Source organism: Miniopterus natalensis, chromosome 1 (genome assembly GCF_054644295.1).
Source record: "Miniopterus natalensis isolate mMinNat1 chromosome 1, mMinNat1.hap1, whole genome shotgun sequence".
In the NCBI taxonomy this organism is placed as follows: domain Eukaryota; kingdom Metazoa; phylum Chordata; class Mammalia; order Chiroptera; family Miniopteridae; genus Miniopterus; species Miniopterus natalensis.
In genome coordinates, this window is record NC_142081.1 from 66,963,509 (window position 1) to 67,085,910 (window position 122,402).

General features: G+C 47.6%; 10 protein-coding genes and 1 pseudogene across 20 annotated transcripts; 6 read left to right on the forward strand and 5 right to left on the reverse strand.

The window, feature by feature from the left end:
• Positions 1–2,169: 2,169 nt before the first annotated feature.
• Positions 2,170–11,300, reverse strand: NDRG2 (NDRG family member 2). Of its 5 annotated transcripts, none has more exons than XM_016199571.2 (17): positions 11,148–11,300; positions 9,488–9,554; positions 8,692–8,772; positions 8,320–8,361; positions 7,828–7,933; positions 7,354–7,474; positions 7,095–7,157; positions 6,132–6,192; positions 5,825–5,911; positions 5,574–5,630; positions 5,298–5,401; positions 4,784–4,828; positions 4,440–4,491; positions 4,140–4,187; positions 3,850–3,885; positions 3,644–3,695; positions 2,170–3,159 (listed from the first exon to the last, which is right to left on the reverse strand). In XM_016199571.2, the coding sequence occupies exons 3-17, from the start codon at positions 8,764–8,766 to the stop codon at positions 2,993–2,995; spliced, it is 1,116 nt and encodes a 371-aa protein (XP_016055057.1). In that variant the 5' UTR covers positions 8,767–8,772; positions 9,488–9,554; positions 11,148–11,300; the 3' UTR covers positions 2,170–2,992. The 5 variants fall into 5 exon arrangements, with proteins under 5 accessions (XP_016055057.1, XP_016055056.1, XP_087678722.1 ...); XM_016199570.2 differs by lacking the exon at positions 11,148–11,300 and adding an exon at positions 10,864–10,933; XM_087822596.1 differs by lacking the exon at positions 11,148–11,300 and adding an exon at positions 10,501–10,527.
• A 3,693-nt stretch (positions 11,301–14,993) lies between these two features.
• Positions 14,994–16,834, forward strand: TPPP2 (tubulin polymerization promoting protein family member 2). Its single transcript, XM_016199665.2, has 3 exons — positions 14,994–15,166; positions 15,411–15,564; positions 16,646–16,834. The coding sequence occupies exons 1-3, from the start codon at positions 14,994–14,996 to the stop codon at positions 16,832–16,834; spliced, it is 516 nt and encodes a 171-aa protein (XP_016055151.1).
• Positions 16,835–18,581: 1,747 nt separating this feature from the next.
• On the reverse strand, positions 18,582–19,043 carry RNASE13 (ribonuclease A family member 13 (inactive)). The gene has a single exon (XM_016199666.2). It carries the CDS (start codon positions 19,041–19,043, stop codon positions 18,582–18,584), a length of 462 nt encoding a protein of 153 aa, XP_016055152.2.
• An 8,873-nt stretch (positions 19,044–27,916) lies between these two features.
• Positions 27,917–28,617, forward strand: LOC107527047 (ribonuclease 7-like). The gene has a single exon (XM_016199667.2). It carries the CDS (start codon positions 27,929–27,931, stop codon positions 28,397–28,399), a length of 471 nt encoding a protein of 156 aa, XP_016055153.2. The 5' UTR covers positions 27,917–27,928; the 3' UTR covers positions 28,400–28,617.
• Positions 28,618–39,211: 10,594 nt separating this feature from the next.
• LOC107527007 (ribonuclease 8-like) lies at positions 39,212–39,652 on the forward strand. The gene has a single exon (XM_016199632.2). It carries the CDS (start codon positions 39,212–39,214, stop codon positions 39,650–39,652), a length of 441 nt encoding a protein of 146 aa, XP_016055118.2.
• A 10,583-nt stretch (positions 39,653–50,235) lies between these two features.
• Positions 50,236–68,702, forward strand: ARHGEF40 (Rho guanine nucleotide exchange factor 40). Of its 5 annotated transcripts, none has more exons than XM_016199574.2 (23): positions 50,236–50,347; positions 53,994–54,191; positions 54,773–56,024; positions 56,170–56,337; positions 56,483–56,603; positions 57,206–57,302; positions 57,407–57,487; positions 57,601–57,717; positions 59,097–59,192; positions 59,275–59,390; positions 59,756–59,882; positions 61,546–61,668; positions 61,769–61,912; positions 62,375–62,985; positions 63,112–63,346; positions 63,682–63,768; positions 64,300–64,515; positions 65,222–65,392; positions 66,186–66,363; positions 67,133–67,237; positions 67,459–67,602; positions 68,105–68,235; positions 68,641–68,702. In XM_016199574.2, the coding sequence occupies exons 1-23, from the start codon at positions 50,345–50,347 to the stop codon at positions 68,695–68,697; spliced, it is 4,578 nt and encodes a 1,525-aa protein (XP_016055060.2). In that variant the 5' UTR covers positions 50,236–50,344; the 3' UTR covers positions 68,698–68,702. The 5 variants fall into 5 exon arrangements, with proteins under 5 accessions (XP_016055060.2, XP_016055061.2, XP_016055062.2 ...); XM_016199575.2 differs by having other exon boundaries at positions 68,656–68,702; XM_016199576.2 differs by lacking the exon at positions 67,459–67,602.
• Positions 68,703–68,877: 175 nt separating this feature from the next.
• Positions 68,878–78,056, reverse strand: ZNF219 (zinc finger protein 219). 2 transcript variants are annotated; one of them, XM_087822651.1, is made up of 5 exons: positions 78,011–78,056; positions 73,283–73,371; positions 71,565–72,999; positions 71,178–71,309; positions 68,878–70,928 (listed from the first exon to the last, which is right to left on the reverse strand). In XM_087822651.1, exons 2-5 carry the CDS (start codon positions 73,286–73,288, stop codon positions 70,327–70,329), a joined length of 2,175 nt encoding a protein of 724 aa, XP_087678777.1. In that variant the 5' UTR covers positions 73,289–73,371; positions 78,011–78,056; the 3' UTR covers positions 68,878–70,326. The 2 variants fall into 2 exon arrangements, with proteins under 2 accessions (XP_087678777.1, XP_016055065.1); XM_016199579.2 differs by lacking the exon at positions 78,011–78,056 and adding an exon at positions 74,082–77,063.
• Positions 78,057–80,759: 2,703 nt separating this feature from the next.
• Positions 80,760–82,630, forward strand: TMEM253 (transmembrane protein 253). Of its 2 annotated transcripts, XM_016199582.2 has the most exons (7): positions 80,760–80,867; positions 81,250–81,360; positions 81,456–81,512; positions 81,808–81,918; positions 82,040–82,183; positions 82,477–82,479; positions 82,536–82,630. In XM_016199582.2, the coding sequence occupies exons 1-7, from the start codon at positions 80,760–80,762 to the stop codon at positions 82,614–82,616; spliced, it is 615 nt and encodes a 204-aa protein (XP_016055068.1). In that variant the 3' UTR covers positions 82,617–82,630. The 2 variants fall into 2 exon arrangements, with proteins under 2 accessions (XP_016055068.1, XP_087671158.1); XM_087815032.1 differs by lacking the exon at positions 80,760–80,867 and having other exon boundaries at positions 81,808–81,924.
• Positions 82,631–97,319: 14,689 nt separating this feature from the next.
• LOC107527049 (KATNB1-like protein 1) lies at positions 97,320–98,496 on the reverse strand. The gene is made up of 2 exons (XM_016199668.2): positions 98,338–98,496; positions 97,320–98,254 (listed from the first exon to the last, which is right to left on the reverse strand). Exons 1-2 carry the CDS (start codon positions 98,494–98,496, stop codon positions 97,478–97,480), a joined length of 936 nt encoding a protein of 311 aa, XP_016055154.2. The 3' UTR covers positions 97,320–97,477.
• A 4,761-nt stretch (positions 98,497–103,257) lies between these two features.
• Positions 103,258–106,653, forward strand: LOC148094175 (small ribosomal subunit protein uS2 pseudogene; annotated as a pseudogene).
• A 688-nt stretch (positions 106,654–107,341) lies between these two features.
• OR5AU1 (olfactory receptor family 5 subfamily AU member 1) lies at positions 107,342–108,425 on the reverse strand. Its single transcript, XM_016199669.2, has one exon. The coding sequence runs from the start codon at positions 108,275–108,277 to the stop codon at positions 107,342–107,344; it is 936 nt and encodes a 311-aa protein (XP_016055155.2). The 5' UTR covers positions 108,278–108,425.
• Between the last annotated feature and the right edge of the window lie 13,977 nt (positions 108,426–122,402).

The window sequence follows — 122,402 nt, forward strand, 5'->3', positions numbered from 1 at the left end:
TGGGTGTGCCCCCCAGCCACATACCCTCACACTCCCCCACCGACCTAGGGGAGGAGCCTAGGGACGCTACCAAAGGGGAGGCAAAAGGGGTGCAGACAGGGGCTGTTCCCCCAGGCCCCAGTCTGTGGGGATGCTTAAAGTTTTCAATGATTTCCTTTTTATTTCAATTTTGTTCTGAGTTAATTAGCTTTAGATTTGTTGAAGGTCAAATACACAATGCATTCTACCTTTGCTATATATTTATCCATCCCACCTGCTACAGTTTCACTGTGTATCTTCAGAGAATCACCCTTTAAAATCTCTTCATGAGTTCCACAGTTTTCAAGTGGACACCGCAAGGCTCTCATCACTGTATTCTTCCATTTTATTTTCCTTCCCAATGAGCCATCTCTTAGCTATCTTGGCCTTCTGTGCCTAACGCTGGGGAAACACGTTCCTTGAGATGGAGGGGAAGAGAGAAACAGGAGTCCTAAGGCTGAAGCAGAGACAAAAAGTAAGGAGTTCGTGGTTCAGCTTCTGTGAAGCCAGCCCACCTCTCCTGAGAGCCTCTGAACTCTGATCTCGAAAATGGGCAGGAGCCACAGACCATGGTATCAGGCCCTCCCTATGTAACTACTGCGTAGGTTCACGAAGAACCCTGGGAGACTCAGGAGGGGCTAGGAACTGGGGAAAGTTAGGGAGAACCATGACAACCACAGGGGGGCACTGCGTCTCCATGGGCTCTCCTGGAATGTCTAGGACCAACAAAGCAGAGAGGTCAGTCAAGGACAGCAAACCCCTCTCCCTTGCTCCCAGCAGAGAGCATCTCTCCCTCTACCTAACTCTTGGGCTTCTTATGCAGGGACATCTATAGGAGAAAGACACACGGTCACCACCCATTTCACACACTAGCCCCATGGCAGGTACATACACACACACTCACATTTTACACAGAAATGAGATTTTCTCCCTCCTCCTCCAATTACACTGCTAACTAACTTAACAGTGTTACTTGTGCGGTTGAATGTGCTGAGAAGACGCGCCTTCCCTGGCATAACGCACAGCAGCAGCTATTGCCAGTCAAGGCTCATGCTGGTTGGAGTTCTTTGCCTTTTCTTCACATTTTGTTTACCTAGGAGCCAGTTGTGCCAATGATTCCAATCATGCGGTTTCTTTTCTTTAGTGTGGCATTTAAGCGCCTGCTGCCTGTCCTGTGTGTGGTCACCCAACACCCTTACCCCTTCTGATCCCAGCCTACTGCATTTCAGATAGACTCGGTCCTGTGAGAGTGATGAAATGCCCAAGAATCCAGAGCATGCTCCATGCCCCACTTCCCCGCCAGCGTGTCAGCGTCAGACATAAGCTGCGTTAGTCGTCAGCTCCGTTTCACCGAGGAAAGTGTATAATTGCCCGTGGGGTTCCTATCACCAGGCAAATGACCTTGTACTATTCCAACTACAGTACCCTGGCCAGTAACACTATAAAGTGCCCTCTCATCTTTACTCCTTGTGCCCCAAGAGCCCAAGGGCCAGCCCGCAACAGCCACAAAATATCTGAAGCTCTCTTAATAATTATTGTTCATACTTGTTCAGAAGCTTCTCAGAGAACCACAGACATAGTCTAATTAATTCCCCGAATTCTAGGATTCATGTGGGAGGAGGAATTCCTGAGAGGAAATCCTGGTTGCTATGACTCACCTGAAAGAGTCTTCAGACAGAGATCAACTGAGCGACCCAATAACCCCTCTAGAAACAGCATGAGGCGTGGTCTGCTGATCGTATTGAACCACCTAAAATGGAATCTAGGTGACACCATGGAGGATCCTGCAGGAGGGTGGTCACAAGATGTCCTTGGGCACTTCAGTCATCTTTCTGTACTTTCTTCTTCAAGATTATGATGCTGATGACATCTCTGAAATCCTATGGTATTTCTCAATAACTGATAAGGAAGTCTTCTAAGGTCTAAGTAGCTCCTCTCCCAAAACTCGAAGTTACTATCAATATCAAGGACAGTACCATTCTGTTGAAAGGGGCCGGTGACTATGAAGTCACATTCTGTGATGTGCCTATGCTATGCAAGCCCCCTCCCATGGTTTATATCACTTGGAGAAGAGAATGTGAGACCTGGGCAGGGAGAAGGTAGGAAAGGGGCATGATGCAGACATACTGAGGCAAAGAATAATAATGGTGCTCAGATTCCTCTACAGTTTATTGTTACAGCAGAAGTTGTGGGAGACAGGAGAGCACCCTCCACACATAACACACTGTGGTCAGAGCCCCAAGGTAGCCCTTCCCACCCCTATGCCAAGCCCCAAGCAGCCCTGCCCCAGCTTGGCCCCCTCCCCACTCCCACTCTAGACAAACACGGTCTAGGCAGCTACCAAAGTTAGTGCAGCCAATGGCCCCAGGCCCCTTCCTATTGCCCCAGCTCCAGTCCTTCCCTCAAACTTATTTATTGCCTGACACCTCCCAGTCCAACTTCCATTCTCATACTGGATATTTCTATCACATCCTGAGGACCACTAACCCACCAGCAAGCCTCCCTAACACATTCATTTAGGCCCATATCCTTCAGAGACCTGAAGGGTTAAAGAGAAGCCATATCCGCTTTGGTGAATGGAGACCCAGCACCAAGTCCCTTACCCTTGCAATGGGATGACTAGGGAAAGTCTGGAGGAGGCACCATGGGCAACTACAATGACCTCTTATCCCTCACCTATGGACACCTAGATTAGGGAGAGGGAATGCATGCCCTCTCCACCTTAACAACAGATTGAGGGAGAGGGATCATTTAGGGGTCTGGGTCCCTAAGAGATATTAGGAAGCTCTCCCAGGAGCTGAGGGGTATCACAGGTTAGAGGTCAAGGTTAGGGTAGCAATCAAAGATCAAGATCATCTCCCCACAGGATCTGCCCATCTTCCCTTGCTCACTCTGGCCCAGTGTTCTATGCATCTCCTAGGTTAGTGCTAGGGGAGGTGCTGGCTGGGTCCCACACCAGGGCAACATGGGTCATTCAACAGGAGACCTCCATGGTGTGCCCTGGGGGCCCTGAGGGGAGAGTCCCAGACTCGCTGCTCTGGGACAGGGTTCGAGCACGGGACCGACCGCCATCAATGGATGCCGCACTGGTCAGGGAGGCTGTGCGAGACCGGGACAGGCGAGTCATGCAAGATGAGGCCACTGTGGAGACAGGAGGATAAGCAGTCAGTCAGAGAGGAGGTAAGGAAGAGAGGCTGGCAACTCAGACTGGGATGTGAGAGTTACAAATGGGGCCAGGGGGTCAATTAGCTTGATTGGCAGATTGTGGTAAGTCCAGAAATTAGTCTAAAATGGTTCCTGCCTGGCCGGCCGTGGCTCAGCAGTTGAGTTTCGACCTAGGATCCAGGGGATCGGGGTTCAATTCCCGGTCAGGGCACATGCCCGGGGTTATGGGCTTGATCCCCAGTCAGGGGTATGCAGGACGTAACCGATCAATGACTCTCTCATCATTGATGTTTCTATATCTCTCTCTCCCTCTCCTTTCCTCTCTCTGAAATCATTAAAGATATATATAAAATAAATAAAAATTAAAAAATAAAATAAAATGGTCCCTCCCCTCAGTGGCCATCCCTCATCCTTGCAGCAATCCCTTGTCCCCATGACAGCCTCTGACCCCCATACTCACTGTAGCCCATGCCTTGCAGGAAGTACTTGAAGGCCTCGGTCAGCTTGCCTGGCTGAGGAAGTAAGATGAGGAGAGAGGGAGTCAGTGAGGTGAGGTTATGAGCTGAGCAGGATCCCAAGGCTGTGGCAGGTTGGGGATGGGATGTGTGGCAAAGGGTATAGTTCAGTGACACTAATATCCCATCCCGGATGGCTGGGGGTACTCACCTGAGTAAGCTGGGGCTGACCTCCGGAGTCGGCCATCTAGTCAGGAGAGAGCCACCCAGAAAAAGTGATACACACATGAATAAAGTGAGCCAGCCAGGAGATAGAAAGGGTCTCTCTTCCCTGCTTTCCCATTCCAGGCCCTTAGGGTTTTTTATTGTTTGTTTATTTCATCAACCCCACTTGCTCCCAGGCAGGACCCTAGAGGCCTAGCAGCTGAATCTAGGATTCAGTATATATGGCTCTGGACAGGGGGCCAGGAGTCAGGCTGGGCACGGAGTAGGGTTACTCACCTTGAGGAAAGAAGTCTGAGTGGGGTCCAGCTTTGAATTACATTCCACCTGGAGTAAGTAAGAAGCTGAATGAATGAGGTCATACTCCCTGTGGCCTCTCTCATCCAAGGGACCCAAGGACCCAGTCCCCAGTTCCTTTCCTATCAACTCCTACCCATTTCCTTCTTAAAATGAATCAATCTTGTATGCACCAGAGTTGCTCTCCGTGTCCTAAAAAGCTTGCCTCCTGGCAAAGTACCCCTCTAACCACCATCCTAGGACTCCAACCCTCCCTCACCCAACCCCAAATTCCCTACTGACCACTGCATCTTCATGGGGTGCTTGATCTCCTACCACCAGCATCACGGGGCACCTAGAGGCAAGGACCAGGGAGGAGGTGGTGAGCCCCTGGCACTCCCTCACCCATCTCTTCCCAGAAGAGCAGCCAGAAAATGTCTGGCTCCAAAGAGGAAACAGCCTTCTGAACCCCACCACCCCACCGAGAGGATTCAAAGGCAGAAGACCTAGAGGGTGGTGATTTGCTAAATGGGATGAAGTGAGAGGTAACAAGCAAACTCCCTGGCAAAAGACCCTCCTTCTAAAGGATATAAGCACCTAAGGAAGATCCAGGGAGAAAGACAAAGCTGTATCATTTAAAGTCTTACTTGAGGGTGATATCACCTCCACGCTCAAAGTTCAGGTCTCGGCGGCTAGAGAAGGGTTAAAAGAAATAGGAATTTTAGACAGGCAATCCTATCTATCCAAATATAAGCTATCTCTCCCATAAGGAAACTCCCTTCCTCCCAAAAAACTATAGCCAAATATCAGCGATTAAAAGTGGGAACCAAAGGGGAATGTGGTAGTCAGGCCTCAAGCACATCCCTGGTTAGAGGGTAGTGAAGGGAGAGGAAAGGCACAAGGACAGGTCATCATCTTACTTCTGGGAATCAAAACCTTCATGGGAAGTAAACAGAAGAAAGGGGGAGAGACAATTCCTCACAACTCTTCCCACTGGGTCGGTCCTGCAGCTGTCCCAGTTGCACACCAAATCCTGCCCTCCTTACACACCGTGTACTTTCGGACTTCCCTCTCCTCTCCGCTTCCTCATCACCCCCAGTTGCCACTTCTAAATTGCTTTCACATGCACATGCGAGTACACATACACACACTGCCACTCACTTGTTGTAGCTGTTCCAGTACAGTTCAATGTTCTCCAGGTTGGGTGCATGTGAAATGATATTTCTATACTTTTGTATCAACTCAGAATTTCCAGACAGCTCTTCCTGAAGGAAAGAAGAGGTAGAAAAATTTGGGTTAGGAGGAGAAGCCAACAGTCACTGGATGCAAAAAGGCACGCCTTCCCTTCCCAGATCCTGTTCCAGCTGAGGGAGTCACCCCAAGCATTCAAATCCCTGTTGGTCCCCTCTTTTTCCTCCATCTTCCACAACCACTTACCTGGCTGAAAAGATGTCCAAGTATCATCTCCGAAATGGAAGAGGTGAGGCCTGTTAGCTATGAGGAAAGGGCAGATGAGAAAGCTCAGAGCATTATGGGGAAAAGAGACCCAGGCAAGTGACACAGCTTCTTTCCTGCCCTACGTCCCCCTCCTTGAAGTTCATAGGTCAATCAGTTATACTGGTAGAGCATAACTGGACCCATGCAAGGGAACCCCCAACCTAGATCTCAGCACACAGGCCCTTCCAAACCTTGTGTGCTGCCCAGTCCATCCAACCCTTGGCATTGGGATCAATGTTGATGAGGACAAGTCCCTCGACTGTATCCTGGTGATTAAGCTGAAGGGCAGCAGAAGGAAGGCAAATCAGAGGCAGGGCAGGACCTCATCCCCTCCCCACGAAGTTCCACCCACTCTTAGGCTCCCATAAGGCCTCCCTCCCCACCCTCAGACCCAAGTCTTCCTGTCAAATACACACTAGTAAACAGCCTACCATGGAAGGTAGGCTACCATGAGCCTTGGACCTGCCTTTCCCTTATCTGGGAGTTTTTAATTCTTACAGCGTATCTTGACAAGATGTAGGCTCCAGCTCCAACACCAACTCCAATTATTGTGGAGAAACTGTGAAAGGGAAACGTATGTCTACTTGGTATTCAAAACTTTGCTCTCCAAACTCCTTACCCTCCTTCCTAAGGCCACAGGCACAAAGGACAGAACCCGGGGGCCTGCCAAGGAGCTAAAAACTGACACTGGTAGTCAGATTAGGTCCTTGAAGTCTTTCTTCAGCTCCCTCTTGGACAGCTAGTGTCTTGAAAAGAAACACCCACCGACCAACCAGCAAGACACTGTTTTCCTAGGTAGCTCTTTGTCCATGCTCAATTTTCAGAAGCTAGTTCGACTTGTTCTGTTTTAATTCCTACTTCCTCTAGAGGAATTGAGAAGAAGGGAACTTGCAAGCAAGATGTAAAATAAAAGGCACAACTTCAGTGAACAACAGGAAGAATGGGGTTAAAGAGAGACAAGCATGTGAACCAGGGCTGTCTGGGACCCGTGTCCAGAAAAAGCCAAGCCAAGGACAGAGCGCAGGAGTGCGTGCCGAGAAGGCCTCCCCTGGCTTTCTCTTTCTCCCACTCTCCCTTATCCATGGGGCTCCCAGTTCCCAGGTGTGTGTATAGAGGAGGGGGAGTGGGAGGAAGAGACAGGTCTATCTGGTTCCTCAGGGATTGTGTCACCCCTTCCTCTTCCTGTCTAGCTTTCTGATCCCTCCTCAGCCTGAGGCAGGGCTTCAAATAGCCCCTTCTTTTTTCTTTTCTCCATCCATCAGGGCTACTCAGCTGACTCAAGTCAGTTTTCCAAACCCACCCCTCTTCCTCTCACAATCAGGCTGGGAACATGGAAGAGGAAGGATATATCTAGGCCAGAAACCAAAACGTGCCCAGGAACCATGATGGACATAGGTGTTCTAAGGGCCACCTTGTGCTGGAAAGAGAAATCTGGATTGGAGGGACCCCCACACTTCTCACTTTAAGTACTGCAGGATGCAAGGGATCGTGTCCGCAAGCTGGTCCAGAGATGGGTACTGATATCTGGGGAAGAGATGAATGTTGGTCTTTTAACAGGAAAATACCAACCTGCCCCCATTGCCCCCACCTCAGGGTGTCCCGCTCATCTTCTTCCAGAATCACCACTGCCCTCCCTTTCCTCCTCCCTTGGTCCAATCTTCCCCATACCTGCCCTGTGCCTCATGATAATTTGATGATGAGGGAGGGAGCTAATTCTCACCCCACAGGGAACACAGGAGCCCCCTCTTCCATCCCAGGGGCATCCACGTGAACCCGCACGAAGTTCTGAATGATTTCCTGCATGTCCCCGAATTGAAACAGCGGCTGGAAGCAAGATTTATCTAAAGAGAATCCCCAATATCCCAACAATAGAATCAGACAGGGAAAAGTGTCCCCAAGTCAAAATCCACCCCCTTTCATGCCACAGTCAGACTAGGAGAGAACTTCTTTGTTTTTTTGTTTTTTCTTTTTTTAATATATTTTTATGGATGTCAGAGAGAGGAAGGGAGAGGGGGAGAGAGAAAAACATCAATGATGAGAGAGTCATTGATCGGCTACCTAGGAGAGAACTTCTTGACATGCCACATGGCTCCCTTCCTGAGCTTGAGGACCCTTACCCTTACGCTGGGGTTTTACCTTCCCCCCACCCAGTCTCTTCCCAGAAAGGAGTGGGAGGAGAAGTGAAGGTCCTTACAGTTGAGTCCCACATCATGGTAGGTGAGTATCGCTGGGCGTTTAGGTTTGGGGGTACCATAGACAGTAAAAGTGACAGAGCCATAAGGTGTCTCCACAGAGTGAGTCTGCAAGAAAACAGGTCACCATCAGGTAGGAGTTAGGCTGAGAGGAAAAGAGACAGGAAAAGGGCTTCCACAAAAGGCAGGGGGGTGACATGGGGAAGGGGCAGAGAGGAGAAGGGAACAAAGTATTAGAAATAGGATGAGAAAGAATTCAGTTTAGGTAAAACGACAGTGGAGATGATTTTGAGGGTGGAAAAGACTAATGAATGACTGAAGAGCATTAAGGAAATCTGAGAAGGGGGAATAAGGGAAGGAAGGAGAGAGATGGGGATGGGCAAGGACTGGAATAGAGGGAAAGGTAGCAGAGAGGAAGGACAGGTAGGAGGGCCTTTCTTTCCCTGGGGAGAGGAGAGCCATCCTCCCACCCTGGGACTGCCCCGAGCTGTTACCTGTCCCCGGTCTAGGAGGATTCGGGCAGCTAACTCAGCCTCCTGGAGAGAGACACACACAGACAGGTCCACACAGAAACACAGCCATGTAGAGCGGAGAGACAGACGGAGAGATAGACACAGATAGAGGCAGGTAAAGAGACCAGAGACAGAAAGATAACAAACAGAGACATGGAGAGGATTAAGATTAGTACAGTTACGTGACAAAGGCCTGGACTCCCAATTGTGGTATATGGGGAGAGAAACATGGGGAGTGGGGGAGAAGGTGGGAGTGTGGATTAGAATGAGATTATGGATTTGGAAAGGGAGGAGATGAGGGGGATGCTTGGAGGTCTGGAATGTGGGCCTAGGATTCAGAGGGTCTCTAGTAACCTTGGCCATCTCGGGTGTCTGCCCTGGCAACAGCGGCTTCTCCTCGGTGATCTGCACCTCCTGCAGCTCCGTCATGGTGGCCTGGCAGGGTGAGGAAACACCAAGACTGGGGAGGCTGCCTCCACACCCCCACATCTTCTCTAATACCTTCTGCCTCTCTCAGGACAGGGGAATAATGCAGGGCTCAGGGGGCCCCAGGAGCTGAAGATGACTCCAGGACACAGACAGCCTTTCCTGTCCCAGCTCCATGTCCAGGACACTGTGGGGAAGGGCTGTGTAAGAGGAACCAGGACAGCACTTCTCTTTAGAGTGGCACCCCCACTGCATCCCACACCTCCAGACCCCCGTTCCCTGTCCTGGATGGAAAACCAGGGTGGGGCAGCCATGCAGCTCAGGTTTCCCAGGCTATATTTAGGGGCCACCCCACACTCCCAATTAAGTAGGGGGTGAAGCTAGTGGCTCAGTGACTGTATACTCCAAACATACTAAGGGACAGGTAGAGAGAGTTCGCAACTGACTGTGACCTTCAACTAAGGCCCCAATGTCAGCAGCTCAAAAGGAAAAGCGCTAAAAATGACCTGAGTAACATGGCCAAGAGAGAGAGGGGGAAGCAAGAAAAGGGGGACAAGGGACACTGTGTCCAACTGACCCCATGTCTTCCTTCCTCCCAAGCCTCTCCCTCCCTCCCCATTGTGAATAAATTAGCAGACATTCAATATTAGGGGCGACTGAGGAGCAAAGCAGGCCTGCAGACCAGCATAGTAAAGAGCCTGCAGCTGGGGGTGGGGTCACTTACTGGGCTCTTATTGGCTGGACGCAGTGGGGTTAGGGGTCAGGGTTCTCACAGCTCCTGGCTCTGGGGTCTGAGAAAACAGGGCAATGAGGTGAATGACATGGGAGGCAGGCAGCCCCTGGGTCTTTCAGGGACATAAAACCTCAGCCAAGATCTAGATTACCCGGGTCACCAACCCTCCCCAAGTCCCTAAACCTCCCCAATCTCTACCCCTGAGTCTAGGGAACACGTCCTCTCGAGGTTTCAACTAGGAATCGGTGCGGGCCGCAGGGGCCGGCGGGCGGCGGCAGCGCAGGTGCGGGTCCAGCTGGGGGAGGAGAGGAGGAAGTGCTGATGTGGAGGAAGGCGCGTGGCTCAGTCAGAGGCTCTGGATTCTAGTCCCCGCTCTGCCGCTACCGCTGTGACCTTGGCCCCACCAGTACCACTGCCTCAATTTCCTATTTGCAAACTAAAAGTGGGGGCTAGCGGATTCCCAGGATTTCTGACAGCTCCCGAGTGATATGAAGGTAGCAGAGCGTGACTATTTCCCTCCGCCATTTAAAAAAAGAACTTGAAAAGCCCCGTGGCTTAGCTCCTCTCCTCCATCCAGCCTCGGAGTGGGTCCCACGGCTGCAGAGAGGCAAGAAGGGCGGTCCCACAATCTCCTCCCGGCCTCCCCCGACGGACGACCCGAAAGGGCCGAGCGCCGGCTGGGAGCCGGGGTGGGAGGGACCGGACTGACCGGGCCCAGCACCCGGGACCTGTCCCTGCGAGTCCCTAGGCTGCCGGCCCTCGCGGGGACAGGCACCCCTCGGGGCGGGCGCGGAGCGCCCCGGGTCCTGCACAGCACCTCGCGCACGTCCCAAGCACGCCCTGCCGCTCGCCGAGCCTCCGCCTTTGTGCGCAGCAGCCCGGCGCCGCCTCCCTGAAGGCCCCTTCCCGCACACGGCGGGCTCCCGGGCAGGGAGAGCCAGCCTCCCGCCCGCCCCGCACGCGCCGGCCGGGCCCGGCGGCCCCTCGCCTGCCCCTCCCCCTACCTGCTGCAGCCGCGGCCGCTTCCACCTTCACTTGCCTTTGACTCTCAAGCCCGCCAGGGCTCCAGCTCCCCACAGACCCGCCCCCGGCCCGCCCCAGCCCGCCCACGGGCCGACGGCTCCCCGCAGGTCCGCCCCTAGACCCCCAGGAAACACGCCCCCCTTACCCCGCCCCAGGCTGTTTGCGGCTCGGGTGGGGCAGTGCGGGGGGCCAAAGGGAAACTCTAAGGAAAGCAAATTGTGGGTGCTCCCGGGCTAAGCTCGCGCTCCCCACAACCTCCCCCCGAAAGCGGGCGGTGGTGGGGTGTGCGGGGATCCCTTATTCCCGTGGGGAATCCCCACGCCCGCCCTCAACGCCGTCCTCACCCGTGACCTGGATCTGCCTCTCGCACTATGGCTCAGTCCTTCGCCCCCAGACTCAGTGGCGGGGACTGGTAAGGGGAGAGGAACCCAGGGTGCTGACACCCCACGATTTCGACTCCGCCCGCCCATAAACAGAAATCCTGGTTTCGGAAGGGGGAGGTGGGCGAGGACTGGCGCTAAAGAGGCGGGGGTCTGGGCGCCGGGAGGGGAAGGTGTGCAGCACCCGCCGAGGGTCGGGCGTCAAGGGCGCTGGAACGCCAACTCCGGGGCGCCCAAGGTCCGGGTACCTCCTCTGTGTGCCGCGCGTCCCGACGCCTGCCGTCCCGCTGCTCTCCGCGAAGTTGGAAAACAAGACGCGGCGGGGGGAGCGGGGAATGCGGGGGGCCGCTATAAATAGAGGCGACCGCGAGCTGGGGGAAGAGGATGGTCCAACGGGGACTCCGGGGTCAAGGCCCCAGGGGGGAGGGGCCAGGGACCCCCAGGAGCTCCGACTCTCGGGTAAACAGGCGCGGGGGCGGAGTTAACTCCGCGGGGGTGGAGCGGGGGCTTGGGGAGGACGCCGTGTCCCGGGCTGGGACCCAGGAGACCCTGGGCTTCGGCGCTAACTCCTCCGAGTCCGGCCCGGAGAAGAGGGGTGATAGCAGCGGGGCCCCGCTCAATCTCGAGCCCGGCGAGGGTTTCTCCGGGGCTGCGGCGTCTCTCTCCGGGCTTGGGTGGGTTCGCTGTCCTAGACTCCTCTCTCGCCCAGCCCTCCCCACGCCTACATGCACCCTCCCCGCGCCCCTAGGAGGAAGGTCGCCTGGCATGGGATAGGTCTGTGGCTAAGGGAATTCAAAGTTGTCTTAGGCAAAAAAAAAAAAAAAAGAACCTGATTGAATTTCTTCCCACCTGCACCCCTTTTAGCTCCCCTCCTCCCAGGGTCCCCACCCCATCCTCTCCTTTAGCCCGGCTCCTGAGTTGCCATTTCGGGGGCTGGGCGCTAGGCCAGTTGGGAACAATAGCCAATGGAACTGAAGCTGCCAACTGAAACACCAGCACAGGCTGCCCCCCCAAAGACCCCCAAATTGCCCTACCCCCTCCTGCCTGGGAACCACCCCCCACAACCCCCTTCACCACCCACAACCCCCCTCCCATCCAAGGAACATCAATGCCCCTTTCATCCCCACTTGGCAGGGTCTATTGGAAAAAAGGAGGGGCCAAGAGGGAGGAGGTGACCCAGAGTAGAACTAGTCAGAATAAAACCCAGCTTTCAACAACCCCAAATCTAAGGAGCCCCCTACATTCCCTGATTGAAGCACCCAAGTTTTCCTCTATTCCCTTCCCCCACCCATTTCAGAACTTTTTTCCCACAAATTTGAACAGAAGCTGGGTACCCTGGCTCCTCACCTAGTCCCCTCCCCGCTGTGGATGCCAGTTTAACAGTCTCGTGGACTAGGAAAACCTGCTGGAATTAGGATCGTACATAAAGATGTATAGGACAGGAGAGAGATCTCACCAGCCCTCCTGAAGTGAGGGAGAAAGAAAGTCTAGAATATGAACTTCTGCTTGCTGCCTTCTGTTGTGTGTCTAAAGTAGTCTTACTTGGAATGGGGGAGGGAAGGACCTGGAGGTTCCAGCATCTAAATTCGTCTCTGGGTGAGGATGACTCAGGGGGAACCTGATAAGGGGCCTAGGCAGGGGTGTGGGGCGGGCAGGAGGTAGGAAATTTCCATTGGGATCTGTTTACTTCCTAGGACTAAGGGTCTCAGCCCGCTGCATACAGAAATGAGACTGCTTCTGCCATAAGATAGGGTTCTCTGCCAGGGCAGGGCCCAGCTCAGCCCTGGTGTCAGTAGCCCAACAATGATAACAGCTCTCTAACTTCCTTCTCTTGGGTCAGAAGCAGCTTCAAACTGTACCTTCAACTAAGTGACAGTTTTAAGTACCTGCTATGTGCAAGCCACTGTATGGATGTAATTCAAAGAAGTGTGAAGTCTAGTCATACCTTCTCTAGAAGCTTATAATGGAATAGCTAAGAGAAGGTATAAAGAAAAAGTTTAAAATATATATAAGATTAATTGTTTAATAAGTCCTATGGCAGTACTTTCTCACCCTTCTCAAGTGGGAGATCAGAGACGTTCATTCCCACATGATGGTTGTAGTATCCCCTGATGGAAACAAACCATGAATTCAGCAATACTTTCAAGTAAATTTATACAGTATTCTGATAATCACAACATCCTTGTATATAGTAATTCCTACATGTGGAAAACATATTATTTATTCAGTTGACAATAAATCTTCTTTGTACATAAAGAATCCAGGGGCCCTTGCAATAATTCAGAAATCCTCACCCCAGAAGGCCGCAACCTACCAGACTAGGAAACACTGTCTTAATATAATATGGAGGAGGAAAAGGGTTTGGTTCCTAGGGTGAAGCACCCTTTGAGGAGTGCAGCCATGGGTATTTGGGTAGGACAGAGGGGCATTCTGTCCAGGAAGAGAGAGCACGAGGGAAAGTTTGAGAGCAGAAATACACAAGTTATTTTGAAGAATGGAATAATAGCTACTTTGTGCAAAGTACTACCCATATATTATCCCCCAATACCATCAGGTAAGTAGTATTGTCCTTACTGTACAGATGAGAAAACTGAAGCTCAGAGATGTTGCCCAAGCCAACCAGCTGGTAAATGATATATCTAGGACTCAAACCCCCACTCAGATCTATTTCATTCCAAGGCTCTGCACTCTCCACTATGAAGTACTCCCCTCAAGCACATGTGATTAGGCCGTTATGGCCTCAGATGAAGAATAATGTTGATAAGAGGTGAGTGATGTTTGGTAAAGTAGACTGGGGTCAAGTGTGAATGTTCTTGAATGGCAGGCAAAAAAGTTTGGCACTGAAGATCCATAGAGTGTTCTTGAGCAGGAGTAATGGATAAGAAATAGTTTTGTGAAAATTAATCTGATGGGAAGGTAATAGAGATGGATTACAGGTGGATAAGTGTAAAACATTCAACTTAGGAAAGTGATCATTTAGAAGCCAGAGAAATCAACTAGTTATGAGATTACAGGGACTTCAAGAAGTGTGGGAGTAATAGGAATGGAAAAAAAGGAATGGATATGTAAGCCAAGGAAAAAACACTTACACAAATTGGTGACTGATTAGACAGGAAGGGGAGGGAAGTCACCAGCCTAGTTGCTCTACTTTAGGATCCCTTAAGTTCATCTATCTTCTGGCTAGAGAAAAGGCCAAAGAGGAACCCCTTAGAAACATCCTTGACTTGCTCAGAAATTTATTTGAAAGATTTTCAAAGGCTGAGACTCACCCTCACCCTGACCTATTTCACCCTGGCCCACCCAGACCTGGCCCACTCCAAGACCATTTCCATGTTAAGTCCAACAAGGATACCATTTGAAGTCCTATTGTGATGGGTCTGTTAAAGCCAATGAGATCCTCCATGTTGGCCTGGATCTAGAGACTAGAAAAAAAAGTAATATTTGACTGATGCAAACCTGTTTTTATTAACCCCTTCCCTGGGCTCTTTTTCGCCTTTGTTGAGGGTCAGAGCATAAGGCGATTTGACCAGGACCCAGTGAGCTGGGTCAAGCCCAGCTGCAATAATGAGGGAAGTTTGATCATCTGGAGAGATAAGAAGTTTGGCAACTTGTTGAATGCAACATTCAAGGTAGAGAAACCAAAAGACCCCTCCCCCGAAGACTAGGGCTATAGCTGGGACTGGAGATGATGTCATTTAAAAACTACTGAGGTCATAGAAGCTTCTCTTTCTTCCCCTGTCTCCCCACTACCACATAATCTCCCCAACCAGCTGCCTCCCACATATGCACACACTTATATAAAAAGGGTAGGAAGGGTCAGACACCATCTGGGTACTCTTAGGTACAAAAAGTGGTGGAGATGTGGGTGGTGGCAGTGATTACTCTGAATGTAGGATCCACACTAGTATCCCTAGTGCTAGGAACAGTAGGTGGGAAGAGGGAAGAGAGGAACAGGGAGGAGGGGGGTTGTTCCTGTTGCTGATTCAGATTTTATCTTAACCCCCATCCTTCTTACTCCTCAGTCCTCCCTGCCCCTCCTCCCTCACACCACCCCAGTCTCTCCCCCTACTGTCCTCCCCCACCTCCAGGTGATCATGGCATCAGAAGCAGAAAAAACATTCCAACGGTTTGCTGTCTTCGGAGAATCATCAAGTGGTAGCACTGAAATTAACAACAAAAACTTCTCCAAGCTGTGCAAAGATTGTGGCATCATGGATGGCAAGACGGTCACCTCCACTGATGTGGACATTGTGTTCAGCAAAGTCAAGTAAGGGACCAAAGATGGGAGGAGGGGTTGTGAGTAGAACAAACAAGATAGTGAGACATGGGAGGCTTTATGTGATAGAACCCATTTGTAATGGGTCTACTGAACATCTACTGGATACCTGACACTCTATTTTCCATCTGTCCTCAAGACACTCAGTGGCCAAGTCTGAGTAAGGGGAGGGATGGACCTTGGCAGGTGATGGGTTCATGTTCCAGAGTTCCTGGATTTCTTTCTTACTGACCAGGGCCAAGAATGCCCGAACCATCACATTCCAACAGTTCCAGGAAGCAATGAAGGAACTGGGCCAGAAGCGGTTCAAGGGGAAGAACCCAAATGAAACCCTGGAGGACATTTATAAACTCATGGAAGGCAAGGACCCAGCTACCACTGGTGTTACTGTGAGTGACGTTCTTCATCCCTAACACTTGACCCTACTTCCCTAAATCCCTGCTGCTCCATCTCTCCTCCCACCCTCCAATAACCCAAATGCCTACCAGCAGAGGTACTGTATGTAGGGAGACAGGGCAGAGAGCCTCTAGGGCACTGTTGGTACTGGAACTGGCTTCAGAGATCATCCAGTAGTTTCAGAGGTGAGGAAACTGTGGCCCAGAGCGGGGAAGTGACTTGCTTAAGGTCCACAGCTATTTTAATAACAAAATTTAGACTCATTCTCAAGTGTCCAGTATGCAAGCGCAACAACTAGGGCCTGGTGGACACTGAGTGCAGAGGACTTGGCCCCTGACCCCATTCTTCTTCCTGCTCTTATATAAGGTCTAATCTCTGGCTTTCTGTCTCTCACCCACCCTCTATTCCCTCTCTGTCCCCTCTCTACTAAAAGCTCTTTCTGCTCTAAATTTCAAATAAGACCTACCTATAGTAGTAGGCCCTATGGGACCTACCAAATAGTAGGAAGAACCTAGCATATTGGGTCTGGGGTCAAAGTCCTCTGGCTATAGCCTCATCATAATAACTCCTCTGGCCCTGTCCGGGTGGCTCAGTCAGTTGGAGTGTCATCTCATACACCAAAAGTTGTGGGTTCGATTGCTGGTCAGGGCACATACCTAGGTTGCGGATTCAGTCCCCCATCAGGGCACATATGGGAGGTAACCGATCAATGTTTCTTTCTCACATTGATGTTCCTCTCTCTCTCTCCCTTCCTCTCTGTCTAAAATAAAAAAAATTAAAATATATCCTCAGCTGAGGATTAAAAAAAGAAAAATTTAAAAATAACTCCTCTGGAAGCAGAAAAATCCACACACAGTCCACTCTCATACACCAGACTCGTCCTACCTCACCAGTGGATGGCTTTGGCCACAGTTCCTACCCACAGCCACATCTGGGCCCTGAAAAATCAGCACCGTGCCATTCATAGAACAAGAGCTCTAAGCCCTAGGGGGAATCAAAGACCATCTTAAGAAAACGGGTATAAGTGTGGAGGGTAAAGGAGAGGGATCAGACCCATCATCCTCTGGCTTGCAGAAAGCAACAACCGTGGGAGGAGTGAGCCGGCTGACGGACACCAGCAAGTACACTGGAACCCACAAGGAGCGCTTTGATGAGAGTGGCAAGGGCAAAGGTATTGCAGGAAGGGAAGAGGTGACCGACAACTCAGGCTATGTGGGTGGCTACAAGGGTGCTGGCACCTATGATAAGAAGGACAACAAATAGGGAGCAGCCTTACTTAGTCTGCCAGCCCTCAACCCTGCATCTTTAACACCAGGGAGCTCAGGGAACAATAAACATTTGTGTGTGCAGCAGCTAACGAGTTCTGTTTTCAACCAGGGTAAGGGAAGGGTGGGCCCGTTGGTGTAGAGAGAGAGAGGAGAGGAGAGAAAGCCCAAGGAGTCAGGGTTTCCAGCTCTCTATCTTTTGCCTTACTTAGCCTGATACCTCCAAGCCAGAAGTTAGCATTCTCTCCACAACTGCTTCTAAGATCAGGGCTGAGGAATATATTTGGAGATAAGAGATGAACCAGATGTGGAGGTAAAAGTACTTGCTGCTTACATTCACACACCACTGGTATTCACCCCTTCTCTACCTACCAAAAGGGAGTAGCACTTCCTGATTTGATGTAGGATGACTCAGATACCACCAACCAGACCCCTGTCCCTCCACCTTCCTCATCTGTTGCAATCTGAGTTTTGTTGTGGGGAGAAATGCAAGCCAGCTAGGGTGGGCCAAGGATCTACTTAGCCTTACTCCTGTTACCAGTTTGTTCTAGAGCTGGGAAAAGGGAAAATCCATTTTTAACACTCAGCCAGAAGTGAGTTTTACCCCACAGCCCCTCCACGATGGTTCGGATGGATCAGAAGATCCTACTGACAACTAAAGATCACGCAGGAAGATGGCCAGAGGTAGGTGGTCTCCAGGACTTCAAGAACAGGAGTTCTGGTGCACTAAGGAAAAAGGAATGAAATCAAAACTGAATCCTATGTGTTTTTTATCTTTTTATTTTTAATGATTATAGATTCACAGGAAGATGCAAAAATAGTACAGAGAGGTTCCATGTACCCTTCACCCAGTTTCATCCAATGGTTATATCTTACATAACTCAGATGTGACTTTGAAACCTATGACTACAGCCAAGCCCCCCTCACCCATCTTGTCAGCAGCAGATCCTAGAGTCTAGAGAATGTCAGGAGGAGCTTTGGGAAGGAACAGGACTCAGGAATCTTTGGGGGATAGATCAGAGAAAATAACTTGAAACTCCAGTAAGCCAAGGTGAGAATTGAGGAAAAGAGGCTGTAGAAGACAGAGTGACTAAAGGAGGCTGGAAACATGGGGGAGACACACTGGGCTCCATGGTAGGAGGAGGGAGGAAAGAGCAGGTAGCTTGAAGAAAATGATTTCATAGAGAGGAGCAGACAGGGAACTGAGGGGGGCGTTCTGAGAAAGTGAGGCTAAAATGAACCTAAAGGTCTCAAGGAGGTCCCTATAACTAGAGATACCCATCATGTGGGTGAGTGAGTGCAGGGGGTCATAGGGAAATGGGGAAGACTGAAAAGAGAAGGGTGGTGGGGATGGGGATTTGAAACATTGAGCTTGGGTGCCTGTTGCCATGGTGTGAGCTGAGGCTCTGGGCCTCCATCCAGGATTCAGTATCTGGCCCAGTGGACGGACAGTCAATGCCAACTGGACACAGTCAGCTTCTTGGGTGGGTAAAACTGTCTGTAGGAGAGGAAGGATGATGGGGGTTGGGGGAGGTAAACAAGTTAGAAAGAACCTAGAAAACAATATGACTTTGCATGGTTACTAAAGCTCTGAACATTTTTCTCCCTCCCTGGTCTCTTGGGAGGGAACCCTGCCTACCTTCAAAGTCGGGGGAAGTCCTGTACCAGGAATCAGAGTTTTGGAAATGGAACAGGCTGGTCTGAGGTGACAGTAGGGGGTAGTTCAAAATGAAAGTTTCCCTTCCCTAGTAGAGGCCAATGATACCTATCGGTTTAGCATCATACTTTTGAGAACAGAGCAGGTAGATCCTTTGGTTGGTTAGGGTGCCATTGTAGCGGCAGCTGGTGGGAGGCTGTTTGGGGGACAGAGAGCAGATTGTGAGGGGGAAGGCTTCCAGGGTGACTGTACAGTATTCATTGTAATTCTCACAGAAGCTCTCACACTGCTTGCAGGACCTCTCAATGGCTTTCCAGGGGGCATGTATCACATAATGGGTCTTTGGGCAATACCAGCTTCCCTCTCTGCCCCTCACATAGGCCATCAGACCGTTACAGTAGCCCTGGAAACCCACTGGGTAGTTAACCTTGGGAAAGTCAATGTGTAAGTCGCGAAAGTTCTTGATGGCAATCTCCAGTCTGACGTTCATGACCAGAGTTGGTCCTAAAACAAGCTGGACGAACAGGAGCCAGGCCACAGCTGGTGCCATTCTTCCTGCTGGTAGAGTTAAGGTGGTTGGAGGCAGACGTGGGCCTAGAGTGGCTGTCTTCCCTTTCCCGCAGCCTCCAGCATTCCCCCAGCCTTCCCTGCGTTCCTTCCCCTACACCCTAAGAGCTTGACTGTACCTCAGAGATCATCCAGCCCTAGACCTCATGCGCCAGAGAGAGGAGACACTTATCCAAGTTCATTCAGCTGGTCAACCACCTTCAGCCATTCCCTACTTTCCCTTGGTCTCAGCCTCACCCCGTCATGAGCTGTAACACTTACAGAATAAGAGGTCCAACTGGTCCTTGGGTAAGCAATTCTTCTTGAGTATCCCTTCTGGTTAAAAAAAAAAAAAATGCAGAAGCAATAAAAGAAATAGGCTAGCTACGATTCTCTGATTGCTGTGGAGGAAGGACAGGAGCTGGAAGACAAGCAGGGCAGCAGGCAAGGATTCTTCTTGCCTGAGACCAAAGACAGCCCACAGGTGAGAAGAAGCTGGAAAGGTTTCTAGATAAAGACCAGTATGGAAGGAAGGAATGTCCCCTTAGTTTGAGGAATCCCTGTGCTGAAGGGGTTGGATGGGTGGGAAGAAAGAGATAGTGCAATCTGGTTTCCTCCTTTCTGGTGTCATAAGAACACTTAGTTCCAACCTCCTTGCCAGAAGTGCCTAAGTTCTTGGGCTTTCTTTGATGTCCATAGGCCTTGCTCCTGTGGAAAGGTGAGAAGAAAAGTACCACCATGTTTCTGAGGAACAAAGTGCTGCAGACTGTTCCCAACCCTTAGAGAACAGAGTGTCTGCCACTCTCTTATCCCACTCACAGGAACCCACGCACATGCAACAGCCTCCCACAAAAGTGATGATGCACTGATAATCAAAGACGTCTTTGTGAACCCCCACAGTCCCCATCACCAACTTCACAACTATCACAATGACACAATCACACTAATCCCTTACCTATAACTTCAGGCCCTTTTGGAGTCAGGGCACACCTGAAAATTTTTTCTTGCTGGCCCTGAAGCTTCACACTTGTCCTTTGGATTAGACTGCATAGCTTGGACTGAGATGGCTTGGTGTGGGCCATGTGAGCCTAGTGGGTCAGATTCTTGCTATTGTTTTTTATGTTGGGGAAAGGGCTGGGCTCCTAACTCTCTTTTTCATCAACACTTGCCCCTTCATCAAAAGCAAAGAGCCTGCCAGCCACAGTCCTTGACTTCCACAGGCCCCTCAGCCCAATTTGGATATGACCCAGGTTGTGGGCTTCCTCTCAGGAGAGCCTACCACAGTCTCCCTGGAGAGCAGGAGCAGGGAATCAGACTACAGAGCTCTGAGTGCTCCAAAGCCAATGTGTAGTTTGGGGTGGGGGGGGTGCAGAGAGACTTACTGAGGTTCCTCACTCAGAGCCCCCATGACTTGCTCTTTCTGACAGCACAAACTAGAGTCCAAAACTGAACTCATCCTTTCCACAACTTGCTGCTTCTCTGTATTGTCTATCTCAGCTCCCTCAGTAACCTATACAAGAGATCTGAGAGTGATCTTATACCTCTTCCTCCCCCTAACCCCACCTGTGGGGAGGCAATATCTACACGGCAGTTGAGAGCAAGGATTTTGAGTAAAACAGACTAGAAATTGAATCCTGCTCTACTGTTTCCAGGCTGTGCACTGTCCATCTAAGTTTACTGAAGCACCATAATCTTCAGTTTCCTCATCTGTTAATCAGGATAATATTTTGTACCTTGTGGCAGTATTAGGATACATTCGTTAAGATGTATATCAAGAGCTTTTAGTCCAGTGCCTGGCACATGTTGACTCCAGGCACTGGACTAAAAACGAGCATGAGTCTATCAGTCATGTAGCCCTGGAAATCTTAGATAAACTTTTCCTAAACCCATCCCTTCCATTCCTATTTCTTCCCCTGCTGCGTCTCTCCCCTTTCCTTGACACCAGACAAATTCCAACTCCAGTAAGGCTCTACCCCTCATAGGACTTAAGACTTTCCATGACCTGGCCCTTGCTATGTCTCCAACTGCATCTCCATGCCTGCCTGCTTCCCCTACTCTGCCCCCCCCATGTCCTTGCCCACATCTCCTCCTTCCTCTCTTGCCTCCATCAATTCCACTGAGCTAGCTCATCGGAAGACTCAGCCCAGAGATCCTGTATAAGAAGCCTCTACTTGGAAGAGCTCTCCAGGGAGTGTGTACAGCCAAGCAAGTGAGGGGAAAGCTCACACAGGCAAGTGTCTCACTGTGTCCTTCAGGCTGGTCTACAAGCCAACACTGAGTGGGAGCCCATGCCCAGAGATACCGGAGCCTGGCTGACTCAAGTCTTTGTTTTGAGGAAGCTTACTGTACTGTGTGGTCCCCACCTCAAAGCATGCCACTACTTCCCTGTTTGCTCAAGGCTGCAACTTCCCTGAGAAGAGAAAGGGGCCTTTCATGTCTCTTGGTTTTCTTCTTCCTTCATTCACTACCCACCTACCACCACTCACCTCTGCACGCACAATTACAGAAATAGAGCAGCGCCTTGTAGAGGAAAGAGTTCAGGACTTGATATTGGATAACCTACTGAGTTTTTGTTTCTTCTATAAAATGGGATTAATACCTTCCTTACCTCATGAGGCTACAAGAATAGAATGAGATGGTCAGCTTGAAAGTGCCTTTTAACCATTAACCAATTTTAAATCGATAACTGGGGATGGTCTCCTAGATTTCATACCAACTCATGTTTTTTCCCTAATTCACTGAACATCTGCAAAGCTTCTTTCATTCCCCAAATGAGCCAAGTGACCTGCCCTCATCATGCTCTGCCAACCTAGAGCCCCATTAACAACTGACTTAAAATTCATCTTCGCAAAGCCTTCTATTATTAGCCATGCCCCATGTTAATTACTCTGAAATATTTTTTAAATAGTTAAATATCTGAAAAACACTAAGACAAATTTGGTGGGGATATATAAAGGTAAGTAAGACAGTTCCAGTCCAGATTAAATTTACAATTCAATAGGAAAGACACACATATGAGTATATGTTACAAAGGCATGAGCCACAGGACCAGGAAAAGTGCTGAGTGTGCAATGGGCTTTTGGTTTTTTAATTGCCATCCTAGTGGTCTGGTCTTTAAAATCCTATCCTAGAGGCGTTGATCCATAGGATTGTTTCTTCCATTCTGACATTCTTGTCATGGTTTCATCTGCTCCCTAAGCCTGAGGTTTATGGAATTGTTACCCCATTACACTGGACTTTACATACACAAGAGTTATCCTAGAGATGAAGAAACTACATTTTAGAGAGGGACAGAAGCTGGCTCAAGATCATAAGACTAACTCAGTGGCTCTCAAGGGGGAGAAATTTGGTTGTGCTGAGAGACATTTTTTCATTGTCACAACTGGGAGGTGCTACTGGCATCTAGTGGGTAGAAGCCAGGGATGCTGCTAAACATCCAGCATTACCCAAGACAGCTCCCACAACAGAGAATCATCCAAACTGAAATGTAAATAGTGCTGAGACTGAGAAACCTGGCCTTATGAGAGAATCACATTTCCTAGCAAGTGCAGACTTTTTTATTATACCTTATATATTAAAAAGGGTTGGTAAATATCCAGGACTTAGAAATATGTTTGTTAGGCTTTGCTTGTAATGGTACTGGGTTTTCTATCAGCAAAAGGAGTACTGAGAGTTCACCACTAAAACAATTTTGGGTTATTTTTCTTATAAAGGTGACCCTATGCATGTAGTCATCTACACACCCTCTCCCTCCACCCCTCCCCAAGGGTGAGCATTTCTAGAACAACTGGCTAGAGAGGCAGATGCAGGGGTGATTTCCTATGACTGAGGGGAACACCCAAGACTTTTCCCGGAATGAGCTCACCTCAGTCTCAGTGGAATCACTTTTTGCCCTGTTAAACTCAAATTACTTAAACAGCATACTGTGTTATGGACAATTCCTGGGTTGTCCTTGAACCTAAAGGATTGCTTCTTATCAGAGCTTCACTTCAACCTTGGGGTTGATGTCTAGGAGCTACACTGTCAGTTCCACAATCTGCTGACCAACACTATGGACTGGTCATGTCCCCATGTGAGACTGGGATCATTCAGGGGCAGAGTGAATACCTTCTAACCCAGAAGCTGAATCGGTTAGGGTCACTTATCTGCAAGGCATTATACTGTATCCTTTGGGAGGTACAAAAGAAATATAACAGCTCTGGCCAGTGTGGCTCAGTTGGTTGGAGCATTGTCTCAATTTCCTCTCAGGGGACATACCCAGGTTGTGGGTTCAGTCTCCAATCAGGTCATGTGCAGGAGGCAACCAATCAATGTTTCTCTCTCTCTCGCTCTCTCTCTCCCCCTCCTTATCTCTAAAATTAAAAAAATGAAGAAGTGTAATAAATGATCCTTGTCTTCTGGGAATTGACTCTAAATTGGAGGAAAATAATAAATCCATTTGAAGAAATAACCAGTGATTCAAGGCAGAAAGTTATACATCTTAAAGACAGTAAATGTGGGAATTTAGAGGTGAGAAAGATCCCTCTAAATTGGGAGAATCTGAGCAACTTTTGGGGGTAAGGGTCATTCTGGAACCTTGTGGTGGGTCTCAAGAAACAGTTGAGTTAAGTGGAGATAAAGAGAATTATGAAAGGTATATCTGAAAAAAAGAAAAGTCCCGCTGGCATGGCTCAGCAGTTGAGCATCGACCTATGATCCAGGAGATCTCGGTTTGATTCCCGGTCAGGGCACATGCCTGGTTCCCAGCTCAATCCCCAAGGGGGGCGTGCAGGAGGCAGCTGATCAATGACTCTCTCATCATTGATGTTTCTATCTCTCCCTTCCTCTCTCTGATATTAAATTTAAAAAAAGAAAAAAGAGAGAAAACCAGCCTGGTTGGGGTTGAGGCACTCAGTGGAAGTCAGAGAGAAAGCTGGAAAGACAAGTTTGCCAAATTGTGGCAGACCTTGAATATCAGGCTAAGGAATTTATATTTTATTCTGTGTGTAAATGGGAGCTGACAATGGCCCCTCGTAAGGGAGGGCTCAAGCCCAGGTCAGGTTCCCCTCTCTTACTTCTTGGCTTGACTCAACAACACACTGGCCTGGGAACCAGTGATTCCAACCTTCTGTCAGTACTGCCTCCTCTAGACCCACAGCTGTTTCAGGAAAGGTCATGAGAATTCAAAGACCCAAAAAAAGTTCCACATCTGACCCCAATTTGCTGTTTGTTTCACTTTCCCTGTCTATGCAGTTGAATCCATTACCTTTATTTACCCTAGGAGCAACAAAGTCAGGATCACAGAACTCTGATCTGCCCCTGCTTGGATGGAAACTCTCACGGGCTTTCCATGGATATCCAGAGGCTGTGTGGAACTCGGGGAGAGGGAGCTGGGCTCTGAAGGGCGGGCACCTGTCCAGGCCCAGCCCCCCTCTCTCCCAGCCTCCCCACCCCTCAGCGCAGGTTAGAGGAAGCGGCAGCTGTTGTCCTGTGGGGAAAACAGGCAGAGTTCCACCTGGCACTGCTGGGGTTTTCACAACACTCGCCCCAGTGACTTCACACACACACACACACACACACACACACACACACACGCACACACACACACACACACGCGCACACACACACACACACACACACACACACACACACACACACGCCAGTGGCCTGCGGAGAAAGGCCAAGAGCAGTGACTGGTGATGGAATGGGAAGGAGGCTGGGGTAAGGAGCTACCTCCTGCCCCCAGATAAAGGCTGCTTGTGGGAGGGGCTCTCTTCCCTCCCATTTCTCTCCCACCATTTTGTCTGCTCCCCCTTCTCTCAATTTTCTCTTCTCCCTCCTGCCGGACTCCCTGACCAGCCCTGGGCCTGATGCCTGACTCCTTTGGTTCTCCCCAGCCTTGTCTCCCCCTTCCTCCATCTTTTCCTCTTGCCCCATGCATGTTGTGAAGGAAAAGTGGCAAAATGATCTTACCGAGTGCCAAGGGAAGCAGCTCTTGGAAGCTGGATGGTTTAAGCAAACAAATAAATAAAAGTACGGGTTTCAGCGCGAATCGGGCAGAGGGTAGGTTCAACTCAGATTTCATGTGCAAACCCAAACCTTTACTCTCCCTTCCCTGTGACCTGAGGGCTGGGTTTATTTTACCTTCACACAGCACTAAGGCAGCCTCTGGAGAGCCCAGCAAAATGGAGTGAGCAAACTAGGATAATTACAATGACAGGAAAACACAAGCGCAGGGGGCAGTGGGAGTCGCGGTTTGGAAACATCTCACTCTGGAATAATGAGAAGTGAGAAGCGGCCTGGGTGAGGAATTCAAATGAGCTCTTGGCCTCCCACCCCCTCCTGTAACTCCAGCCTCCAGTCCAGGGCTGGGCTGGGCTGTGCTGATCTGCATTCTATCCACGGTCGGCTTTAAACCAGGGATTTTATCTCCACACATTTGCATTTCTACAGCAGCAGAGACATAATTCTCTATCCAGAAGTTCAAACTGCAGAGATTCAGGCACCTTAACAAAGCAGTGAGTGCTGTCCCTAGAGCCAAGGCCTCACTAAGGGTGAGCCACAAACTTGCTCCTGGTTCTCTGTTGCCATCTGGTGGTGTTTCCCATCTCTAACACCAGGTTTTCTTCGGAAGATCCTCGGGACCCACGGCCGCACTCTCCCTCTACTAAAATGAGGTCCCCTGGCCTCAAAACAAACATTCAAATCTTCCTGACTCGAAATCCTAACTTCTGGACCAGAACACAAACCTCATGATCAAGATGGTTTATGTGGCCTCTCTATGGTTGCAATCCACACAACAGCCCGGGGATCTTTAAACACATAGGCCTTTTACTCCTCAGCTTAGAACCATCCCAGGGCTCCTCACCGCACAGAGCAGAATCTCAGTCCTAACGGCCTCTGATGCTTGCCATGGTCTGGCCTCTGATCCCTCTCTGATTTCATCATTCCCCTGCTCCAGCCACACTGGACTCCTGGCTGTTCCTCCAGCACCCCAAGCGTGTCCATTTGCTTTGGGGCCTTTGCAGTGCTGTTATCCTTACTTGGGGCATTTTCCCCAGGCAAGCACAAGCTCACTCTCTCACTTTCAAGTCTTTGTCCCAGAGTCACCTACTGCAATGACCTTATTTAAAAATCACTACCTACCAACTTTCATCCTGTTTACTTTTTTCCTTAGCAATTATCACTTTGAGCAAAGTGTGTGTGTTTGTGTGTGTGTACACTGTCTTTCCCATAATGAAATGTAAGCTCCACAAAGGTAGGATTTTTGTCTCTTTTGTTCACTGATATATTCCAAGTACCTTGGCACACCGTAGGAACTCAACAAAAATTTGTTGACTACATGAATGAACCTGAACCCAGTATTCTGAGATCACCCACTACTTACAGTGAATCCTGAAAACAAAAATACTGTTCTTCATCCAAGTTTCCCAGGCCTTCCCAGCCAGTTAGAGTGATGCTTCTCTGCCTCAGTGTCCTGGCTCTGAGTGCCACATGCCAAGCTCACTGGAGCCCCCAGAGCAGCACTGACCCAAGTTTTTCACACAGACATCACTGCTACAAGGAGCAGGACATAAAAGGTAAAGGAAGGCCCAAGGCACCACCAGCAACAACATTTTCAAGTTTGGACAATGTTTAAGTTTTACAAATTTTAATAAAGTAGGGAGAGGAAGAGTGAAGGATGAGAGGTGTTGGGTGCCTTCTTCTGGCAGAGCCAGGTGGCTTTGCTCAGCACCTGGAAGTGAGAGAGCCAGAAGAACAGGTCACCGTGGAACAACTGCGTTGGGATGGGTGCTGGGCACCGTGATGCAATAATTCGCCCACTCCCCCGTCTTCTCTATCTCCTCCAAAAGATAAGCAGCCAGTCCTGACGACAGGAAACCATACAAAGCAACTCTCTAGACTATTCTATCTGTATCTCAGGTCCGAGAAAAAGCAACTCATCACCACAGTGATCGGTTGTTCCCAGAATCCTGAAGCAGAGGTGTATATAGGAGATAAATGACAGCTCTCCCTGAAATTCATTTTGGGTTGCCACCTGGATCAGGTGTTTATTAGAGTCATTAAAATCATGCGGCCAGGGGCCAAATCTAGCCTTTGAGTGGGAAGATTCAAGCTTTCTCACTGCCAAACGAGTTTAGGCAGGTACACTAGTGCCATAGCTATCAGCTTATTTGGGACATGTAAGCGGAGAGGCACGCACCCAATTCATTTCCTGATGCGTGACTGCTCCCCAGCCCGCCCCCAAACTGACGCAATGGAGCCCGAGCCAGCTTTTAAGGAGCAGGCCTGGGAAGAGGCCCTCAGAGAGCTGAGGCCCAGCGCTGGGACTTGCATCCTCAGTGCACCGAGCAGGAGCGGCAGCAGCAGCGTGAGGACCAGCGAAGAGGTGAGGAGACTGAATGGAGAAGAGATGGGCTCTGACAAAATGAGAGGGCGCTCCAGCGAGTGACAGGATGGACAGAGGAGGGACTCCATGGGGGGGGGATGGGGACAGGCATCGGGGCAAGAAAAAGTGATGCTGGGGGTGGAGGCACAAGATGGGGATACGGAGGAGCCGGGGATGGGGTCATGGAGGGGATGAGACAGAAAAGGATAGGAGCACAGGGACACAACCAGGATGGGACTTGGGAGAGAGAAGACAGAACAAAGTGGGAGGCAAGAGGGCCAGAACGAAGGAAGGTGGGGATACAGGGTGAGGGAGATGGGGCATAGGGTTAGGGGTTGGGGTCACAGTAGGGATGGCACAAAAGGGGGAGAAAGGGGTGAGACCCCGGGGTGAGAAAGGGAAGGGAAATGGTGATTAGGTAGAAGGAGCAGAGACAAGGAGGCTCGTGTCTCAACTAAACCCCACCTGCTCTCTGCCCCCAGGGACCTAGCCCTCCATTCTGACTATTCCCCCCAAGAGAGATGGCTCCAGCCAGAGCAAGATTCTGCCCTCTGCTGCTGCTCCTGCTGCTGGGGCTGTGGGTGGCCGAGGTCCCAGTCAGTGCCAAGCCCAAACACATGACCTCAGCTCAGTGGTTTGAAACCCAGCACGTGCAGCCCAGCCCCCAGGCATGCAAAGTGGCGATGGGCAAGATCAACAGGCACACGAAACACTGCAAAGACTTCAACACCTTCCTGCACGAATCCTTCCCCAGTGTGGCCGCCACCTGCCATGCCCCCATCACAGCCTGCAAGAACGGCAAGAAAAACTGCCACCGGAGCAAAGGGCCCGTGTCCCTGACCAACTGTCAGCTCACCTCGGGGAAGTACCCAAACTGCAACTACAAAGAGAAGAAACTGAAGGCTTCTTACATCATAGCCTGTAACCCTCCCCAGAAAGGGGACTCTGGAAAATTCCACTTGGTTCCTGTGCACTTGGACAAAGTCATTTAGGTGTCCAGCCTTTCTCCCTCTTGGGCTGTGCTCTCATTCCTCTCCAGGCCTCTGCACCGCTCCTCCTATGCACAGAAGGTTCTCTTCCCTTCATTTCTTGGGGCCTTTCCTAGCTCAGGATTTTCTGAGGAGCAGCTGAGGTCTATACTTTGTTGGACTAAGCTCCAGAAGAGATGGTCTTTTATCTTTTCGTTGCTCTTTTCCCAGAAACCTATCCCAGGAGAGGAGCTGAGCAAGCTCAGGGGCGGGGGCTCCCTGGTCTGTGCCTGTACGGCCTCCCCTGCCCCACCTGTCATGGCAGCAAGGCAAGAGGGGGAAATCCGTGCGAGAGGGGGTGCGTGGGATTTACGGACAGAGCTCTTTCTGTTCCTAATAGAAATCTTCCCCAGCTCTGACGTGGCAGTGAGGTGGCCTCTGTGCAGACAAACATAGCATTGCATGTGTTTCGTGGTGTAGCCACAGGAGTCCCCTGTGGCATAGACTGGATGACTTGCCTCCTGTAGGGATGAGGAAATTGAGATTTCAGCAAGCACGATTAATTAAAGGACTTGCGAAATTGGTTAGTAGCAGCACCTGGACTTGAACCTAAGTTCCCCCCCTCCTCTATGTACGGTGCACTTTCTACTTTACCATTTGGCAAAAAAAGGAGAGACCTCTGCAGGGACAAGAGAACTAGATAAGAGGTCGCCCATGAAGAAATGTACCCTGAGAGCCCTGAAGAGCCAGTTACTCTGCCTTGACTGCAATAAAGGTCATTACCTCTCTAGCCAAGAGACTGTTTAGGAGGTGCTCGAGTTATCTTCATTCATTCTTTCTCTCTCTGCCTCCTTAACTGTCCTCCCCTTCCTCCAGCACACTCCTTTTCCAACCTGGGCCCTGGGCCTGTCTCTGGCTAGATCCCCTCGGCCTGAAGGTGTAGGATGAGGTGAGTACCCCAGTTTCACCCCCTTGCTCCAGGTCACATTTCCCTTGACCTCAAGGGACTTCCGTGGCCCAGAGCCTGCTTGTCACAAACAGGCTGGTGGGAGCTGCCAGAGCTTCCTTCCTCCTGATAATCATCTCTCCTGCCTCGGTGCTTCCCTGACTCTTCACTCTGGCAGTCAGCCCAGGCCATTGAGGTTGAGATGTGAAAATGCCACCCCCCTGTCCCCCTGGGCTGCAGACACCATTTCTCCCTCCCTAGTAAGCAGAGCTGGAGAAGCTGTGGCTCTATGTTGCCTGGTCCTGATAGCCTCTCCGGCATTGCCCGCAGCCCCTTCTCTCTCCCTTTATCTCAATCCCAGACAAATGGCACCATGCCCATACCAGCCTGCCTGCCCTCCTTCAGCACCCAGTTAAGTTGTTATATCTTCCCTCCCCAGCTGGGGAGTCTACTCTCTACCTAACCCTCCTAACAAGTCTAGTCCTCCTTGACTTCTCACCAGAGTTGGAGGAAGCTTTGGAGCCAGATGGAATTGAATGTCAATCTTGGTTCAGCGGTTCATGGCTATGTGACCCCGAGCCAACTACCGAACCCCTCTGTAGCTGTTTCCACTGAGCAAAATGGGAGCAATACCACCTACCCAAAAGCATTGCAGGGAGGTTTAGACATGACGTTTATAAAGCCTCAGTCTCAGGCAGCGGTGGGCACTCAATAATGATAATTAGTAGTAGCCGTGGTAGTAGTAATAGAAATGTTCCTGTCCAGTCATATCCACCTTTGGCAAGTGCGCAGACCAAAACAAATACTGCTCTCAATTCTCCTGAGGGCTTTCTTCTGCTGGCACAATGTTCATGAGTCGGCTAGAGGACTAGTCTGCAGGCAGAGTCCTGTTAGGGGGACTGGGTGGTTTGAGAACATGAGGAAAGAAGGTAGGGAAGGGATGGTCAAGAGAAAGGAGAAAAGAACATTGAACAATTCAAGCAGAGTGTGGGGCCAGTAAGTTAAGTCTAAAGTAGAGATGCAGCCTGGCCGGGCGTGGCTCAGAGGTTGAGCGTTGACCTAGGAACCACACGATCAGGGTTCGATTCCCGGTCAGGGCACATGCCCGGGTTGTGGGCTGGGTCCCCGGTTGGGGGCATGCAGGAGGCAGCTGATCAATGACTCTCTCATCATTGATGTTTCTCTATCTCTCTCTCTCCTTCTCCTTTCCTCTCTCTGAAATCAATAAAGATTTTTTTTTTTCTTTTTAATCACCTTTGGGAAGGAGTAAGAGGTAAGATGGACATGCTCTTTCTTGATCTGGATAAGTTTACTTTGTGAAAAGTCATTGAGCTGTATTCAAGATTTGTGTACTCACTGTATGTAAATTATACCTCAATAAAAAAAATCCTCCTAAACAGTATAGTTCTTATGGAGTATTTTATTTAACATGATACATGCTAATACAGTGATCAATTCTACAAAGATTATGATATAATGAAATTATAGATAGAATTATGATATCTAATTTTTATTGTTTTGCCTTATGCCATTTATTAAATGAAATAGTATTTGTATTATTTATTAAATTGTTATAAATACTTTTGGTTCAAAAAGCATATAAGGTTCTTCCTAAAATAACCCAGCCAATACATTCTCTCCTATTATTTATATTGTCAACTAATTTTCCCAATTTTTTAATTGTCCCAATTCTTAATTGTCTTGTGTATAAGTTTTTATAACCATTAATTTATTACAGCACTTTTCTTAAAATAAAATACATTTATACTTCCACTGAGTGATAGAATTTCAACATTTTTAAGTTTGTAAGGAAAATTTCACTCCAAGTTTCATCTAGAAGGCTCACCACTATTTGAAAATGGCTATTCAGATATTAATAATAAATTGAAATTACTGACCTTGTTCTCATTACTGATGCTTTAACTGATTAGGTTTGACAGTCACCCATTCCTTCACATACTCTTGATCACAGCCAAATTCAGGGATGCCAGGAACAGTGTTGAAATAGGCATTTGGCTATTCAGCCTTCCAAAGGTCAAGGCTGAGGTCCAAAATAGATAACAGGTTAGAGTCAACACACCAAAGCTGGCTGAACCTGATGCATTATTACCTTAAAACTGAAAAATAGCAAGAGAAGAATGACTAGTTATGAGGCATTTCTGTCGCTGGAGGTGGGAGCTTGGAAAGGGAAAAAGAGTGTCTAGGGAAGTATTGCCCAACCTTGCATAGAGAGCTGTAAAGAATTCTTTGGACCTGGCCCCAAGGAGCAGAAATAAAATTCAGTAAAAAAATTAACCTAAGAGCTGGAGCTAGAATGAGTTAGCTTTCCAAGGAGTGAGGTTGAAGTAGACTAGGCAGGAGACTTTTCTAGTTGATGTTAGTTCTCCCAGTCTCCACACTCTGAAGTAAATGAACCACAGACACTATGAAAAGGGCCAACTGGGTCAATGTGAGAAAAGTCCTGCCCTGGCCAGTGTGGTTCAGTTGGTTGGAGCATCGTCTCGTGCACGGAAGGGTCTCCATTCAATTCAGATCAGGGCATATACCCAGGTTTGATCTCCTGTCAGGGTGTATGTTTCTCTCTCATGTCAATGTTTCTCTCTCTCCCTCTCACTTCCTCTCTAAAATCAATTTTAAAAAGAAAGAAAGAAAGAAAAAGAAGGAAGGAAGGAAGGAAGGAAGGAAGGAAGGAAGGAAGGAAGGAAGGAAGGAAGGAAGGAAGGAAGGAAGGAAGGAAGGAAGGAAGGAAGGAAGGAAGGAAGGAAGGAAGGAAGGAAGGAAGGGAAAGAAAGAAAGAAAGAAAGAAAGAAAGAAAGAAAGAAAGAAAGAAAGAAAGAAAGAAAGAAAGAAAGAAAGAAAGAAAGAAAGAAAGAAAGAAAGAAAGAAAGAAAGAAAGAAAGAAAGAAAGAAAAGAAAGAAAGAAAGAAAGAAAGAAAGAAAGAAAGAAAGAAAGAAAGAAAGAAAGAAAGAAAGAAAGAAAGAAAGAAAGAAAGAAAGAAAGAAAGGTCCTGATCTCAAGGGCAGGATGTAAGAAGAAGAAATGCCCTTGAGATCAGCACCCTTCTCCTCACATTGATTCACTTTGCCCTCTTCATGGTGTCTATAGCTATAGAGGAGATAATCCTAGAGCTATGGCAGGAGAAAACATATCCATAGCAGCAACATTCAGGAAACCTTCTCTTTGAGAGAGTCTTGGCCCATTTTATCACATTTCTCCTATGCTCCCGCACAACTAGGCCTCCAAGAGAGCTTCAAAGACTTCAGATCGTCACTCTTTCAAAGTCCTTCTCCTACCCCCATTTCACCATGGAGAGGTAGAAAGAGCAGTTACAGGTCTTACCAGGATGTTTACCTGTGCAGGACTCCAAAGCCCATAAGCTTGGGAGAATCCATGAAAGCACAGGGGCATGAGAAAATATTGCTAATGAGGCTTCGTAGGAAGGTCACAGTTCATGAGAGGGGAGGTAAGGAAAGTTGTCTACCCATAATGGAAATACGCACTATGATGGAAAGTCCTCTTTGACTTAGAGAGATGGGAATTTTCTCATCTACATAAGTGTAACTTAGTTCATAGGAATATTATGTAGATCAAATGTGACAATACCCATAAAGCATTTAGTACAGTGGCTGGCATGTAGGAAAAGTTTGAGAGGTGTTATCATTTATATTTATTACTGCAATGTCAAGTGCTGAATGGCGGAACCTATGATGGATGGAGCAGGCCTGCCTTCCGTGACAGAAGAACAAAAAATTTAAACAAAGAAGACCAAACTCTTCCTCATTCCCCTTGCCAAAAAAGCTCCTAGCCAAGAACAGATAAACTAAGGCTCAAGGTCAGACAAAAAGACAAAAACATTTCAAACTGTAAAAAATTTTTTAAAAAAATTTTAAAAGGCAATTTGAATTTTTCGGAAGACTCCATCGGACAGTCTTATTTTATGTAAAATTAATGCTTTCCTTTCTCTCACCCAAAAATAGTTTTAGTGGAATTAAGAGAGATTTATCTCATGGCCTTGTGTACTCTGGGCACATATCTGCATTCAGCAGGAGTACTCAGGCCTTGATGAGGTTTTTCTTCACTTTCTCTCCATGGGTGTGGCTCTGACCAGTATTTTTCTTCAAGAATTGGGTGACAAAAATAAGATAATCATGGGGCCAGGGCAGTAGGGAAGTCCTTCACATGTTTAAAAAAAGAAAGAAAGAAAGAAAGAAAGAGAGAGAGAGAGAGAGAGAGAGAGAGGAGAGAGAGAGAGAGAGAGAGAGAGAGGGAGGGAGAGAGAGAGAGAGAAAGAAGAAGAAAGAAAGAAAGAAAGAAAGAAAGAAAGAAAGAAAGAAAGAAAGAAAGAAAGAAAGAAAGAAAGAAAGAAAGAAAGAAAGAAAGAAAGAAAGAAAGAAAGAAAGAAAGAAAGAAAGAAAGAAAGAAAGAAAGAAAGAAAGAAAGAAAGAAAGAAAGAAAGAAAGAAAGAAAGAAAGAAAGAAAGAAAGAAAGAAAGAAAGAAAGAGAAAGAAAGAAAATAGGCATAGAGCACTTGGAACAGAGACTGAAACATAGGACCCTAATATATGTTAGCTATGGTTGTTCCCATCATGGCTGTCATTATCATCCCTGGGACATCCAAATGCTGCACGCAGGCTTGTAGTGAGTTAAAGGCCACAAAACCCAGGTGATCAGGGCCACATGCCTCAGCTCTGGTTGAGGTGAAGTTAACACCCTCTCCTTGAGGACAGATCCTATAGTCAGGAATAGGGGAGACAGTCCACCCACTGAGGCAAGGCCACAGTGAGATTGGGCTCCCTGAGAAGGCCCCAAAGAGCTACACAGTAAAGAAAAACAGACCTGGGAACAGATGAGACTTCCCACAAGGAGTGTGGCAACTGAATGTCATGTGATAGAGCGCTGAGGCTCAGAGTTCAGAAACCAGAATGCAGGGTACCTCGGAGCCGAGGGCCTTCAGAGCCAGGGACTCCTCTTGGAGGAGAATCACCCTTGGAGAGATTCTCTGTGGCAGCTTCTAGCAAGGCTCCTACCCCAATCTGAGACCAACCCAGCTCCCCTGCCCTGGTGGTTGACTCGTTGCCAAGACTCCGGATCCCAACAAGCAGACCAAAGAAGACATTCAGAAAAGCCAGGGCAAGGCAGCCTTCCTCCAGAGCTACGCAGGAGCAGGAGCCGCCCAGCAGTCCTCTCAGCCTTTTTACCCTCTGGGCTTGGCCAGCCTGAGCTCACCTCTACCCAGCTTCCTAGACTTTCATTCTGTTCCTCTATTCTCTTTTCCCTCTTCTCTCTCTATTGCTCTATATACTCACGAAGTAACTGGGGAGCTACATGTTCACAAGCTTGGTCTCATTTTTTAATTAGCGTTGCAAGAATGTCTCACAGCCAGAGCTAGTGAAATGCAGGGCTATCAGGAGTAAGTGCTCCTCCCAGTCACCTGCCCTGGCCCCCGCGTGGTCCATCATGGAGGTGTGAGCTGTTTGGCAGAAAGCAAGTAGAAAATCTTCTACACCGTGCCCAGGGAAACAGAATAGTATCAGCAGCCACCTGCCTCCTGAAGCCAATGCTATACCTTCATTCAGCTTTTCTCTGGGTGAATTTTACTTCGAGGCCTCTGCCTCCCAGCTTGGCTCAGCCTCAGCGCCTACAGAAAACAGCACCAGCAACAGTTCTTCTCGCATCCCCTTATCAGAGCAGCGTCGCTTTCAGCTCATCAGTCCCAGCTGAACCTGGTCCCCTACATAACCTCTGCCCTCTCCCGAGGGACAAGGAACCTGTGCTGGACAATCTCATGCAGGATCCAAGCTGAGGTTCAGAAAATGCTCACCTCATTTCCCCCTTAGCCACTCCGTTTGTGGTGGCCCTGGCCCCTCCTGCGCCAGCCCAGCTCCTCCAGAGCCCCCTTCCCTGAACCGTCTGCCTCTCGCCACCAGAACGCTGCATGTAGGGCAAATCCCAACAACCATACTGGGGATGACAAGTGTAGCTCAAAGACTACCTCATGGCGCTCTGTCCTTCAGGCCAGCAACCCACACAGACGTTTATGGCGCCCTCACCAAAAGAACTGGTCTTTGGAAATCATTGTGTACTATCCACTGGCCCTCTTTTGAGCTACATTCAGGGTCTTTCTGTGGGTCCTCTCCTTACATTCTAATCCAGCTACTAGCACATTGATGTTTCTTCTTGTTTCATACAGTTAGAACCAGGAGGCACTTTAGAAATCATTACACTGAAACTCTTTGTTAATGATGCGGAGACTGAGAGGACCAGAGTGGTGATTCGGTTCAACACGCAGTCACTGAGTGTCCCTGTGAGCTCTCAGTGTGCTGGCACTATGGAGGCAGAGAAACACAAACGGACCAGCCTCCTGAACCATGAGCTTGCTATCTAGTTGGGAAGACTGGACACTCACGTAAGAGTTAAGTAACAAGGTGCCCAAGTGAGTGGCACCAGGAGTTAATACTGAAGGAGATTGTTCCGGAGGGATTCTCCTGAGGTTGAGTTGTACAGGAAGGCTCATACATATGACCAAGATGACCTGATACGGCTGCGCTCTGAAGGACAGATAATATTTGAGGGAGGGCTCTCAGGAAAGATAAAATAAAAACCACAGAAGTAAAGTTGAAGGGACCAAAACACGTCCGGGAGACAATAGAAAGACCAGTCTATTAGAATAAAATTTGGCCCTGGTCGGTTTGGCTCAATGGTTAGAGTGTCAGCCTGAGGACTGAAAGGTTATGGGTTCAATTCTCGGTCAAGGGCACGTATCTGGGTTGCAAGTTCAATCTCTGGCCCACTGGGGCCTGTGTGGGGGCAACCAATTGATGTGTCTCTCTCATGTCAATGCTTCTTCTCTCTCTTCCTCCCTCCTTCCCTCCCTTCTGCTCTCTCTAAAAAAAAAAAAATCAATGGAAAAAATATATCCCTGGGTGAGGATTTTTAAAAAAGGAATTTGTCGCAAGGTGACTCCCAGCCCATAAGTTAACTGTTAATAAACAGGAAAGCAGTGTGGCAGAGAGGGACAAGATAACTTTGGAGCCAGACCTACCTCATTTTCAGTCCTGGCCCTGCCACTCACTAAATCTGGGACCTTAACCTCTCTAAGGCCCAGGTTCCTTTTCTGTAAAATGGGGGTGATAACATGGAACACACAGTATTGTTTTGTATATAAAATTGTATGTAAATAGCACAATGCCTTGGCACACAACAAGTACTTTTTTATTAACCAACACTGTGCCAAGCACATATTATATGTTTATAAATGGTAGTTAGTACTTTTCGTTTCCTTCTGTTCCTACTGTAGAGCCCTGTGTTGACCTGCCCCTTAATGTGTCATATGCTAAGTCTAGGGTGATGTTTAATACTACTGTATCAGACTAGGTACTTTAACATTTCATCACACCACACTAAATACATAAAATATATCTGAAATGTATCTGAAATTATTTTAATAAGTCTTACTTTTGAAAATATTTGACTACAGGAATTTATGATTGGTGTTCCTTCTGCAATTGTGGTACTCGGGAATTCCTGTAAAATAAGAAAATCTAACCTAAGATTGTTTTCCAGAGTAATAAACTTCTTATGCGTGCCAAATTTCAAAATACATAAAATCATGCTCTCTTCAGCAGCACATATACCAAAATTGGGACCCTACAGAGATCAGCACGGCCTCTGTACAAAGACAAGAAAATTCATGCGGCATGCCACACAAATAAATAAATAAATCTACTTTATGTTACTGTGGTAGCTGCTAAGTGAATACATTTAAATATGATCTTTTGGTTGCCTTTTCTAGTATTGGAGCCAAGATTTTTTTTCCCCAGTCTCAAATATTAGAGATCCTTGAAAACTTCCCAGGCCCTAGGCACCCAGCATCTAGTGCTTAATGCATAAAACAACCCTGAGACTGTGGCAGTTGGCAAGACTTGTGATGAATGACTAAGATCAAATACACAATCATAAGAACCCTTTCCCCAGGTCCCCTTGAGTGGGGCTGGCCAGCTGCAGGGTCAGGATCTGCCTGAGGGGAAGAGTGTTTGCAACTTAATCAGATTCAGAGCTTGCGACATCTGTGGTCAGTCATCTTGGTCCGCGCGAAATCTTTCTGCCCCCCTTGGCTCCTGCTTCCATCTCCACCTTCTTACTCCAAAGCTTGGGTCTGCAACTGTTAAAGAATAATCACTTGGTAATCCTTCCGTCTCAATGGGAGAGGTTCAGCTGAGGGCCTGCAAAAGAGAAGTGACTTCCTGGATAAATATATATATATTTGCTCCCTGGGGCCCAAGTCAACTGCTTGCTGGATAATGTTCTCCTGGGTTCAAGAATCAATATTTTGTTAACTTTGTGGGAGGAGTGCATGAAGGGATCCCCACCGCAAGGTGAGCTCTGCTGGTGACCCAGGCTCTACCTTGGAAGCAGAGGGACAAACCTTTCAGAAGTTTCCCACCTGGCAATGCAGATCCTAGAAGCCTATGTGATATTTGCCAATTTGAGGAGCATTTTATCTCAAAGGCAGTGAAGTCACACAAACCCCAGAGGTGGAGATGTTGGACTGAGTCTAACACATCAACACAGACCTGAGAGGCTGTAGCCAGAGCAAGTTCCCCAACTTAAGTCATTTGCTTCCTCCCTTGACAATTGTCGCAATACTCACTTACTGCCAATAACATATAAATATAATTTACTCCATATGGATGTATTCATTTAGTTCAAATAATGCATTGAAAATGAAACTGTGTAACAAAATTTTCAAAGAATATGAGCGTCACTTAATAAATAGAAGTAACAATAATGTCATTCAATGTTTAAAAAGTCTATCCAGAATTATTTTGAGTTGAAAACTCAGCCTGAGGTCTGTTGTCTCTATTGGAAAGTGGGGAGAAACAAAGAATTTACCTTCTTGCTCTAATGGAAGACTTTCTCTTAAATGTTATCAGGAGGATTAGCAGAGAATTATTGAAGGCAGTGTTCATGCACCGCTTAAAACCACCAACAGAGACACACTCACTACACTCTGCTTCTGTGGAAAAACCTTTCTCCTTCCCCTTTCAGTCTGGCACTAGACCAAAGGGATGGCCTGAAAGTCAGGAAGCTCCTGGCCCCCGCTCTGCCACTCATTCGGTGGCCCTGGGAAAGGCACTTCCTCTTTCAGGACCTCCAGGTCCTTCATCTGTAAAACAGAGAGTTGATTGAGATGATCTGACCCTCTGTCATTCCAAGACTTTCCCCAACGGGGTGAAACGTCAGCCATGGAAAGAACCCAAATCACTGTGCTGCTTTGCTGGCTGAAGCAGCAGTTCCCTTACTGGGAGTGACTGTTTATCCAGCTTCAGTGAGAAACTGGGCCACAGAACAGACAGGAATTAACCTGACTCCACAACCTTAATGTTGCTCTTTCAGGAGCGCCTGCGCTAGCCTGGGAGAGTGCGGCATGGACCCATGGCCTATTTTTCTTCCAAGATTAGTTTTCTTTTGTGTTCTGACTTCTCAGACTTTCAAACAAGGAACACTGGAGTCTGGAAAGAATAGGGGCTTTGGAAGCCGAAAGGCGTTGATTAAAATTCTGTATTTGACACACTCTAGCTGTGTTATGATGGGCAAGTTCCTTAACTTTTCTGAGTCTCAGTTTGCTCATATATTTTTAAAAAGTCATCATACTCACCTCATAAAATTCTTTTGAGGGGTAAACAATGTAGTATTTATTGGAAGCATAAAAAGGCACATGATTTGCTGAAATTGAACAATAAAATGCCAATGATGTTCTTAAATATTCAAGGCTGCAATGATTGACTGAGGGTATGCAATTCTTAGACGGGGTAGCAGGACACCCCCCCCATGGTGACCCGCTCGCCCACCTACCTCTTCCTCGGTGCCATTGTCCCCCTTAGGAGAGATGGCACCAGCCAGGGCAAGATTCTGCCCTCTGCCGCTGCTCCTGCTGCTGGGGCTGTGGGTGGCCGAGGTCCCAGTCAGTGCCAAGCCCAAACACATGACCTCAGCTCAGTGGCTGGAAACCCAGCACGTGCAGCCCAGGCCCCAGGCATGCAAAGGGCCCATGGGCAACGTCAACAAGCGCATGAAACCCTGCAAAGGCCTCAGCACCTTCCTGCATGAATCTTTCTCCAGTGTGGCCGCCCCCTGCCACACTCCCATCATAACCTGCAAGAATGGCCACGAAAGCTGCCACCAGAGCCAGAGGCCCGTGTCCCTGACCACGTGTGAGGGCATGATTGCAGGTACCGAGGAAAGCAACTGGATGCATTCTTCATCAGGGCCTGTGAAGGATGAGTTGAGGCACCTGCTGGTTCCAATGACCTTGGGTAATGCTGTCTAAGGCCAGGTGTTTCCCTCCCCAAGCTCTGCAGGCTCCTGGCGCTGCTGCGGCGTTTCCTCCCTCGAGTTCTTTACTAATCCTTAGCCTCTTTGCAAATACCACCGCTCTCCCACACACCCAGCTGCACATACTCTTCATTCCAGAGCAGGGGGCAGTGATGGGTGCCTGAGACGATGCGGGGAGAGAGGCGATTCTCCTTAGCCCTTCACTGCTGCTTCCATTGCTTTCCAAGTGTGTGATACCATGTGGCCCTTCAAGCCCTAAGGATCTCGCTCAGCGGGGGGGGGGGGGGTCCAGGTTTTGTGGGGCCTATGGCATATACAGCTTTGGAGACTGCCTTAAAAAAGAAAAGTATAAAATTACAAATGCAAACTAAGGTCAGGGCATTAGAAGGGCTGCAGCTAGACGGTTCAGAAGGATCCAGGCAGGGGAGATTATTTAAGGAAGGAGGGCAAGGGAATCTGGGCTGGATTCCCTGGGTTGAGAATGTGTCTGATTTTGCTTCAATAAAAGACTGCTGTTTCTGACTGAGGGTGTGTTACTGTCTGGGGCAAAGTATGGAGGTTTGGAAACCCCTTCTTATCTCTGTGAGACATCAGCTTCACTTGCCGGGCAGACTGGAGGGAGGGCAGCACCCTGAGCAGGCTTGGGCTTGGAGGAGCAGCCCCTTGAGAACAGCCTGGCGGGCCCACCTCACATGAAGGGGAGGAAGGAGAGGAAGAAAAGGCTGAGCCCTGGGATGTTGGGCAGATCTCAGGCCTGACCTCCTTGTTTGTCCTCAAGACCTGACCTCATGCTTCACTGATATGATCCTGAGCAGGAACCTCAGGCTTCTCAAGTGAATAGCTCTCCCTTGGGAATTTCAGAATCAAGACCTTTCAAAAATCTTGATCTGGTCCTAATTAGTGCTTCTCTAACTGGTGAAGGAGCAGTTTGATATGCCATCTGCCTCAGACCAATAATTTCATAAAATACAATAAAAAGGAATAGAACATACAGATATAGAAAACCCAAGGCTAAATTTTATATTAGGTTCAATTCATATTAAATCAATCAAATTGGCATAAAAGTTTCTTAATGCTTCTTCTCAATTTCTATACTTACCTTAGTAAATATTCACACAGAGAAAAATATACACATATAATTCACATACACACACATAAATACCAACATAAGATGTACACATATACATACATAAAACATGTACTCACACATGTGTACTGTGTGCACAGCACACAAGCACATGCACATAGTAGGCAGCCCCTCTCCTTCCCTCTACCAACTCTGCCTCCTCCACACACCTCCTTTTCCATATGTAGAAAGATTTTCTTACACAAACTAGGTGTGAGAATAAGGAAAGAATGGTTGGTGAAATGTGATATAGCAGAGAAAGCACAGAATCCAAAAATTGTGACTCCCAACCCCCTTCCGTGCTTTCTCGAAAAAGAGATCTAAGGAGGAGAGGGCTCCCTGCTACCTACCACACCCACACTATCCACCCCAAATATAGCTCCCCACAGATCCAGGAGGCCTCGTCATACCACAGTCTTTCCCCCAGTATCACTGTCTCACCAACTGCTTCTGACCAAGGAAGACAGGCTGGAAGTAGGAGGAAAGCACTCTTCTACCTCCCTGGCTTCACCCTGGTGTAATGGGCAGGCTCCGCTTCCTGTCTGCCCCTTAAATGATGGTGTTTCTCGGGTTTCTATTCTTAGGTCCTATCTCAGCTCACCCTGCCCTGAGTGACTTGGTACACTTCTGTGGCTTCAACTGCCACTTACCTGCCCCCAAAAGCATATATCCAGCCCCGATCTCCCAAGTTCCAGGCACACATCTCTATCTACTTACTGTTACTAACCTCCTCAGTGTCCTGCAGGCATCTCAAGGAAAACACTTAGAACTGAGCTCAGACCTGTCCGGCTTCCAGACTTGCCCCTGCTCCTGTGGTCTCTCAGTCTTCATTCGTGGAAACATTATATCCAATCATTCGAGGTCCAAATGTAAGGGACACCTGTGTCAACTCATTCTTTTTTGTTTGTTTGCTACTCCAGTAATTCCCCATCTATCCCAGGTACTGCCTTAAGAGAGCACAGAAGTTCTTGGGTTTCCTTTTTTCCACGTATCACTGAGTTCCTAATATGCACCCAACACATGTATGGCTTTGGAGGGGGCTGTGATTTGGAGCTAGGCAAACACTTCTAAGTTGTGGCAATCAAGGATTCACTGTCTCGTTTAGGAGGCAGGTAGAAATACCTTTTGAAACATATCAAATAACAGAAAAGTATAATGAATAAAATGAATTCCATAGCATTTTTCTCCCACCTTCTCCAGAGTTTCATTCATCCTAACCCCAAACCTGTTCTCTGTTCCACGTTAATCTTCCTGTTACATGTCTCTGCTATAACGTTAGGTCTGTGACCAGAGTTAGGCAACACCAGGAGAAATTCAACCATCTGTAGGAGTTGTCACCCCAGAAGCTGCAAAGAGTTCGGAAATAATTCAGAATAGATAATACTTAAATAGATTAATTATATCCAAACAAGTGGTGTAGCAACCTGGGTAGGAGTTTCTGACTTCCGTGTGTAGGCTGAAGAATGAGATGGAGTGTAACTTGAATCTAGGGGCCTTGGGCTGTAAAACTGGCTCACTCAGAGGGTAATGACACAGCATCCATAAAACAGGGCTCAGTGGGGCACTTGAGGGCTTGAGAAGAGCTCCCCGAAAGCCTTGGGACAAACCTCTGCTGGTTATGCAATTCGGGCCACTGAAGACCTGCTTCTAACAACTCACTTGGGAAGGGACTCCCCGGTCATTTAGGATGACATAATTATTTCCTAGTGGGTAAGTTTTAATATTCAAAAATTTTTAACTCAGAATATAATATTTAAGAGAATCAAACATATAACATCAATATGTTTGTATAAGGAATTTGTGCATATTTGATATTTTAGGTATTTGCTTTGTTTAAGAGAATTTAGTCTGTTACAAATTGGCATTATAATTCTAATTGAAAATGTATAATTGATTTTTTAAATTTTTTTTAAAAATTGATTTCAGAGAGGAAGGGAGAGGGAGAGATAGAAACATCAATGATGAGAGAGAGTCATCGATCGGCTATCTCCTGCACAACCCCACTGGGGACAGAGCCCGCAATTCAGGCATGTGCCCTGACCGAGAATCAAACCATGACCTCCTGGTTCATGGGTCAATTCTCAACCACTGAGCCACACCGACTGGGCAAAATGTGTAATTGATTTAGACATGTGACTCCAAATAAAACTTTCCTTTAAAACCAGTTTTGGAACATTTAATAAAACCTAAGAATTAAACCGCCATATGAATTGCTAAATTTGTAAGAGTTTCTTAGGTATTCAGGAATGTCTTGTTTGATTAGCTCAGATGACCAAATTACTTTATAAGGGCATGGAATAAGTTAAATTTATAAAATATATTTAAAATTTTGTTTAAAATAGTCTCATTAACTACATTTATAAATGGTACCAAATAGTCATCAAATACAACCCTTTAAAGAGATTAAAATATACTTGTTTGTAAGTTAAACACAAAAGCTTAAGGAAAAACTGGGCTTCCGATTTGCATCTTTAATATAGGTAACATAAACTTTAAAAAGTCAACATGGCCCTCTGAATATTCTTTTCTGGGCACAAAAGGGACATATTAAAAACTCACATTGACATTGTAAAACCAGCCCATTTTCTGTGTTGTTTTCATCTACACAATGCGTAGTTAGCTTTGGTGACTGTGTTTCCTGATGTTCCCATGTCTGTTGCTTTTACTGGGCTTTCAGGAGGAAGGGTGGCTACCGATGATGCAATAGCCCAGACCAAGGCGTTCAGCTGGCAGTGGTGGCACCAGAATTAAGCCCAGAGCGGTCTCTGTCCTCAGCGCTCTCCTTCCTCTGCACTGCGCTGCCTTTAGGTGGGTCGTCCTGCCCGTTTGAGAGGGGGCTCCCACTGCATTCTGGAGGAACTGGGAAAGGGAGGTGTGCTTCCCTGAGGCCAGTGTGGTCGTGGCAGAAGAATTCAGCAAAATATACTCCAAGAAAAAGTAAAACTCGGAGACTATGGTTGAATCTCCATCCTCAATAGGGGCCTTTCTTCCTTGGCCAAACTTGGAGTTTTGAGACTAGATTTCACCAAGTAAGGGAGCTTAAAAAAACTAAAAAACTAAAAACAACAGATTGTCAGGCAACTGGTTCCTTCAATAAAATCAGGCTGTGTGTGTGTGTGTGTGTGTGTGTGTGTGTGTGTGTGTGTGTGTGTGTGACCTGCGCACACTCGCATGTATGTATAAACACACGCATGTTCATGAGGAGAGGTAGAGTTATGTTAGTGGAATTAGGAGTGCAATATTCTACCAATTACAGATTCTTTGGGAACCAAAACCCTTCATTTGAAGTACAAATATCTTTTGGCAGAAATAAAAAACAAGATAATGTAAAAATTACTTGGAATTAATCACTTAGGTACCAAGTTTGACTTGGGAGCATACTGAAACTTTTGTAACAAGAATAGGTGGAATATGGGTAGAGACCTATAAGTGGACAATGAGTCCAGAAAAGGGGATGCAAGGAACTGAAAATAAATGTGTACCCTCCTGCTTAGCAGCTCTAAAGATTGGGGGGCTGGCTTCATGGACTTCATGGTGTCATAGTTCCCAGGTTGCCTGCCCCTGGAGGCTGCTGTGAGCCTGCCAGTGAGGGCTCAGGGTGCCTCTAGGGATACCCGGCGCATGTTAGGTCTTCATAAATGTTCTTTTAACAAAATTTGTTTTCAAAGCAAAGGAATGGGACTAGAAAAATATACAGATCACAGATTGGGAAAGTTTATAAAACAATTTCTTTTAAAACTCATTATGCTTAAAAATCTCCAGAGAGGGGGAATCTACTGCTTGTGCCAATTTCGGGCAGCTCTAAGTATGAACAATTCCCCTATATAGACCCTAATCTACGTCCCTGTCCCTGCAGCAATGCATGACGCCCTATTCAGAACAAATCCAATTCCTCTTCACACTCAACCTTTTAAATATTTTAAGAGTTTATAACCTGTGCCCTCCAAATACAGGGCTGGGCAAAAGTAGGTTTACAGTTGTTCATATGTAAAATAATACAATAATTAATAAATAATAATACAGTAATAACCTCTGTGTTTCACATACTCACAGCTGTAAACCTACTTTTACCCCACTCTGTACTGCCTCATTAGGTAACAGCAAGAGCTATTAAATGGCTCCTACTGCTTGATCCAGTAATTCCACTCGCTAAACTAGGCTAAATGGAAGTAACTCAAAGTGAGGAGGGGTGAATTTATGCAAATCTGCTTACACTTTTCTTTGTGTAACAGAGAGAACTTAGAAATAATACAAATTCCAAACAGGCTCATAGATAGAGAACAGACTGATGGTTGCCAGAGTGGAGGGGAGTTGGGGGACAGGGTAAAAAAAGTGAAGGGATTAAGAAGTACAAATTGATACTCACAAAATGACCCCAGGGATGTAAAGTACAGCATAGGGAATATAGTCAGTAATATTGTAATAACTATATATTGTACTGGAATTACCGGGGGGACCATTTTGTAAAGTATACGATTGTCTAACCACTATGCTGTACATCTGAAACTAACACAAAATAATATTGTATGTAAACTGCAATTAAAAAATTAAATTAAAAAGTAAATAATACAAATTCCTCGAAATTAAGTGTGACTAAAAAAATGATGGGGGAACTATTTGATGTTTTAACAGCACCATCAAATTATCACTTTAACTCTTCAGTTAAAATTATCCTGATGCACGGGAATACGGATGGGCAGTGCCACATGAAGAAAACAGAACATAAAACTATGTTTTCATTGTGTTACAACTCTATAAAAGGGTTTCTGGGTTTATACACCAATAAAGTCCGTCAGTGAATGTGGAGGCTTTCCAGAACTCTCTCTCCAAACCTTGCTTCCTCCAGACGCTCCCAGCCCAGTGAACTACATCCAACCCAGAAGCTGTTCCACATTTGCTTTTAATTCCCCCCTATGCACCTCTCACTTGCAAATATCAACCAACAGACAAAAAAGAACTTGTGAGGGCTAAAGAAAGGAAGCTGAGCAGCAGACCCTGAGCCTCAGCCTCTTCACTCCCTCCCAGTTTTCACTTCTCACTTGTTCTGCCACCATTCTTGGTCTGTGGGGTTTTCAGTGCCCCTTACAGTCTTTAAAGCTGGAGGGGCGATACCTTTCGGGACCAGGCCAGACGCTATCTAGGGTATAGCATGACAAAGTAAACAAGGTCCCTCAGTTCATAGAGTTTATTTTAAAATATGTAGTGGTGAAGGTGGGCTTATTATGAGATAGGAAACAAACAAATAAATACATAATCAAATAGAGGTAAATGCTATGAAGAAAACAAACCAAAATGCCATTATTAAGAGGTACAATAGGAACACTAAAGCAGGTGGCCAGGGAAGACATTTAACAGTGTAACACTTTAGTTAAGACTGAAGCATGAGAGCCAACCACTGGAACTGTGAAAAGCCTCCAGGCAGAAGGAAAAGAGAGCAAAAAGGCCCCAAATTAGGAATAAGCAAGGCATATTTGAAGAACTGAAAGGCCACTATGGCTGGAGGGTCACTAGCAGCTGTCCACTCAGGGTAAGAGATGAGGCTGGAGAAAAAGGCAGAAAAGGAATCATGATGCAAATGGGAAGCCATTGGAAGGGGGTGATGTGATCTGATTGAGGTTTTTGGAAGATCACTCTGGTGAGGGTGCAACAAATGGCTTATCAGGAGATAAGAGTGGAGTGTGTGGAACATTGTGGAAACTAATGTGCTAGCACAGTCAAGATGTTGGTGGTGTGGATTTTGCGACATCTAGTTCAGAGAAGTTGTAAATTTTTAAAGGAATGTTACTTTTAAAGTAAAACCAAAACTGAGGGAAAATTAAACAAAAAATAGAATTAAAATATATATACTACAGATTTCTTATCCTAAGATAACTAAGGTTTGGCCCCCAGTTTCCTTGGAAGGCACAGGTAACAAGATGTTCTCCCAAGCCTACTTTTCTGTCCCTAAAATTCCCCTTTGTGGTCCTTCATTAATTTTCTCTTACTTTCAGGCATGGAACTAAAGCAGAGCCCAAGCTACTGCTACTCTTCAAGTGGACAAATAGTGAGCAGCCCAAAGTCCCAGCCCTATGTACAATGGTAGTTACATCTCTCGGTGTGCATAAACCAGATAATAAACATTACAGACACAAATGTTTCTACTCTCATGTTAACACTCCTCCCCCGTAAGAACCATATTGGAAATTTCTTGGGGATTATTTTAACTACAACACTCTAGAACAAGTCTAAAGAAAAAAATAATTTTTGTTCTCTGATTTACAGGGACATATCTATCATTTTTAAAAATGCTTTCAAGACTGGCTACTACAAAAATAAAGTTAACACTTTTTAACATGATGGCTAGATGGTGGCAGAGGTGGTGTAGTGTTTAAAGTACTTCTTTTATGGACTTGGACAGCTAAAATGAAACTCTGTAACTTAGTAGGTGAGAGTGAAGGTTCTGGAGTCAGGCTGCTTGGGTTCAAATCCTGGTTTCTCCACCTACTGGATAACTTACAGTAAATTATTTAACTTCAATAAGCCAGAATTTCATCTTTAAAATGAGAGTTTGGTAAGCCCCAAAGAATCTGAAATTGATAAAATATGGCGAGAACTATTTGTGAATGCAGGAGAGGGCTTATAAACCTGGTCTATTTCCTGCCTCCAGTTGCTCCATTATATCTTTCCCTTTCACATCTCCCAAAAACATATACATCAACACATACTCCATTGTACACACAAACGAGTACCACACACCTACCTATACACTTTTAGGTAAGAACATGTATTTTTGGAGAAAGTGGTATTTAACCACTATAAGCATAGTATATGTCACTTTACTTTGTTTTTAGTATGTATGTATGTATGTATGTATTTATTTATTTGAAAGAGAGGAAGGGAGTGGGGGAGAGAGAAAAACATCAATCAGCTGCCTCCCCAACACCCCCTACAGGGGATGGAGGCTGCAACCCCACTGGGGAATCGAACCTGTGACTTCCCTGTGCACCAGGAAGACTGAGCCACACCGGTCATATAGTATATGTCACTTAATAAAATAAACCTTTCTAATTTAGTAAAGATTAAAACAATTTCTGGGAAGGAGTAACTGGATCCCAGATCCTGCATTCAAATTTCCTCATGCTACAAGCTCAAAACATTTTCAAGGGCTCTTCTTTTTCCATGGGGGGAAAAAAACAATCCACTCCATTTTCCAGAAGTTCAACCAGCTTAATTTATGTCCCACTTTCTAATTGTGGGAACCTTAGGCTCTACCAACTGTTTTCCAACTTGCTCGAGTATAAGGAATTTCAGACCAGGTAAGGAAAGGTTCAGGCTGCCTCAACACTGAGAATGGGTGAGTTGGATTTGAAACAAGTGAACAAGATTCATAATACAGCTGACTCTTGAGCAACACAAGTTTGGATTGTACATATCCACTAGTACTTGGATTTCTTTCCATAACTACTTGTACTGTTTTCCTTCCATGGTTGGGAGTCTAAGGACTCGGAAAACCAACTGCATTGTTCTGCCACTTTATATAGGGAACTTGAGCATCCATGGATTGTGGTACTGGTGAGGGTTCCTGGAACCAATCCCCCTCTAATACTGAGAAACAACTTAAGTTTTGAGGGAATCAAAAGTTGTACGTCGATTTTCAAATGCACCAGCATTCAGGTCAACTGCTATATCTAAGAAAGTTTCCTAAGTACTGGCCTCTGTAACCAGCTACTGGGCAGCATTTACCCAGTGGACACCAGGGGGTAGCAAAATCACACTCTCCCAGTTCCCAGGCACTAATCCTAAAGCAGCTGGAGAGTCTTCCTGACTCAAGGCCCCATAACCTATTCACAGAAAGGAGCTCCAACTCCCTGCTTCTAACTGTGCTGGAAAAGATGATCACTAGGATTTACTGTCCTAGATTAATCTTTTGCTGCTATGGAGCAGAAGGATCTTGCCTACAAAAATATATATATATATATATGCATTTTCTCTCTCCTCTCTTCTAGACCCAGTGGAGTGGAGAAAGGGTGGAGTTTAACTTTCTGAGGAGGTGAGAGAAGAGCCATCACATCTACAGGACGTCTTACTCTCCTGATGTTCTAACGACTGTCCAGAAGCTCTGGCCTCCTGGCTTCATAGGAGCTGCATCCCCTGGCAAGACACTTTCCAAACTTCACCCCTTAGTTTCAGTGGCACATGCCTTCAAGCCCCCCTCTAGGAACTATTTGGCTTTCTGATCTCCTCTCAAATGCCCACCCTTTGGAAGCTCCCCCACCCCACCCACCCCCTCCCCCACCCACCCACCCCCTCCCCCACCCGGCCTGGCCCTGCAGGGCTTCCGGTGCCCGCTCAGCGGAGGGACAAGACCCCTCCCTGCTATGCCTACACCTCCCCTAAGCCTCCTGGGGGACCCTCGCTGGGCCTTCATTTCCCATCCGGACGCGAGGATGGATGGGCGAGCCTAGAATTTTCTTAGCCTACCCCTCTGTGCCTGCTGTGTCAGAGGGCCATCCCCAACGCCGTGAGCCCAGTGACTCCGGGAGACTGTCACCGCCCCGCAAGAAGGAAGGGCCTGATACCCACTATCAAATGATCGGGTCCGATTGGGGTTTGGGTGCCTTTCCTCCGCGAGCGCAAATGGGAGCGATAGGAGGTGCGGAGGGGACAGGACAGCGACCGAGGAACTCAGGGAACGCTCGCGGCCGCGCACACCCCTACACGGGCACCCAGAGCCCGGGACCCTGCCCCCTTCAGCCACGGTGCCCACCCCAAGCCTTCACAGCCCCCCACAACCCCGCCCTCCCCAGGCCGAACAGAGGAGCCCATTGTGGGAGCCAGAATGTTCGAGGACTGAGGAGAAGAGAGGGGAAAGAGGAGGGCGGCGAGCCCCTGAGGGGCGGAATCCCGTGATTTCCCTGCCCTGCGCTCCGCCCGGGGCTGGCAGGGGCCTGGGGCGGGGGGGGGGGGGGGTGTCTCTTCTGAGCCCCAGGCTGTGCCCACGTCGGGCAGCCGACGGGAGAAGAGATTCCCAGGCGAGTTAGAGACAGGAGGCTTCCGGTCGCCAAACGACCGCAGTCCTAGGCTGGGGACCCCAGGGAATTCGGAGCCCCAGCCTCTGGATCTGCCGGACTAAACAGATCCCGCGGAGAGCGAGGCGGTGGCGGGAAAAGCAGCGCATCTTCGGCCAGGCGGGCCTCCGAGGGTCAGGGTCGCAGCCGCCTCCCCACTGGAGGGTGGGTGGGAGGAGGAAGAGGGTTGCGGGAGAGCGGGGCCGAGCGCTGCGGGAATCTGGGAAGTCGCGGAGAGGCTCCGCGCGCGAGGGGAGTCCCGGCAGGGGGAGTCCCGGCAGGGGGTCCGGCGCGGAGTCGGAGGCGGGCACTGAAAGGCGGGGCGGGGAGGGGCGGCCGTCTCGGCCCTCCCTCGCGGGGCCCCTCGGCCTGGGAGCCCGAGCGAGCCGAGCGCCGCCGCGGCCGGAGCTGTCCCCCAGCCAGACGGGGTGAGACGCGAGCGGCGGGAGCGAGGCGGCGGCGCGCCCGGCCCCGCCCGCCGGCCCTAGCGTCGGACTCGAAACCGCGCTGAGCCATGGTGAGTCCCGCAACGCAACCCTCGGGTCCCCTCCGCCGTCGCGCAGTCCGCTTTGGGCCGCCAGCCCCCAGCTTGGTGCCTCTGACGCCTGCTTGGGACTCTTGAGCGCTCCTGGGACTCTCCTCCCTCCCATCCCCCTTTCTTTTCTTTGATCTGTCTGCCCCACTGTCTGGCTCGTCCCCACCGAGTAGTGCCCTTTCTTTCTTCCCCGCCCCTTCCCCCATTCTCCCTTTGGTCTCTCCCCTAATCCACACACCTCCTTTCGCCCTCCTCCGTCCTGACCTGTGCCTTCCTTTGCAGGATCTTCCCTCCCCCTCCTGGTCCCTCCTACGGGTTGGGTGCTGCAGCGGCCCTGGAAGGGGCCCAGCCTCAGGTCATGAGAACTGACCTGCCTGGAACTACCATTTCCCATCCCAGTCCCCAGCCCGGTGAGCCGGACCCACCCATCCGGCCCTGGGGGACCGGCTACAGCTGAGGCTGGGCTAGGGCCACAGGCAGAGCCAAAGAGGGAAATTCCCGCGGAGAAGAGAGGTGGCCTCAGGATAGTGGACGGAATGGGGAGGGGGCTCTCAGTGTCAGGGGGCGTGACGCTGCTAAAGCAGACAGGGATTGGGGCGGGGGGAGGGGGCGAGCTCATGCTGCAGGGAACAGAAGCGGTGCTAGGGCATTCCCGTTGCAAAGGGGAGGGAGCATCGGTGGGAGCTCCCAGTAGAGGGTAGGGGGCCCTGGCAGCAGCCACTCAAGGCCCAGGAAGCAAGAGGGCACAGTTAAGGGGAAGCCCATACCAACTGGAGTGGACATGGTCTTGCGAACTTTCACTCCAGAAGTATTCTCTGAAGAATCACTGCAGGAGTGGGCACTGCCAGGGAGAGTCCGCTGCGGGGGTGGGGTAGTGGAGACACGGCCTAAGGGCTGCTCACTGCGGCGAGTGGAGGAGGGGGAGAGGCCCTGCCAGGGGGCGCTCCCTGCGGGGAGTGGAGAAGGGGGAGGAGCACTACCAGGCTGCTCCTATACTAAAGTAAGGGCACCCCCTGGCAGCGAGGCTGGAGCGAGAAGAAAGAGGAACTGGGCCAGGGAGAGCTGACTCAGTCAGTCTCTCTGTCTCTTCTTTGGTCCCGGCCCGCTGAAGGCCTGGTCTCTGTGCTCCTGCCCGCCGCCTCCCACCCCAGACCCCTCCTCCCCTCCTGCCGGTGCTGTTTCCTGTGGCTGAGACTCTCGCTCAGCCATGAGCTCACCGCCCCTAATGGGTTGCAGCTGCCTCGCTGCACCAGCTCTAGATCCCCGCTCCAGGCCTCAGAGCGGACAGCCCACTCTGCCTAACCCCCCTCACCCGCCCGCCCATCTCCGCCCTGCCCCCCACCCACGCCCACCGCGCTGGCCGGGTCCCCGGAACACTGGGGGGTCTGTCTGCTCGCCCACACACCTAGGGGCTGGGTCTCTGTGTGACGCACTGAATGGCCCTCTGGAGTGGCTGCCCTAGCCTCTCTAGGTCGGGGCCGGCAGGCAACTCTGGCTGGAGGGACTCAAAGTAAAACGGTCTGCAGTTTTGTCTTCAGGGCGAAGGCGGGACTGGGGGGCGGGTAGGTAAGGACTAGAAGAACTGCAGTGAGCATCCCCTTGCCCAATTACAGCAAATAAATCTGGTAAAAGGAACTTCAAAGCCATCTGGAAGGAGAAAAAAGTTTGCAGAGGACTAGCCTAAGGGGCAGTTGTTTAGAGTGTGGGATGGAGAAAGATTCATTGATTCGCTTAGGAGGTGAGTTTCAAAGAAGTTAGGCTGAGTCTTGGGACTGTGGCTCCAGGTGGATATTGGCAGAGCGGTCCTGCTGGAATCAGAAAAGATTTCAGCTCCAATACATACCATCAATGCCTGCTCCTCCCTTCCCCACATGTTCCTTTTGTGACTTTTTCCTGTTACAACTGTCCCCACCCAGTTCTTTGTAACCCAATCCCACATGCTCTGGAATGGGTGATTGCTTCATAGGCACTCTGGGAGCGGGGTGAGGGGGTGCTAGAAAATTTCAAGATACACAACCCGCTAGTCCTCCCTCCCATCCACCACCATCTCTAGCTTAAGATTCATGGGTGGTGGCATGTAGATGGGGGGTCTCTGCAGACTCATGGATACAGAGAACACTGACAGCTGTCAGAGGGGAAGGGGTTGGGGGCTGAGTGAGAAGATTGAAAGGATTAAGCAAAGAAAGAAAAAAAAAGATTCATGGACAACAGTATGATGATTGCCAGAGGGAAGGGGGGGAGGTAGAAGAGGGTGAAAGGGGGGATAAATGGTGATGGAAGAACACTTTACTTGGGATGGTAAACACACAATACAATATACAGATGATGTAGAACTGTATACCTGAAATCTATATAGTTTTTATTAACCAATGTCATCCCAATAAATTCAATTTAAAATATTTTTAAATAATTTTTTTTTTAATTTTTTAAGAGTTTATTTGAGCCAAACTGAAGACATGCCTGGAAGCAAGATCTCAATAGATTGAGAAAATGCTCCTGAGAAGGGCACTTTGGCATTCCCTTTTTTACATTTAGAATCAAAAGAGAAATTGTAAGAAAGGTTACATGAAATCCATTGGTGGTAGATTAAGGAAGTGGGAGAAAGTAAAGAGGGGAGAGGGGAATCCCTGGGATTGAATAAAAATCAAACTGGAGAGATACATACTTCGCTTACATTGATGGGTTCAGGGTAGTGAACATTTAACATTACAGTAACGAGATGACATGCAGGCAACAAGATAGGCAGAGTTTTGGTGCACCTTCTCTCTCCTGAGGGTGGTGATGCCTTCAAGTTGTCTGGAAATGAAGATTACTCTGGCATCTCAAAGGTATGTTATCCTAGATGTATAGGAACAATGGACAGGGCTCTATTAAGGTAAAAAAACTTTTACTAAGGAAGCTATAGACCTGGCACTTCACTACCCACCATGACCTACCCAACTGGGAATTTATCATTATGTGTGGTTACTCTTGGTCACTGAGCTTGTCAGGTCTGCTATGTAGCCTCTTTTTCATTCACAATTAATACTTTTGCATTTTAAAAAGTTTTAAAATGGATATAGAACAATTAAATGTATATCTTAACTGTGAAAACAATAAAAATATCACCCATCCTACAGGAAAATAAACTGAGGTATAGAAGTTAAATGGATGGCCTAAGATGTTGTATTGTTGGTCAAAATTAAACTATTTAATTTTTTTTTAAAGATGGGGTCTCTGGATGGAAGACCTTGTGAGGAGGGCTTGCAGAATGGCTGTGTGAAAGACCCCCACTCTCCATAAGTCAGTTCCCTGATGGCCCAGAAGCCGTCTCTACTCTCCCGGGAAGGGCCTATGCAATCACCCTGATTCACAAGAATCAGTGATGGCCCTGATCAGAGAGAGTCACAAATTCTCCCTGGATCTCCAAAGCCAAGGTCTCAGAGCTCTGTCATGGAGAATACTACAAGGCCTGTGCACTCTGACTGGCCCGGCTCCACTCCCATCCTGAGCTCATTCAGCCAGCATTTCCTGAGTGACCTCTCTGTGAACGCAAAGGGGCCCCAGGGTGACACAGCCAGCCCCACACCAGCACGGCTCCCAAGGAGCCATGCTTGGGTGATCTGCAGCCTGGTCTTGTCTCTCCCAGGAGCCCGAGCCAGTGGAAGACTGTGTGCAGAGCACGCTCGCCGCGCTGTACCCACCCTTCGAGGCAACAGCCCCCACGCTGTTGGGCCAGGTGTTCCAGGTGGTAGAAAGGACTTACCGGGAGGATGCGCTGAGGTACACACTGGACTTCCTGGTGCCTGCCAAACATCTGCTTGCCAAGGTCCAGCAGGAAGCCTGTGTGAGTCGCTGTGCACCCATTTTTTCTCCCTTAAGATCCTCTGTCTCACTCCAGAGACTAGGCAGACTGACTAATTTTCCCCCACCCAGAGATGGCACCTCCATGATACTGATCTCCGCAGAGTCACTGCCCCTCAGATACTAACACACAGACCCTCATCTTCCTCAAAAATTAACCCCTAAGAAATATCAACTCCCTACAGATTCAATTCCAGACATTTTTTCCCTCATATCAATTTTCAAAATACTAACTCCTCCAGATGTGGCTCAACAGAGATCCTTCACTTCTATAGCTGTAAAGACCTCTTAAGAGTCTCTGACTCCTCCAAGACAGTGGTATCTGTTGACCACATCTTTGTAATGACTCAGTTCTTACTCCCACACATGGAATTAGCTTCCTACCACCAGAAAACCGACCAGTCCCAAACCCTTCCTCTGCCACATGAACACCTCCTGCTCCCCTGGGGTTATAACCCACCAGGCATGAGGCCATTCCTGCCTAAGATGGTCCCATTCTAACTGCCCCCTCCTGTTGGTTTCATCAACAGAGGCCTGAGCACAACCTCCCATCTCTCTCCCCAGGCCCAGTACAGCGGTTTCCTCTTCTTCCATGAGGGCTGGCCCCTCTGCTTGCATGAGCAGGTAGTGGTACAGCTAGCAGCCCTGCCCTGGCAGCTGCTGTGTCCAGGGGACTTCTACCTGCAAGTGGTGCCCTCAGCAGCCCAAGCACCCCGCCTGGTACTTAAGTGCCTGGCCCCAGGGGGTGGGCGTGTGCAGGAGCTGCCTGTGCCAAATGAGGCTAGTCCCTACCTATTCACACCTGAGTGGCTACAAGGCATCAATAAGGACCGGCCAACAGGTCGCCTCACTACCTGCCTACTCTCTGCGCCCTCTGGGATTCAGCGGCTGCCCTGGGCTGAGCTCATCTGCCCCCGATTTGTGCACAAAGGAAGCCTCATGGTAGGACATCGGCCAAGCACGCTGCCCCCAGAACTGCCCTCCGGACCCCCAGGGCTCCCCAGCCCTCCACTCCCTGAGGACGCCCTGGGCACCAGGAGTCCTGGGGATGGGCACAATGCCCCTGCTGAAGGACCTGAGGGCGAGTATGTGGAACTGCTGGAGGTGACACTGCCCATGAGGGAGAGCCCCATAGATGCTGAGGGCTCCTCGGGCCTCTCCAGGACCCGGACAGTACCCACCCGAAAGGGCGCTGGAGGGAAGGGCCGGCACCGCAGACACCGAGCATGGATGCACCAGAAGGGCCTGGGGCCTCGGGACCAGGATGGGGCACGCCCACCCGGTGAGGGGAGTAGCAGTGGAGCTTCCCCCGGGTCTCCCCCCGGAACTGAGGCTCTCCCAGAGGCAGCAGCTTTGGAGGTACCTGAGCCCCCAGCAGAGGCTCTGGGGGAAGCCTCTGAATCTTGTCCCCTGAGGCCAGGGGAGGCTGGGGGAGGAGCAGGCCAGGGAGCTGAAGGACCACCAGGCACCCCTCGGAGAACAGGCAAAGGAAACCGGAGAAAGAAGCGAGCTGCTGGCAGAGGGGCTCTTAGCCGGGGAGGAGACAGTGTTCCTATCTCACTGAACCCTGGGGACAATGAAAAGACCAGCCAACAAGAAGCCCTTGTAAACCTGTCCTCACCAAATGAGCATGAGCTTCCTGGAGGCAGCCTGATTAAGGAGGAGCTTCAAGGTTTGGAGAAGCCAGAGTCTGAACTGAAAGAGGAGCTTGTACCAGAAGAGGAAAAAGAGCCGCAGCCCCCAGAAGCCTGTGGGCCTTTAGAAGAGAGGGCCAGAGAGAGAGAACAGAAGGGCCCGAGTCTGGTGTGCGTGGCAGGTGAGATGATAATGAGGCCAATGGAGCAAGGGCCAGTGTGGGTTAGGCCTCCATAAGGGGCTGGAGGAGAAACAGGGGAGCCTGGGAATGGAACAGCCATACTCTGTCTCATTTCAGGCCCATAGCTCTGTCTGTGTCTGTGCAGGACCCACAGGCCCTGAAGGGCTCCCCTCGGACTCCCCAACACCTCCCCTGGAAACTGTAAAGGAAGTGAAAGGGGACAGGATCCCGGAAGAGGCACCTCCAGTCTCCATCTCTGATGACCCTGACATAGCTTGGGACTTGATGGCATCTGGATTCCTCGCCCTGACTGGTCAGTGAGCATCAGTGATTGAAGGGAAAGTGGGGGGACAAAGAAAAAGAAACAGTTGAGGTGGGCTGCAGAGGGAGACAGGGTGGACGGGAGGTAGCCAAGGCCTGCCCCCAGCCAGGACAACCTGGCCATTTTGTGTCCTCAGGAGGGGTCGACCAGAGTGGGCGAGCTCTGCTGACCATTACCCCACCATCCCCTCCTGAGGAGCCCCCACCCTCCCGAGACACGCTGATCACTGCTCTTCATTACCTGCACTCACTGCTAAGGTAACGGAGGCCCATTGCTGGCACCCTGGACACTAATCTGGGTCATGAGGACTTTGACCTCCTCTCTTCTCAAGACACTGACCACCTGACATCTAGGACACCTACTTCTTCGACCTTCAGATTTTCAAGTCATTGACTTGTGATTTTACTGATCCCTAACCTCCAGGATACCTATATCAATCCTTAAAATCAACACTGCTGACTTTAAATATCCTAAGACACTACCTAGATTATCAGGACATTGACTCACTTATTCAACAGCTATTTATTGAGCACCAAGAACCTATTAGGCACCATGCTACATGCTGGCATTGAATTTATACCCTCCAGAGCATAGAATTCTTAATTTTCTAGACCCTGATCCTGTGACCCAATAGCCAAATGAATACAGACTCTTGATTGCTTGGTCACACTGCTTCTTGGACACATATCTCAGACTTTGGCCCTTGGCCCTTTGCCCTTTGCCTCCCAAACATACTAGGAACTTCTGAGAACTAGTAACACTAAAGCCAGACCCTATACCTCTATCCCCCCAACACACATACACACACACACACACACACAACACACACAGTGCCTCCCTGGCTCTTCTGCCCCCACAGGCCTGATCTACAGACACTGGGGCTGTCCGTCCTGCTGGACCTTCGCAAGGCACCTCCCCTGCCTCCAGCACTCATTCCTGTATTGAGTCAACTTCAGGTAACCAACCCCTTGAGACAGGTACTTCTCCTGATCCTAACTCTTCCTTAGTGGCCATCCAAGTCCACCCAGTTGCCCACAATTTGGGGTTATTCTTCCTTCAGGACTCAGGAGAGCCCCGCCTCATTCAGCGGCTGCTGCTTCTCAGTCATAATGATCCTCCGACTGAGCTCCGTGGATTTCAGGTTTGAGCCCCTCACTCCCACCCAGTGCCCCTCAGTAGTGGAGAGAGAAGAGGCTAACTGGGACCCCAGGGTGGTGCCCATGAGAGAAACCCCCTGCCTTCATATGTCTACAGGGTGCTGAGTTGTTGTCAGAGAATGATCTGAAAAGATTGGTCAAGCCAGAGGAGTTGCAGTGGAACTTGGGAGGTCACAGGGAACCCTCTTCCAGCCACTGGGTAGAGATACACCAGGTAAGCTACCCTTCCTCCACCCAGGACACTGCGAACCAAGAATGACCCAGCTGAGAACATTCTAGGAGACAAGGCAGACCTGAGACATAGCCAAGGGGTTGGGAAAAAGTGGTTGCCCTCGCATTCAATTCAACAAGTATACTTATGGCTCACAAACCACGAGCAAAATATTGTGCATGTACCATGCATTGGCTACTGAGGAGATGGGATGAATATGTTAAATAAATTCTTTTTTTTTTTAATTGATTTTAGAGAAAGAGGAAGGGAGAGAGAGAAACATCGATGTGAGAGAAGTACATCAATTGGTTGCCCCCAGGGATCAAACCTGCAACCCAGATATGTGCCCTGACTGGAATCAAGCTCCTAACCTTTCGGTGCACAGGACAATGCTCCAACCAATGGAGCCACGCTGGCCAGGGCTTAAAAAATTCTTTTTTTTTTTTTTAAATATATCTTTATTGATTTCAGAGAGAGGAAGGGAGAAGAGAGAGATAGAAACATCAATCATGAGAGAGTCATCATTGATCAGCTGCCTCCTGCATGCCCCTGACCAGGGATCGAGCCCAAAACATAGGCATGTTCCCTGACCGGGAATCGAACCTTTATCTCCTGGTCAATGCTCAACCGCTGAGCCACGCCTGGCTGGCCTTAAATAAATTCTTAATATGACATTAAGCTGCATATGATTTTTTGTGGGAGATAAGTCAGAAACAACTAAAGAACATTGCAAAATAGTATCACTGGGGTTCTGAAAGAACTGAGAGTCAGTAAGTCCGGTTCTGGTTCCGTGTGACCTTGGGTAAGTTACTGTCCCCCACTTCCTGAGACAGTGCCTTTCTGTACCTGCCTCAGGATTCTCTCCCACAAAAGACATCCATTGTGATATCATCTCTGATTCTGTGAATCTAAGTGCTGTGAGTATTCAAGAGAAGAGATGTAAACCTGATCTAAGCCAAGTATTAAAGGAGGTTTGTAACATGGTCTCTAAGTTGTGTACCTGGGACCTGGATCTAAATAGGTTGAGAGGAGGGTTTTATAGGGTGAGGACTCAGTGCAGACAGAGGAAAGGAGACTCACATTTACTAAGCTGCACAATGTGCCAGGCCCATGCTGGGTGCTTATGTAGCAGCATCTCTTTAAACCTCACAAAATCCCATATGTCTTATCTGGACTTTACAGTTGAGGAAACTGAGGTTCAGGGAGGTTTCCAGACCTGCCCAAGGTCGTACAATTAGTAAGCAACAAAGTCAGGAACTGAAGCCAGGGTTGCCTCCATAAAAGTCTCTGGAGCTGCCCCATATGCACCCTAGAGCTGAGGCTCCTTACCCTCACTCTGTCCCTGGACTCCATCCATGCGTGCGTGTGTGTGTGTGTTTCAGGAAGTGCAAAGGCTGTGCCATCTGTGCCGAGGTGTGCTGGGCTCTGTACGGCAAGCCATTGCGGAACTGGAGGGAGCGGCCGAGCCAGAGGGAGAGGTATGAAATGAGATGGGACAACAGGGTACGGGGTGAGGACTCTCTGGTGGAGCCCCAACCATCTACTGCTCCCTGCTCCCAGGAGGCGGTAGGAATGCCTGAGCCCCTACAGAAGGTGCTGGCAGATCCCCGGCTGTCGGAGCTGCAGAGGGATGGGGGGGCCATCTTGATGAGGCTGCGCTCCACCCACAGCAGCAAGTATGAGGGACGGGTGTGCTGGGGCAGGTGGAACGGGGGGGTGGGGGGGACGCAAACTAAAGGTGGCCAATAAACCTTAGCTGCGAAAACATTTTTACTGAGCCTACTTTTCCACTTATTATCTCATAACCCTCACAAGGTCCCTACATGCTAGTTACAATTTCAAATGGGGATTTGGAGGGTGAGAAATGGTAAATGTGTTGGCCAAGGTTAGTCAGTAATTGAAAGAGTCGGCATTCAAATCCAGGCCCATACAACGACCCGCCATGCTACGCCACCTCTCTTGTTGGGATGAAGGATGGAATGAGGGTGGAGGGGATTGACAAGCAAGGGCAGTGGTTTATTCTGCCCTACTCCTTCACCAGGCTGGAGGGCCCAGGCCCCGCGACACTGTACCAGGAGGTAGATGAAGCCATTCATCAGCTCGTGTGCCTGTCCAACCTGCGCGTGCAACAGCGGGAGCAGCGGCAACGCCTACACCGACTCCAGCAGGTGACCCAGGACCCCTGGACCTCTCACTCAGTCTGGGGGCCTGGCCTCCAGCACCCCACTTTCACTGATCAGTTGATAGTGTTCTCCTAACCTTGGTTGACTGGCCCTCCCTTTCTCCTCGCCTCCCCGGATGTTGGTCATGGTCAGTGTGAGATTCAACAAGAGGGAGATAGCATCACAGGACCAGCAAAGAAGAGAAGCCAGATCTCCCCCTCCCCACTGTTTATGTTTGATCAAGTATCCTTAAAGATTTCGAGAGATGCTCAGTGTCCTAGGGGGTTCTGGGAAGAGCTGGTTGATCCTGGAGTGCCTACCTCCTTAGCTTAAGAATAGTAAATGTCTGTTGATACCAGCTCTTCACCTATTCTGCCACCCATGCCCCTTCAACTCTTTATACAATGTCATCCACCAAACCTGAGGCTGGCAAAGCCCCTCGGAGAGAAAGGGCAATGGAAGCCCTAAATGCCTTGAGAACCAAGGCGTATTTGTGGGGAAGATTCAGCTATAAGGCTGGCTTCTCTCCTGTGGTTAAGAGCTCCTTATAGATTTCCCTTCAACCCTACCATGTGGGGTAGAGGAGGCTTTGAAATCTGATTGCTCCTCCCTAGTTCCAAGCATGGTGAGTGAATTCACATCACGGGCCTGCATGTGGGCAGCAGGGGAATGGGCAATTCAGGGCCAATGACAAAAGGGAGGGTGTGGGGGTAGTGGCAGGGCTGTTTCCTGGGATTTCTGCATATTGGCCCCTCCACCCCAGTATCCAAGGGGTTGTATATCTTATTGTTTGTTTGCTTGCCTGCTTGCTTGCTTATTACCTGTTTTCTCCCACTGTTTAAAAACCGTTAACACACAGGATTTGAAGTCTAATGTGCTCAGCTTGAGTTCTAGCTCTGCTAGGAGATGTTGGACAAGTCTTAAGGCTTCTCTGAGTTCCCAAGTCCTCATCTGTAGGATGGGGATGCTAATCACACTTACAGGGGTGTTAGGATGATCAGATGATTTCAGCAAAGGACTATGGAAGTGCTCATTGTTGGCCCTGTAATTAGGAACATCCAACTTATCCTCAAGCAGTCTCACCCAGCTTCCAGCCTTTCTTCAGAGGAAAAAAGTACCATCTCTTTTTGGTCAAATGTCCCAGAACCAGTGAGTCCCTAGAGCCCATAATAGGCAACTAGAGCTGCACACGCGCGCGTGCACACACACACACACACACACACACACGCACAAAATCATTTCCTGAGCCCTCTCCCCAAGCCTGGTCCCTGGGTACCCTGCACACCCATCACTGGGCTTGATAAAGGTGAAGTTTCTCCTGGCCCTTGTTTCGATACTCTTCCTCTCATCCTTCCTCACACCAGTTTTATCGATTTCATATTGAGATACATCCCTGGAACCCTAACCTGCCTGCCTCAGTGCTTCCTGCCAGCCCAGCTTCCCCTTCATCTGGTGCTTTACAAAGATCTTTCACTTTCTCACTTGGCTTTGTGGAAACTACCACCACTCACTGTTAGCACTCCCACTTTACAGCTGAGATGAAACGATTCGCCCAAGGTTCCGCTGACTGGGGTGGTGGGCTTGGAGCCGGGTCTCAGCTTTCCTTTTCCTTCCTTCTGCAAGGCCTCCTCCTCCCTCACAGCCCTGCTCTCCCACCCTATTTGCTCAGGTGCTGCAGTGGCTCTCAGGCCCAGGGGAGGAGCAGCTGGCGAGCTTCGGGGCACCCGGGGACTGCCTGTCTGCCCTGCAGGAGACAGAGCTCCGATTCCAGGCTTTCAGTGCTGAGGTTCAGGTGAGAAGGGGGAGGTGGCAGGTGAGAGGAGACATTGGGGAGGAAGGAGGAGACTGCGTGGGAAAGAGGGCCAGGCCTGAGCACAGCCTCCCTTCTCTAGGAGCGCCTGGCCCAGGCACGGGAGACTCTCTCCCTGGAAGAGGACACTGCCTCCCAGAAGGTTCTGGATATCTTTGAACAGAGGCTGGAGCAGGTTGAGAGTGGCCTCCACCGGGCCCTGCGGCTACAGCGCTTCTTCCAGCAGGTGTGTGCGCAGCCCCCTTCTTCTATGGCCACCATTATCGTTCTTCTGCCTGGAGAGGCTGATTGGGTAGTTGTTAAAAGCAGGGACTCAGGTGGCCATCTCCCTAGCTTTAACTATTGGCTCTGCCACCTACTTGCTAAACAGCCTGGGACAAGATACCAAAGCTGAGTGTGCCAGCAGCCCTGCGAGGATTATACAAGCCATATATAAAAAGCACTTAGTGCAGAGCCTGCCACTGATAAATTCTGTGTAAGTATTGGCTATTCTTTCACCTAGGCTGCTGTTTCCATACAGCTTAGAGCGGTGTGGTCAGGCAGGGATGCTGGAATAGTGAGGGGCATGTTCTGAGAGGACTAGGAGGGTGAGGGCATTGGGAACGCATCTTGAAAGAGGCCAGCATGTGGGAGCAGTACAAGACCTCACTCCTTCCTCTCCTGATTCCCAACCTCTTTTGTCTCGTAGGCACACGAGTGGGTGGATGAAGGCTCCGCCAGGCTGGCAGGAGCAGGGCCGGGCCGGGAGGCAGTACTGGCAGCCCTGGCCCTGCGGCGAGCCCCAGAGCCCAGCGCTGGCACCTTCCAGGAGATGCGGGCCCTGGCCCTGGATCTGGGTAGCCCAGCTGCCCTGCGAGAGTGGGGCCGCTGCCGGGCCCGCTGCCAAGAGCTGGAGAGGAGGATTCAGCAGCAGCTGGGAGAGGAAGCCAGTCCACGAGGCCACCGGCGACGGCGGACAGACAGTGCCAGCAGTGGAGGGGCTCAGCAGGGTCCCCACAGCCCCGCACCCAGCCTCAGCTCCCTCCTGCTCTCCAGCAGCCCTGGGCCACTGGCAGCCCCATCCCACTGCTCCCTGGCTCCCTGTGGGGAGGACTTTGAGGAGGAGAGCCCTGAACTGGCTCCGGAAGCAGAGGGCAGACCACCGAGGGCTGTGCTGATCCGAGGCCTGGAGGTCACCAGTACCGAGGTGGTAGATAGGACATGCTCACCCCGGGAACACGTGCTGCTAGGCCGGTCTGGGGGGCCAGATGGGCCCTGGGGTGTAGGCACCCCCCGGATGGAGCGCAAGCGAAGCATCAGGTGAGGGTCCAGCCCAATTGGTGCCCAAGAGGCAGACCCAACTGCCCAGCAGGGAAAGAATATGACATTGTTGGGGGTGGTGACCCCTTCCCATGCCGGTCTCCTCTCCCACTCTTATACCTGCAGTGCACAGCAACGCCTGGTGTCTGAGCTGATTGCCTGTGAGCAGGAGTACGTGGCCACTTTGAGTGAGCCAGTGCCACCTCCTGGGTATGAGCTGACCCCTGAACTACGGGGCACCTGGGCCTCCGCCCTGAGTGTCCGGGAGAGGCTTCGCAGCTTCCATCGGACACACTTCCTGCGGGAGCTTCAGGGTTGTGCCGCCCACCCCCTGCGAATTGGGGCCTGCTTCCTTCGCCATGTAAGTGATCCTATAAAACTTCTTCTGGATCATGTTTCAGCCCCACCCACTTGAGCCTCTCCTCAGCATGTGTCCTCTCAACCCCATCCCCACCAAAATGGGTGGTCCAGGACTCGGGCCTAGTGCTATTCTGTGGGCCCCTCGGGACTTACTCAGCCTGTGTGTCCCTGTCCACAAGTGCTGCCTGGCCTTCTCTCTCCACGGGAGCCCATCATTCCCTCGCAGACGAGTGCTCCCTGGTGACCCTGCCCCTCCTTTGGACTACAATGAGGGTGTGGAGGAGGAGAGGAAGGGGCTTGTGTGCAGGATGGCTTACTTCTTCTGTGCTGGCACAGGGGGACCAGTTCAGCCTTTACGCTCAGTACGTGAAGCACCGGCATAAACTGGACAATGCTCTGGCTGCACTTGGCCCCACAACCAAGGTAACCTTTTCTCCAACCCTCATGAGAAGGGAGGGCCCAGGAAGACCTAAAACCCACCCAAGCTCAAAAATCTCTCAGGGGGAAAAAGCTTTTCTAAATGTGCCCAGATGATCTCCCAGAACCTAGGTTCTTATCTAGTCTACCTGAGGAACTGCTCGGCAAGATGCTTGGTTCCTCTGTGCCTCTTGGTTACTCTACACCGGTAAATGGGGGAAATATTCATTATACCTAATTCACAGAGTACTCGGAGGATCAAAAGACCTCACAACAAAAGATGTGAGAGTGACTTCAAAAGTTAAAAGCCGGAGAATATAAGGGATTATTTGTATTCCTCCTTTACTACCCATCAAGATATAGAGGGTGACTGAATCCCCTGCATTGCTCTCTGGGAAAGGTTTTTTACCTTACCTTTGGGCATATCTGAGCTTCATCTATTCCCAAAAGCCTGGAGTACCACCCACCCTCCCCACAGAGCAGGCCCCCCAGCTCTGGACCCTCCCCTAATCCCTGTCTGTCTCCTTCCCAACCTAGGGCTCCACAGAGAGTGGTCCGCACCTGCCCAGGGCCCTGCAGCAGCCCCTGGAGCAGCTGGCTCGGTATGGGCAGCTCCTGGAGGAGCTCCTAAGGGAAGCGGGGCCTGAACTGAGCTCTGAGCGCCAGGCCCTTGGGGCTGCAGTGCAGCTGCTTCGGGAACAAGAGACCCGTGGCAGAGACCTGCTGGCCGTGGAGGCCGTGCGTGGCTGCGAGGTAAGGCCAGGCTCCGGTCACTGCAGCTCAAACTGCCGAGCCCTGTGGCCTTAGCAGCACTGTGGGCCGGTGACAAGAGAACCAGACTCAAGGTCCGGGAGCCCCAAGCTATAATTTTTAATCAGCTGGATGGCTGTAGTCAAGTCACTGAACTTTTCACTGGGCTTCAGTTGCCTCATCTATAAACAAGCTATATCCTGCCCGACATCCCATGATCCTACATCTTCCTGTGCTTACCTATTCCTTTTCTAATTCTTATCTTTCTCTATCTACTCTGCACTTCTTCCTGCATCTCAACACTCAACACATACCTTATTCTCCTTTACCTAATCTCTTTCCGGCCCTGAGGTTCAAGAACAGGTTGAAAACCTTCCTGCTCTGGGATAGACTTCTTTCCCCATCAATTCTTTGCCGATTCCCTTCCTGGGGCAAAAGGGTGCTCTGGTCCCCAACATTCAAAGGCTTCCCCATGAGAGGCTGTAAACCCTACTACGCAATGTGCCTTCCGTCTTCAGAGGTAGGCCGTTCTGCTAGGCCAGGTGTGCTGTGCACAGTGACCGTAGGTGGATTCTAGGCCAAGGGCTTCCCTGATTTCCTGCCAGAGAATTAGTCATTAGGCCCTTGCCCTATAAATCCCATTTTTACTTCCCATAAAATATACACAGAGGGCTCCAGAGCCAATAACCTTTCCTTTTCCTTTATCCAGACAGATCTGAAGGAACAAGGACAGCTCCTGCACCGGGACCCCTTCACAGTCATCTGTGGCCGAAAGAAGTGCCTTCGCCATGTCTTTCTCTTTGAGCATCTTCTCCTGTTCAGCAAGCTCAAGGGCTCTGAGGGGGGGTCAGAGACCTTTGTTTACAAGCAGGCCTTTAAGGTACAACACCTGCAGGAAGGAGGGGTAGAGAGGAATGGGGCAGGAAGTCATCCTCTTCTGGAGAACTCAGGATGTTCTGTAAATTCAGCCCAAACCCAGGTTCGGCATCTGCATCTGGAACAGGCTTTAGCCTGTAGCCAACCATCAATTAGGGTGTCAGGATGATAGAAGTCCATCTCAGTTTAGTCCTTGGGGTTTTCCTTCTCATTCATGCAGGAGACTCATGAGGCATTCCAAGCCAGAAAGGAGGACCCTCCCCATTAAGAACGCCCATGCCTTTTGAGTCAGGAATGGTCCCGGGGAGATGAGAAAGAGCACTGCATGCCTAGCTTAACATGACAGAACTGAAGAAGCTAAGAGGAGGGAGGCCTTGCTTTAGGGAAACAGCCCTGGTATCAAGATAAATACCAATAGCAACCTATGGCTATGTGGCACAATTCTAAGGGTTTCTAGATTTTGTCCCCATATACTAGTTCCAGCTTTTTTGGGGTGGAGGGAGTACAGTATAAAGGAAAAGCCTAGGTTTGGAGTAACACAGACATGGGTCTGAACCTTCCTTCTCTAATAAGCTATGATAAACCCTTGGGCAAGTTGCTTCGTATCTCTGGGCATTCCCTTCTATAAATTATGGTTGCTATGGAGACTAAATGGAGAACACTTGGCCCATGGTAGGTGTTGAGCAAACATTTACTGAACATCTACCAGATGCCAGGCTAAGTGTGATGCTTTTCCATGTGGTACCATCTAGCCAGGCCTCACTCCATGCTACCCACTCTTTTCCTCTCTTTCCCAGACTGCCGACATGGGGCTAACAGAAAACATCGGGGACAGCGGGCTCTGCTTTGAGCTGTGGTTTCGGCGGCGGCGGGCACGGGAAGCATACACTCTACAGGCAGCTTCACCAGAGATCAAACTCAAGTGGACAAGTTCTATCGCCCAGCTGCTGTGGAGACAGGCAGCTCATAACAAGGGTAATGGGCAGAGCTGGGGGAGTGTGTGCTTGGGGTCGAGGTTGTGGCAGGTTAGCTGGAAAGAGTGGAGACCAGTTAGGAAAACAGGGTGCAGGATGAAGAAAGAAGAATGACTTATGAGAAGATTCAAGATACAATTTGAGAGACTGCTGAGATACAGATTAGTCTAAGGTGAACCAAAAGGAAAAAGGAATCCAGCAAGTTTCAGGGAAACAAGAACAAATGGCTGGCCAAAAGAGCAAGTAAGCACTGGACTTGGGTTCCAGACTTACTTGCTGTGTGACCTGGGCTCGTTTTTTTGTTTTGGGGTTTTTGCTGGTTTTGTTTTGAATTCTCTGAACCTCATTCTACCCATCTGAAAAAAAATGGAAAGGAATATCTACATCTCAGTGTAATGGGGAGAATTAAATAAGGTGATATATATGGAAGCACTTGATAAGCTGTAAAGGTGTGTAAAAATGTGAGTTTTGCTCTTAACACCCAAGATAAAGGAAAGGACATGAGTATCAGAAGAAAAGTTGGGCAGCTGGAATGGTAAATGGGCAGGATGCAACATACATGAGAAAAGAGACAGATGTTTGAGGAGGAAGTTGAGGACCACATCTCCATCCACGTTGTGACAGTCACCAGGAAGAGTGACAAGAGACACCCGAGAAATGAGAGGGAGGAGTAAGAGTTGGCAAGGAGCAGAGGAGTGAACCATAACAATGCTGGGGCTAGAGCAGAGAAGGGGCAAAAGGAGGTTGGTAACAGGGTCTCTGTTCCCTAGAGCTCCGAGTGCAGCAGATGGTCTCCATGGGCATTGGGAATAAACCTTTCCTGGACATCAAGGCCCTTGGGGAGCGAACGCTGAGTGCCCTGCTCACTGGAAGAGGTGAGGGCCACAGTGCTGGGGGGTGGCCCCCAAAAGTCAAGTCTTGACAGTGAGGGCACATGGGAGGCATGACAGAAAGCAAGGAAGGGCGACGAGTGGATGTCTTCCCAGAAATTGTGCAACTAACTGGGAAGCCCTCTATGAAACTGAGGGTCTTTTCAGGGAGTCAGGAGGGCTTTCCCACACCAGAACCCCACCCCCCTCACCCCCACTCTCTGCAGCCGCCCGCACTCGGGCCTCCGTGGCCGTGTCATCCTTTGAGCATGCCGGCCCCTCCCTTCCGGGCCTTTCACCGGGAGCCTGCTCCCTGCCTGCCCGCGTCGAGGAGGAGGCCTGGGATCTGGACGTCAAGCAAATTTCCCTGGGTGAGGCACCTCTCAAGGGGTGGCTCCCCCCCAACAGCTGGGTCATCATTGTGATGTTCAGGCTGCTTGCTGCTGAGCAATTCCCTTTTCTAGCCAAGTAGCCCCATTGCCATGACAACTATTTACAGCTTCCCCATTGCTAAAAGAGCCTTCCATCTGGTTGCTAGGGTACTACTACAGCAGCCTGTTGCTAAGAAGCACTTCCTCTGTACCTTTCTAGCTCTCCTTGGGTTTCTATGGAAACTGCCTCAGCTTCCTGTTGTACCCTCCTGGTTCATCTCAGCAATCCTTATAGTTTCCTGTCGCTTCTTCCCTGGTTGCTTTAATGACGCTGCTGACAATTTCCTGCCTCTTGGTAGGGGGGTTCTCTTGCAAGTGGATTGCTATGGTGACTCACAGCTTCCTGTTGCTATAGAGCTTTTTCTTCCCTGATGGAGCAGCTTGGTTGCTTAAGGTAATCTTGGAGTTCTATACCCTGTTCTCACCCTAGCTTCCCCTCCAGCCCCAGAAACACTTGACTCTTCTGGAGATGTGTCCCCAGGACCAAGAAACAGCCCCAGCCTGCAACCGCCCCACCCTGGGAGCAGCACTCCCACTCTGGCCACAGGAGGGATCTTAGGGCTATCCCGGCAGGTAAGTCCCTGCTATAGGGCTGGGAATGGGTGACCTCTTCGGCCACTTTTTGGGTGGGCTCTTCTGATTTTTCAACCATGGGGGCAGGGAGAACCAATGAGTCTGTGCTGCCAGCAAGGCTACAGACTGGATATATTGTGCAGTCTGCCTTTCTCCTCTCTCCAACCCCTGGCTGAGAGGCATTAAGGTCAGAAGTGAAAAGGAATCTTTAATAAAGAGCAGACTGCAGGAGTGGATAGAAAGGGGAGAATGCCAACAGCCTGGTTTGGTCTTGGATTAAATCTACAAATTCAGGAACTCTAGGGAGGAAAAAGGTGAATTGACAGGCCTGGGTGAGAAAGAGCGAGTGAGAGAGATGGGATGCAGGGAAGAGATATCATTTTTTCTCCTTTTAATTCACCGCAGTTTCTCTCCCCTAAGAGTCATGCCCGAGCCTTGAGTGACCCCACCACGCCTCTGTGACCTGGGTGAGTCTACCACTTCCAAAACTCCTTCCCTCCTGCATGTGCCGTCCTTCCTCCCCCCAGCTGCTTAGGAGTTAGCCTCTTCCCTCTCCCAACCCATGTCCCTCTTCTCTCCTGGCTTCTAGAGAAAATCCAGAACTTGGCTACAGCCCCTCCTCTCAGCACATTTTGGGCTGGGCTGGCAGTGGGACATAGTGAGAGACTGGAAGAGCATTGACTTCCTTCCCTCTGCTTCCTGGACAGAGAGGTCAGAGGACCAGCGCGTTTCCCTGCTACCACTATCTCTGTAGCTCTCCCCAACTGGGTGCCTTCCTTCAGGAACCAAAGTAGCCATACTTGCTTGCCTTCAAACCCTGGAGGTGGGTAATTATCCCTGGCCCAGTCCTTCCCCATCCTGCATACTCCCAGGGCATGGCCCCTATGTCAGGCCTCCCAGGATAGCTGGCGTTTTCCCCTTCTTCCCACCCCTGACTCTCCCTGAGAAGACTCATCTCTGCCAGGTTAACCATAATTCCTAGTGACTCCATTCTGAGGTGTCATAAGGAAATGGAGCTATGCAAACCAATATGAGGGTGGGGTGGGGAACTGCAAACTTTACATATGTAATTAATGTTATTATAATACTATTGTTATATTAAATGTATTTACTCACACTTTGTGTCCAAAGAGCTAGAAGAAGTCCTCTGGGTTGAGGTGATACTAACTTGAACACTTCCCCTCAACCATTAACTAGAACACAGAAAATACAACCAAGGCTACAAGGTACCTTGTACTCCTTCCTGTACCAAAGCTGGGTGTGGGCTGGGCCTGAGAGAGTGCCTTCTCCACGGTGGCTCCCAGAGACTCAGTGCACCCCTCGAAACTCCTCCTCTCATACTGCACCCACTCCTGGGGGCATAGCTAGTCACAGTCAAGGTGAGATTCAGCCTAGTCCAGCAGATTTCAAAATGAGATCCTCAGACCACAATGCATAAGAATCCCCTAGGCCACTTGCTAAATGCCAGTTCCTGGGCTCCCCCACCCCAGAGCTACCGAAGCCAAAGCCTGGGGTTAAAACCCACACTCTTTGGGGGATAAGTGCCTGAAGAGGTGCCTCTTTCCTGGACAGAAAGGCCCAAGGAGGAGGACAGGACATAGGCAGACAGACACAGTGTCCTGTGCCTCAAGACACCTGTTTATTGGGGACACAACTCTGCGACAGGGATGACAGGAATCGTACCAAAAATAGCGACGTCTACAGGGCCCCTGAAGGGGCTTAGAAGGGTACAGTGCCCCCCACCCCCACCCATTGTACAAAAATAAACTCTCATGCCTATGAACCAGCAAGGACTGGCAGAGCATCTCCTCAACAGGGGCACAACCCTCTCTGCCAGCCCTGGGAACCCATTCTTTGATCCTCGCCCCTGCCACTTCTAAGGCACTGTGACTCCCCTGGGCTGAGTGCATACTGCCCACCCACCCTCCTATGCCCTCCACACCCTTTACCTCTGGTCCACCTGGGGCTGGGATATGGGTTCCACACTGCTCCCTGCTGGCTGCTCTACCCAACTACCTCTAGCGCTCCCCTGCTCTGGCGGGGTAAGCTCACTAAACTAACGGCCCCTAAGAGAGCTCCCTAAGGGGCCCCCTACCGTTCTTGCCCCCCCAACCCCACATCTCCAGATCTCGACAGCCCGGGGCCCTCCTCCCCTTCCTGCAGAGGAGGACTGGGAGGGGTCTCTCCTGATGGTGCTCGGACATAGGGCAGGGACACATCAGCCTGGGGCAGTCGGCGGCCCCGAGCCCGGCGACTGTGGTGCACCTGCAGGTGCAAGGCCATGAGCTCAGGAGCTCCAGTGGCGAAGGGGCAAAAGAGGCAACGGTGGAGGGCACCCCCTGGCCCAGCCTCGCCTCCCGGCCCCGCCCGCAGGGACAGGTCCAGGGGTTCGGCCTCACCGCCTCGCCCGTTGCGCAGGGTCCTCCCAGGACTGGCAGGCTTCCTACGGGACCCTGGTGCGGTGCCGCTGGAAGGCCGGGGATTCGAGGTACCCTCCACCCAAGTTGCAGACTGCTGAGCTGTCTTAGCTCCAGATGTCTGGGCCGAACCCCTCTGGGAAGGGGGTGGCTCTGGTGGTGGCCCAGGGCCAGCCCCGCTCCTCTGCTCCCGATGGTGGCGCTGCAGGTGATACTTGAGCGAGCCAGATTGGGTGCCTGCGTAGTCGCAGTGTGGACACTTGTAGGGGCGTTCGCCTGGGGAGAAGGGGGTGCACTAAGGTCACAGTCAAGATCACTGCCCACCCCATCCACATTTCGCTCAACATACAGACCTCCTCCGGACAGGGAAAAAACACTGCCTCTCCCACCCCCTCGGATTTATTAAAGGAGAATTTCCCAACCCACTCATCTGGCCAGTCTAAAGGCTGCCAAAAGTCATCTGCAGCCCTCTCACCTCTCTTCCTGCCCCCCAGTACCCTCCCCACCCCAAGGCTGTCTCCTCACCTGTGTGCACTCGCAGGTGTACCTTGAGGTGATGCGCCGAGCGGAAAGATTTTCCGCAGAAGGGACAATCTTTGCCGGTGGCCCCCCGGCTCCCTTCAGACCGGGTCCCTCCAACTAATAGCCCATTCTCTTCTGCAATACACACGTTAAGGGAAATCAGAGGGCTCCATTGCCCTAACCCTATCAGAGCCACGTGCCCCACACCCACCCTACTTCCCCTTAGGGTCCAAAACAGCGCACTTAGGGAAATGAGGGGTTGGATTTGCTGTTGAGCTGAGCTGGTACACTCCAAGACCATTTTTAAAAGGAGGTAACAGGAGGGGAGTGGTGGCATCAGGGTGGGACCAGGATACAGAAAACCTTAGAGACAGGAGACCCCTTACATACCCTGGGTGGCAGTAGGCCTTGCCTGGGCCCCCGAAGCAGATGCAGAGTGCCCTGGCCCCTCCCCTGGGCGCGGGTGCAGTGAAGCCAGTGGGCCCAGCGCCCTGTTTCGGGCCCAGGTCTCCTCGGCCTCCACCACCTCCTCTTCTTCCTCAGGCTCCTCAGTGCGGTGCCTGCGAGCCCGGGCTGGGAGAGCAGAGGGCAAGGGGCGGAAGCCTCCAAAGCTGCGGCTAGCCCCCGACTCAGCACCCTCACCATTGGGCCGGGCTTCACCAGCTCGCAGGCTCAGATAGCCCAGGAGGCTTGCAGGCTCACGGCGCTCAGCCGGGGTGGGCGCTGGAGCCAGGAGGAGCGTAGGGCCCAACGGCTCGTAGGCCAGCAGGCCCAGGTCAGGAGGTTGGGGGGCCCGGGCAGGCCCAGAACCAGGCCCCGGGGCACGCAGTGGGCCCAGCTTGCTGGCATGCACCTTCATGTGATTCTTAAGGAACCAGGGCTCCTTGAAGCAACGGCCACAGACGGGACACGCATGATCAAAAGAGGCCTTGTGCTTGCGCATGTGGCCCTTGAGAAACCAGGACTGCGTGAAGCTCTGGCCACACACTTGACAACGGAACTCTGGAGGTGCAGGGGGCTCCTCAGGAGCAGCAGGAGCAGGGGCAGGAGTTGCCTCACGTTCAGGCTCCAGCTCTGGCTCTGGCTCCGGCTCTGGCTCCCGCTCGGGGATTGGTCTGGGTTCAGGTTGGGGTGGAGGCTGGGGCTGGGGGGCAGCAGATGTGGCCGCCAGAGGGCGCTCAGGAGCTCCGTGGGCCGTCAGGCTGTGGTGCAGCAGCTCCTCCTCCTGGCTGGAGCCGAAACTGCATAGGCCGCACTTCCAGGGCCTGTGCAGGATGTGCAGGTGGCGTTCGCGCTCCGCGGCGGTGCGAAACTTGCCTTTGCAGAAGGGGCAACGGAAGGCAGATGTCGAAGGGGCCTGGGGCCGCGCCAGGCCCTCAGTGTCGGGGCTGGCCTGCAGGCCCCCTGAGCTTCGGGCTCTCCCTAACCGGGCCTCGCGCAATAGCGCGCGCTCCTCCAACTCCAGCAACAAGCGTGCGGCGGGGCTGCGCGGGCGCTCGGGCTGGTGCGTGCGCAAGTGCGAGCGCAACAGGGCCCGCTGCGCGGCACGGTGGCCGCAGTGCGGACACTGGAAGGCCTGGGCGCCTGGGTGCGCCCGCAGGTGCAAAGCCAGGATGGAGTTGAAGCGGAAGCGCTTCCCGCACACAGGGCAGGGGAAGCGCCGTTCACCAGCTCGGCTCTCAGACCAGCCCACAGCTCCCATTCCTGCAGACCCTGCGCTCAGGCCTGGCCCGTTGGAATTGGAGTAGCGCTGCAGATCCAGTTCGCCGTCGAAGGCCGGGGGTGACGGCGTTAAGTGGCCGCCCAGGGCGCGGGGACGTGAGCCCTGTAGAGAGAGATGTATATAGAGCAAAGGGTGGAAAAGGAGAGCTGTGTGGGGTAAGAAGGGCAGAGAGAGCCATAAGAACCCAAGGGAGGGTGGACTGGGATCTACACCAAGTACACCGGGTACCCTTCCCACTCACCTTAGGGAAGTTGGAGGATGAATGGGAACTGAGCTGCTGGGGCCAGGAAGGTAACTTATGATGACAGGTCAGAAGGAGAGAGAGGTGGGGAGGAGAGGGAGTATAGTTGTCGGTACTTGCATGTTCAGACCAAGCTTCACTCACCTCCATGGACCCCTTTCACATTCTTTGGTTCTGGGGAGTGCAGGGAAGAGGAGGAAAAGCTGCTAATGAAGGCAACAGGTGCTGAAGAGCTAAAGCAAGAGATAGATTTGGAGGAAAAGATAAGTCCTGATTCTCAGCAATGTAAAATAAGTCGCTCCCAACCCCAAACTCCTAGCATCCTGTATTCCTGAAACCTATCCCTTCCCCCTCCTTACATCCTGAGGCAAGAGGGGACTACTGTCCTCGAATTTGTATTCCTTGATTTACCAACCCCCAAGGCTCCCTGAGAAGATAGATTTCCCCCAAATACATTTTAAATGCCTGGTCCAGAACGACTACCACCCCCCCATCACCACCACCCCCTGGTGGTGGGGGAGACCATCACAGTACAGCCCTCTCTCATTTAGACTGGGCTGTGCAGCTGGATGAGCAAATGGGGTGGGCTTGCCATGCTCCACAGCTATTCAAGTGGGACCAGTTGCTCTCAGACACCTAACTGACCAGCCAGCCAAACATCCTTCCAGACTCCACAGCTCTTCCTTTGCTCTTACCCTGTCTTTCCCCCTCATTCTCCCTCCCTCGCCTGGATTCCTGATCCATTCATTTCCATTCATTACAGAGACTCATTCATGCATGGGAGAGAAACACCTCCCAGCAGCAGCAGTCTGGAGACAGACAGAGGGGGAGGGGTACGAAGGGGGAGAGAGCCAGGGGGAGAGGGAATGAAGACAGAGTTGGGGGAGGAGTAGAAGTTAAGGGGTGCTGCTGGTCTGGGGAAGGGGTTAAAAACTGCAAATACCAGGTAGGATTCATCCCCGTGTTTCAAACCTTGGAGCCTGCAGTTTGATGGGGCATCTCAGCCCCTTTGTCCAAGGCTGTTCCGAAGCAGGCTTTCCTCCTCTCTGCAGGGGAGAGGCTCCCTCACACAAGAGGAGGATTACACTGGCTCTGAGCTCAAGAGGCTGGAGTGAGGGACGGGGGGCGGGGCTGGGCCATCTGCACAGATAGGGGCTCAGCACATGCTCTGGGCAGGAAAGGGTTAAAACTCTCCAGGCTAAAATTCCCTGGGCCTGGGATGTGCAGAGCTCCAGAGCTCCAGCTCTGAGGAAGGAGAAGAACACTGAGAGGAAGGGGACTGGGGGCGGAGGGGGTGGAGGGTTCATGGTCCTAAGCTGCAGAGGAGGTTAGCATTAAGATTTAGAAGCAATCCCAGAATTAAGATTCGTGGAAATAGGCCTGGGAGGATGACCAGAAGTCGGTCAGTATACCTTCCTGCTTACATATAGAATTTTATCTGGTCAAGGTTGGACAAATGTGGACTTAATCAATTTTTTTCACCTGAAATAGAAAGAACATTTGAAATATAAAGAACTTCCTTACAATAGGCATGAAATGGGTTACTAAGAAAGAAAAGGACTCAAGCATTACTTCGCTTAAGGATCTTTAATGGGAGAGAACTGAGAATTGGGCCAGAAGTCAGCCCTGCTTATCAGCAAAGAAAAGCAGCTCTGGAAGTCCAAGTTTCTTTAATTTTTGATATTTACTGGATGTGGTAAGACTCCATGAACAGGCAAGTACCTGTTACATGTAGAATCTGGGTTATGGGAATTTTATTAACAGGAGGTTAATTAAGAAAGTGTCCTTGTCCAAGGGTCACTGAACAATCACCACACTTTTAATATTTGTATTTCTGTAGCTCCAAATTAGGGCATCCACCCTCATCTTCTGGATTCTCCAAATAAAGCCCTTTCCTGGGACCAAGAGCTTAGTCAGCCTCAGTGAGTAGTATCATGAAAGATGTAGAATAGGACTGAGGGGTACAAAGTTATTGTGGGCCCAATCTGACCATTAACAGCCCTGCAACCTTCAGTAAATCATTTAACGTCCCAGTTTACTCATCTGTAAAATAATGGGGTTGGACTAATTTATACTGATGGTCCCTTCCAGGTAGAAAATTTTGTAGTTCTGAGTCACAGGACTCTTCTGGACCCCAGAGAGAAGTTAAAACAAATGGTCATCCCTTCAGTACCATGGAGAGTGCAGTGGGCTACCAGAGGAGCCACTGTGGCCACCTCAGTACCACAGATAGAGCTATGAAGTGCTAGAGGGGCCACATTTGACATTTTAGCACCACAATTAGGGCACTAAGAAAAGCTAGGAGATTTTTTTAAATTCCTCTCTGGGAGCCATTGGGGGGTGGGGGAGAACAGTGGTACCAGAGGGATTATTTTTGCCTTTTGGATGACACTGAAAATAGATAGATGTAACAGAAAATACATGTAACTAGAAGAATTTTAATTAGCTATAAGGAGTGTCCTGACAGTTACAGTTTGTACATCCTGGAATGAGTGAGTGAGGCATCGTATTTGGGTCCATCACATTCTGTTGCTCTCCTGGGGATTCCCAGAACATCCTGGTGTACAGCCAATCTGGTATATTCAGAAGAAGCAGATGGTGGGGGAGGAGGGGAAAGGCTGGGAATACTGCATGGTCATAGCTGACTAACCTATGGGCACATACTGATTCTGAGAAGATTCTAGGGCTCCTGAAACTGCCTGTAGGATAATACACAAAATACTTCAGGGGAAGTTGACCTCATATCTGAGGCAAGTAGAGTAGGAATAGGGCAAAGCTTCCCCCCCCCCCAACCCCAGCAAAAAAAACAACACAAAAACCTGCTTTGCACATAGCAGTTTCTAGGACAGAAATACAGTAATATACAAGAAGACGCACACTGAAGCTATATTCCTGAGCAGGTAGCAGGGAAACTTTCCCCAAAGGGTGGCCTTAAATCAATAAAACCCACTTAAGAGACCCTCTAGGCACAATCCAGATCTGAATCACCTCCACACCAAACCAGGTCCCAGCCACCTAATCCCATGAGTTTTTCTCAGTAGGAGAAAGCACTGACAAGACCCAAGATTCTATGAACTAGCTTAGAACCTAGGTCATGCATGTATTGCTTGTGGGCAATAATCAACAGAGTTTTCTACAGTCAGGCCCTAAACACCATTCACTAGACTTGGCCAGACAGTAGCACTGACCTACTTTCCTCCCACACTGGGAATTAGGGGTTATCTTGCCCTTATTTGGGTTCTACAGGGGTGCAAGGCCAGGGATAGGGATCAGAAATCTTCCCAAAGCAACAGACCAATTACTTTTATGTGCTAGGAGAGCTGGTGGAGAACGGGGTGTGGACCACCAAGCCTTACTGAGTAGGAAAGAATGGAAGGCTTGGTGAGAAGGCTTGCAGACACGGACAGGTACCAAGAAATGTCCGCTGACTGGAGGACCATGAAAATTGTCTCTCAAGCCTTGTAGTTCAAAAGTTTTTAGGGTCAAAGTGTAAGGGGCAAAGGTTCAGAACTTCTGAGGTACAATTGTGACTAGGCATCTGTCACTTATCACTTCTAATACTTGATATTTTTCCTGCTGCTGAGAATTCTACACCTCTAACAATCATGATTAACACTGCACTAGATGGGGTTAAAGAAAAGGAGCTTCGTAGGTGGTCTAGAGTCAAGACCACCTTTATCACACAAACATTCCAGTAGTTCATTTTTATAGTCTCCTCTCCATGGCCCTCTGAACCCCCCGGTTCAGGTAGCTCCTCCAAACTGATCCCACACCACAGCTTGCCCACCTTCCACACTGAGTTCTTGGTAAACCTCTGTGCCTCCATCCTCACTGCCCTGAGTTGGGGCATGGAATCTCAGTCATGAACTCCAAATACACAGCAGGGGGCAAGAGGAAGGGTACACCTGCTCACCGAGGGCCACCCTACCACGGCGAGTCTTATTCAAGAGGCATGTCCCAACTTGACCCCTCTTCTGAAAGTTCTAGATTTGGGGGAGGGGGCATATAGTGAGCCCTAAGTCCCCTTAACTGGAACTGACCCTAGAATGGTCAGAGTCTTAGCACCCATACGGGCCTCAGTCCTGGGATTAGGGGGTGGGGGTGGGCAGGAGAGCCTCTGGGAAAATCCACCTCCCACAAGTAGGTTGGCAAGTAGGGCAGGACCTGTGATCCTGCACAAGAGGTTCTTCCAGCGGCACCCCAGACCCCTCCCCGGGAAGATAAGCCAGAAGGATGATGGGGGGCAGGGTTGGAAGACTGGAAGGCCAGGGCTCAGCTACCCAGGCCGGGAGAACAAAAGCTGAGTTGCAGCCGCCTCTGCTGCTGCCGCCGGCCGAGCTCTTTGTGACACTTTGTTTGGGACGCAGAGAGGGAAGCACCCCCCCATCCTCTCCCCTCCCCCACCCCCGCTCCCAGAGAGTTTGGGTCGCTTCCCCCTCCTCCATCAGCCCTACCTGGGCCCGGGGGCGGTCATCCACTCTGGCTCCTGGCTCCGAAGCCCTGCACCCCCAGGCCCCTCGAGCCCTGCCTTCGGGCCCCTACAAAGACGCCCGTCCCCGTCCCCCCCCCACCCCGCTGGCCTTTCCCCTTTGGTGCCCCTTTTCCCGGCTCCCCCACCTGGCCCCCCCTCCATCGAAACCGCCCCCCCCAGCGCTCCGGGCTTCTAAGGCCGAAGCCCCCACCCCGCCCCCCCAGGAGCTCTGGGCGAAGTTTGCTTGGGGCCGAGCCGGCGCCCCTCCCCCGCCCCCGCCCCCTGCACCTGCTCCGAGCCCGGCGCGCGGAGTGGGCCCCCCCTCCGGGAGGGGGGAGGGGGCCGGGGGCGGGGGCCGGGTGGCGGAGGGGGGGCCGGGAGTGGGGGGAGCGGCTACTCACGAGCCCCGGGCGGGCGGCGGCGGAGCGGGCGGCCGCGGCGGCGGCGGGCGGCGGGCCGGCGGCGCGGGCGTCAGCGTTACGTGGGGCCGGGGGAGATGCGCCGGGCCCCGGCCCCCCCCGCCCCCGGCCCGGCCCCCGCCCCCTCCCCGGTCCCCCGCCCCCGGCCCTGGCCCGCATTGTGTGCGGCGGGAGGCGGCCCGGCCATTAGCATGCGGGGGGCGGCGCGGCGGCGCTGGGAGCCGCGCGGGAGCGGGGCTCTGGCTCCGGGGACTGGGCGCTGGGAACCCCGGGAGCCGCGAGAGGCGGCCGCCAGGGGCGGGGTGCGGGCCGTTTGGAGACGGGGGGCGCTGTAGGAGGGGAGGAGGGGGTGGGGCGCACAGACGATTTCTACTGAAGACTGGAAGAGATTTTGAAAGGTCATCTCGTCCTTCCCCCAGCCTCCAAGTAGCGCTGCCCCTCCCACCCTAAACCCGGACATACCAGGGAAGGAGTTGGCTCTGCCGCTTTTTCTGCCCCAACATGCACAGACTCGGGAAGTTCTTCCTGGGGTTTTATCTCAAAGCCTCTCCCTACAATTTGTCTCTCTTTTTGGGGAGGAGGAGGGGCGATTATAGAGATAGTTAATGTCTGCCGTATAAGAAACATTATTAAAGTTACTCCTCGGTCCTTTCTGTTCTTGATAAACAATTCCTGCGCCTTCCTCTCGAATTCTATTTTCCATTCCTTAAGTCACTTTAATGGCTCTTCAATACAACAAATATTTACTGAGTGCTTACTAAGTACCAGGCACTATGCTCAACGCTGTGGGGGATGAACGGATGAGGAGGGTGTAGCACCCTCCGTTAGATTATAATCTAGACACGGCTACAAATTTTTATGTAGTATACTCAGATTTAATCAATAATTACTGAATGCCTATTCACATATTTAAGAGTTTATAATATTTACAATAACACTCTGAAATATAAGTCTGTATTTATAGGTAAGGAAAATTAGGCTAACGAGTCTCTTTCCACTGGACTGCCTGCCAGCTCAGGGATCCTCAGTGCAAGCCCAACATCTCACATTCTGTCAGGCCATCCATCGCCACCAAATAAAGTTAATACATATGGGGATGGAGGAGGAAGCAGATGCACAACAGTTCTTATCTCTTTTAAGTGTGATTCCCACTCCCCAGAAAAGAAGAGTGGACACTGCTCTAGTGACTGTTGGCCCAACACTGAGCAGGGCATAAGTGGCTTACAAAGGCCACTTTCCTCCCAGGACCCAGCCTCCTGGTACTAACTCCCAGGGGTCTTCTGGCTCAGTCTTCTTTCACCATCAATAATAATAATGATAATAGCCACTAACATTTATTGAGCACTTATGTGCAAGGTGTTGGGCTGAGATGGTTTATATGCATTTTCTCTTTTAATACTCAAGGGAACCCTGTGGTATTATTAACTTCCCTTTATAGGTAAGGAAACAGAGATTAAGCAACTTGCACAAGGTCACCCCGGTAGATCTGGGATTTGAACATAGGTCTGGTTGCCTCCAGCCAGACCTTAGGCTCTGCATCAAGATGTACCTTCCCTATTTTTGATCTCTAGAGTATATATTTGGGCCCAGCTGGTGCTGCTTCTTACTGTAGAAATAAATATCCCCAGTTTAGCTTCTGAATAAGCCCTTTAGTATATGGGCATCAGGCACAACAGTATGACCTCATCAACACCACTAATGGTTACTAAGCACTCACCGTGAGTCAACAACCCTTCACAGTCATATTATTAGCCCCCGTTTTATCACTCAGTTTGAACAAACAGTGGTTCAAATAGGTAGAATAATGTATTCAAGGTCACACAGCTAGGAAAGTGGCAGAGCTGAGATTTTAGTCTAGGTCAGCCTGGCTGCAAGGCAGCTTGTATCTCTCGAAAGTACTAATTGTTGCAATAGTGTCCTTCCCAAGACTGATCATTTGGGGACTATCTTCTATAAGTATCTAGCTGTAGGTTATCACTAGCCAAAAACAATCCCCACTATAAACAGGGCACCCCATCCACTTTGTCAGTGCCCCATCCAGAGTAAATCCTGCAAAAAAGGAAGGAGAGAGGAGAAACCATTCAGAAAGTGACAGACAGGAAGCCAGGGAAATTAAACCTTGCCTGGTCTTGGGACAAAGCTGCAAGTGGTAATGACATGGGAACAATCCAGACAGTAATGTGGGATTTCCCTAGGGAACAGCAAGTAATTTGAGTAGGCAACCAAAAAAAAGGAGATTAGATGGAAATGGGGGAGGGAGGAATTGGGGCCCAGGGTGGTAGTGTCCATGGGTAAGTGATCAGAAGAGGAACCCAGGATGGGCAGAGACAGGGGCAACAGGAAACGGGAACAAAAAGAGGCAGAGCTGGACATCTTGTGGAGTGAACAGAAGCTGGTATCTACCTATGGCCACTCCCTGGATCCTTAGGCCCTCTTAGGGACCTTTGCCCCACCACACCCCAGCCCTGACAGCCTGTCTCACAGAAGACAAGTTTGTTGTCTGCTCTGAGCTACCAGGCCCCACCAGAAGCTTCAGGCCCAGCTGGGTCCCATCCCTTTGGAGTAGCTGCTTCAGAATAGGTAGGTGAGAGGCCCCGAGCCTCAACTCCCTGAATTTTAGAAGCATGCAAAGGGGCAGCTGAAATAGAGGCTCCTGCATGACCTGTCTCCTGACAGGTGCCATAATGCATTTTTGCCAGGAAAACACTGAGCTTCAGCAATTAAGGGGGCCATGGAGGACAGAGCTGGTCAGCAAGAGCAAGACAGACCCAGCCCTCGTCTGGAAAAGCTACAGCACTGGGCAAGGCACAGGCAGAGTGGGCACCTCTTGGTGCTGGCGGTGAGGCCAGGGTGCCCTACACCAAGCTTCAGCATACCCACTTGTACCCCAATTCAATTCCATCCATGTTTTGTGAAAACCTACCATGTCTTTGAAACTGCTGTACTCTTAGAGGGAGGAGGGTGGAGGAAGCATAGAATAAATAAGGCAAAACCCTTAATGTACAAGTAGCTTCTATCATGTGGGGAAAGCACATAGGTAAGTAACTAAACTATGAGATGAGATAGAACAAATTAAATGATATTCCCTTCTTTCACTGCCCTTGGTTGACTACTTTCTACTCATTCCTGCCAACTGCTGATCACTGGAAGAGGCAGGGGTTGGAAGGAGAGAAGGGAATCCCTGACAGTTCCCCTTCAACCACCCTGCATCTGGCCTCCAGGTGAGCCAACTATGGCTAGCAGTGGCTGTGGTGCCTTTAGCTATCTCAGTTGCCTGCCTGAACTCTGCTTGTTACATGGCCACAGCACTGCCGCTTGGACCTGGAGCATTGGTAAGATCCACCACAACGGAGGGTGGAAGGAAGATCCTGGGGGACCTTCACAAATAGGGCCGGAGCTCAACCCTTGCCTTTCTCACACCATTCAGGGTCTCCTCACTGGGACTGTTACCCTTGAGCTGCGCAGAGCACCTCGGCTTTGGAAGGTGAGAGGGGAAGAAAATGCAATACTATTCTTCCACCACCCCAAAACACACACACATACACAATACACATCCCTCAGCCCAGGAAGTGGCTCTCTAAGCTAATCTGGTCAGCTCTCTGCCTCTGCCTATCCTAAAAGACTGAGGACAAAAAGCAAAAAAGCTCGGAGGGCTGATGGCCCTGTTAAGAGGTATGAGAATAAAAGCTGAGTTTTGTTTTCAGGTAAGTGCAGGTTGGGCTTGGGGTTGCAATGAGTCCCCCCCTAGGCTAGGCAGGGCTGACCTGGCTCACTGGCAGGTGCGGGCTATGATGATATTCAACACCTTCAATCTGATCCTTGGCTTCATCGTGGTGGTGGTTGAGGTGATGAAGACAGCCTTGGGGACTGCCACAACTGCCCCCTCCAAGGTAAGAGTGAGTAAAGGAGAAGGTGGGAAGATGAGGAGGCAAAAGGAGATGGAGAGGGATAAGGGCAGGAGCAAACAGGTGCTGGGTCCCCTATAGAATCCTCAGCTCTGTCTAACTGCAGCTGGACGGCTTGCTGGTGCTGGAGATCAGTGCTGAGGCCTTCACCCTAGGCGGAGTGCTGGTCTCAGCATATTCCCTACTCCTGCTAAGCCAGAGGAAACCAGGATGCTGCAGGAGACAGAGTCTGCACTACCACGAGCTGCAGGTACTAACAGGGCAGGGAGGAAAGTATGGAGCAGCTACCTAGGAGCTCATTTTTTTCAATGGCTATTTTGGCCAATGGCACTTAAGGGAAACAATGGGGCATGGAGGAAAGGAAAGGGTCCTAGACTCAAACTAATTGGTTTTCTGACTTGGGACATTTCTCCCCTAGTGGTGGGTAAGAGAGAATTGGGTATCTAAATGGTTGGACCCAGAAATGTGGGAGAGCATTAGGAAGCTGCCTAAATATTGGAAGGGCTATGGGAACACAAGAAAAAAATGAGAGCGGAGGTGGAGGAAGTTGCTTCTGTCTGGGATTCCTCCTTTCTCACCCGTCACGCTTGTCTGGTTTTCAGGGTCTCTCTGAGTTAGAGGAAGTTACTGATTTGGAGAATGATCCCACAGCGGCTAGTACAGCAAACCGAACAACTGAATGAGATAGCAAAGGAAGCTGACAGGTGCTGCTCTCCTACCCTGTGGGAGAGTTCTCCAGACCCTCCTGCATCCCACCCCACCACACTCAGAGGCTAGGTGGAGTCCCTTGAGACCTACATGAAGTCCGGTGGAATGCCTTCAATTTGCACTCAGACAAGGCCCTTTCTCTTCTTGGGGAAGCTATACCTGGACCAGATTCTTCCCTTACCTCACTGCCCTGCAAAGCAGCCCCGCTGCAGGACATCCTTAGGCCAACTTTCAGCTTCCTCCCTTCCATCCTTACCCACCTCCTCCCCATACAGCTTCATATCTTCCTCATCTGTTTCTCTTCTTTCCACCTTTCATAATCCCATCCACTCCAAGCCCGGGTTCCCGTACACGCCAACTCTCTGAAATCAATTCCTGGCCGCTTTAGGTCTCTCCCTCGGACTGGTTCCTTACTCCAGCGGAGACTACAAGTCCCAGGATGCCCAGCTACCCCGCGGCCTGCTGGGAAATAAAGAGCCTTTTCTCCGCGGTGAGGGCGCTGTGCATCTGCTGAGTGACGAAGCGCTGAAAGTCCGGGCCTAGCCGAGTTTTCCTCGGACGCGACCACTGGCCCGACGTTCAGGGAGGAGCTGGGTGGGTTTTTCTGAAAGAAGGAGCCGCTACTCCCACCACGGCAACTGAGAGCCGACTGTGGTTCCACAGTCCTCTCTCTGGCAGCTTCAGAAACCGGCAGGGGTTGGGGGATGGCCCTCGGCAAAGCTGGGGTTCCCCATCTGCTGTCAGCGCGCCCCTCCCACAGTGCCCAGGTCCAAAGTCCTGAGACTTGGAGCGCGCGCGAGAAAGGGGTTGGAGATGATGAGTCAGAAGCCCGGGGACCGTCCCGGCCTCCTCCCCCGAAGCCTGGTGCCGAGGAGGACCGGCTCGCTGGGCAGGCAGGTGGACGGGGCAGGACGCGGCGACCCAACCTAAGGCTTTCCCGCCTCTCGAGCACGCGGTGTAACCAGCCCGCCCGCGTTGCGGCCACCCGCTCTCTCCAAGGCGGGAGCGGGACTGCGCAGGCTCAGCCGCTCGGCCGCCCCGCCGACCTTTGATCCCGGCAGCAGTCTGGTCGCTGAAGCTCTCGTTGCGCTCAACCCCCACCGTTTACGACCTTTGCAAGTGTGCAAAGATGACAAGCACAAGTGGGCTTGAGAAAAGCCCAGAAAAACTGAGAGGCCCAGTAGTGCTAAGCAGGGCACTTATTGGCCCTAGAGAAACTAGAAGTTGACCAGAGCTGGAGGACTAAAGGAACTCACCCCAAATTCACATAGTGCCCAGGATGGGGGTGCGCTTCACACTCATTTGTGTTCCCACTTGAGAAGACTTCTTTCCCTTAGAGAGTGCTGCTTCCCCGGACTTAGCCAAGCCCGGACACAGTAAGGAAAGAGCGCAGCCTGGCTGCCTGGCCCTAACATTGCAGTGTGCCTGCGGCAACTCCTTTCTGTTCGTGACACCTTGGGAGTGGTAATAGTCGCCCTATGACAAGGTTATGTGACTACTAGTGGGTGGGGATAGTTCTGGGATTAGGCTTTGGAATGGAGAAGAGATCTGAGCCTCCCTCCTCCTCCCAATCTAACTGCCAGAATAAGGGAGAGCTCATGTGTGAAGGATTCAGAAAATAATTTTCTTCCAAGTTAGAGGGTGGTGGCAGATGAGGAAGCTGGGAATAAAAAAATGAACAATTGATTCTGTCTTCAGGATAGGAACTACAACTTTTAGTGACATGATCAGAGGTCTAGGAATTGCATTCTAGTTCTTGGAGTTCAGTGACCATGCAAATGAAACCTTGTATCAGTCAGGCCGGGCTAGGTTATGCTGTGGTAACAATGCCAAAATCACAATGGCTTAAAACCACAAAGGTTTATCTCTGACACTACATGTGTAGAGTAGTCAGCAGGGGCCTCTAGTTAGTCAGGTACTCAAGCAGATGGAGCTCCACCACTTTGAGATCCTGCCACATCACCATGAACCCTTGAGCCCCCCTTTCCCAAGCCTGAAGAGTTGTTCATGCCCGGCGGGCGTGGCTCAGTGGTTGAGCATCCATCTAGGATCCAGGAGATGACGATTCGATTCCTGGTCAGGGTACGCCTGCCCAGGTTGTGGGCTCGATCCCCAGTCAAAGGCTCGCAGGAGACAGCAGATCAATGACAACTTTCTCATTGATGTTTCTATCTCTCTCTCTCTCCCTGAAATCAATAAAGATATATTTAAAAAAAAAAAAAAGACTTGTTTATGAGCTCTTAAATGCTTCTACTTCAGAGGGATAAACATCACTTCCATTCAAACTTTACTGGCCAAAGCAAGTCATATAGCCACACCCAACTAGACAGCTAGAAGTATTTTTGTATTCCTGTAAGGAGAAGGGAAGCAAAAATACTCATTAAAAGAAGAAGAGTTAATCATTCGCAGTGATTCTTGAACAGCTTAGCAGTTGGAACTCATTTGTTCTAGCAGTTATGCCCATATCTACTTCTTTGGTTTTGTTCCATGAACCACTGAAGTGTTTAATATAAACTTTCTCCCCAAAATTAACAACTGAGAGTCAGGAAATGTAGATTCTGGTTTTGTTGTGTAAGTTTGGTCAAGTCAAACCTCTCTGAACTACATTTTGCTTACAAAATGATCACAGTATTTAACTTCTCTACTGGCATACCAAGGCTAAAATAGAATCACAGCTAGAGAATAGTTTAAAACTATAAAGCATGTCAAAGGTTGAAAATAAATTACCTATAGAGATGAGGAGTAGTGTAAATGAGTGAAACAGAGTATAAGGTAATAGGGAGTGGTGTGAACTGTGGTAAACTAGTAAGCACACATTCTATTTTAACAACCTTCCACCACTCAACTCCGTTCAAACATATGCAATGTGGACTGTGGGCCTGGTATTGCCACAGTTGCATTTCTCCTATAAAAGTCAGAAATTCTGACTTTTAAATGTGAAATATTCTGATTTTAATATGTTAAAAGCTAATTTTTAAAAAATTGACCAGATTCAGTCTATAGTCCTTCAATTATAGTTTCTCCATCTCTCTATTATACAAACATATGGTTGGAATTGTGGCCATAAAAAGGGGACATATACTAAATCTAACAAGCTCAGGGGAGGCCTATGTGGTGACCTTACAAACTCAGAGATCTGAAGTAACCACATAGGATTATCTGAAATTAAAACTTTCTAACCAAAAGCAGTTCATGGTGGGCTGGTGTGTCCTAGGCTGGTATTTTTCCTTACAAAAGTCAATCTGTACCTTAACTGAGCCCGTCTGCCCTCTTTTTTGCATGTACAATAACATACCTTTGGAATATCAATATCAAAATAATTTCCTTTTTTCTGGACCCTGCAAAGCACAACCACTGCACCGGAGCTGAAACCACAAATCCCCTCATTGTTATTATCATGTTAATTGTTAACTACCCTGTACCCACCTATGTAAAAGAAGTAATGTGTCTATTGGTTTTACTTTTTATCCAAACCCAGAGATTTCCCTCCACTCCTTTGCTTTCTCCTGCCTTCCTAATGTATTGCCAATGAATTTCATGTGATCTCCTTAAGTGTTCCCCTTTGATTGATTATGATATATAACATAAATGGTAAAACTTCCATTTTCTGGAGCCTTTTCTCAATCTGTTGAGATTTTGCTTCCCAGCAGTTATCATGTTTGGCTCAAATAAACTCATAAAAATTCTTACAGGTTTGGACGTTTCTGACATTGACAAAATTAAGTTTTTAGATGGGCAATACGATTTTTGTAGGCCTTTGAGGCCTCTTCTGAAATTCAAATCTTGGAGAGGTTTAACATTTTGTTCCTAAAACTTTTTTAAATCAAATCCCTCTGTGGCATTGGTTCTCAAGGAGTACTTAGCCCCCCAGGGGTAATTTGGCACTATCTAGAGATATTTTGGGTAGTAACAGCTGGGGGAGGGGCAGATATGTAACAAAAGGAGCATTAGATACGTCAGATCAGAGATTTAGTCCCAAAGCTACTAATGCCCCTTTCCTGTGCATTATCCTCTGCCAGCTGCAAGTGAAGACTGTCTGAGGCTTGTTCTGTCCTCATTATTACCCCTCCACACTGCCTAGTGCCAGAGTCCCTGGCTGCTCCGGGAAAGCAATGCTTCCCAACAAAGTAGCTACCCCTTGGTCAATTTGGCAGCTTCTGTGGAAGTCACTCATACTTAAATTGCTGCCTGTTGAAATTTTACTGGAAGAAGTGACTGTGACAAGGTTCCTGCTGAGGTCAGTGTGTGTGTGTGTGTGTGTTTAATATATCTTTATTCATTTCAGAGAGAGGAAGGGAGAGGGAAAGAGAGAGAAACATCAATGATGAGAGAGTCACTGATGGGCTGCCCCCCCCACAGCGATTGAGCCCGCAACCCCCGCGTGTGCCCTGACCAGGAATCGAACCGCGACCTCCTGGACCCTAAGTGGATGCTCAACCGCTGAGCCACGCCGGCCGGGCCTGAGGTCAGTTTTTAAAGGCCTTGACCCATACGCCCAGCTTGAAGCATTGGAGAAACGTCCTCTTCATATGGCTTCACACGCAGTTGAATTCTGCGGTGGGTGGGAAATTCTCCAAGTTGATTCCTTTTACTCTCATTTCTTTAAAATTCATTTATTGAGGCCTTGAACACATGATTAGAGACAACTAATGATATTTCCCAAACGAACTGATCTGCTTTTGAAGACGGTTCGGGTTTGGCGGCCGGGCCGTGTCCTCTGCTGCCATCTCGTGGCCTCTCGGCTGCCTGGGTGGAAGCCGCACAAAGAGCCTCCCGCCAGGTAATGGCGCGCGGCGGCCTCGCTGGAGGTGCAGCCTCTGGGCTCGCGGCGGCGCGCTCGCCGGGTCCCTGCCCCGCGCGGAGTCCCCGGGGCAGCCGCGCGCGGCCTGGCGCAGCCCCGGGCGGGCGAGCGCGCGGGAGCGCAGGGCGGTCGGAGTCGGCCTCCGGGGGAGCCCGCGCGCTGCGCAGCCCCGGGGCTAAGCCTGGCCGCGGGGTCGGCCGCTCGGCGCCCCGGGCGCCCCGGGGCAATCAGAGCTGCCCGCGCCCGCTCGGCCCGGGGCTGGCGTGTCCTCACCCTCCCTGAGAAGAGACTATGCAGTCGGGTCTCTGGTTTCCATTTTCCCGACCAGGCCCATTTTGTGCGGCTCCGTGTCCCCGCCCTCCGCCCTGGCCCGCCCGGCTGCTGCCGCCTCCGGGCTCCACCTTTGATGGCTGAGGGGAACCGAGCGGCGGCCGCGTGGTCGCCGCGGGACGGTGCTTCCCGCAGATGTGACAGGGCGCGTGTGCTGAAGCTCTCCGAGGCCCCTCTCCAGGGCGCGGGGACTCCGGGAGGCCGCCCGAGCCCAGCCACCGGGACTGAGCAGTGACTCAGCACAGGACGGAAGGCTGGGGAACAGTTTTACTTCGTGCAGATTTTTTTTTTTCCATTATAATAATGTGTTAAAGACTTTCCAGTTTGCCAAAGCGAATCTGTAGAACTGTCCCGCCTGTTAGCCCCTCCCGCACGCTTGACATTTGTTGTTTTTTTACAGAGCCCGGACCTACCCCTCCTCCATCACCCCTAACCCCCGAAGGGGAGGAGGAAGGTGGAGAGGAAACCACCCCTTTGGTGTTTTAACCGGCTTTCCCCTGGATAAAAATTCAGAGGGAAGAGCCTCCCTGCGTAATTTCCTAGGGCCTCAGGCCAGAGCCAGCCTGCTACAAAGCTGCTGTGTGTTGCTTCTCTTTAAAATTCAGGTGCCATCGACCTAGGATCCAGGAGATCACGGTTGGATTCCGGGTCGGGGCACACAGGCCCGGGTTTCGGGCTCGATCCTTTGAGGGGGGGAGGGGATGTGCAGGAGGCAGCAGACCAATGACTCATCATTGATGTTTCTCTCTTTCCCTCTCCCTTCCTCTCTCTGAAATCAATAAAGATATATCAAGATAAATAAATAGAAAATAAAAATAAAAACTGTAGCTGTTTAAAAAAATAAATAAAATAAAATTCAGATGCCATATACTTAATGGGAGTTGTCTTCTGTTTCTTTTGTTTTTCCTTCTTTGCCTACATTTTTTCTGCCTTATTTCATTTATATTTTATGTTGCCTGTTATTCTTGATTCTACTTATCATCTTAATCTTTGGTTTCGTTTTCTTATCAGAAATTCCTGTTTTCTGTCTAGAGTCAATGAGTTGTCTTTGTTGCCTCTTGTCTTCTTGTCTATTTTACCTTGCCTTTGTAACACTTTCTTGTTTAAAATGTTTCCCCCAAGTCCCAGATCCTAAGATACAATTTGATTTGTTTTGCTTTTTTATAATTATGTGTTTCTTTATAAAGAAAATGCTGTGCTCCTATTCTCATGCTTTAGGTAAAGCAAGAGGACTCAAAGGAAGTCATGGCATAGAGAAACAAACCTGATGTCTGTATAAATCTCAAAGATAATTATGATGAAGAGAAACTGTTCTTTGTGAACCTAAGAAGTGAAGCTGGATCCAGTGGTTACTTTTTTTCTTTTTAATTGATGTGAGAGAGCGGAAGGGAGAGAGAGAAAGAGAAACATCAATTGTTGTTCCACATTTTTTCTTTTTGTAATTTGTCTTTATTGTTGAAAGTATTACAGATGTCCCCTTTTATCTCCCATTTATCCCCTCCATCATGCATCCACCCCACCCCTAGGCCTTCCCCATACCAATGTCTGTCCATAGGTTATGCATAAAAGCATATAAGTTCTTTGATTAAACTCTCCCCACCCACTCCCCCACCCCGCCTTCCCTCCGAGATCCCTGTCTGTTCCATGCTTCTATGTCTCTGGATCCATTTTGTTCATCAGTTTATTTTGTTCATTATATTCCACATATGAGTGAGATCATGTGGTATTTATCTTTCTCTGGCTTATTTCTCTCAGTATAATACTCTCCAGTTCCATCCATATTGTCCCAAAGGGTAAGAGATCCTTCTTCTTTATAGCTGCATAGTACTCCATGGTGTAAATGTCCCACAGCTTTTTTATCCACTCATCTACTGATGGGCCCTTGGGCTGTTTCCAGATCTTAGCTGTTATAAATTGCACTGCTATGAGCATAGGGGTGCATAAGTTCTTTGTGATTGGTGTTTTGAGTTTCTTAGGATATACTAGAAGTGGGATCACTGGGTCAAATGGGAGTTCAACTTTTAATTTTTTGAGGAAACTCCATACTGCTTTCCATAGTGGCTGCACCAGTCTGCATTCCCACCAGCAGTGTACTAGGGTTCCCTCTTCTCCGGACCCTTGCCAACACTTGTCAGTTTGTTGATTTGTTGATGGAGCCATCCTGACAGGTGTGAAGTGATACCTCATTGTGGTTTTAATTTGCATCTCTCTGATAATTAGTGACTTTGAGCATTTTTTCGTATGTCTCTTGCCATCTGTATGCCCTCTTTGGAGAAGTGTCTATTTAGGTCCCTTGCCCATTTTTTAACTGGATTGTCTTTCTTTTGTTAAGTTGTATGAGTTCCTTATATATTTGGGATATTAACCCCTTATCAGATGTGTCATTGGTAAATATGTTGTCCCATGCAGTGGGCTCCCTTTTTGTTTGTTGGTGGTTTCTTTTGCTGTGCAGAAGCTTGTTATTTTGATGCAGTCCCATTTGTTTATTTTTACTTTTGTTTCTCTTGCCCTAGGAGATGTATTGGCAAACATATTATTAGTAGAGATGTCTGAGATTTTGCTGCCTACATTTTCTTCTAGCATTTTAGTGGTTTCATGTCTTACATTTAAGTCTTTTATCCATTTTGAGTTTATTCTTGTATATGGTGTTCCACATTTTTATGCACTCATCGATCGATTCTTGTATGTGCCCTTACCTGCAACCTTGGCATATCTGGGTGATGCTACCCAGCCAGGGCCAGGGGTTACTTGTTATAGAGAGGCCAAAAAAGAGAAGAAACTGAACACTTTCTGAAGATGAGCTGCTTTGAATTTGGGCTCTGAACCTCTGGATCTGTTAGAGGTATTTCATGCAATGCACTTCTCCTGCACTAATAGGTTACTGAAGCAAATACTCAAATATCAGCTGAATGGTTGGAATAGATGACCTTTAATTTTTTCTCTAACACTAGGATCTGATTTCTTAGCGGCACAGATGTTTTTTAATTGACCCATCCCTATTGTCTAATATGAATGACTGGCTCTCAACAAAATTCTTAAGTAAGGTGTAAAGTATTCCACTAGTCTTTAGAACAGAGTTTATCAACTGTGGCACTACTGCCATATGGGCTGGACAAGTCTTTGTTGTGGAAGGCTGTTCGGTGAATTGTAGAATATTTAGCAGCAGCCCTGGCCTCAAACCACTAGATACCAGCAGCACAACCACTTCCTAGTTGTGATCATCAAAAATCTCCAGACATTGCTAAATGTCCTATGAAGCTAAATAGCCCTCCTTCTCGAAAGCCAGTGCCTTAGAGAGATATAATAAGACAGATTTCAAAAACTTAATGTAGAACTTCTCTAAGATTCTTGTATTTATAAAGAGACCTACACCCTAGCCAGTGTGGCTCGGTTGGTTGGAGCATTGTCCTGTACACCAGTGGTGGTGGGTTCAGGGCACATACCCAGGTTGTAGGTCTGATCCCTGGTTGGGGCATGTGTGGGAGGCCACACATCAATGTTTCTCATATCAGTGTTCTTCTCTCTCTCTCTATTCCATCACTCCCTCCCTACCTCTCTCTAAAACCAATAAAATAATAATAATAAATCAGTCTTTACTTTTATTATTATTATTATTATTATTATTATTTAATCTTCACCCAAGGATATTTTCTCCATTGCTTTTCAGAGATAGTGGAGGGGGAGAGAGAGAGAGAAGGAGAGAGAGAGAGAGATGTGAGAGAGACACATTGATTGGTTGCCCCCAGCACGTGACCCTGGGATCGAGCCTGCAATCGAACCTGGAACCCTTCAGTCTCCAGGCTGGCGCTCTAACCACTGAGCAAACCGGCCAGGGCATAAATGAAAGTCTTTTGGAAAAAAGAGAGAGACCTACAAGAACTGTATTACACATCCCAAACCTGAAATCCTCCCCTTGTGTCTACCCCCCACTTGTCCTACTGAATTTTCTTTTTTTAAAAAAATTTATCTTTATTGTTGAAAGTATTACAGATATCCCCCCTTTTTTCCCCATTGATCCCCTCCACCCCACATCCACACCCCCGCTGGTCTTCCCCACACTATTGTCTGTGTCTGTGGGTTATGCATATATGCATACAAATTCTTTAATTAATCTCTCCCCACCCCCACCTTCCCATTGAGAATCGTTAGTCTGTTCCATGCTTCTATATCTCTGGACCTATTTTGTTCCTCAGTCTATTTTATTAGATTCCACATATGAGTGAGACCATGTAAAACTGAATCAGGAAGAATCAGAAAACCTGAATAGGCCAATAACACCTGATGAAATCAAAGCAGTAATAATAATAATAAAAAACTCCCAGCAAACAAAAGCCCTGGTCCAGACAGCTTCAGAGGGGAGCTTTCTAATTCTTTAAGTTGTAGGGTTAGATAGTTTACTAAAAACTTCTCTTGCTTTTTGAGGTAGGCCTGCAGTGCTATAAGCTTCCCTCTTAGGACTGCTTTCACTGTGTCCCATAGATTTTGGGGGGTTTTGTGTTCATTTTCATTTGTTTCCAGGCAGTTGTTTCTTTGTTTTTTTAAATATATCTTTATTGATTTCAGAGAGAGAAAGGGAGAGAGATAGAAACATCAACAATGAGAGCGTCATTGATCGGCTGCCTCCTGCATGCCCTCGACTAGGGATCGAACTCGCAACCTGGGCATGTGCCCGGATCTGCAGTTGAACAGCAATCTCCTGGATCTTAGGTTGATGCTCAATTGCTGAGCCACGCCTGGCCGTGCCCAGTGTATTCTTTATTTCCTTCATAGTTTCCATACCTTTTTTCATGCTGTTGAGCATCCTTACAATCAGTATTCTGAACTCTATATCTGATAGATGGCTTATCTTCATCTCATTTAGCTCTTTTTCTAGAGACTTCTCTTGTTCTTTCATTTGGGGCTTGTTTTTTTCTCTCCCCATTTTTTCTCCTATTTGGGTTTGTTTCTCTGTATTAGGTAGGCCTGCTAGGACTCTCAGTCTTTTTGGATGGTCTCTGGTGCAGGCCAATGTCAGACACTGTTTGTGACTGGCCTTGAGTACCCTGTTTGGAGCTATCAACAACCCATGGCTTAAGATCCCCCCTGCTGGGGCTGGGTGCATTTGGACAGGACCAAGATGCACACCAAAGTCTGCTTTTCCAAGGCCCGGGTCCAGAAGCAGATCAGGCAAAGACTCAAAGCACTCTGAGGTCTGCCTCTGCCTGCAGGCTGATTAATCTGATTCTCTTAATGAGCATCAGGTTGTAGAAACTCCACAGGGTAGGGAGAGAGGTTTTCCAGCGGGGTGGGGCACGTGCTTCCTCCTCAGGCAAAAGCTGCTTGGAAGGTAAATGTCTGCCTCTGCAGTATGGGGGAATGACTCGGCCCAGGAATCCGGGGGGGGGGGGGTGGGTGCCCTCTGAGCTCTATCTCCAGAGCCTACAACTCTAGATTCTCCTCACACAGCTCCAGTCCACTCTGCTCTCCCTCTGCTGGAGCCCAAGGTGAGGGGCTGCACACAAAATTTGTGCATTGGTTCTTTAAGAGGGTGCCTGCATTTCCAGCTGTCTCTCCCTGGCAGTCAGAAACCCTGCTGCTTTTCACAGCCAGATGTTACGTGGGCACCTTTCTCAGTTCTGGTCATCTGGGCTGGGAAGCCCAGCCTGGGGTTTAGGCCCCCGAGTCCTCAGTGGGAGCCCCCACAGCTGAGACATCCCTCTGGACCCTCAGCTGCTGCCTGTGGGAGCCCAGCCAGCCCCCCCTCACATCCGCACTTCCTACAGGTCTCCATGTGGTCTCCACTTTTCCTCCTTGGTTAGGAGGGTGCTCTCTAGCTGGTCTTCAGTTGCAGTTGATTATTCAGGATGGTTTTTCTATATTTTAGTTGTAATTCCAGTTTGGTCCTGGGAGAGTGTCAGTGTAGCTTCCACTCAGTCCACTACCGTCTTTAATCTCCTCCTGAATTTTCTGTCTTAACTGGTGTGTTCACTTGGTCACACAAGCTGAATGCTAAACTCCCCTCCCTCAAATAGTCAATAATATTGTAATACTATGTAATGGATATTAGATTTATCACGAGGATCACTTCATAAGTTTTATAAATGTAAATGTCTACTATGCTGTAAATTTTTTTTAAATGAACTCATTTCCTCTAGCCAATTACTCACTATATTCTATAGGTTTTCCTCCTGCTGTTGAATCAGTCTTTTCCCCTCATCACCACCTTTCACCTCGACCACAGAAAAAGCTTCCTAAATAGTTCCTATGCCTTCGGGCTTGTCTTTCTCTGATATATCGTTCACATTATCCACATAAATGTGACCACTAGCTTCCTTGCTTAAAAGTCCTTAGTCATTCCCATCACCTCGAAGACCAAGTCCAAGCTTTTAAAAATGGTGTAATTGCCTAGCCAGGCGTGGCTCAGCGGTTGAGCGTTGACCTAGGATTCAGGCGATTGGGGTTCGATTCCCGGTCAGGGCACATGCCCCGGTTGTGGGCCCGATCAATGACTCTCTCATCATTGATGTTTCTGTCTCTCTCTCCCTCTCCTTTCCTCTCTCTGAAGTCAATAAAGACATATTTTAAAAAATAAATAAATAAATAAAAAATAAAAATGGTGTAATGACCCCTGCGACCTGGCCCCTGCCTGTCTTTCCACTGTCACCTCCCACATCCCCTTCCTCGCACTTAACTCTTCAGTGACAGCAGTCTGAGGAAGGTGGCATGCAGCCTTAACAGTTTTTTTAAATTATTAATATGTATGATAAACACTTCCACCCCCTCTTTGAGCGTCACTCCTTCTCTCCCTCATTTTGTCTTTTTGATTAGCCCAGGGATGATGATGATGAGGATGATGATGATGATAGCACTGATCCAGTTACGGCCTAGACAGGGGTGGGGCTGTTTGTTGCACACAGTGGGGAGAAGCTACAACAATTAAAACACTAATGGGAAGTCAAAGCCATACCATGCCCAAGCGGCTAAGTCAGAAGATCTCACTTTGGCACCCGTGTTTCTTCCTTCCGCGCCTGATTCCAGCTGCGGTAGCTGGTGCTGGCCCCTCACCAGCCCTTCCTGTCGCTATCTGCTGCTGATCCTTGCAGGCTCAGCTCAGTCCTCACCTGCTTAGGAAAGCTCCCCTGAGGTCTTCCCCCTCTACTTTCCCATAGCAGGAGGAAGAAAAACAATCATTATCACGGCAGACAGAGTCAGCACCGTGAAGGGTCTGCACAAACAAACCTTACTAAAATAACCCTTATCTTCCATCAATTTCCCCATATATTTACTTTCCCACACTTTACCACTCCTAGAAATCCAAGCCCCCTTTCCTCTGTCTTGTCACTTCTTCACAATTCCTTACCCTGTATTAAAATAGCATGTAATCCCCTGTGTCTAATCACCTATTTGGGTCTTCATTTTTTTTTAAAACAAATGTGTTTTAAATATTTTTTATTGATTGATTTGAGAGAGAGAGATTGATTTGTTGTTCTGCTTATTTTTGCATTCATTGGTTGGTTCTGTATGTGCCCTGATGGTGACCGAAACTGCAACATTTAAAAATGACCAATAAGCACTTGAAAATTATGTTGAGTGTCATTAGTCATTAGGGAAATGCAATTCGAAACCACAATGAGATACCACTTTACCACTTCACTTCTGCTAGGACATTTGAAAATAAGTGTTTTCAAGGACGTGGAGAAATTAGAACACTCATGTATTGCTGGAAGAAATATACAATGCTGCTGTGGAAAATAGCTTGGCAGGCCCTGGCCAGGCAGCTCAGTTGGTTAGAGTGTGTCCCAGTGTGCCAAGGTTGCAGGTTCAGGCCCTGGGCAGGGCACATACAAGAAGCAAGGGACCAATGAATGCATAAATAAGTGGAACAACAACAAATCGATGTTTCTCTTTCTTCCTCTCTCTCTCTCTAAAAATCAATCAATAATTTTTTTTTTTAAAGGGAAAATAGCTTGGCAGTTCCTCAATAGTTTAAGCATAGAATTACCTACCATATGATCCAGCAGTTTTGCTCATATACCTAACAGGTGTTCAAACAAACAAACAAAAAAAGGACATGAATGTTCACAGCAGTACTGTTTACAGTTGCCAAAAGGTGGAAACAATGCAAATGTCCATCAACTGATGAATAAATAAACAAAATGCAGTATATATCCATGTGATGAAGTATTTCTTATTCCACCATGCTACATGGATGAATCCAGAAAATATGCTAAGTGAAAGAAACCAGACACAAAAGGCCACATACTGTATGATTCCATTTATCTGAAATATCTAAAATAGGTAAATTCATACAAACAGAAAGCATACGAGGGGTTGCCAGGGGCTGAAGGAAGGAGAGAACGGGGAGTGACTGTTTACTGGCTACGGGGTTTCTTTCTGCAAAGCTGAAAATGTTCTGGAATAGATAGTGGTGATGGTTGTAAACATTGTGAATGTACTAAATGCCACTGAATTATACACTTTAAAATTATTTCAATGGTGAATTTTGTTATGTGAATTTTACCGCAATATTTAAAACACACTACAAAACAGTTGGTATAGCTGGTTTTGTTTTTCTAAAAGTATATGCCAGAAAAAAGTGTAGAAGGGCAAATATCAAATTACTCTGGTTGTCCGTTGGGTGGTCATTTAGGATTAATGTTCTAATTATTCTTAAGAAATCCTGGATTACTTGAGTCCTTTTTAAAATATGCTGTAGAATAATATGTAATGAAATAAAGAAGTATTTATCATATAGCATATATTATTAAACCAAAACAGTATATTTCAATGATCCCAATTACATTGTAAAAAACTCCTATTGCATAGGGAATAAAACCTACTGGAAGTGTACATGCCAGCATATTAATAGCTACATTTTAGTAGGGTGATTATAGGTGAATTGTATTTACTTTTTTGTTTGTTTGTTTTTTCATATTCACCTCTTTTATATAGGAATAATACATACATACATGACATGACAATTCTGGCAAAAAAAAATTCAGAGGTATTAAAAATATGCTCAAGTTTTAAAGATGGTGTGGAATAAGTTTTAACGACAACCTTCTACATGAATGGAAACCCCTGATTTAATTCCATAATTTTCATGCCAGAAGCATGGTTGGTTTTAATTTTTTAAAAACAGATACTGGTATTATACACATTGGCTTATTAATAATTAAGGCATTTTGTATACAGAGTATCTCAGTGTGGAAAAACAACCTTTAGTATTATTTGCTATGATGTCTTAAACTTTCAAAGTCTTTTTAATATAAGAAAATAGCTGCACACATTTGAGTGTTTTCTTATAAAACACAATCTTAAAAAAAGTAATGATGGTTGGTCTTTGCGGTTCCTAGTAATAAGTTCTGTCTTATTTTTCACAAAGTATAAAGTATATTCTTATGCAGGACTGCATTAAGATCCAGTAGTTCTTAAACAATGTTGCCAAATAACCATATAAATCCCAAGTGCAGCAAAGGTGAACAATCTTCTTCACGGTGCGCTTTCACCTCACTCAAGTTGAAGCTGCTCCTTTCGGATAATTTTCCACTTCAATGTGAAGTAGACCGTTGGCGTTTTGTTAGTGGTTTTATTATGTGGCTTTAAAAAAACAAAAAAGGTTCTGATTTCTTCCACAGTTCACAGTTCTCCAATGAGACTTATTCAGAAATCACAGAGTCCAGGGATGCTTTGAACAACCAAATGCTCTTTAGTAGATGAAGTCTTTCAATGCAACTGTAATAAATAAGCATCTACATCCTTAGCTATATTACCAGTATATCCTGGAACCAACGTAAGATGGTTTTCTTGTTCCCACAATCCACTTAATTGCTGTTTTAAAATCTGAATATTTCCATCATTTATAATTTCTGTTTTGGATGATAGTTCTGACCACCGCCTTTTTATGACTGCTTGAAGCCAGTTTAAACCAACTATTATATATTCTTCAAATTTGCTTTTAAGTAGTGACTTTACAAGAGGCAACAAGTCTACACAGCAGCCGAGTGAGATATATTGCTTTCCTTCCTGTAAACTATCGGTAAGCACAGGAAGGCACTCCACCGCCACTCCAAGGTCTTCTATCCTCACCAAATAAGCTACAAGTTCACTTATACTTCTTTTTTTCCAGAAAGTTAAAGCTACATTCAATCTCAAATTCCTGCTGAACAAAACTTGTGCCATTGTTTCATGGTCCTGAGAAACCTCAGAAAAAACCCCACTGTATTTTGATGAAGCACTTTCTGTCTGTGAAGAACCAGAATCACTGGAGTTAAGCAAATATGTTCGACTATCATGGTGTAATTTTTCAGGCAGGTGGCCTGCGCAAGCCAGTTCATTTTCTTTATTTGCCATGTCACAGCCCCCACTTCTAGGGGACTGTTTCTTTTTAGAACAAGAATTTGGAAAAGGATAATGACCTTTCTTTCTGTGGAAGATCACCTTCTGTAGTTTATCTGGGTTTTTCACAGCTTGTCCAACTGTTCTCAGTTGCAGACTCAGTCCCTGCAGGTGGGAGGCAGCCAATGAGTGTCTCTCTCCATCCATGTTTCTCTCTCTTTCTCCCTTCTACTCTCTCTCTGGAAAACACTATTTCTGTAAGCAGCCAACTGTTTTGGAGATTTCTTAACCTCCTTCATGTTCTTATTAGTAAAATTAGAGATCTTTTTTCTAGGAAGATCAATGGAATGATCCTCAATATTATTATAAAAGTTCCGTTCTTTAACATTGTGGGTTTCACATGCCATAATCTCTTCAATACGGGCGCCTCATGGTACCGGGGCGCCTCAGTCGCCCCCGAAACCGACGGGGTCCCTGGGCTCCGGGCCGAGCCCCACTCAGGGCCGTTCAAACGCGGCCGCGCGCGGGGCCCGCCCTGTATTTACTTTTTAAAAAATACTTTTACAAAATTCCTCCAGTGAGAAATTTAGGGTTCTAAATATTTTGTAAAGGTTTTCCTTATATTGAGCCGAAAACTCTTCTTACATTTGTGTGTGTGTGTATGTGTTAATCCCCACCCAAGGATATTTTTTCCCACTGACTATTAGAGAGAGTAGAAAGGAGGGAGGGAGGGAGGGAAACAATGTGAGAAAGACACATGGATTGGTTGCCTCCGCATGTGCCCACACAGGACCAGGGGTCAGACCTGCAACCCAGACATGTATTTTATTTTATTTTATTTTATTTTTATTTTTTGTTTAAAGTATTACAGATGTCCCCTTTTCTCCCCAATGGCCTGTTCCACCCCGTCCCACCCCCCTGGGCATGTATTCTTGACTGGGAATCGAACTCTTGACCCTTTGGTGTGTGGGCGCACTCTAACCACTGAGCCACACTGGCCAGGGCTCTTCTTACTTCTTAAATGGAACATTTTAGTTGGGGAAAAACTGAAAGATAGAATGTGTTTTTTAAAAAAGTATATTTTATTGATTTCAGAGAGAGGAAGGGAGAAGGAGAGAGAGAGAAACATCAACGATGAGAGAGTCATTGATCGCCCCCCCCCCCACACACACACCGCCCACTGGGGATCAAGCCCGAAACCCGGGCCTGTGCCCTGACTGGGTATCGAACCCCGATCTCCTGGATCCCACGTCGATGTTCAATCGCTGAGCCACGCCTGGCCAGGCAAAAGATAGAGTTTTGATGGTAAATAACACCAAAGAATCTGGAAAGTGAAGGAGGAAGAGAATTTCAGAGAGACAAGTAAGCATGTACTTAAAAAAAAAAAAAATCTCTTGTATGGTGAACTAACAGAGTCAAAGAATTATTATAGGGGGAAAATACCTTTCAAAAAGGGGAGAGCAAGCAAAGAGAATGAAGACATAGTGAAATCATACTAAGAGGTACTGACTAGAAGCTGCTTTTGCAATTCCCTGTAACAAACAGGGAATTTAAGAAGAATTCAGGGAAGGAATTAGAAAACTTGTCCAAACCTGTGACCCCTGACTACAGGTGGACACTGGGTTGCAGGACAGGTGGGCTGCAAATGTGGTTTGTTTTCTTAAAAGGGGCCTAACCAACAGCTATATGATATATAGTTATAAGGGAAATAAAGATAGAGCTATAAGGGAAATGCAAATGAAAACCACAATGAAGAAGTACAAATTGGTAGTTACAAAATAGTCATAGGGGTATAAAATACAGCATAGGAAATATAGACAATATAGGAAATACACATAACTATGTAGGATGCCAGGTGAGTACTGAAAATACCAGAGTGGGGGGACGCTTTGTAAAGTATATGATTGTCTAATTACTATGGTATTAATACAAATTAATGTTGAATGTAAACTGTAATTGAAAAATAAAAATTAAAAAAAAAACACAATTAGATACCACCTTAGACTGGTTAAATGGCTATTACCAATAAGACAAGAAATAAATGCTGGAGCCCGGCTGGGCGTGGCTCAGCGGTTGAGCGTCGACCTAGGATCCAGGCGATCAGGGTTCGATTCCCGGTCAGGGCACATGCCCAGGTTGCGGGCGGCAGCCGATCAATGACTCTCTCATCATTGATGTTTCTGTCTCTCTCCCTCTCCTTTCCTCTCTCTGAAATCAATAAAGATATATTTAAAAAAAAAAAAGAAAGAAAGAAATGCTGGAGAAGATGTGGAGAAAAGGAACCTTCACACACTGCTGGTGGGGATGTAAACTGGTGCAGCCACTATGGAAAATAGTACGACAATTCCTCAAAAAACTAAGAATGGAGTCACCATACAATCCAGTAATCACTCTTCTGGGTATCTATCTACCTGAAAAATTAGAAAACACTTATTCATAAAGATGTATGCAACCCAATGTTCACTGCAGCATTGTTCACGATCGCCAAGACATGGAAACAACCTAAGTGTCCTTTGACAGATGATTGGATAAACCATATCTGGTACATACACAGAGTGGAATACTACTCGGCCATAAAAAAAATGAAATACTGCCATTTGTGACCACGTGGATGAATATGCAGAACATTGCGCTAAGGGAAATATGTCAGGCAGGAAAGGACAAGAATCATATGATTTCACTCACATGTGGGATATTAAAACAAAACATAAATGATCACACAAAACAAATTAATAAAACAAAAAAAACCCTCATAGACACAGACAACAGAATGGTGGATACCAGAGAAAAAGGGAGGGGAGGGGCGAGTACAGTGACGGCAGAGACGAGGCGCTGGGTGGTGAGTATACAGTGGAGTATACAGATGTTATATGATCAAGTTTTACACCTGAAATGTATATAATGTCATTATTAACCAATGTTACCCCAATAAATTTTATAAAAGGGAGGCCTAAGAAAATAGCAGTTATGAGCAGTCATGTAGCACTTCATAGCAATAATAATAATAATAATAATACCACCTTCATTTCTAATAATTCTCACCTCACCTTTGTCGTGATTACTGTGTGCTTGACGCTGTCCTAAGCACTTACAGGATTTTAACTCACTTAATCCTCACAACACTCCTGAGAAGCAGGCACTGTCGCCCTGTTCTACAGATAAGGAAAACGAAACACAAGAAGGTTAAGTAATGTTACACATTAATGTCACACAGCCAGTAGTGAAAGAGCCGGTTCATATCCAGAAGCCCTTGTTCTGGAGTTCATGCCCTTGGCCACTGTGCCATGCTGCCTCTGAGGCCAAAACAGCCGCTGCAACAGCGACTCACACGGGAAGTTCAGGAGGGCAAGGCTATTTTCTCAATAATGCTAAGATTCTTTCCTCCTTTTTCATTCTCATTCTCTTATGAGTACACAGAAGAGTTTTCCAGAGGCCACCGGAAGCGTACTGGCATCACTTTAACGACTAGTACAGAAGGTGCTTATATAGTCTTGTGTTTTCTAGGATTCTCTAAGACAAGCTCTTTGGGGTCCTGAAATCAAAATGTTTGCCATTGCCCTAAGGCAGCGATTTTCAACCTTTTTTTTTATTTCATGGCACACATAAATTAATTACTAAAATTCAGCAGCTCACCAAAAAATATGTTTTTTGCAGACCTGACCCAAAAAAATAGGTATAATTTTTTAATACCTCACCCAAGGATATGTTTTTATTGATTTGAGGGGGGGGGAGAGATAGAGAGAGAAACATCAATGTGAGAGAGAAACATCAATTGGTTGCCTCCCACATGCACCCCTACCAAGGATCGAACCGGAACCTGCAAACTTTTGGTGTACAGGATGACACGCCAACCAACTGAGCAACCCGACCAGGGCAAACAAGATAGATATAATTCTGATTCATTCACATCAGATGACTATTGTCGTGTTGGCATTTTTTATTTGACAACTTAAGGGGAAAGAGGTCAGTGCCCCTGACTAAACAGTCAGGTAATGCATGTTTTAAACATTCTTGCAGCACACCGGTTGAAAATCGCTGCCCTAAGGTACAGGAGACATAGTTTCTGAAGGAATAATAAAGACTGATGCTAGAATTCATTCATTCGTTCATTCATTCATTCATTCATTCATTTATTCATTCAATAATTACTGAGCACTATCTTCCAGGTATTGTTCCAGATGTGGGGATTACAGCGGTGAACAGGAGTGGCATGGCCACCTCTTCAAGTTTAGTGCAACGCCCATAAAATATTAGGGTGCGTGAGAACCTCCTGGTAAACTAATGAAAAGTACAAATTCTGGGGCTACCCTGAAAAATGCAGATTCAATTTTTGGTGGATGAGACTCAGGAATTTTCATTATTTAAAAAAATGCTGTCTATTCTGAAGCAAAAGATCCACTAACCATATATTAAAAAACACTGATGTAGTGGTTGTTGAGCCTGAAGAGATAACTTGGAGAAATAAAAGTGATCACCATAGATAAAGACCTGTGTGACTCCAGAGAGCAGAATAGGTACCTGGAGGCAGTTTTCCTTCTAATATTAGGTTGGAGTGGTCATTCAGGTGAGGCAGAGAGTCCCCATCAGCTGCGAGTTTTGAGCCTGCCAGAGAGCCAAGCCAAAGGCACTGTCGTTAGCATTAGGATCCTCACACCGGATGTGATATTTTCTAGAGGGCCTCTAAGCATGAGGGAAGGTTATGAGAACCAAGAGGGAGGGTTACTAAAAGTCATAACTGACTTAGTACGCTATTTTAAGCACTTATTTTCTTCAACAAACTATGTCAACTCAGATGATAGCACAAATTCCAAAGTGACCACTTAGGTTTAACAGACTAAAAAAGCTGGCCAAAGTCCAAGGACTATGAGGATGAAAGAATGAAGACTTTGATAATAAGGAAGAAATGAACAGCTTCCCAGACACATCATAAAGATAGGAATTTCCCGAACTGATCTATGTATTCAGAACAATTCCAACCAAAATTCTAACAAGATTTGTCGTGGAACTTAATAGCCTAATAAATTTTAAATTAAAAAAAGAGCAAAGGAATGCAACAAAATCATATCAATAATTGCCAAAATACACCTAAAGAGAAAGATCTAAGCGAGAGGCCAGGTGATGGTGGCGGTGACATAAATGCCCATAAGGTACAGTTTTGTTGTAAAGGAATGGTCATTAAGAAAATGTGGTACCGATGCAGAGAAATACAAATGGATCAACGAAAGAGAACAGAGAACCCAGAGAAGGGCTCATGCATGAGTGAAAACTTGACTTATTACAGAACTGGCATTGCAATCAGTGGGGTATTAGTGCCTATGCAAGAAATGGCCTGGGACAACTGGGTATCCATTTTGAAGAAAAAGAAATTTAATCCCAAACTAAAAGTAAAACAAATGTGAAGGCAAAACTTTAAAAAAACATTTGGAAGAAAACATAGGAGAATATCTTTATGATCTTAGTTGGGAAAGATTCTTAAGACACACATTGAAAACATTCAAACCAGAAAGGAAAGGACTGATAAATCTGCTGATATTAAAATTAAGACCTCCTGTTAATCAACGCATCATAAAGAAAAGAAATTACATTTTTTAAATGCATAACTATGTGAAGATATTTGCCCCACATTTAACCAACAAAAGATCAGTTTTCAGCATACAAAAAAACCCCTACAAATTAAAAACAAAAAGACGTAAATAAGCACCCCTAGAAGATAAAGCAAGAACAGCTCCTAGTGGGTTAGTAATGTTATCTCTTTAGCTGGATTGTGAGCGATTGCATTTTATTTTTAATCATTATGTGATAGATAGACATCAATATGTTAAAAATATTCTTTTGTAGATTTTCAGAACTTAATAACAACTTGACAAAAAATAAATAAATGAAAATAACACAGAAAAGAGGCATTAATAAAGAAAAACCTGAAATTAATGAAATGGGAAGCTGATACATTATAAAAATAAGAAAAGCACAAAAACAGAATGTCTTAAAAGTGATAAAATCCTCTGTCAAGCATTCCTAAGGAAAATAAAACAAACAAAAATATGAAGAATGTACTCCTGGCCGGTGCGGCTCAGTTGGTTGGGTGTTGCCCTGTGCACTGAAGTGTTGCCGGTTCGATTCCCGGTCAAGGCACATGCCCGGCTTGTAGACTCAATCCCCAGTGACGTTACACTCTCACATCGATGTTTCTCTCCCTTCCTCTCTCTAAAAATCAATGAAAATATTTTTTTTAAATACAAAGAATTGTCCAGCCAGGCATGGCTCAGCAGTTGAGCATCAACCTAGGATCCAGGAGATCGAGGTTCGATTCCCGGTCAGGGCACATGCCCGGGTTGCGGGCTCGATCCCCAGTAGGGGGCGTGCAGGAGGCAGCCGATCAGTGACTCTCTCATCATTGATGTTTCTCTCTCTCCTTCCTCTCTCTGAAACCAATAAAGATATAAAAAAAAAAAGCTTAAGTATAAAGAATGTATAAGGCAATATAACCACAGGCATAAACAAAAGAAATAAAAGTAACTAATACTAAAAAATCACTGTGTGGCAAGCACTCTTTTAAATATTGTCATTTAATTTTCACAAGCATGACAAGTATTATGTTATTTACTTCACACCTGAGGTAGATTTTGTTGCTCTCCCTATTTTATAGATGAAAAATAGTATAGCACAGAGAGGTAAAAAAAGGTAACATAGCCAGCGAGGGCCAGAGCTGGGCCTGGAATCTCGGCAGACTAGCACTTCAGTATATGCGTTCAGTCATTCCTCAACATTGCCTTTCTTCAATGCTCATCTCATAAAATGTTAAAGTTTGAAGATCCTTACAGACCACTTAATCTATTTTTCTCATTTTATGGAAGGGGATTTTTTTACATTGCCCTAAAAATGGAATGAACTATCAGGAGAAACCTACAGGAGTCAGTGTAGACGGTACTGACCTAGAGAGCAAACACAAAAGTTATGAGGATATTATGAGCAAATCATGGCAATAAATTTTAAAATCTAGAGGGAGGAAATATTTTTGAGCAAAATACAAATGATTAAATTGATTTAATAAGCAGGAAGAAAACTAACATGAAACCTAGAATTATATAAGAAATTGAGAAGGTAATTAAAGATTTACCTTTTAAAAAGGCACCAGTTCCAGATGGTTTTATAGCTGAATATATATTATTTTTAAAGAACAGATATTTCTATCTTATTTAAATTATTCTACACTATAGGAAAAGAAGAAAGAACTGAAATACATTTTATAAAACTAGTTTACCTTTAATACTAAAACACAATAAGGGTTTATAAAAATAATACAAAAGGACCATAAACCAACTTTATTTTTGAATATAGATGCCAAACTCTAAATAAAACCTTTGCAAATCAGATCCAACAATGTATTAAAAGAAAATCATTTCATAACCAACTAGGATTCCAGGAAACAAAAATGGTTTCACATAAGGAAATCTATGTCTTTAATTTACCACAGAAACATAATAAAGGAGGAAGATTACATGACTATATAAAGCTATTAAAAAGGCATTTGAGCCCGATTGATTCTGAACAATTTAGAAAAAGAATAAAATATAATCAGATACAGAGCAAAATATCATTTGTGTTACATTAAAAGCTATATGAATTGTATCTGTGGGAAAATGGTCTTTACAAAAGTAAATTCCAGAGTTGGGCAGACTTTGCTGACTGAGTCATGGATTCACTGAGCCAGGGCAGGTCTCCCTTGTGAGGGGACTAGCCACGGATGCCTGGTTGATTTTCTTCAAGTTTACCAATGAGGATGCCCTTAAATTCCTTGCAGCAGGAACCCACTTAGGTGGCACCAACCTTGACTTCCGAATGGAACACTCCTTCTACAAAAGGAAGAGTCCTGGCATCTACATCATAAATCTGAAGAGAACCTGGGGGAAGCTTCTGCTGGCAGCTCATGCCATTGTTGCTATGGAAACCCCAGGGATGCCAGTGTCATATCGTCCAGGAATAGCAGCCAGCGAGCTGTGCTGAAGTTTACTGCTGACGCTGGAGCCACCCTATCGCCAGCCGCTCCACTCCTGGAACTTTCACGAGCCAGAGCCAGGCCGCCTTCCGGGAGCTGAGACTGCTGGTGGTCGCTGATCCCAGGGCTGAGCTCCAGATCTCACAGGCGTCTCATGTTAACCTGATGTTACCTGCCTGCCCTGCTCTGTGTAGCACGGACTCTCTGCGCTGTGTGGCCATTGTCATCCCTGCAACAAGGGGACTCCCTCAGTGGGGCTGAGTGGTGGGTGCTGGCCTGTGAGGTTCCGCACATGCAGAGCAGGCCCCCTCCCCTTGAGCACCCACGGGGAGGTCCTGCCTGGTCTCTACTTCTGCAGAATCCTGACGAGATTGCAAAGGAAGAGCAGGCCGCTGCTGAAAAGGCCGTGACCAAGACGGGATTTCAGGGTGAAGGGACTGCTCCAGCTCCCGAGGTCACTGCTGTGCAACCTGAGGTGGCAGACTGGCCTGAAGGTGAGCAGGACTGGCCTGCGGACCCCACTGCTCGGGCCGCCGGATGGGTAGGAGCAACCCCTGAGTGGTCCTAAGCTGTTCTTCCACAAACTCTTAACAGAATGGAAATGAGGTTGACGGAAAATAAAGTTTCTAAAAGTTGTGTCCATTAAAAAAAAAGACGAGACATCTGTGATTCAGAAAAGTTCAGTAATTTGCCCAAGGTTTATTCCGTTTGAAAGTGACCAAGCGGCTATTTGGCCAGGGAAAAAGTCAACAAGACAATAAAACATCATGTGAACTTTTGAAGTTGTTGTTACAGTACCATTCAAATAGACAATCAAAAACATTTTAAGCCAGGGAGTCATTTCTTACAAAGAGGAAATTCTGAAGAATGGGGAGGCTTCCCCTGAGCGGCCAAGGTCTTCAAATTAGTTAAGGGGAAAACTTTATTATTAAGAATATAAATATCAGTTTCTAATAATAGAACAAAATATTCACGAACATGGATATATGAATAAATTCATCTGAAAAAAGTCATGACTAAATCTTGTCAATGGATCCAATTATGCAACAAGCAGACACCCCCTTCTCACTTCTTTCTAGTCTCTATAACGCCACCAACTCTTTCTACAGCAAGCTGGCAGGTTGATGCAGGAGCACCTGCAGACCAGAGAGCACCCCACTGTTCACTGGGAGAGCATGGGAATGTGCTCAGAATAACACCACATAAGATAAAGTTCCCTCAGCTTCCTAAAGATACGTGGCAATGAGTTGACAAGATCATTCCATTATTTTCCTGCTCCAAACCTTTCTTAAGGCTTTCTTCACATCTTTGTTTCTCAAAGAATAGATAAGGGGGTTCAGCATTGGGATCACCACCGTGTAGATCACTGCAACTATGCGATCTTGAGCCAGGGAGTATTTGGACTTGGGGCGCAGGTACATAAAAAGTGTTGTGCCGTAGAAGAGACACACAGCAGTGAGGTGGGAAGCACAGGTGGAAAAGGCCTTGAACCTGCCCTGGGCTGAGTTCATTCTCAGGATGGTGATGAGAATTAAGAGGTAGGAAAGCAAGATGGTAAGGGTGCAGTTCAAAAGGTTGAAACCAGCAAAAATAAAGATCAGGATCTCACACAGCAGGGTGTTCACGCAAGACAGAGACAGAATGGGAGGTCCATCACAGAAGAAGTGAGTGACCACGTGAGCACCACAGAATTTCAAACTGAAGATACAGCTTGTGTGGATAAGAGAATTGAGGAATCCTGCACAGTAGGAGCCTACAATCAGAGAGGCACAGACCTCAGGAGACATGGTGACAGGGTAGAGCAGGGGGTTGCAAATAGCAGTGTAGCGGTCGTAAGCCATGGCAGCAATGAGATAGCACTCACTGGTGGCGAAACCAGCATAGAAGAACATCTGAGCCATGCAGCCAAGATAGGAGATCACCTTCCTCTTGGCCAAGAAGTTCACCAGCGTCTGGGGGACAACCGTGGAGGAGTAGCACAAATCCAAGAAGGACAGGCTTTTCAGGAGGGAGTACATGGGCGTGTTCAGGGTGGCACTCACATGGATGAGAAGGAACATGATCAGGTTCCCCAGCAGAGTGACGATGTACATGCCCAGGAACACCACGAAGAGCAGTGTCTGGAGCTGGGGGTCACTGGTGAGGCCCAAGAGCTCAAACTCCACCCTTTGGCTCAGGTTTGCCCCTTCCATATTCCTCAAGTGCTGTGGGGCATGGAAAGTGGAGACCACCAGAAATGACCCCCGGGGGGGGGGGGGGCGGCTCACTGGGTTTAGTTCTGCCCTGAGGACAGATTAATGTCACTGAGAAAGTCTGGATTCGTAAGTGGAACTCAGTCATAGAGAAGGTCTTCTCTACTTGTTGGCTGGTTAGTTAGGAAGCATTACTTGAGCACCAATGGAAAATATTAAAAATATTTATACACAGTTTGGTCTCTTAGGAATCTTAAAAAATTCTAAATAATGAAACAGTTACTCACCAAATATATATTGACAGCCTTCCACATGCTTAGCTCTGTGTTCCCCTGTCAGAAGTTCAAGAGTGTCTGACCTCAGGAAGTTTATATTTTAGAGACAGTTTATTTCGTGTTTAAACGCACAGGCCCCAGTGTCAGACTGTCACGGTTCCAAGCCGAGACCTATTGTGTTACCTTGGGAATGTTATTTGACCTGAGTTTCAGTTTTCTCATCTGTAAAATAGGGATAATAGCATTAATCTCAAAAGGTTGTTGTAACAAGTCAATGAGTTAATCCATGTAAAGCACTTAAAGCCTGGCACATGAAAAAATTCAAAGAATGTTAGCTTTGATTTTTTTCCTTGGGGAGATAGACCTAACACAAAACTAAACATGATCAATAAAATGAAACAACATGGGGAGGGGAGTGAGTAGGGAGTGGAAGGTGTCAATGGGGAGAAAAGGGGACATCTGTAATATTTTGAACAATAAAAAATATATAAATAAAATAAGAAAAGAAAAGAACAGCAATGCCCTGGCTGGTGCAGCTTGGTTGGAGCGTTACCCATATACTGAAAGGTCACAGGCTCGATTCCTGGTCAGGGCACAAACCTAGGTTGCAGGTTCAGTTCCTGGTAGGAGCACGTACAGATGGCAACCAATTGATGTTTCTCTCTCACACAGATGCTTCTCTCCCCCCACCCCCAGCTCGCTCTCTCTCTCTCCCTTCCTCTCTCTCTAAAACCAATAAATATATCCTCAGTTGAGGATAAAAACAAAACAAAACATGAGCGCAAATTTGAACACAGAACATTGGTAACTTCTTTTGGAGCACGTGAAGCATAACTCTGATTTATTTGATGTCTCTGAGATGTAACATTCAATCATTCTTAACCCAACGGCTGCTAATTTATAATAAACCCCCCTACTGCGGTGATGTGGCAGCTCTAAATTTGGGTTGCAAATGTCATTGGCCCCATCGGTATCAAAAGTCAACTCAGCTTCAAGGCAAATTACAAGGACTTCAGAGAAATGACTGTAAAAATCCTAGTATGGAAAAACTTACCGGGCCTTCAAGGAAGTTGAGAAATGGTTAAGAGTGGAGTAGAACTTCTTGAGACCCAGTTTCACATCTTCTTTCCTCACCAGACTGTTTCAGTGTGGGTAACGGGTCTGCAAGCATCTCTCTGATTAAAAGAATGGACAAAAGCAGAGAAAACAAGGAATGTGGCCATGGGGACTCCACATAATGGACTTTAATTAACCTGATGCAGGACTGGGTCCGGCTGCAACATGGAGGGAAGCTCTGGACACTGGCCTTGCTCTCGGCTTTGCTGAACTGCCAGCTGCACCTTTGCAGGACTGCGTTAAGGGGCGTGGGCTTTACAGCCCAGGGCATGTGCCTCCACGCCAGTAAAAACCAATCATTCTCCTATGGGAATCTTAGAAAATTCATTTTCTGAAGATATCACAAGAGCCATCCCACACTGACTAGTATGGGGGAAACTGGACCTCCTAATTTATTCTGTAACAAAAGTATATAGGAATGAACAACCAGCAATACACAAGACTACCAAGGAGAGAATTTTAAAACTCTAAGAAAGGACATAGAAGAAGATCTGAATATGTTTACGGACATGGGGCTCATTTGGGTTTGGTCCTGGGAACCACATATCAACTTCTAACCTCTGAAACTGTAGTATAAAAAACTTGTACTATTTAAATAAAAAAAAATAAACAAGGAATTTGGCCAGTACTCAAGGTAGAGCAGATGAGGTGGGGAGGTGAGATGGGATAGGGTAGGGTGGTGGGTAATACAGTAGATCACTGATCAGGCCCTCAGATTTATTACTTTGTTTAAATCCAATCTTCTTTTTCTTATCCTTTCCTCTCTTCCCTCTTCTTCAGTCTGCACTAAATTCAAAATTATTCCGAATATAGAGTTAGTCAAGCAATAAACTATGGAGAAATTGACCGTTTTTCAAAGGATGCTGGGATAACTGCTATTTCTGTTAGCTGCAGTTTGTACCCGTGAATGAAAACTAGGAAGAAAACATAAAGATAAGTCTTACGGGGAAATGAATTGGGGAGTGAAGTGCCTGGGAGCGGGAGCAGATGCCTGGGGCCTGTAGATGAGGGAGGCGTCAGCAAGGGGCTTTCTTTACCCCCGCCTCTTCGCCTTCTCCCTGGGATAGCAGAGTGGGGCACAGAGAGAGGCAGCCAGAGGGAGCAGCTGGTGCCTCTGAGCAACAGTGATCCACACAATGGTTCTTAAACACTGAGGTGCATTGCCCAAGATTCACTGAAGAACCTGCAAATCCTAGGTCCCTGCCTCAGAAATTAGACCTATTTATTCCAAAAGTCTGTAGCTGGGCCCCTAAATCTGGTGACTCTGAAACAGGTGGTATATGAACCACTGTTTGAGAAACACTAAACCATGGGGTACCTGCAGGAGTGCACATATCTTCCTGAGCCACATGTAAATGTTCTTTTTAACTTGCTAGAATTGTCCATGTCCTGGGAGAGACAGCCTGTGGATAGCATGGCTGTCCTGGACATTCTCTTGCTTATAGAATATGTATCAGGAGTTAACAATTCCCAGAAATCTGATTATTACCTGATGAAAATCAAACACCAGAGAGTTTCCTCCTTCAAAGTTGCTTGAGATGTTCTTAAGCAAACCACTTAATTCCAGCACAGCACGTGACTGGATGGCAGAACTATTGCTCTGGGGGTCAGAACACAAGCCCTCAGTAGAAAAACAGTAAAGATAAAGCCAGACTCATTGGGTCCATAGAGTGAATCTGGGGATCAGAGTCTTCTACTGACTTTAACCTCTCACGTGGTGAGAGGAGGGAGGCAGCCCCACTCCCAGCAAGTTCCTCTCGACTGATCCCATACTGGCAGGGGACACCTCAGAGTCATCTTTTCCCCTGGGCAGCCCAACAGCTCACAGCTGGGAAGGGTGATGTATATTCATTGATGAGGGTTTAGGAGGCTGGCCAGAAATTCAAAATAATTGGTCCCATGTAGACCCATTAATGTGTTTGCAAAATTATTAGCATCTCCAAGAGTATCTACTCCTGGGAATCAGGTGACTGGGAAACTGGGAGTGAAGGGAATGGATCCACACCAAATCCCTGCCGATATGCTGATCATGAGCCCCGAAAGACTGCTCTACCTGAACTCCAAACTTAACACTTAGGTAACTCTTATCTATATTTCCTTTACACTAGAAAACCAAGTTTTCACAGTTTTTCTTTCTTCTATGCCAGTTACCCTAGATTTAGACTGTGACCTACATTATAGCTGAAGACCTCTCCACACATCAAGATCATAGTAAAATTAAAGGGATGTTATTTCGTTTCCAAATATTTGGGGATTTTCTAGTGATCACTCTGTTACTGATTTCTAATTTAGTAGCATGTGGTCAGAGAACATACTTCGTATGATTTGAATGCTTTCAAAGTTATTGAAATTTGGTCTATGGCCCAGAATACTGTCTATCTTGATGAATGTTCCTTGTTCTCTTGAAGAGAGTGCATAGTCTGCTGATGTCGCATGGAGTGGTCTCTAACATTAGGTCAAGTTGCTCGATAGTGCTGTTCACATCTGCCTACTATATCCTTTCTAATGTTCTGCCTACTTGTTCTATCAAGCATTGAAAGGGGAGTATACCGAAATCTCTAACTGTAGTTGTAAATTTGTTTATTTCTCCTTGAAGTTCTTTAGTTTTTGCTTCATGTATTTTGAAGTTCTGCTATTAGGTGCATAAACATTTAAGACTGTTATGTCCTGTTAAACAAAAATTGTTAATTTCCATGGCTGAAAGCCTTTTAAAAAGAATGGGTCTATTAGGTCATTCCTAGTGTTAGCATAGGCAGTTAGATATTAACAAAGGAACGGAGAAAAGGGAATCAGACATTATTGCACGTAATCAACTGGGGAGCATGAGCCTGCTTGTTTCACTAGGAAGTTGCAGCTTCACACACTCCCAGGGAACCGCCATCCAGTCCCCCACAGATCACCACGGGGGGGGGGGGGGGACCAATAAAGAGGGAGGTAAGCACCTGCACAATGGAAGTCTCAATGGCTTGGGGAGGGGTGTTCTTATGAGGCGTGCTCAGCAGGAGCCAAGACTGTGGCCATAGAGGCCTGTCAGTCTAGCCTGGGGAAAGGATCCGATTGGGTAAAAGACACAAGCCCAGGGGACCTAGGGCAGACCTAGTGCAAGCCTGCCAAAGCTTGGGAAGTTGATTGGTTATTTTGAAAAAACTCCTGGTCCTTCCCAAGCCCAAAATAATATAATCCCAGAGAACAAGACCCTTCTCTCTCTCTCTCACCCAGTAAGGCACAACCATACAGGCTTAGCAGCCAACCAGGGCCCGCAACAGACCACGCAGACTCCAAAGAACAGCTTTAATATGAAACAGACATTCTGGATACTGGCCTTTGTTTTGGCCTTGATGGAGACAAAACTGGATTTTTTCCATGGTGGGACAGATGGAGATGGGACATTGGAAACCCAGGGGCAGCCTTCTATTTCCATCCAAATAAACCTTGCCACGCCACAATCTCCATGCACCTGGGGGATGCTTTCCATGTGATCCTATGAAAGAGCACGATTTCCATCAGCAGCACTAGCAAAAAGTGAGGAGAAGAAGAGGGGAAGGAGAAGAAGACCAGTCTTGGGGTGTGGAGTCTAAACCACCAGCAACATGGATAAATAGGAAAGAAGGCATGTTCAACACCCAGGAGTTTTGCAAGTGTCTTTATGCATCAAGTAGGGGAGAGAAAGATGTAAGTCGTTCTGGAAGAATTTACATTAGCTGTAGACAAAGGCGAGGGAGCCGGTGAAGAGGGGCTGGTGCTGGGATGGGCGCGGCACAGTCCCTAAAGCTCATGTGCACCTAAGCAGCAGTGCCCGGGCTTTGACAGTGCCGGCTGTTCTCTCTTTTGGATAATCACAGAAATAGCTACCTGGAAATTAATCCTAATTCAACAGATACATAGAGATGTGAGCAGTCTTTTGTCAAAGCTGCTCCACAGCTACTAACAGGCTAACTGTTCTCTTTCTCCTGCCGCAGTAATTTTACTTTAGGACATCTCCAAATTGTTTTTCTTGTCTGTCCTCTCATAAATTCACCCGCTTAGCATTATAAAATGACCTTTGTTATGCCTGCTAACATTTTTTGTTCGGAAACATACTTTCTGATCTTAATATTGCCACTACAGCTTTATTTTTATGACTTTTAGCATGTACATCTTTTCCGTCTCTTTACTGTTAACCCTTCCGTTTCAACTTTTCCATGCCGTTCCGTTTGCAGAATTTCCCCGAGCAGACCTGAAACCTAGGCCTTGCAGGGTAATGACATGCCTGGAATGCTGACTTCAAGATGTACCTTGTCACACAGCAGACACTCAGCTGTCAGGAGCTAGGCAGAAACCAAACCAACCTCATGAGCGGCCACTTTGAAAAGAATGGAATGGGATCCTCACCCCAATCAGATATAACAGAAAACTGAACGGCTCTGGAGATCTGAAAGCCGGGGGTAACTGTTACACTGGCAAAGTCTTCTCTACGCAGGTACTACCTTTATTCAGTTAACTTTTTATATCCTATATGTATTACAGTAAAGGAACTTGGCTCCTTTATTTGTGTCTGTTAGCTTGTTTCCCATTAAGGTCCTTTTGGGAACCAACACTCAAAGTTTCAGGTGTGGCTTTTATAAACAGCGTGTATCTGGAATTTTCTCTTTTAACCAACCTCTGTTTTTATATAGGTAAGATTTTGGGGGGAGGGGTTGATGTTTTGGTTTTTTTCTCCTTTCTTTTTTCATTATTATTATTAGTGGCTTAAAACAACAGAAATTTATTTCTTCATAGAAATTGACTTCTGGAGGCAACAGATCCAAAGTCAAGGTGTCTTTAGGGCCATGTTTCCTCGGAAGGCTCTCGGAGAGAATGAACCCTCTCTTGCCTCTTCCAGCTTCTGATGGCTCCAGCTATTCCTTGGCTTGTGGCAACATCATTCCCGTCTGTCTGTCCTCACATGGCCTCTCCTCTGTGGGTGTGGGTCTCTTTTTTCTCTTCGGATTAGCGGCACACCTGGGTAATTCAGATGATCTCATCTCAAGATTCTTAGTCCAGTTACATTCGCAGACTCTTTTTCTTTTTTAAAATATTTTTATTGATTTCAGAGAGAGGAAGGGAGAGGGAGAGAGAGAGACAGAAACATCAATGATGAGTCATCAATGGGCTGCCACCTGCATGCCCCCGAATGGGGACCAAGCCCGCAACCCGGGCATGTGCCCTGACCGGGAATCAAACCCCGATCGCCTGGATCCTAGGTCGACGCTCAACTGCTGAGCCACGCCCGGCTGGCAAGACTCTTTTTCTTAATAAGGCAACATTCACGGGGGCTGGTTATTAGGCCATGAACTTACTTTGGGAGGAAGCACCTCTTTTATTTTTCTTTCCTTCTCCTTCCCCTTCTCCTCTCTCCTCCTCCTCTTTCTCTTCTTTTTACAATGTTGGGGGCTTTCTGATATATTAAATGTATTTTTACATCTCACTTTGGTTTTTCCATCTGCCACACTTTTCCAAATGTACTTTCCTCCCCTACCCTCTGACCCTGTTCCTGTTTCCTTTTGGATTAACTTTTCTTTGCTTTTCACTGCACATTTCTTCTTCCACTGATTCCTCTCTATTAGTAGCTATCCTCAAATATTTAACAATCGTATTTGATTTAATAAAGTCTATCAAATATACTTAAATTCATGAGTTCATAATAAGATTGAAATAAATTAATTGCATTAGTTATCTATTGCCACACAACAAATTATCCCAAATTTTAGCAGTTTAAATCAATAAACACTTATTATCTGACACTTTGTGGAAGGGGCATACTCTAATTTTTGCGATAGCCTATTGGTTACACAGGTCAGCCCTGTTCCCTGTGGGAATGGACTATACCAGGGCACTCATATCAGGCGGTGAGAATCACTGGGGCTATCTTGAACACTGGCTGTCATAGTCTGCCCTCTGGCCCTTGCTGATCCATGTCCACCTACATGCAAAACTTATCTCTCCCAAGACCCCCGAAAGTCACATTCCATTACAGTATCAGATCAAGGTCCATAATTACATCATCTAAATCAGGGACAGGCATGGATGAAGCTCATCAGGTGTGGTTCCTTACACAGAGTCTCTCCAGAACAATTCCTCTCAATCATAAAACTGGTGAACTAAACACATATAATACCAGGGCAGGTATAAGACAAACACCATGGGGGGGGGGGGGTAGGGGGAAGGCAGGCACACGAGAATCACTGAGTCGTAGAAAATTTGAATCTAGCAGGCACTTGTTGGCAATCCTCTGATTAGGATTCAAATCCTGGGAATAATTCTCTGTGGCTTTTGGCTCCACCTCTGAGACCATGGCTCTGCCCACTGACCTGTCATCCTTCCTTTCATCTGAAAGCAAGTCTGTGTTGGTAGCTGAGCAGTCTCAGCTTGCTTCTAGTCCGAAGGAGTTTGGGGATTGAAAGGTTTCTTTTCATTTTCTACTGTCTTACAGTTCAAGCTGCTGGCGGTCCTGCCAACTTTGAGGGTCTTCTATGAATCTTATTAAGATTTTCCCATTAGACAAAAATCCCTTTAGGGCATCTCTTTGAGACAACCTTGTACCTTGAGCCTCTGCTGAAAGTGCTGCAGGATAACTCTCTTCAGCTTTCTAGAATCATATTGTTTGACTGAACTCTTCTTTGAGGTACCACCTTGGATCGTTCTAAGGTCTTACTCTCACCCTCATCTTCATCTTTAGGCAAGGATTCCCTGAGAGGGCCCTAAATATGATCTTTCCCACTTGCCATTTGTTCGTATTAGCTTTATTTGCCATCTGAAAAGGCTAGGAATTTTCTGACCCAAGAATTCTTGCTCCTTCTTGTTAAACAATCCTTCCTATAACTTCTCTCTCTCCTCTCACATTTTACTCTAAGAAGCTAGAAGAAATTAGGCAACACTTTTCAATACCCTTCTTGCAAATCTCTTTAAATAGGTCACCCATTTCATTAGGTACATTTTCTACCTTCTACATTACTGCAGGCAGCATTGTCGCTAAACTTTCTGCCACTAAATGAAAAAGGCTCCCTTTTCTCCAGTTTCCAAAACCACTGTCCTCATGTTTCTTTAAATTGACACTGGTAGCCTTCTCTCAAAGGCTATCAGAATTTTGCTAACAGTCTCTTCAAGACCTCTAAGGCTTTCACTGGTTATTTTCTCAAAGTTCTTCCAGCTTCCTCCTACTGTCAAAGCCACTCCAACTGTTTAGGTTTTTGCTAGGGCAACATCTCACTTCCATGCATCCAAATCTGTCTTAGTTATCTATTGCTGTGTGACAAATTGCCCTAAAATTTAGCAGCTTAAAAGAACATTAAATATTTAATATTTCACACAATTTGAGGGGGTGGGAAAAGAAATTTGAAGGCTTTGGCTCTCTCATGGAATTGCAGTTAAGACATCAACTGGGGCTGCCGTCAGTTGAAGGCTTGGAGGATGTGCTTACAAGATAATTCAGTCAAACAGCTGCTGTTGGTGTTAACTGTTAGCAGGAGGCCTCGGTTCTTCTACACATGGGTCTTCCCAAGGACTGTTTGAGTGTCCTCACGATGATGACCTCCCTGCAGAAGAAGTGAACAGAGAGGACGCAAGGAGGAAGCCACATATATTTTAAGACCTTAGGAGTCTCAGAATGCACACAGTATTCTTTTCACAATATTCTGTTGGTTACCCAGTTCAGCCCTACTCTGGGCTGGTGTGGGTCTCTGGGGGTTTGCTATCAGTCAGATTTGGAAGATAAAAGGGAATTAATTCAATATCTTGAAAATTGGTAAATAAAGGGAAAGAATCCAACATTTATCCTGCATTTCCTATGTAAACTTCACCTAAAATATAAAGACAAAGAAAAGTTGAAAGTAAGAGAATGAAAAATATGTATAGACCATGTGTACTTTAACCAAAAGAAAGCTGGGTTAGCTATGTTAATATTAGTTAAAGTAGACACTAAGAGAAAGATCATTACTAGAAATGAAGGACATTTCATAATGATAGGGCCAATCTGACAGGAAGGAGTAAAAATCTTAAAATAGTATGCATTTAATAACATAATCTCAAATATATATAAAACAAAACATGACAGAACATAAAGGAGAAATAGATAAAATTAGAATCATGGTTAGAGATTTTAACACCTCTCTCAGTAAAAGATAGGACAATCTGACAAAAAATCTGCAAGGATACAAAGGATATAAACAAACAGCTAAAAAAATTGACATATATAGAACACTGCATCCAAACACCACAGATTCCCCATCAGGGCACATACCTAGGTTGCAGGCTCGATCCCCAGTCGGGGGCATGCGGGAGGCGGCCGATCAGTGTCTCTCATCATTGATGTTTCTGTCTCTCTCTCTCCCTCTCCTTTCCTCTCTCTGAAATCAATAGAGATATATTTTTTAAAAAAAATTCCCTACCCAAAATATTATAGGCCCAGATGGCTTCATCAGTAAAAATTCCCAAACATTAAAACAAAACAGCCCAGCCAGGCATGGCTCAGCGGTTGAGTGTCGACCTGGGATCCAGGCGATTGGGGTTCGATTCCCAGTCAGTGCACATGCCCTGGTTGTGGGCTTGATCAATGACTCTCTCATCATTGATGTTTCTATCTCTCTCTCTCCCTCGCCTTTCCTCTCTCTGAAATCAGTAAAGATATATTTTTAAAAAAACAAAAAAAATAAAAACAACATCTATATTACATGGAAACTTTCATGGGATAGCAAAAGGGAATAATATCCAATTCATTATAAAAGGTCAGCATAACCTTGATATCAAGCCTGGAAACAACACTACAAAAAAAAAAAAAAAAAAAGAACTTACAGGTCAATTTCTCTCATTAACATAGATACAAAAATCCTAAATAAAATATTAGCCAAAGAAATTCAGCAATATATAAAAAGGGTAAATATTACATCAAGTTTAGTTTATTTCATGAATGTAAAGTTGATTTAACAATCAAATTAAAGAATAAAAATATGATTGTAAAAATTGATGGAGATTAAACATTTGATAAAACTCCACACCCACTCATGATTTTTAAAAATCTTTGCAAACTGCCCTAGCTGGTTTGGCTTAGTGGTTAGAGTGTCATCCTGAGAACTGAAGGATCCCAGGTTTGATTCTGGCCAAGGGCACGTACCTCAGTTGCAGGCTCGATCCCCGGCCCCAGTTGGGGCACATGCAGGAGGCAACCAATCCATGTGTCTCTCTCACATCGATGTTTCTCTCTCCCTTCCTTCCACTCTCTCTGAAAAGCAATGGAAAAAATGTCCTCAGGTGAGGATTAAAAATAATAAAATAATAATAATAATAAATAAAATCTTTGCAAACTAGTGATAAAAAGAATTTCCTTAATCTAACAAAATTCTGTAGTTCTTTAATGTAGCTACAAAAACCTGCAGTAAAATTATATTTATTGGCTTTTAGTAAAGCCAATAAATATTAAACATTTTCCCCCTGAGGTCAGGAATGAGGCAGTGTTGTCCTCTATCACTATTTTTATTCAACATTAAACTGAACATTTTCTATTCAATAGTATGTAAGAAGGCAAGAAGAAATACAGAGGTATTGAAAAAGAAATAAAACTTTCCTTTTTCATAGACAACATGATTATATACATAGAAAATTCAAAGTGAATTTACAGAATTAATAAATTTATAGTAAGAACCTGAATACAAAGTCAATACATTAACAAAAAATCATTGGAAAAAATAATTAGAATATGAAACACCTCAAATGATAGCATTTATATCAGTATCCAAAATAAATAAATTCTAATGAAAGATGTGCAAGGCTTCTATGCTGAAAGCTACTAAATAATATTAAAACACTTATAAGTGGGGAGAAATATTATTTTCATAGATTGGAAGACTCAAAATTATAATGGTTCATTCCATTCAGTTCCCCTCAAAATCCCCGCAGTTTGTCTTTGGAAATTGCAAGCTGATTTAAAAATTATATGGCAGATTGAAAAAAGAACCGCCCTCTAAAAATTCTCTCTTTAGCCAAAGGACTGGCAAAGGGGTGGCCTAGTAGGATAAAAAAATGTTTCACAATAGTCATACCACTCCAGCAAAACACCAAAACTGCAGTCAGCAGAGCTGAATGAGGAGCCAGACTTCTCCCTGCAGTGTCAGCAGAAGCTGAATGGAGCGTATAGACTTCCATCTCTGCCTGACAGTAACAAAGTGCCCCCTCTGTGTACCTGTGGTGTCACTGGAGGCTGATCAGCAGTCTAAATTTCTACCTCTATCCAACAGTAATGAGGCACCTTTCCCCATGATGGCAGAGACTGAGTGGGGAACATGGGCTTCCACCCCTACCCAGTGGTAAAAAGCAGTGTCCTCCCTTTCCCCAGATTCAAGATGTCAGTGGGAGCCTGCTAAAATACAACATTTAAATAAGATCCAAAAAAGATCCATAAAATAATACCCAGTATGTTCAGGGTCCAATAAAAAATCGCTTGCCCTGCCAGCGTGGCTCAGCAGTTGAACATCGACCTATGATCTAGGAGATCACGGTTCTGTCCCTGGTCAGAGCACATGCCCAGTTGCGGGCTCCATCCCCAGCAGGTGGAGTGCAGGAGGCAGCTGATCATTGACTTTCTCTCATCATTGATGTTTCTATCTCTCTCTCCCTCTCCCTTTCACTCTCTGAAATCAATAAAAACATATTTAAAAATAAATAAATAAAAATTAAAAATCACTTGTCATATCAAGAACCAAGGAAATCCTCATCTTCCATGAGGCAACAGATGTGAACACCAAGATGACACAAATGTTGGAATTGTCTGACACACACATTAAAGCAGCCCTCATAAAAATGCTTCAATGAAAAATTATAAATGTGTTTAAAACAAGTGAAAGAGTAGAAGATTTCAACAAAAAAGGAAGATATAAATAAGAACCAAATGAAAATTTTAGAACTTAAAAATACAATAACTGAAATTTAAAACTAACCGCATGGGCTAAATAGTGTAACGGAGATGACAGAGGAAAGAATATGAGAACAGAATATTCTATAGAACAGAAATCACCTTATTTGGTCAAAATACAGAAAGTGGCTGAAAAAAAATTCTCAGGTGCTTGTGAGACAATAACAAAAGATCTAACATTTGTATGACTAGAGTCTGAGAAAGATAGCAGGAATAGAAGCATTGAAAAAAATTGTTTTATAAAATGGCTAAATTTTCCCTACATTTGGTGACAAGCATAAACATGCAGATTGAAGAAGCCTAGTAAACACCTAGTAAGATGAATCCAAAGAAATCCATACCCAGTACATTATAATCAAAATTTGAACATTAAGAATGAAGAAAACATCCTAAAAGCAGCTAGAGAGCAAAGATGCCGTTACCTAAAGGCAAACAGTTCAAATGACAGAAGACTTCTCATGAGAAAAAACAGATGCCAGATAGAAATGGCACATTTTTCAAGGGCTGAACCATTGGTCAACCCTGAATTCTATATAGAGGGAAAATATCCTTCAGGAAGGAAAGTTAAATAAAGGCATTTTCAAATTAAGGAAAACTAAGAATTTTTTGCTTGCAAACCTACCCTAAAAGAATGGCTAAAGGAAGTTCTTGAAACAGAAAGAAAACGATAAAGGGAGAAATTTTGGAACATTAGTCATGAAGAAAGGACAATGGTTAAACATTATACACTATCTCCTTCTTCAGTTGTTTAAAAATTCTGTTTGATATTGAAGCAAAAATAAAGTTGTCTGATGCAGTTCTCTATTTAGGTAGAAGAAATATTTAAGACAATTACATTATGAAGGAGGGTAAATTCATCTAAGTAAGGTAGTTTTCAAAATTTCACTTAAAGTGGTAAAATAAAAGCAGGAGACTGTAATCAGTTTTTTGTTGTGTGGTTTTTTTTAATCTTCACCTGAGGAAATTATTTCCATTGATTTCTAGAAAGAGTGGAAGGGAGGGAAGGAGGGAAAGACAGAGAGAGAAACATCGATGTAAGAGAGAGACATGGATTGGTTGCCTCCCGCATGTGCCCCAGGGGACAGGGAACCTGCAACTGAGGTATGTGCCCTTGACCGGGAATTGAACCCTCGACCCTTTGGTCCTCAGGCCAATGCTCCAACCACTTAGCCAAGCTGGCCAGGGCTGTGATCAGTTTTGTATGTATGATGTAATATCTAGAACAACCACTAACTATAAAAAGAGATACACTAAAAAACACTATAGAATACTATCAACGGAGTGAAAATGTAACCCATGAATTGGGAGAAAATATTTGAAAATCATATATCTCAGGAGGAATTGGTGTCCAGAATATATAAAGAATCCTATAACCCAACAACAATAGAACAAACAGCCCAGTTAAAAAATGGGCAAAGGACTTGAATAGACCAAAGGAGGTATACAAATGGCCAATAAGCACAGGGAAAGATCCTAGGAGAATGCAAATCAAAACTACACTGAAATACCACTTTGCACCTAATAGGATGGTTATTAATAAAAAAAAAAGAAAAGAGGAAGAAGAAGAAGAAAAGAAGGAGGCGGAGAAAGAGAAAGAAGGAAGGGAAGGAGGGAGGGAGGGAGGGAGGGAGGGAGGGAGGGAGGGAGGGAGGGAGGGAGGGAGGGAGGGAGGGAGGGAGGGAGATAAATGTTGAGAGGACATGGAGAAATTTGAACGTGAGTACATTGGTGGTGGGAACTTAAAATGCTGCGACCACCGTGGAATGTACAATACAGCATAGGGAATATAGTGAATAATATGGTAATAACTATG

What these genes read in the sequence shown, in the direction of transcription:
- NDRG2 (XM_016199571.2), bottom strand. Translation starts at nt 8,766, where the DNA reads ATGACGGAGCTGCAGGAGGTGCAGATCACCGAGGAGAAGCCGCTGTTG. An exon ending in AGACACCCGAGATGGCCAAG is followed by an intron (nt 8,362 to 8,691) that starts GTTACTAGAGAC and finishes GTCTCTCTCCAG; the next exon opens with GAGGCTGAGTTAGCTGCCCG. An exon ending in GCTCCTGTGTTCCCTGTGGG is followed by an intron (nt 7,158 to 7,353) that starts GTGAGAATTAGC and finishes TCTCTTCCCCAG; the next exon opens with ATATCAGTACCCATCTCTGG.
- TPPP2 (XM_016199665.2), top strand. Translation starts at nt 14,994, where the DNA reads ATGGCATCAGAAGCAGAAAAAACATTCCAACGGTTTGCTGTCTTCGGA. An exon ending in ATTGTGTTCAGCAAAGTCAA is followed by an intron (nt 15,167 to 15,410) that starts GTAAGGGACCAA and finishes CTTACTGACCAG; the next exon opens with GGCCAAGAATGCCCGAACCA. An exon ending in CAGCTACCACTGGTGTTACT is followed by an intron (nt 15,565 to 16,645) that starts GTGAGTGACGTT and finishes TCTGGCTTGCAG; the next exon opens with AAAGCAACAACCGTGGGAGG.
- RNASE13 (XM_016199666.2), bottom strand. Translation starts at nt 19,043, where the DNA reads ATGGCACCAGCTGTGGCCTGGCTCCTGTTCGTCCAGCTTGTTTTAGGA.
- LOC107527047 (XM_016199667.2), top strand. Translation starts at nt 27,929, where the DNA reads ATGGCTCCAGCCAGAGCAAGATTCTGCCCTCTGCTGCTGCTCCTGCTG.
- LOC107527007 (XM_016199632.2), top strand. Translation starts at nt 39,212, where the DNA reads ATGGCACCAGCCAGGGCAAGATTCTGCCCTCTGCCGCTGCTCCTGCTG.
- ARHGEF40 (XM_016199574.2), top strand. An exon ending in GAGTCTGGTGTGCGTGGCAG is followed by an intron (nt 56,025 to 56,169) that starts GTGAGATGATAA and finishes GTGTCTGTGCAG; the next exon opens with GACCCACAGGCCCTGAAGGG. An exon ending in TGGATTCCTCGCCCTGACTG is followed by an intron (nt 56,338 to 56,482) that starts GTCAGTGAGCAT and finishes TTGTGTCCTCAG; the next exon opens with GAGGGGTCGACCAGAGTGGG.
- ZNF219 (XM_087822651.1), bottom strand. An exon ending in AAGGCCTACTGCCACCCAGG is followed by an intron (nt 71,310 to 71,564) that starts GTATGTAAGGGG and finishes TGTGTATTGCAG; the next exon opens with AAGAGAATGGGCTATTAGTT. An exon ending in ACACCTGCGAGTGCACACAG is followed by an intron (nt 70,929 to 71,177) that starts GTGAGGAGACAG and finishes CCTTCTCCCCAG; the next exon opens with GCGAACGCCCCTACAAGTGT.
- TMEM253 (XM_016199582.2), top strand. Translation starts at nt 80,760, where the DNA reads ATGGAGGACAGAGCTGGTCAGCAAGAGCAAGACAGACCCAGCCCTCGT. An exon ending in GGCACCTCTTGGTGCTGGCG is followed by an intron (nt 80,868 to 81,249) that starts GTGAGGCCAGGG and finishes TCTGGCCTCCAG; the next exon opens with GTGAGCCAACTATGGCTAGC. An exon ending in GAGCACCTCGGCTTTGGAAG is followed by an intron (nt 81,513 to 81,807) that starts GTGAGAGGGGAA and finishes GCTCACTGGCAG; the next exon opens with GTGCGGGCTATGATGATATT.
- LOC107527049 (XM_016199668.2), bottom strand. Translation starts at nt 98,496, where the DNA reads ATGGCATGTGAAACCCACAATGTTAAAGAACGGAACTTTTATAATAAT. An exon ending in TGGCTGCTTACAGAAATAGT is followed by an intron (nt 98,255 to 98,337) that starts GTTTTCCAGAGA and finishes TCCCACCTGCAG; the next exon opens with GGACTGAGTCTGCAACTGAG.
- OR5AU1 (XM_016199669.2), bottom strand. Translation starts at nt 108,277, where the DNA reads ATGGAAGGGGCAAACCTGAGCCAAAGGGTGGAGTTTGAGCTCTTGGGC.